Here is a 144179-nt window from a genome sequence, read left to right on the forward strand (position 1 = left end):
AATGCAATTGCCATGTGGTCAGAGCAGGCCAAGGTGTGGTCCAGGTTCAGGTGTTTTGTCAATTAAAGTGCAAATGCAACTCCTATTTGGACTGAATCATTAGTAAACAACAGTGGCTAGTTTTAAGGAAAAAAATACATTTTTAAAATTAAGATCTTTTATGTGATTCATTTTCTGATTAACAAAAAAAAGTTTTGGTTACATTTCTTTGCACTTCAATATTTGCATTTATTTATTTTCTACTTTAATTAGAAAACTGTTGCTTTTACTTGTGTTATAAATAGCTGACTGGCAACACAGTTGTTTGGAAAGACAAGAAAAAGACTGATAAATCTTTTCAACTACACTGACAAAGATACTCTTTAACTAGAGCACAAAATCCTGGTTCACATAAAATAAAAGGGAATCTTTTCATTAACTGTTGCTGGGCAAGGGTTGCCCATGCTTTTGAACAAGTTATCAGGTATCTTTTTTTTGTTGGGGGGAGGGTTTCTTTGGAACATTCACTGGAGCATTTCGGAGACAATGATACCATGTTGCACAGAGAAATATCAGTTATATATAGCTTTTTCATTCTTAGTAAATCACAATGAGCATCTCAAGATTTCAATGTTTTGCTGTGATCTGTATCTCTGCAAAGTTCCAAGCCAAGTAACTTACTAAAGGGAATAGTTCTGTTAATTTTTATATACTCAAAAACCAGCAGAGTTAGGCTTTGTTAAATGGCCTTAAAACCTTTTTATGCAAAAGGCCCAATACTTGAAGTTGATTTAAGAAGACTATAAAAAAAAGCAAGTCACTTCACTTTTGGAGTGACAAATATAGCTACCAATGTAATTCAAAGAATTAGTATTAATCATATTATTAGTATTTGTGGAAGTTAGCCAAAGATTTAGAGACAGGAAAGGAGATATTGCTGGAACTGTGAACTGGTTCAATTCTTTTTGACTATCATTAAAAGAGAGCGAAAAGAGAGCAAAAAGAGGAATGCAAAATTCTAGAAAGGGAAAGGGGACACCATATTTGTTTCATCAAATTGTATACACCTAAAAGATGAGGTGCTAAGGACCATATAATATGGGCTTGTCAAAACACACCAAGTCAACCATTCGTAGACAGCACAACTAGCCTACACTGTAAGTGAATAAAGTAGGAGTGAAATAAGTTGACTTTAGTAACACTGGGCTGTGTTATCTACCTCAGCATAAGCAAACAAGGAAATGTGGTCTAGTTTGAACCCTATTAGTGCTAATTGAACCTCCTTATTATCAGCTCTTAACTTAAAATAACACCACAGTTGATTCCCTCTCCCCTAGGCAGAATTCCTGATGCCCAGTGCTCTTCAGTCACCATTCAGCTAGGAAGGTCTCTAGCTTGTGCCTGCCAGCCTAAACATCTAACTGAAGTGGTGTTACTCATCTCTTTTATGCCAGTTGTCTAAAACTGTTTTGTCTAGAGGTCCTTAATTCCAAATGAGGCTTCACTGATGAGCCCACCCAGGCAGTTTGGAACTGCGTTCCCCCACTCTGGCAGTGGGTGAGAGTGCCCTGATATCTCCCATATGCTTTGCGTTAGTGTCCAGGCCCTCATGCAAGACTCAGAGAGTGGGATTGGATAGGCTGACAGTAGTCATTAAGATTAGATTAGAGTGGGTGCTGAGAGGCTGGACTGGGAAACACCATAATAGGAATTGAGTGAGGTATATAGTAAGACCATAGTGACTGAAGCAGAGAGTAAAGCAAGGGCAGCTTGTGCAATAGACAAGGTCCAAGCAATCTAAGATCAGACAGACTTGGGTCAAGCTAGGGAAGTGCACGTGAGATCTGTAAGTGTAAAGGCTGGAAAAAAACTGCTGTGTTTGTGTCAGACCATACTGCAGCATGGCACTGCAGCATGGCAAAACATTTGAGACAAGGCTGAATGTCAGCAAAATGTCTCCTGTGATATGTCTTTCCTGACTTTCATAGCTAGGAGTGTAACTGCAACACTGACAGTATTTATTCCTCATGTGATTTTGAGACCAGTTGCCTCCTATGTGTTTTATTTCTGCTATAACTTTTCCATCAGAAAATATCACCCTCAGCATCTAGGCCATTAAATGTCCAGTAAATAATGTCAGTAATTCAGAGCCTCCACTGACTGTAAGGAGCTGGACCAGATGAACCACTAGAAAAGAGGCTTCCCTGGATATTAGAGTAAGTTGATGGGACTTTAAAAGCTGTTAAACCAAACAGAGATACAATTCTGCTATTATTGCTGCACCAGAAATATATAATGACTACTAACGTCACCATTTAGTTTGCTTACATCTTCGCTGCTTCATATGCCGGTATATGATACCATGACTTAGTCTCAGCTTCTAGTTCACATGCCAGTCACAAAGAGATTTACCAGGTCCTTTGCAAGTGTAGTCTCAGCAGTCTCTATGGCCATTTGCTAGTCAGCTGCACTTCTGGCAGCAAGGAACTCTAATGAGGTGGAAAACAACTTCTGGACGCTTCTCTCTGAGAGGTGCTCTTCAGAATTGCATTCTCCTAGTCATTGGACTGGAAACCAGAATAGTCACTGTCTAGTCTGTCTTCACTGGAAGCCTGTATGTTTGGACCAAGACACTGGCATCTTACTTCCAAACTGTTATTGAGTAGAACCAGAGGGGAAGTGGGGAAGGATCAGGATAAGAACTGAAAATCTCTTCTACTTGTGAATCTGAGTAGTTTCACTTATGAAGCAAGAAGAATGGAGAAAATATAGAAAAATTGGGGCAAATACTTACACATATGTACTGCATGTGAGTCAAAACAAAACAATGACATAAAGAGCCTGGGATTTCTGGCTCTTATTTACCCAGTTTCTCTGCCCTGTGGGAATTTGGTTTTTGGAGAAGACTCATCATGCTAGACTGGACACCTGTAAAGCCAGTCTCAGACTATTTCTCTGCAGTCTGACAGTTCCTCTGTGCACTTAAGCTACCCTATATTCTTCTTTTTCTAACCCTGGAGCGGTAGAGCAGCAGTGCCCCTGATATGTGCCTTGTCCTAATACACTAAGGTCTATATACTTTCATGGTGATATAAAGAAAACTCCTGAGTTGAAAACAGTTGGAGTTTGGAAAGGTATTTGGGTAAAGTATAACATCTGCTGGTTCTGTTCATCTCTTCCCAAGGCACCTGTCTGTGGCCACTGATGCGAACAGAATGTGCTGACGAGTCCAGTGGTCTGAAGTAGCACAGTTTCTTTTATGAAGTAATTTGGTAACCTTCATGAAATATTTAATGACTGCATGGTCTTCATATTAACGCTACTGAATTCATACTGTATACAGAATAAGTGCAGGGTACTTAACACAAGGTATCTGTTTGGGCAGGCAAACCCCAGTCCTAGATTTTTTGGGTGTTCAAAATTAAATATTTCCATTCAGTTTGGCATTTAGAGACACTGTAGGATCTATGATTTTAACTACTACATTTAAGATTGTCACTAACATAAAAAATACAGGTCTTTAATCAAACAAAACATTTCAAAACACACTTAATTATGTGAATAATTCTACTACAGGCAATGGCTCTGCTGACTGGCCTGAGCTGATACAATAGTTAACCTGTGTAAAAGCAAAACTGTAACAATAATCAGATGTAATCTGAAAATGAGAATGTATTTTTTCCAGCATAAAAATAGTTCTCTCTAGCAACACTTACGTCAGATCCATGAGCATGTATGAGTCTCTCGTAGTTCAAGACAGGAAGGGTAATGTCTTAGAGGACAGAAAATTATGCTGAGGGTACATAAAAAGGTCAGTATGTTCTTTAATATCAAATGATCACAAACCCTAAAACCTCTGCATCTCTGTTTACAGTTAGATGTTAAAAAATAAATAAATAAAATTAACAGCATAAGAGTTTTCACTATATTTTCTTTAGCTTTCAGTGCTAGATTTGTTTTTAATGTTGATGTAAGGTATGCAATTTACCGTGTACATTTCAGGCATAATGTGTAAAATATTTGTTTCCATAACAAGCTGTCATTGTAGGATGAATGGAATTTTTACAGGGACTTCTGGGTAGCGTATTTTTGGAAGTTTCTATTTTGAAAATTATTACTTGCTATTATAATTTCTGAGAAACCATGTAGGGCAATAACTAGGCACCAAGTATATAATTACAATTACTCCAAAGTGTGTTTCTCCAACTAGGAGGACCTAGCCTTTTTTACATGCTTAATTGTATTCAAGCCTCTGTGAAGTATGCTCAGTCAAGAGGGTTCATGTAACAGTTATTGCTCCAACCCCTAATTTTGTTCAACATTTCCATTCTTGAAAAATATCCTCTACAATAATGTGTCACATACCTGCATTGGTGCATTGGGCACCTGTTCTTCTTGCTGAGTTCATTCATTCTCCAGGACTTCCACTGTTGTATAGATAATGGCTCTTCTACACTTTACAGTCCTCATTTCACTCCTTATCCAAAAAATCAGGAGTCAGGCATGACTAGTTTTCAGGTTTTCTGAAAGTAAAAGCAGAACTTCAATTTCAGGGCAAATTTAGAGATGCCTTTTGGGATCTCCTAAGACAGACCCTTTAACATGCATAGATCCTTCACACTGGAGTGAAAACCCAGACATTCTCTCATTTATTATGATGGTATCCATTTTCTGAATTGCTAAATCTGGATGAGGAAACAGATGCTAAAGTTCAGACCTATATATATCAGCACAAATACAGACAATATCAATATTTTAGACTAAGAACCAAACTAAGCCCTTAGACTGAGATTCAGCTGAAACAGCTGTCTGAAAGGCAGAAAGAATGTCTTGTCTTCAGGTAGCAGGTACACAATGAAATTTGGGGCTCATGTCCCATTTGGAATTGGGGCCTGGGGTAGGCACAATTCATTATAATACCATGACAGCGTGCTAAAAGTGTTCCAAAGACTGCAACTGAGCATCTTGTGGGTTGTAAGAAATTTGCCCTGCAGGTCTTGGGCACCATATGTCTAGCAGGTAGCTGACAGCTGTTCAGAGTGAGTGCAAATCAAGAAAAATTTAAATAAAGAGCGACTACTACAGTAAAGCACATCAGCAGTGTGATTTAGGCAGAATACATGTGCTACGGTGGGCAAAGAGGAAATTTGAATGGAATATTGCAGGCTGTCCTCACTTTTGTCCTCTGGAACATTCAGATATCTTTCCAAAATAGTCATCCAGGAGGAATACTTGAATCATACTTAAAACTGCCGTGAGATGGAATTGCCTTGACTTGCCCAACAAGGCATCTGTCTCTTCTTTTTATTATGTAAGTAGAGGAAACAGACAGGTACTTAATCCTGTATAGCACTTTACATGCAATAAGTACCTTTAGAAAGTGTTTATGTTGCAGAAAGTAAAGAATGTGTTGTTGAATGACATCTCAATAATAACTGTCTTCCTGTCTCTTTTCAAGGTAAAGCTATATTCTTTATCAATTTGAATAGATATAGCTGTGGCACAGTTATTCGTGAGGTATGCAGTTCATGCCTGTAGCATGTTGATAACAATTACAATCATGCCTTAACTCTTCACAAGTCATTTACATCTACCATTTATGCATGAACAAATACTGCCTTTAAGAACCTGGAAGCTGACAGGCTAATCCTTTTCCCCACTGACTTGTATCTCAATTCCTCAATGACAGTATAATGCACAAAAAAAATTACACTGGCACTAAATGTGTTCAGTCAATTAATTACACAGTTTTATTGAAACATAGAGTTTAAATGTGAATGCATCCAAATAGGCATCTTTTGATTTAATTATAATTCCCCACCCCCCAAAATGGTTGCAACAATCTTTCTGAACTTTCAAAAAATGTTATCTTTTAGGAAGAAAATGAGCCTCAGTTTTCAAAGATGTTTAGTTGGGGTTTTAACACTATTATAGGTATATGACTCTGTTCAAAGCTTTTTTCTTTTTAAGATACTATGCTGATTGTGAGCATTATAAAGTGTAAAAAGAGTTTAAAGCTACTTCAATGTTATTAGTAAAATGCTGCAACACAAATAGGGGTGTTTCAGATTAGAGAACACTTTTTCTGACAATATATTTCTCAGTCTGACTAACCTGCCTTTAGGAACATGCTGAACTTCACATAGCAAAAATATTAATACTAGGTCTGAGCTTATTTACATAACAACAGAAACTATAAATTTAATAACTTTGGAGACTTTTTCAGATTGAAACCTCTATAAGTATTTTTCACCTACTGTTATCTGAAATGCAAATTTTACTGGCTTTGGTGAGCTGAGGTTAAATTTTAATCTTTGGCAATGGCATTAGAGAAATATTCTATTCACATACATCTGCCTCTTTGGTCTTTCCATTTAACATATGGATATCTCTATTACATATATCTCTGCTTTCCATATTGATCAGTTCTTTCAAGAATTGCAGGTCATCTACTCTGTTGTGTTATTTTGGGGTTTTTTCTCTGCTTTGGGGTTATTGCTAGAGTACTTTTGGTTTTGGTGGAGTCACTGACAACAGTATCAGCAAAAAAAAAGGTTTAATGTAAAAGTGAAAATGCAACAAAGTTCGTGGGTAAGGTTTACTCTACTACTTACTAGATGGTTAAAGCTCACTAAAAAAAAGCATGCAAAAAATGCAAAATCAATTAATCAATCCAAAGCAAAGTAAACCCAAAACCATCTGTGGAGGATGAGAGGGCTAGGTCAGGGAAGAAAAGGATTAGGAAAGTGTAAGGAAAAAGGGGAATATGGAAGATTCTCCTATTGGGTCACAAGTTTCAGACTAGACCCTCTTGCTAAACTGAGGCTGCCAGACTTGGTCAACAGTTTATGCCTAAATATCGAATAGTACTTCACCTTAACAGCACTTAATTGACAGCTTAGAAAAGGATTCATATAGAATTTACTCTAGCATAACAGTAACTCATTTACAGGTCTAACTGACTTACAAATCTAAGGGACTTAAGAATCTAGGAGAATAACATTCCTAGAATATTTGCTATAGCATTTTCACACTTGCATGCACACAGACCTAAAGAAGTATGTACAAGGTGAAAAATTCCCCCTGGATTAAGTGAAGGACTCACTTTGGATGCCTTTGCATCTTCTCACACCAGGTGAAGGGTGGAGCCTTGAGGAGTCAGGGGATCAGCCCAGGTCTGCTGTCATTGTTCAGTGATCCTCCAAGTATAGTAAACTTGAGAGTTCACTGGTTCTGAGGGGTGTTCCACTCAGAGGGAAATTACTGGTCGCAGTCCGCTGCCATCCAGGAGAGCTCAAAGGGTGTCACTTTGGACCATTGTTTCCAGGGAGAGTCAGCCTTAGTCGTAATAATTTTCCATCCTGGCTGTAATTCAGGTCAGTAACATTTTTTAAATAAATTATAATGAAAATACTATTCCATTTCGTTGGTTATTCAGCGAATAGAGACAAGTTTTTAATGTTGTTCATTAAAAAACAGGAGCATGTTAGATAGCACTAGTTCCTGGGAACAGACAGTGTTTCTGATAAGCTCCAGAGAGACTTAGCCCAGGTACAGTTTGGCAGGGCCAAGGCCGAACAAGCATTTCTTAGAATAATAGTGTGACTGGGGCTGGGGAGAGTGGTGTATGCACCACCACATGGGGGAAAAGTCTTGAGGCCATACACACAGGTTGACAGTGGATTGTACATGGAGATTTGTCTGCAAAGGCATAGTGATGACATAATAAATGCAAGTAATAAAATGCATAAGCATACAAGGAACATATGTTTTGAGCATCTTGCAGGATCCCAATTTTCTATAAATCTATGGCGTCAATAAGACATGTGGATGCTTCCTGTGACATACAGACATTATTGATATGATTATATCTATTATGATCAATACATGCTTTTGCTGTTTTGTCAAGCTATTTATCTATCAGATACACAAAGCCTAATAAATATATACTTAGCAGCAATAACATGTTTGAAGTGCCACACATTTCTAAGAATTTTTTCATTTAATTTTAATAAATGAGATACACTAGCATGTGTGCAGCTGTCTCAAAAGTCCTCATTTTAGAGCCTCTACCAAGGCATGATAGTCTGAATTTTCCAGTCAGATTTGCCAGGTCGACCCTGTAAGGATTATCTGTCATAATCAGTATCTATAAAGGAGAGGGAGATGAGGGAACTGGAACATTAAGGAGGACAGACTATAATTTTCTTCATCTGATGGTTCATCTGCTTGTTATTTTTTTCACTGCTGCATTTGTTACTTCAAATTTCTGTATTTCAAAATGAAAGGAAAAACACTAGTGTTAACAGAAGAAATGAAATCAGGTTGCTTCCACAGTTCTGGTCATTTGTGCCAGAAGGGAGAAACCTTTCATACAAAATATCTATTTTGTCTCTATTTTCTACAACGACCTGAGGATATATACCTCTTTACAATAGCAGAGAAGGAATGAAGAAGAAAGACCCTTCAGCATCCTTTAGAAATCAGTTTTTCTTAGGTGCTTCTGTAAACCTCTACACCCTCTGGATGCTGACCATGGCTATCAAAATGTGACAGCTGATTGAAATAAAAAACATTTATAATTACAAAGGTTTCAAAACATGAAATCCTTTCTAAAATTGTGTTTTCTCATTTTGTGAATTAAATCAACTTAATTTATAAGAAAAACAAGTTTAGTGAGCATTGGAACTAATGAAATATGATTTTCATTTGATGAGGGTCTACTGGCTACATGGCTTTTTAACTGAATTAACCTGAAAGCCTCATCGCACATTCTTTGGTGAACAGAAATTTAAAAATAAGTATTTGCTTTTCTGAATAAAGCTTGGTAAAGCCTTTAATAAAATTTTGTCAGTTATTTGACATTAGAGGTTCTGTTTTTAGTCATAATTCCTCCATTAGTAAAGCAGATGCTTTATGAATTAAATATGTTTGTGTCTAAAGAATTTGCAATCACTTTCTCCCAGGTGGTTCTTCTGATGTCTAGTAACCACTCAGGCCAGTCTGCTTTCTTTGTCACTTTTCTTCCTTCTGCAGGAACATTAGTTCAAACTGTCTTCCTAGACAAGTGTTTTTACAGAACACACAGGAATAATATCTCTGGCTTCTCTGCCTTTTCGTATATGAACATTTTTACATTTTTATTTTTATATTTTACTTTAAATGTGGCAGCAATCACTTAAAAAAACATCAAAAGTTTGCAACAAGCTGTTTGAAATATGCACACATATGGAGTGTCACTACGCAAATCTCATTACTTTAATAAAATAAAATAAAAAGAGCAATAAACCCAAAGGAATTCTATCTTATACAGCTGCAAATTATCTTTTGTGTGATTGGACAGCAGAGCTGGGCCTTCAGATATCCACGTTCTACTACTGCAAACTAAAGAAAGAATTAATGTCCCTGGGCTGATCACTAGGAAAGGTCTTGTTATATTTTGCATTTGATTTATACAATAGTTTTCTAGGGATCAGGATATTGCCTAAGATCAGCACTTCATGGGAATTATTGCTGGATTACAGAAATTAACATGGTTAGATATTTCTAACAGTGGACACAGCAGCAATTGCAAGCAGAGGAAAGACAGCTAAGTCTACCTCTGCACTCTGAAGTACAATGAATATTGAGACAGACATGGGTCTGCCCTTACACATTCATTTACTAGTAAAACTTCTATCTTAATTACTTCTCTGCAATGGGATCTCTGAAATAGAAACCACAACCAAAACCAATCAGCAGAAGCTGGATCATTACTCATAATCAACTGGCTTGACGGTATGAGGCTTTCATATGAGGCTTTTCTCTCTGGCTCTTCCCATTTGGACATGTCCAGGTTGGTTGGCACTGCAATAGGACATCTGAATGGTGTGTGGGCTGTCCTCCAGACTCCTGCATGCATGTCAGCTCTGGCTTCCTCTGCCAAGTGTGGAGTGAGGGAGTGGAGTGATTCTTCTGTCCCTGTTGGCCTGCCAAGAAAGTGCTGCCAGGTAGGAAAGCAGTAGTCTGTGACCTTGGAAAGATTTTATAGGGTGGGAGGTGGAAGCAGAGACCTTTTCCCACAGAACCTTCACTGCATTGTCCTGTTGAATTACCAAAAATATTCATCTATCCTTAGGTGTTTATTACCACAGCTGCATCAGGAAGCACTTGCCAATGCCTGCCCCTGGCCTCGAGATGGACCCCACTGCCCAAAGCAAGCCTTCTCCCTCCCTCTCTACTGACACCCCTTGTCCTTCCGGCTTGGATTTGCCCCCGCACTGGTTTTCCGGAGTCCATAGCAGGTGCTCTAAGATGAGAGTGTTGGGAGGACATTAACTTTAGAACTGATGCAAGAGTGAAAGAGCTGGGTCATGAGGGGTGATATTAGGCAGGTTTGGGTAGAGGTCTGCTTAAAAGGCAAGTAAGAAAAATCAGCAAGGCAGGGGAGAGCAACTGAAAGGTGAAAATAAATGTTTGTGGAGATAAGTGGAAGCAACTCTGTTTCCCCGGAAGTGAATTTTGGGGAGTAAAAGGAATTATAAGGAAATGCAGGCAGCAATTAAGAAAAAACCCATATGCATGAAGGCAGTGGAACCTGGAAGGGAAAAGCAGAGGGATGAGCACCCTGTGGGTCAAGCTTTCCAAGTTGCTGAAAACCATTCTGTGGGCTGGGAGGGGAGAGCATTGTCCTTAACAATGCCCTTAGGTGGGGTGGAGGCTCCAGGACCTGCTTCATATTGTCATCATGTCTGTCTGTCAAAGGAGGGGGCTCATGGCAGGGCAGGGGCAGCCAAGACAGGGTAGTTGGTAGAGGCAGATCAGGCTCAAAACAAGTCAGGATAGGAGCCGGTGCACCTGCTGAGTCAAGTGGAGGGTCTCCAGACAAAATATCTGACTTTGATTCTTGTCAAAAGTGGAAAACACTTGACTGAAACTCTTTTGCTCAAGGAGTATAGAAAATAACTACCCCATCTCCTGTTTCTTCTTTAAATTTATTTTGTCCGTGCATTCACCTGCCAGCTAACAAGTCTATGGAAGGTTGGCTGTGACCTGATCTTTATTCCCTCTTCTTCATGAGAGTGCCTAGCTCAGGATGAACAGCCTGTGGAACTTGATCAGGTTGAGTTGAAATAGCAACTGTTCTAGTTTTGGCTGCAATAAATACTTTTAAAAAATATATGGCTTCTTGGTATTAGAAAACAACCAAGTGTGCAGCCCAGCATGTGCTGTGATTGACTGTTGGAGGAGTAACTCCTTTGCTGAAGCTCACATGGAATGTTGTGGATTGAGGGGTTTTTTATGGCTTTGCAGTACTCATCACCTCAGAAAAGATCCCAGAATCTTCCCTGTCAGCTGGGCAGGGAACTGCATCTTCTGGGACATGCCAGCTTCCCCTGCAGATCCCAGTACATGGGGGCAAGCCCCAGACAGGCCTAGCATAGCTGGAGGAAAAAGTTGATGCTTCCTGATGAAAAATATTTCTGAATTTAAGCTTCAACCTTCTCCATTGCTGTCTGCTTTCCTGATGCCGTGGTCCCCTCTCCAGGTGTGTGGGTGAGGAATGGACATGAAACTGGGTGCCGGTGTGAGGGCTTGTCGCGTTTTGGTACTCTGTGTGTGTTCTGTCCCTGGGCAGAGCTGGCCCAGGCATGTTGCTTGACTGCAAGCTGCCTGGTTGAGCAGATGGAGGCTGTGAAGGGTGAAACACTGGGAACAGCCATCCCAGCTGAAAGTGGAACCAGGAAGGAGCTATCATTCTCCTTTTGTGCCTGGTGTTGTGGCAGGCACAGGGAAGCTGACAAAGCAATGCTTCTGTCCTCTAGGTAGTCCCCAAATTGCAGGTAAATTATGAACTGGAGGTGGTGTCCAGCCCCAACACAGTGGAACAGGACAGCAAAACTGAGATGAAGGGGAGGGTGTGAGTCACTGGGTGCTGTGGGCTGGCAGAGGCTGGGGAGCTGGCTGGAATCCAGGGGGGTGCTGCCCACAGTGGTCCCTGTCTTACTCCAGCACCCAGTGTTAGGACATGCATTGTTTCAAAGAAGATGCAATAGAAAAATGCTTTTGCAAAGCTCTTACCAGGTCCAAGAAACTGTCTTTGAACAAAGTCAAAGAGGGGAAAGTTACTGGCAAGTGTGGCATAGAGCCTTAACTGTCCCTTAGGGAAATTTTTTTTTAAGAGGAACCACTTCCAAAGGACAGAATGACCTGTGGCACTTGCTGAGACTTTCATGCTCCTGCTATTTTATTTGGTGGGTTTGTACCTAGAAAATGGAGACCTTGCCTATGAGTTCAGCTGTATTGGGACTTATGGACACACTAGTGTGGACACAGTGACCTCCCAGGCTGTGGGTGCGCTCCCTATCATAGCGCAGCACCTACAGCAGCCTTTTAGGAATCCACCACAAAATCTAATCCTCCCATACTCGGCAGCCGAAAAAAAAAATAGGCAGAGTACCTGTTCTGGTCTTCCTGGTACTTGCTGTCCTTGTCCCCAGACAGCTGGGGTTCATTCTCCCTGCTCAGCTTGACATCTGTGGGCAGGAAGTTCATTTGAAACAACTCAAAACCAGCTGCTTCTACACATTGCACTGTGACAGCTTGGGAGTGTGGGGGGAAAGAATGAGGGGGGAAGAAAGACCACTTCTAGAGTTTGGGGCTGATATGACCCATGGCCAGGTCAGGCAGGAGCACTAGGGGGAAGAAACAATGCACGATCAAGTAGTCAGACCCACTTGTACAGGAGCACAACAAGGAGGGGACCAAGGAGAGAAGAAGCCATGGCTGTTCCCCTAGGCTATAGTCATTAAAGAATGTCCCATTGTAAAAACCAAAAGCCTCACAACAGCACAAGCCATGAAGCCAGATGTTGTTTTCCATTAGATATCTATTTCTGGCTGTTACCTTTCCTCTAATTGACAAAATGGAAGAAAAGATAACTTGGACATCAACATTTTCCACTTGCAATCCCAGGGCATTATAGTCTTTGCTTATGCTCAGATTCTGGTTTGCAGTGTCATTAGTGCCCCATGAAAGAGTAACAGTGGAGAACAGTCTGTGGTCTGGAGAATTTGTGCAAGCCTGTCTTGACAAGCCTGCACTGGGGAGGGTGATGGGGGCTTTTGGGACAGGGTGTTGGTGAAGGTATGCCACAGGGTCCATGGGCAGTTAAACATGGCCATGTGAAAATGCTTTCCCCAGCTTGGCAAAGTGCTGCTCACTGTCATCTTGGAACCAAAAGCAAGGGCCAGCAGTGGGGAAGCACAGCAAGGCAGTGACAAGGGACAGGCTGCTGGACCAGGGGAAGCATGGCTGGCAGCGAGTACCCAGCCTCAGCTCGAAGGTAGGTGCTGTGAGATGGCCAACATGGTGCTGGGAACAAGACGGAGCTGTGAGAGATGCCCAGGGCCAAAAACATCACAGAGGGGATAGGAGGTGTTGATCCACCTTGCAAGGTAGGGACAACCACTTGATTCTGCCACACTGCTTTTAGGCAGTCTGTTAGCCCTGCAGTAGGGTCAACTTCATTTTGTTCCTCTCCAAGAGCAGGCGGGAGGTACTGCTATTAGGAGCACCCATTGCTCCTCTTCCCAGGAACCCTGGTTGTGTAATCTGAGTGGTTCAATATCAGGGCTGGCTCCCCAGGGATGCAGCCAGCAGCACTCCCCTCATCTGCCTCTGTGGTGAATGCACTTGTTGGTCTTTCCTCTCACCTCCCTGAAAGCCATTGGTCATTGGCCTGAGTCACCATGACTACATCTCAGGGTAAGACGTGTCTGAGAAAGCCAGGGCAAGTGGGGAGGGAGGGCAAGCTTCTAGTGGGAAAATGCCTGAAGTAATGGAGAGGTGCTGTTGTGTGCATACAAATGTCCAAAGTTCAACCATCCTGAAATTTTTAAATCACTCTTAAACCAGGCAGTTCTTGCCACATGCTGGTGGGACAACATCTTGTCCTTTTTTGGGGAGCCTTCAGTGTCTGTTGGGTGCAGGTTCTCACAGGGGCAAACCCTGGGACATGCCAAGTTGGAGTATGTGGCAACTCAGCCATGTTCTACTGCCACCTGCATCCAGAGGCCAGAGAGATGAATTGCACGTCTATGGCCATGTCTGAAATGGAAGACATCAGCAAAGCTCTGATCATCTCTCTGGCTGCTTGTGGGACAATAAAAGACTGAAGGAGATGGTCCTTGCCACACGGAGCTGCTTCTATGCTGTGTCCCTTTGGCAGCTTGGATCTGCTTGGTGCACCTGTTGCCAAGATGAGGTGGTGGGGAGTGGAAGGTGGGCTGGCAGGTTTCATCTGCCCACCTGGGTGTCCTGAGCTGACTCCTACCCCTTTGCTGGGCCTGGTAAGGGGGAGCTGGATGAAAAGCCCAACCCTCACTTTGCTACAACTTCTTTTCAGGTAGTTGTAAAGAGTGATAATGTATCTCCTGAGTCTCCTTTTCTCCAGGTTAAACAACCCCACTTCCCTCAGCCACTCTTCATAAGACTTGTGCTCCAGATCCCTCACCAGTTTCGTTGACTTTCTCTGGACCTGCTCCAGCACCTCAATGTCTTTCTTCTTGTAAGGGACCCAAAATTGGATGCAGTACTCGAGGTGTGGCCCCTCTCAGCAGTGCTGAGTACAGGGGGATAACCACGGTCCTGGTCCTGCTGGTCACACTGTTGCTGATACAGGCCAGGATGTCAGTGACCTTTTTGGCCACCTGGGCACACTGCTGGCTCACGTTCAGCCGCTGTCCACCAGCACTCCCAGGTCCTTTTCCACAGGGCAGTTTTCCAGCCACTCTGTCCCCAGCCTGTAGCGCTGCAATGGGTTGCTGTGACCCCGCACTTGGCCTTCTTGAGCCTTACACAATTGGTCTCAGCCCATTGATCCATCGTTCCACTGATCTATGCAAGATGGTATTGCATCTTCCTCCCAGCCTGCTTAGCCCCCCTCCTCTAATATTCTCATGTTCCTGCCAACTATATGAGGTATCTCGACAACACACCATCGAACGCATTCTCCCCCCGCCAGAGAGGGGAGGATGCTTCCTCTCCACGCCTCCCGCATCTCCCGGGGCGCCGCCTGCACTGGCGGGAGGTGCGGTCGGGCGCGGGGGCCGCAGTGCCCGGCGCGGGCGGGGGCCGGGACATGCTCACTGGGGAGCGCGCTCCGCACATGCTCAGTGGCCGCGGAGGCGCCGCCGGAGGTAGGGGCTCGCTGGCCGCCCGAGCAGCCGCGCTGTCGCCCGGCCGGGCCCCGGCATGGCCCGGCGCCCGCTCCTGGCCCGCCGCCGGCGCTGAGCGCGGGGAGGTCGGAGCGTCCGCGGTGAGCGCGGGGTGCGGGCGGCGCGGCCGTGGCGGCGGCGGGGCCGCGTGTGCGGGCGGGACCCGGGCGTGGGTCGGGGATGCGGCCCGAGGGCCCCGTTCGGCCGGGCGGCTCCTCCGAGCCCCCGTCAGCACCTCGGCCAGCGCCCGCGGCGGCGGGGCCGTGCGGAGCCCGCTCGCCTCCTCCTCCCGCTGCCCCCGGTGCGGTGCCGGCAGCGCTCGTCACCGCGGAGCGGGATCCCTTCCCGGTGCCGAGTCCGATGGATGGGAGACCTCGGGCCGGGCCGTGGAGACGAAGAGGCGGGTGAGGGGCAGGTGGGGCAGGGGCAGCTCCGCGACCTTTCCCGCCGGACCGGGGGCGCGGGAAAATGCTGCGGCTCCCGGGGAAGGGGGAGCTGGAGCATCCCGGTGCCTCCCGGAGGTGGAGGGAGGGAGAGAGAGGCACTGGCCCTTAAAAAGAATGGCGAAAAATTTCTTAGTAAATAGAAGTGAAAAATGCAGCAGGTTCTGAGGCATCTGCGAGATTTACGTTGGCTCAAGGAAATGCCTGGGAATTATCTGTGCAATGCCAAACAAATGGAAAATGTCTGGGGTGTTGTGGCACAGTGACCAGGATCAGGCAGAGCTGTCTCTGAACACAAACTCAGCTCCTGGCCTTTGGGGTATGTGCTTTTGCCCCTGAGAAGTTAAAATATTAAACTGAGCACAATGCAATAAAGCACAGTATTGCAGGTTGTGTTTAGTCATCTTTGCAAGGCCCTTTCAGTGCTGGCTCTGCAGCGAGAATGCTTCATGCAAAATAGTTGTGTTTAAATTCTGTCTATAAAATTATCTTTGTAATCCTTTTTCATAACTGGCACTGAAACGATTGCTATGATTATTGAAATTATGTGCAAGGTCATAGAGGGTTTGCAGTTCTAGCAATTCTTCTTGCTAGATGACTGTCTGACATTGTGTTTAATGCAATTGATATGTGACATTTCTGGTGAGGAATCCTGTTTCCAAGTTTCTGAGTATTCTGGGTTAAACAGCCGTTGAAGGGCATCACATTTCTTTTCTTAAGCACACTGAAGCAAAGTTGCATTTGAATATGTTCCTTACTGTCAGTCTCAACTTTGGGGAGCTACTTGTCTCTCAGAAAACTGCCTAAGTCACTTACATATCAGAGATACACCTCAACACTCTGTTTCCCAAGGCAATTAAGAACAAAAAAACCTACCCCTAAACCCCAGTTGTTCACCTTTTTTAGTTATGTGTTCCCTTTTGCCATATCTACCTCTACTAACATGAACCCATTTCCCTTCTTTTGTCACAGACTGAAGGTTTCTCTGAACCTTAATCATCAAGATGAAGTTCTTACTAGCAGTTGTATTTTTCATCTCATTCTCCTTATGGGTTGAAGAAGTCTATTCCAAAGAGAAGTCTTCAAAGAAAGGAAAAGGGAAAAAGAAGCAATATCTATGTCCATCGTATGTTCCTGGTTTCTTTTATGCTTTTGTATGATGGTGATCCTGCCCTGTTTTAACAGCGGAATTTGCATGGCAATTAAGTAGAAGATGATGCTTTCCAATGAAAGAATGGGGTCTGAAGTGGGAATGGAAGGGAGAAGGTTTGACCAGCATCATACATTCTGTAAATGTGTTTCTTCTGCAGCAGGTCCTCAGTTTTAATGACAGGAAAAATCTAAGCCACAGTAAATTGTTTCTTTCCTTGTGGTAGATTCCAGCCCAGTGTCTTGCTGTTTCTGGGGACAAAGTAATGTAGTCCTGTAGTGCTGTGCTGTGTAGTATCATGTTGCAGGTGTATTGAGGAAAGCAAGGAAGATGCAAAACGCTCATTCTGAAATTCAGTTTCTGGTTAGCTAGTTATAAGACAAGGCTTGTCCTACACATATTATTATTTCATGTTGAATAGAACTGAGGTGCTCAGCACCTTCCATCCATGATTTATAGTTCTGAAACTTCTGTGGAGATGGATTGATTGTTGCTATAAAGTGTGCCCTTACGTAATGATCTCCCTGTAAAATACAGAAATTGAAATCTGTGATTGCCCAGCTGAATACAGAATATGTTCTGGAAACCTGTGATTACTTGATGTTAGAAATACTCTCTCTTTATAATGCCTACCACGTTTTAGATCCATAGAATAATGCAGTAGTTTTATTTGTATGTGCTGGCTTTGTCATTATCTTGGCCAGTCTTGCTCATCTTTTAGTGTTATGTTGTAAAATTCCTGACGAAAAGATCAAAGGACTATGATAAGTTGCCAGTAAGTGTAGAAAAGCACTATGCCTGAAATAATAAAATTGTTTAGATAAACTTAAAGCATGTTTTTTCTTAGACCATAAAAGAAGAGGTATGGACTATTAAACTGGCTATTAATCAACCTTTTCTAGAGGGAAAAAAAAACAACAAAAGGTGGAATAACCAAACAAAAGCATTGTTCAAATAATACTTTTTAAAGTTCCCACTATTTTTAAATATTGACAGTGATGTTCATTTGTAACCCAAAACTTTTAGAAAGTTTCTACATATGTTTCATGTTTTCCTTCTTTTGACATCAAACCTAAAAAATGAGATTTTTCCTTGGATTTTAATACCTCAAGATACAAACCGCAAATGTGATGACTCATCAGAAATGACCCCTACCCATCTTTTGCCTTTGAATGGTTGAGTTCTGAGTGAGGTTTTTGGTCTGAACTACTGTGAGAGTTTATAGCAAGGAGAGAAATGCCATAGTTCCGAGGACAGGCATCAGCACTGAAGCCCTTGGAAAGTGAATTACACAGCTGGAAACTGAATCCAGATCTTCCATGGTCTCATTTAAGCAGCGAGCATTTCCCCCTGTTCTCGATTTGTTCTTGGTAGAATTCAAAACATTTATGTTATTTTATCTTTTTAAGTCAGTGGATTTTTTTGTTTGTTTTTTTTTAAGCTCTGTTTCTTGGTACCCATTAAACATGATGTCATTTGTCGCCAATATTCTTGAAAAAACTTTGAGTAAATGCTATAATTTTTAAAGCGATACTTTTACCTTCCATGCAGTTGAAGCTTACTGTAAAAATACTAGTGGGATCCAGTATTTGTCTGATGTACCAAGTGTGCAGTGTTTCTAGCTAGAATTGCTGTAGTAATAAGTCTTGTTCAATTTCCCGAATAATGAACAAGTTGTCTATATCTTATCTGGCTGAAGTGCACAGCTTGAGAGACAACCACTTGTAATTAGCTGGGTTGCAGGACTGCTATTTCTGTGGCTGGCATCTAGAACACCTCTCGTGAATGAACAATGGAAGTTCTGTCTTGCAAAGGAAATACCTAATGCTCTCTTAACTTAGACTGCTGTTGGCAAACTTTCAATCATCAGCATTTTTTAAATGATCTTTCATGAAACTTCTTGACTTGGTGACACTCTGTATTATATAAAAGGCTGCCTCCTTGTCATAATTATTTCCTGTGTGAAAAAAGTAAAGACTCTTTCTTCAGAAAGAAGCCAGAACATGATGCTGTTGAGTGGGAATTAAGTGACACTGTACGGGTTGAGTAAAACTAGCCAAGTAAGGGTCTGAAAGAACAATTTCCTAGTAAAGCATAAAAGAACTGTTGCAGAAGAATGCTTTGTATCTGTTTTAAAGACAAGAAATAGGATTTTGCATACTTTATAACATTGAATAGTACAAATTGCTGATGAAAACATACATTTATAAGTTAAAATCTTAATCCACATTTAATTTCATTCATTACTGGTGCAATAAAATGTAAACCTTAATTGTAAACATTAGTGTTTTTTATTTCCATACAACATGTGAAAAGCTAAAATTTACCTCCTCAAGAGAACAAAAGAACTGCACAACTATTTCTATAAGGAGCAGTTTTTTTCTTGCAAATTATATAAAGAAATTCAAACCTATGTAAATAACTATCCAGGAAAGATTTATTCTAAGTCTGATGTTGCTACCTGAGTTCCTTAATTTGATGTTAACAAATGAATAGCTATAAGACTGGTTTGGGACTTTAGCAGGAATTTGTTTTTATGAAAGCTAAGAATACTTGCATTTTTCCTTTTATGGCTCTCCAGAATACAAGGCTTTCACCAAATGTGCCCCTCTAGCATGAAGTTAACTATTAGGATAAGCTGAGAACAAGCTGATTAGAAATCCCATAAAAAGTTTATTATTTTCTCATAAACAGATATTTGACTCCTTAAATTAGGACAATTGTATTATGTATCTTAAAGCAAATACTTGTAATTATTCATGATGCTCTCCTTCTCAGTGCATTGTGTGACAATAGCTTGATTTGCCATCTTATTTTCCTATATTTCTGAAAATATTTTTCCCAGCTTTTTTATTGAAGGGTTTCTTGAAGCTGACACTTAATCACTTGGTTCTTACTTTGATTTAATGCTTCCTCAGAACAGATGTAAGATTTCACATCTTATGTTTAGATCATTTTCTTTCTTACCTCAGGCTTTATACATGAAACAGAGTAATTATACTTATGTCTGATTCCTGAATCTGTGTTGACTAAGAAAGAAGTTGACATATTTAGCCTAAAATGCTGTAATAGAGAGTTTTACAGCATAAGTCTGAGAAATCAGCTTCCACAGATGCATAGTGCAATAAAATATAAAGCTGTAGTATAACAAAACTTTTGCTTTTTGTTTCCATAGAAAATCTTAAAAAAAACCCCAAAACATCAGGCCCACCTTTTCAAGAAAAAGAAATAATTTTATGGATTACATTCTTCTGTTTACAAAGTGTATTTTGAAATTCCATATACAGAATACAGATGATTTTGATACAACTACAGATGGATGTAGTCACTTGATCTCTTTTCTAATCATACACTACCCATACCTGTATTACCTTTGTTATTTACTTCTTATTAACTTCTTCATAATTCCTCATAATACCTGTTTCTGTTAAACATGTTGGACAGTTAGCTGTGGCTTTTTCTAAGGGCACTGCTGAAAAATGTTTTTCTTTTTTCACACTGTGATAAATACTTCAGTTTCTTTATAATGTTTGAGCTGCTGTTGTTATCACCACAATTCTTAGTAGGTCTCTACTCAAGACTACTTGGAGATCTCCAGACAAATGAAATTATAAAGAAAGGAAAGTTTGGCTATTACAGTGTTATAGAAGGCATAAAGAAATAAGAGTGTTAAATAGCAGCTAATAAAACCAGTCATGACTACAGTCATCATCACAGCTATCTCTGTAATTATAGTTTTATTGTGACTCAGCTGTTCACTTGCACGGGGTTCGTATCTGAAGATCCCTCAGTGTCCTTAATTCTATGGCCATGCTGAGAGCATAACCTCAGTCACTAAATCTCATTCTTTTGTCTGGATGTCAAGACTATGCTTTTAAAACAGCATCCCTCTTCACCTTTATGCATTTGTCCACATGGAGATTTATATCCATGCAGACGATTAACTAAATACTATATAATATCTGTAGAGACATTTTTTTTACCCAGGATTGCAAGTCATATTTTGGCGTGTATTTAGTAAAGCATATCAGCTACTTCAGAAACTGTGAAATGGCCCTCTAAGCCCTCCAGAAAACAAGGCTTGTGCCATCTGCCAGGGCAGAAGCTTAGAAAGGTCACAGATGTGAAGGTTCAATAAACAGCTTCTTTTAAAAAACAACAACAAAAGACAGTGGAACTAGGGAAAAAAAGCCTTTGATGTGTTGAGTGTGTATAAAAGCCTGTCCTGAGATTTCTCTTTGTTATTTTTCAGCTTCTGACATGCTCTTCCTATAAAACTAAAGTAGAATCTCAAAGTGTGTCTTGCACCTTGGGTCCTCTCCACTCTTCCATGAACTAGATTTTTTTCTTTTAATCAAGTGTTTGGGTATACAGGGCCTCTCTGTCTGTCTTAAGTGATCATCTCCAAAATGTAAATGGTGGGAAAGTGGAATCATGTCTGTCTTTATTCTCATCAAGTAGAATCCATTGTTAATAGTCTGTGAACATTTTCATTTGTAGGTACGATGGAAGGGTTGATACAGGTTATGGGAGAAGGTGGAATGATGTTGAAAGAAATGCCGAATTCGGTTGCCGAGAAAGTTACATCTGACAGTCATGGTGATAATAAGTACCTTGTAGTGCCCATGTCGAGTTCCTTTAAAAATTCTTTTGCCCCATAGTAACAGCAGTTGGTCAATGGTTTAATTATTCTCTATCATATAACTCTCATGGAAAGCCATGATCCCAGACAGATAGGGCCACATTCCAGGAGGTTTGGGGATTTGTTTTCAGAGAGGATAAATGTGCTGGGGAGTAAAAGATAAAGCTATATAAACAAAACCTAAGCTCTTGTAAAACAGTAATTAAGTGTGGTAGACTGGTTCTCATTCAGTAATTTTCCCTCTCAGTGAGCAGTGTTTACTCCAATCTGAACACCGTACTGATGAGACACTACAATTGCACAGAAAATAACAGACTTCTTTTTTTTGTATACAGTCTCAGACTGAGAACAAACTTGGATCTGTAGGTTAAATTGCACCACATAAACCTAAGCCCAGTGAAAACTATAGGTCTAAATCCTGTTCTAGAGAAAATTATTTAAAATGTATCTCAGTTTATATGTTCCTCTTATTACTGTCACTCATACCACCATGCAGGTGGATAGACTTTATTAAGATACATCTATTATCTCCACATTTGAGAAAAAAAGACTGGGTCAAGAAACTGCAATGGAGAAATAATTTTGAAAAATTTCTGTAGTATTGCTTAAAGATTTGGATGTTGATCATGTTTCATGTCTGTGTGCTATGTCAGGACACAACAGGATGCCCATTATGTGCAAGGGTTGGAGGTGGTGGCTTTGGCAAGATGCAGAGGTGCCTAAAGTAGGAGCAAACAAGCTAATTTTAAGAAACAGAAACATTGCTGTGAGCAGTACTAGTTCAGGCTGAGTGAAATACTGTACTAGCCTGGTTCTCTTGGTTTGGAGGCTGTCTTCTCTATGGCAGGCAGGTGAATCAGCTTGCTTTCCTCAAGTGCAGTGAATAGTAAGGCACTTCAGATTGCCTCCTTAAGGTGGCCAACCCTGGCAATGTTGAATGTGAAACCAAAGCTTGACTTAAGAGGTTTCTGATAGACAAGGACTGAAGTAGTAACAGTAACTGAGCTATTCACACCACCTAACTGCAGGAAGGTCGCCTACATGTCCCTATTAGGAGACTATGGTCTTTGGTCTATCTTCAGCATAGGATGAAAGATGAGTTATTTCACCACCACAACTCATAGATCATAAATTTGCCCTGAAGGAATCTTTTCCTTTGTTCACCACACTGTATTACCTCCAAATTTAGGTACTGGATCTGCATATCTAATTTTAGGTGTTTAGCTGTCAACTGGATTTGTGAAGACACATAAATGGTGACTCAGAGTTCCATAGTTTTAATGTAATTAATGATACCACTTTTCATTGGAGGAATTGTAATTAATCTACCTAGTAATAGACATGTGACCCAGCACAGTTTGTAATTGTAGCTATTTGACATACTAGAAATCAGTGAGATCTCCCAGAATTGGATAGTGTGCATTGATTTGTATTAACCTGGTTTTGTGCTTTGAGTTATTGCACTCAGAAAATCAAATACCTGCAAATCAGAACACTGATAGTTTATGTCATGGAAATTGTACTTAAAATATACAGTGAGATAATAGGTATTATGTTTCCCTACACTTATTTTTATGTTTTTCAGATATATTCATCCATGTTATATGATTAAAATGTCAGTTTCTATTATGTAGCATAAATAAACTGCACCAAAATCTGTTGTTTTGGTATCATATAGGAAATTCTGCTGCAGATAACTGAAGTATGTGAGTTGGAATACATACTTCTATTTGTCAGACAGTAGTCTAGATCTATGCAAAGGTTTTCCTTCCCACTTTGTATGGAATATTGTTTATATTCTTTTCTCCAGTCATCCTGGTGTAGTACTGCATGTGCTAAGGACTCTTGTAACTTCAGTGAGCTCTGAGAGATTAAATGTCATGATGACCTATACAGATATAATGTCTTCTGACACATTTGCCCAACACAAATGTAAGGAGCTATATAAATTCCAGACCAACTGTAATATATGCTTCATTTTGTCACACATGTCTGCTTATCTAAACTTCTTTATTTTGATTAGTAAATTACAAAATTAATTATCTGTTGCCATCAAAGGAAAATATTGATCATGTTCTTCAAAGGCAATGATACAACGTGTAGAGCTGCAGTGAAAGAGGAGATGGACACCATACTGCATATCCTGTGAAATACAGTATTTAAAGTAATTCTTTTATTTGTCAGTGGTACCAGAAATAACCTCCCAAAGACCAGAGAGGTGCCAGTCATATTACACAGAGATCTTATGCCAAAAGACTAACCATACTTTGCTTTCTTTCTGGCTTCTGAGGCCACTGTTTGTGGAACTGAGAATAATTTTGAGTGTACAAGAATACTGTTTGATTTTCTTTTTTTATTCAGAAAAAAGAAAAGTTATACTTTGGGTTTGTGTATTTTGTGTGTTGGGTGGTTGGATTTTTTTATTGTTACTTAATTATGATTTTAAGGCAATTTTTAGCTTTATAATTACTTGCTTTTAAATTACCTTTGTAGCAACTGTGAGACTTCTGTTGCCTTATCTTTCAGTATTCACCATAACTTGCTTAGGACTCATCAGTTACTGTGAAGAATGCTACATTACCATTTCTTAATGCTTTCCATCAGCTCCTCATACATTCAACACAAGCTGAAATAAATGCATTAAAATTACATTGCATGCTGCAACTGGTAGAAATCTAAGTTATCAGCTTTTTAGAAGTGGGAAAATTGTAGACTGAATTAGAAAAACTGGTAAATAACTTCTCAGTTGGTGTCAGTGTTGTTATATGGGACTCAAACAGCCTTCAGGACATTGAACTAATGCTGCTTCTGGCAAAGTGGACCTCAGCTTCAATCCTTTTTCTCTTATGTAGTCTACAGATGTGCCTTATATCACTAATTCATTCCAGAGTGGCCAATTAAGCAGGGGTGGTTGTGGTTTTAGGTAAATATCCTACCTTAATAGTCTCAGTCTCTTTATCAAAGCACCTAACACATCCCATTCACTGTTTCATTAAGTTGTTCTGCTCATCTGTCACTCTGAAAGTTTTGTAACTTCTTAACTCGTCACAAGGAGCACATATGAGGTATTGATTTGCAGGTGAAATTTGGACATTTTCGTCAGCAAGGCTCTAAGAAGGAAATCCAGTTGTTGTTGTGATTTCATTGCATATGTGCTGTTGAGTGATGGTAGTCCAATGACAGCATTCTATAAAAGACCACAGTGAAAATATGGCTGATACTCAGCAGAGCTTTTTTTCCCAGTAGCTATTTCAACCACTTCATTCAAAGTGACCTTTAAAAGTAGCAATTACTGAATCCCAGTGTGCCTTCTCCTAACTCAAAACAGCCAGTGCTATTGTATTTCACTTGGTTTTTAGATAAACAAGGATAAATACACTAATACACTTCTATAAGTTCAAAACACAACCCAAGAACTCAAGATGTGATTGTGGCACTCTTTACCAGAAGGCTGTGCTGCCACCCTTCTTCCAATCACTGACTTCCCAGTGCAGTAAATCTCCTTTGCCCAATTTGTGTATGGCTTTCAAATAATTAGCTTGAGCAGATATTTGTATTAATACACTTCTACAGTGCAATTGAGATCTCACAAAGCTATTGATTTATTCCTCTTACTTGAAGAGACAAACATTTCAGCTGTATTTGACTTTCTTTTGCTGTTTGTTGCTCACTCATTTAATTTCTCAGACTTTTTCCTCTTTTCCTCATTGCATTTTATGAGCATCTGTATTTCATTTATGTGTCCATGTTATCCTGCATGGTTCAGATTATTGTCTTCACTCTTTAATGAACTTCTTTGTACAATGCATAGCAGAAATAAAAAAAATCAGTTTGCTCATTAGTTAGTGCTTGGTTTTGTTTTGATATTTCATTATACTGGGCATACATAAATTAGAAAGAAATCCTATTGTCTGTATTAAGGAGATTCTTCTTTTATAAATGTAGTTGTAGATGTAGATGTTTTAGATGTTAGTATGTGTGACTTGGAAGAAAGCAGTGCCATGAACCTTTCTGTATCAGATAAAATGGAGTGTACAGTGTTTGCCTGTCTTTTTAATAGGTAAATGAGCATTCTTTTCTGAATTGTTCCTGCTACAAAATTGAAAATATTTATGTTTTCCTGTTGCCCAATTAGTGGTAACTGCAAAAAAAGCATTCAAAGCTGGTTTATGATATTTCTGTAGCAACCTGTTCATTGATAAAGGTCATCACTGAAAGCTGAACACAAATATAAAAATGAATAGAATAGAATAGAATAGAATAGAATAGAATAGAATAGAATAGAATAGAATTATTTCAACTGAAAGCAACCTGCAGTGATCATCTAGTCCAACTGCCTGACCAAATGAGGAAATAAATTAGTTCTTTTGCATTTCAATGTCAGATATAAAACCTTTAAACTCAACCTTGGCAGAATTGTTAGAAAGTGAATTTATGAACTATTCAATGGAGCTAGAACACATACTGCTTTTTAATGGCTCTAACATTAAATTAACAGAGGTTTATTGCACACAGAACATACTAGGGGAAGTTAACATATGTTGCTAAAAGTCAAAATTTCCTTATTTTATTAGAAGACCATTTATCTCTGGATAAGTTCTGCTGGAACAATTAGTTCACCTAGGGTGTTGTTCCATGTCACAGGTGTTTTACTGTGTTTATTGCAAGAGATGGATGGGTTTTATAACTGCAGCCACTTAATGCTGCTCCTCAATTCTTTTCTCTTCCAGTATGTTATAGTTTGTGCTATCATCATGGATGCATACTTTTTGGTAGTTAGATCTCTGGGTTGTCTTCAGAGAGCATACTTATCCTGCTAATTAGTGATGAGTAGTGTGAAATTTCAAGGAGAGTTGAGTGGTTTTTTTACTGCCATAATTTCTTCCTTATTTATAACATCAAGCAAATACAAGAAAATAGCTAAACGGATGCAGCTTTTGTTTTCAGAGATATCCTGAGTGAGGAGATTCAATCTCATGAGGAAGGCATAGTGAGGGCTACCAAGTCAGCAGATCTTGTTCATTTCCTCCTGTTTCTCTTATGGTCTGAGTAAAACCAGTTGTTTCTGGTGATGTTATTCATAAAAGCTCTTCAAGGGGTAGGATCAGGTCTCATCTCTAGTTTTCAATCAAATAGTGATATCATGCAGCATTGACAGTTATTAATTAATTAATTTCCCAGTAGTCCATAAGAAAGATACTGAACAGGAGCTAGTATAATTGGATATCTTAAAACGAAGAAATCAATATATTCATGCAGCTTTTTTTTTTTTTTAATCTGGCCAAAAGCCTTTTGAGAGTTAGTATTGTCTTCAATAAATGTTTAAAAAGGCAGAAATCTCAGAGGACATGAAGGAAATTGAAGGATGAGAAGAAAAAAAGCAGTGAACTGAGCTGTGATAAAGAAAAATTGTGGGTCTGTCAAAGTGACATTTGAATGGGAGAGAATAATGAAAAAAGAATTTAAACAGGGTAAAGGAGTCAATGGCAGCTAAGGCTGATTATGGAAATATTTATGAAATAAACTGGATCATTTTTTAGATATGTTCATGCATTTGCTTGCAAGAGATAATAGTGCTGATGCAAATGACTTACACCTCTATAAGTAGTTTGTTTTATTTCTACATGGCCTCTTGGTTGCTAAATTATAATGACAGAAAGTCACCAGAGTAGTCATAACAGGGATGGAAAAGCCATTGTGAGACAGAATCTGAAATCAGAAACCATCACTGCACTGGTTCTGCAGAGAACATACAAATTCATTTACATGATTGTCAGCCTGCTAGGTGCTTAAAGTGCCTGGGGCAGGGACTGACGAACACATAGTGATTTTTGTTGCACTCAGTTTCATATACTCTTGTAGCTATTTACCTGTCACAGGTTCTTTTTAATTATAGCAATGGTATTAATTGAACACCCAGCACAATAGCAGCAAGGTAATTGAAGATGTTTGAATTCCCTCTGAAAAACTAGAGGAGAGTCCAAAGCCTTGTTTTCTGTGTTAAACAAAACTTTCATTAGCACTTGACAAAGAGATTATGAAATCCTCCAGCTCTGGATGGAATGGCTGACACTGGCATGTGAGAGCAGGAGGCTGCCAAAAGCCTCTGCATGGTTTGGCACCTACAAAGTGGCTGTCAAGTTACTAAAGTTCCTAATCTGACAGTCACTAAAAATAGTTCAGGTGACTGCCTTCTACTGATGAAGAAATTGTGTCCCTCTGGATGTGTATGTTAGGAGGCAATGGAACAATTCACGAATTGCAGTTTATTTACTTCTAAGTTTAATAGGGTATAGGAGAGCTATTAACAGTTTCTAGAAAAACACTGAAACATCTCAAGGAAAGGAAGACTATACAACGTGGAGCTTGAAAATAATGAATATATTTTGCTTGTGGAATGGCATTTATGGCATTATTTTAAAATTACTTCAGCTTAAGAGCACAGTTGCTCCTGTCTTGATAGTAACTAATGAACTTTTTTTTACAGGCAGCAATCAGCTGAAGACCTTGCAAGAGTACCTGCTAATTCTACGAGCAATATCTTGAATAGGCTATTGCTCAGCTATGATCCCAGGATAAGGCCTAATTTCAAAGGTTTGTCAGATATTTAAGCCTTTGTTTTAATCTTTGGAATTTAACTTTTTTCACACACAGAAAATTTATGTGGAGATAATATTCACAACCTCAGTTTGATTTGTTTGGGGTTGTTTAAATGAAAATTTCCCTAAATAGTGTGAAACTGAAGAAGATATTTATTCTTTCGACCTGAAAGATAATATTTTAGGATTTCAGTATCATAATAGTATGTGAAGCTTTATTACTTTTATTTTATAGAAGACTTTTTAAAAGTAGGAATAGATTTTATAGAATAAGTTTTAAAAATATCTTTCTTTATACCTACATTTTAGACTTTTTGTAGTATCTCTTCTTTACACTATATTAAAACATCAAATTTCTCTATAGACATACTTTAAGATGACAGTATCACTCTGTGGAAACCATATAGTTATTAAATTCATTAAAGGTATTTCAGTTATAAAGCTTGCACTTTGGGAATTCAAATAGGCAATCCATTTAAACACATTCTCTGCCTTTAAAACATCTCCCTGGTAGTCAGTATTGTAGGATTCTTCCATTTAGGCAAGTTTGACTTCCTTACATATGCAGAAAAGGTTGGAATACATATTGCCTGCAAACTCTCTGATAACTCACACAGCTGTAAGTTACACTTTCCAGAAATTAGATTATTTTCCTTCTGAAAAAAGACATAGACAATTTTATTATATACAGAATATGCAGTTTACATAAATTTGTCCTGTCGTTTTAAAACTTACATATAATTTTATGTGTACTAAGAACTGACAGATATTTTAAGATGAGTATTACTAGTGTGAAAAATTTTGAAATCTTTATTGTGCCTTTGAAGAGGCGATTTTCCGATGTTCTATTGAACTGTTTTATAAACATATTAAACTCAGTTCTCAGCAAGTGCACTGCTTCTTATTCTCTTTAGACCATATTTCTATGTTTTCAGCACTGAGCCTTGTCACAAAGAATAAACATTCAGCCTCTTCCCTACCTGTTCTTCTGCATAATCAACTTGTAATCATGAAGCATGTTGTGGATTTCTTTATATTTTTGATAACCCTGCGGCAGTCTGGTAAAAATCTAGATAGAAGGACAAAGGAGGACATGTAATGTTAACTCACAGGGAGGTGGAAGAAAAAGAACATTTTCTGACAAGTGGTTTGCCCATGTTAAAACATTCCTCACACATGAGTGATTTTCTTGGACGGCACTTTCTGTTCAAATCTGGAAGAGAGATTACAGTCTTGGCTACTAGTGATGTGATGGGTGCCCTGTCACATACATCAGGCATTAAAAGAATTGTTATGCTTATTGGATAACCAAAAGCATTATATTTAAGTAGTCTCATTTTAAAAACAAACAAAACAAAACAAACTGGCTTAATTGAAAAAAGTGAAATTTTATTTTCATACATTTCTGGCAAACCACAAGAATGAGTTGGAATTTATATATTAAATGTACACCAAAGTATTTTTTGCAGACAAACCAAGCTATTAGAAGAGGCATGTATTACTTTGTACTGTATTTGCTTACGCTCCAAAGCAGTCTTCATATATTCTTGTATCTCTTGTTGCTGAAAGTAGGAAGAAACCCACTGGATTATTTGTCACAGTGTAAATGAGATCAGATACCTGCATATAGGGACAAACTGACACTCACAACACATAGATAAAAGATAAAACTAGTGGGCCATAATTAGTTCTCACAACCATCAGGCCACTTCTCTTCGCTTGGAGATAACTCCCTGTTAACACCATATTAAATGACTGCCAATCAGTTCCCCCAGGGTAACAGAGGGCAGATGTAGCAGCTGTCACACCATCCCTCTTCAGCTGCAGGAATCCTGGCTGTGGAAAAGAGAAAAAAATCCAGACCATCATAATATCTTCACAGCTGCTGTCTTCTAGAAATTTTTCTTGGCAAATTGGTAACCATTGTTAAATGGAGCAACTTTCCAGTGCTCTCACACCAAGGCTGGACAGCTGCAAAAGTTCAAAGCAATAATTTTTACCTGCCTGTATTCATACTTTGCAGTTATGTACTTGCACAAAGAGATATCCTCTTAAAATATAAATAAATGTCTCATCATAAATTGGGATGATAGATCATCATTTTAACCTTGACAGTTAAAAGTGTCTGCTTCTAGAAATATGAATTGTCTCTATCCATTACACAGTGTGCAAAAGTAATACTGGCTTGTGCATTCTGTGATAACAGAAAATCATGAAATTCAAAAATTATTCATTTAGATTTATGGTCCATGAAATTCTTTAGGGTTAGCTCTCTAGACTAAGGATTTTTTTCCCTGTTTTCTTATCACTAGGTTGAAAAGAGGTTTTGTGATTTCTCTTGGCTTTGAAAACTGTCTATGACCCTATAAAAACATTTTACGTTCTGACACCAGTATAAAGGAGCTTTAAATGAAGGAACGTTTCCTGATTGTGCAGCTAACTACAATTTATTTTTTTTAAAGGAATTCCAGTTGATGTTGCAGTTAACATCTTCATTAACAGCTTTGGTTCAATTCAAGAGACAACTATGGTAAGACTGAAATTATTATAGCACATGTGGAGATTTTCTTATTAAATCAAGTCTCAGGCTGAGTATTATTAACTATAAAGTAGAAATAATTGTGGTGCTTGTAGACACTGAGAATTAAGTTAATGGTGTTAGTGATTGACTGACTCTGCTTAATGCCATAAACCACTCTATATATGTCCACAGAGTAGTGTAACTTCTAGAATCTGATTTACATGAAAGGAAATCTATAGTTTCTAAGAAGCAAGAGATGCACTTATTTCCATAAGTTATTAAGTTCACTGGAAGAAACCAGTTGGTAGTATGAATTAAACAGTCTTCCTGAGAGTTAATATATTGATTGCTTGGTGTATTACTCAAAAAAATACACTAGGACTGTATATGAAAGAAAAAGATGCATAAGGATGAAACATATAGGTCGTCTGTTTTATGTAGATCTGTAGATGGAAGTAAATGGTAGAGGAATAGAAGAAGGAGTAGACAAGGAATAGGTCTCTTACTCATGTTTATTTACTGTGTGAGGGAGATAAACAGAGGAGTGAAGTTTCTAAAAATATGTTTCCAGTTTAGTCAGAAAATTTCAACATATCAATAACAGAACCAAGAAATCCTTGCTGAATTTTGACTTATTTTTTTTCTTCAGGAAATAAAGTAAATTTCAAAATATGATTCACTTAAGCAAGACTCTTTCCAGTATCTTGGGACGTGAAGATCTTTTTTGTGATGGTGTTTCCAATAAATACTTTCCAAAAAAATGCCTAAAATGCATTTAACTGTGGATGTTCTGGCTGGATCAGGGTTTTACTTTTGTATAAAAAGGAGAGGAGTGCACCATGTTATGCCATTATATGGAAGCCACACCCAAGGCATGCACTCAGACTGGGAATTCTGACGTGTTACCTGATGACTTTGGTGATCTGTTGAGTCTAAAGCATTGAGGCAGTTCCCAAAAATCCAGCTGCTTTTTTTAATGCTGTGACTAAAGCAGTATTCTGACTCATAATAGCAGAGAAACACTAAACCCACTAAAAAAAATAAAACACATTCTGTTGATGTTGGAAGTGCCACTTAAAATGCAGAACCAACATACATGTTACCTTAATGACATTTCAGTGGGACCTCGGAGCTGCTCGAAGTGGAGCATAGAAGGTAACTGAAACAGTGAACAGCTTGGCTAGAAATTTCTGTTTCTTTACCTAGCAATAAGTAAAGATTCAGATTTGATTGCAAATGATAAAAAGTCAACTAATGGCATTACTGAGAAGTGGTATTAAAACAAAAAAATTGATTTTGCTGAAGATGCCCCAAGATCTACTTCTGAAAACAAAAAGAGGACTCAAGTTTAAAGAGGGGCAGGGAGGAAGAGCAGGAAAGTAGCAGTGAGATAAGTGTCTAAGATGTCAAGTATATTAGGCCAGGTGGCCCTTTGAAGTTTCTGAAATTTATTGCATGCTTTCAAAAGTGACTTTTACAGAGGCTTTTTTACAATTCACCTAGATTCAAATAGTAACAAAACATGAATGTAAGGGGGTGTGCTTCCCTCACCCCCTCCAAAAAATTTAAGTATGCCTGCCTGTGGCTTTCTGATAGGGTCACTCACATATTTACTGGGATGTTATGTAAGATAGGTCATATTCTCCTCCATATATCAGAACTTCAGACATGATCCTGACTTTAATTTATGCTTTTATTTAGATTCTATGTCCTGCTGATCACCGTGATAGCTAGACATGTTTATGGGAAATCTGGATTACTTCTAGACGGCCTTAATATATCACAGGCAACACTGAAAAAATAAACAGTCAAACTGTTCTTTCATGTATCATGGGAAACATCTCCTGCTGTAGTGGGCATTTAGTCCTGCTCTCTTGGGGTTAGGTTGGTACTTGTCTTCGGATGGTCTGGGTAATGCATCAGACAGTAGAAGTGGGTCCCTTAGGCTAGGAAAAGACTTGGACCTCCAAAATCATGGGAAAAGTATTTCCCAGAGCTGAGGCACCAAGTCTATGAAGGACCTCGGGGGACTCTTGCATTCAGAAAAGGAAACATTTGCAGGAGTATCAGAACTGCTGAAAAGATTCCTTAGTGTTGGAGAAGAGAGTGGCTGTCTACATCTGCCCTGTCGCCTGGATTGGTGGGAATTATGAGGAATATTGATTTCTTGACTGTCTCTTAAATTCCCAGAAGTGACTAAAGTGGTTGGAGTGATATCATTACTGATACAAAAATCTATGAAATTTCTGAATATTTCAGTAAATGAAGTATTGTGATGATTTTCATCTCTGTAGCCACTTCTGGTGCTAATATTTGAATTAATAAGTTTTTGCAAAATCTTTGTGGGTTTAAAAAGTTCTGCTATAGCCATACCAAAGCAATGATTCCTTCTTTTGGGTGATGGTAGTATGGGGAAAAATAACCATGGGTGCCAGATGACTGGAAGTGAGGTGGAGGTAGAAGGCCTAACAAACAAATGAGTAGAGTGCTAGTGAGAAAGGCATTGTGTGCTGTCCTGGTTCCATGATAATTGAATTCTTAGCTAGGCAGTTGGTTCATCCTCAGTAAAGAAGAGTAGATATTACCTCCCATGAAGGTAGAATCTGCTCAGTTTTAAGAGAGAAGGGAGATTTTTTATAGAAAAGCATTGAAATATTTGAAGTTATATTGGTTTAAAGCAGGATAGTACCCACAGTGTGGATCCTATGCTCAGAAGCCTGTATTGCTTTAAACAAGCTCTTGTGAAGAATCTGAAGGGCAAATCTGATGGAAAATCTAGAAAGGGTAGTGTTCATGTTCTGTTACTGAATACTCAAAAGAATTGCAATATTTCCACAGTTGTGAAGCAAGCTATCTACAAAAAAACTAAACAAAAAGATTAGTTAACTACAAAGAGAATCAGAATTTGTACAGATAAAATGGAGAAGAGCTTATGCCAGAGCTACCTTCCAGTAAGCTCTCTTTATCTTGAATCCTGTAACTTGTTTCCTTCTAGATCGTTAGACCACTTGCTAACTTTGCATCTGATTTTGCACACATGTTTTCATACTGCAGATTTATGGGTTAATGTGATTATGTCACATTTAAAAACTGTTTTAAACTGGATGATCAGTCAAGGATTCCTAGGGATATAGAGTTTCTCATATAAATGCCCACAGGATTATAATATTTTAGCTGTGATGGTGATCTGTCTCTCTGTCTACAGAATCTATATTCAGGGTTTTTACTTGCAGTGTGACCTTTCTTTACTGGCCTAAATGACAAATCACCACTTCTTCCTTCTCCTTTATTTTAAAAATTGCAGAAAGATCCTTCTAGTATTCATGTATATAAACAAAAATTAAGTTTCCTTACTTCAATCTTAAAAATGAGATTTGCTACTTTATAAAAGAAATCTATTTTTATCAAAAAAAAATCACTGTTATGCTTCCTTTCTTTGCATGACTGCAGTTTATGTAGAAAGGCTTTCATGATTTTCTATGCGTTCCATTTTGCAGAGATGCATAGGCTATGCCTGTTTTCTGGCCTGAGGAGGTTTTCTGGCCACATTACCACTATTTAGTAGGCTGCATTTGAAATATTTCCTAGAATGCCTCCCCTTTCAGCTTCCTTGAAAACAACTTGCCTTCTGTTGGAGTTACATGGGAAAACAAAGCCCTGTAGAATACTTCTGTGGTTTTTTCTACCTGACTCGTCCTCCCAGCTCTAATGCTGATGAATATCTCTTCCACCCTCTGCCCCTAGTTTCAGGCTTTTCTGTTGCTAGTTGGCTCTCCTTTATTATAAAATGCCAATCACACTGCAATATTCAAAAAATGTTTGTTGAATGTACAGCAGGAAGACCATGTGTTTCATACAGACTGCTTCTTCAGCCCCTGTTGAATCTAATTGTACTGAATCTTAAAATTCATCATGTAAATTTGAGAAGAATGGTTGCAGACTTCTTTCAAAATAGATTTATATCAGATCATGATCTGCACTGCTGCCAGATGCTGTACTAGTTCATGTTCATGTAAGAAGCAACCCTTCTGCACATTTTTGTCTGGTTAGCCACAGTTTGTGATGTCTTTTTGCTTCCTTCTACATTTTCTGTGTTGCCTCGAGAATGTGATGGTCTTCATCTCCAGGTACTCCTGTTCCAAGTCTTGAGTCCAGGCCCGAAACTACCTATTTTAGACTAATGGGATTTTTTCTTCCATTGAGTTAAATGGGAACAGAATCAAGTTCTATAAATGTCACAACATCCCATTGTTTGGTGTATTTAAGTTCATTTTTAATAGAGCAATGAAAGAAATAAAATATCATCCACCTGATCTTAGTTTCAGTTCTTATTTTGCTAGTGTATTCTGCTTTTCAATGATGTAAACATCTCCTTCTACTGAACGGGTGAGCTGAAGGCAAGTGTTGGGCATTACTTATCATTTGCCTGTGGATTTGAGAAGGCATCTTATTTTGTTAAAATTAGGGTAATGCACTTGTTTATGGGAAGGTTGACTTTGGTGCAATGAATAGTGTAATGCTTGTGAGCATGAATAGTATGCAGTATTTATCTTGTATGGTTTAGAGTAATATTTTTCAGAGACACAAACAGTGCATATGGAATGGGCACTTTGCAAGAAGCAAGTAAAGAAAATTTTCAATTATATACATATAATTGAAAAGATGCTTTATGAGATAATGACCTGAATTCCCTCTGGTTCTGTAGCTTCTCTGTGAGAGCCTTCCAGTACAAATTCACTTCATATTAACAATGATTTTTTGTTTCTTCTTTACTTTGGCAAGATAGTGTAGGTCTTTATATAAATAAGAGTCAGACAATGTATCCTTTTCTCAAAATGGGCTACCAACAAGTAACAAGTACCTAGTTTTGATGCTTCACTTTTCCTTACAATGCAGTAAGGAAAAATATTACACAGTATAGTTTAATAACATATCTGGTCTGATTTGACTGGTGAACTAGACATGGAAAAAAATGGGACTGTATTTTAATTTACAAGGTAAATCAACAGAGTAAATTATTATGCATGAGGTCTCAGCCAAGTGAACTCCTTCCTGTTGAAGTTAGCATGACTGTCTTTGGAATGTAAATGCAGTAAATGCAACAGAATGTAACTCATGTATCAACAAATAAGGTGTAAAGGACATTTAGATGTAAGATAAACAACTTCATAAAATTAGTTTGTATGCAGAATACCTTGACAAACCAAAAATGATATGTAAGAACCTTCACTCACAGATTTCTAGCATTTTGCGATAATTGTAAAGCAGTAGCAGTATTTTCACTACTGTGGAAGACACAGTCCTTATCTCAGGAGGCTTTGTACCTAATAGACAATTATGAAAAAACAAAGCACACCATAGAAGGCAACTAGGAAGACTGGAGATAGAAATTATCTTATAGATAGTGGTTTGATTTTTTTGTTTTGGGTTTTTAACTTTATTTCAACAATACCCTTATTCTTTTTCTGTATGTGACCTGCCTATTTTACATATCCATAAAAAAGAGGTACTGGCTTAAATGCAAATGTAAAAAGCAAGAATACTTAGAGATAAGACTGAAAAAACATAACTGACATGCTGGGTCAGATTTTTCCTTTGGATCCACACAGCTTTCACTAAGGGTATGCAGGGTATTGTTTTGCCTTGAGACACATGCTCTTCCAATGCCCAAAAGAAAAAAATAGGTTCTCATCAAGCATGGCTCTACTACTGTCCATCCTTCAGCAAGAGTCCTGTTGAATCCAAAAGAAGGTCTCCTCTGTAAAGCCTTTTTTCTCTTTGAGTCTGATTCTGTTTCTCCTTTCATACCTGCTACCTCAGTACTCATGTTGCAAGTTGGCATCAGTTTTCCTGTTACTAAAATAGTTTCAGATCACTGTTAGAAGGTCTGAGGCTGTATTTTGGGTGTGTAGTGTAAAATCTGTTATCTGCCTGGTCTGTTTTCTGCCTTTATAGTGTGATATTTTGCCATCAGTGGGCCACTTAACCAAATGGAGAATAAACTGGAATTGGCACTCACAGTTGTCGTGACACCTGAATTCTCCACAGACACAGTTGCAATGCGCCTTTCGTGAGGCTTTAAGCGGCTTCTACCTCTATCATTAAATAAAACACTTGACTGCATTTAATTTGGGGGTTTTCTTTTCTGGTAGTTTATTTCATGGTCCTCTTCGTCACAGGGTACAGCTACTTGAGGAATTGTGGCAAGAAGCAGAACAGAAGAACTAAGGGCCCACTGTGTTTACATTAATACTTTTATCGTCTTCTGCACAAGGGTGTGCTAACTAGAAGAAGAGCTTTACACAGGACTATATTTCCACACAGTTACACACAATTCTGAAACTTACACACACCATCCAAACTATCTAACAACGCACAGCTATAGCTAAATATTAATATACATTTCATAAAATTGCTGGATCTAAGCAGTTTCTATATAACTTTTTCTAACTTTATAGAAAGGCTCTTTAGATGTATTCTTCTGCAGAGCTTCTGCAGGCTTCTTCTCTTGCTTCTACATCAGCTCAAGGTCTCTAGACAAATTCCATTCTTATCTTAGAAGTTGGCACCTGCAAATTTGCTTTTGATTCATTAGCCTGAAAATATATGTGTTCCAATAACAGGATATCTTGACAGAAGTGATATTGTGCCTGCTGCCTGCAGCCATTTAGTGTAGTCAAGCTGTGGCCTCTCTCTGCCCTGCTGCTTGCTTTTCTCGGTGCCTGGTTAACAGGGGGCTATTCTTGAGGAGATGCAAAAATGATTCGAGCAGCAATTTGGTCATTTGATCCTTTGTTTAAAGAAAGTTACTATATTCAAAACATGAGTGAGACATTACCTATTTGAAGTAAAGTCTATTAAACATAACACTCATTAATGTCATTTGAGTAGTGATTGCTGTCTTTCTGATAGAAAAATCAGGACATAAATTGTTCTTCTCTTCAGGGTCTGATAGAACAGTATTATTTCTCTGTGGTTTTTTTTTCTAGACTTTTGGCTAGTCTAACATTTATTTCTTCTTCCCATCAGGATTATAGAGTCAATATCTTTCTAAGACAGAAGTGGAATGATCCCAGACTGAAACTGCCCAATGACTGGAGAGGCTCAGATACACTGACAGTGGACCCAACTATGTTCAAGTGTCTTTGGAAGCCAGACTTATTCTTTGCAAATGAAAAAAATGCTAACTTCCATGATGTCACACAGGAAAATATCCTTCTTTTTATATTTCGGGATGGAGATGTCCTGGTCAGCATGAGGTATTTTATTTACATATTTCTACTATTTTATCAATGACTTTATATAAAATACATATGCTGTATTAGACTTAGTAACATAATATTACTTGCTACTAATTAAATTTATATGACAGTTTTTAAACCATATTACTATAAATTTAATATGTGTAAAGAATCTAGATGAAGATGTTTTAAAGCATATCAGTTGATGGCACTGTAGGTACAAGAAATTTGAAGTGTATCTATTTTTGTATGTCATGTTAGGCTAAGACAGTAAGTAAACTTATGTTTTATTGGAAATAAAATTTAAACCCCCTTGATAATTGCTTGGACTCCTAGAAGCATAATGAAGTGGATAAGGTATCTGAAACAAAACCTTCAGCAAAAGAATATATTTTTCACACCACTTGAATTTCTACATTAACTAAAGCAAGTGATGATTACGTACTAAAGGTATAGGGAAAGGCAAAAATTGAAAAATTTGTGACTACAAATATTTTGTAAAAGTACCATGAAATAATCCTGATTAAGTTCTATGCCTGAATGGATATTGGGTTTTTGTGTAAGACCCCAAAATACTATTCAATTTAATTACAATTAAGATATACTTTTTTCTGGTTTGACTTGGTTTATCAAATGTATACACAATGGTACAAAGATTGTCATTTATGGAAAACAGCAAATTTGTTGACTAAAAAGGATGTCATAGTGAATTACAGATATGGAGAGTTTATAGAACCAATGATTTGTAGGCTCAATTCCCTAACACGAGTGAATTTTCTTCTGCTGTTAACTGGAATATATTGCCCTGATAGAGGTAAAAATGATTATCCAAATATACTGTAGCTTTACTTTTAAGAGGGTACTCCTTCAGAAGTCAGGGTCACATGAGCTATTTCTTCCTGTACTAGAAATGGATAGAAAAGAGAAACAAGATGGGAGACTACGTTCTTTTTTGCCCATGTCAAATCAGGATGAGAAAAGTCAGTCTCAAGACTTTTGCTGAAAGTGATCAGAAAAGAAAATACACTGGGCAATCAAAGCCCATTTGGCTTGCTCTGAAGGTCCTGGTTTTGATTTCAGTTGCTTCTGCAGCACGTTTTGAATTGTGTGGAAATTAATATTTCAAAATAGAAAATCACTTTCAGCTCTGAAAAAAGCTTCTTATTTGAAACAGCAAATGTTAAATGAAACACTGAAGCCTTTTTCAAGTATTTTTCCTAGTTACAGTTATTCATGAATGAGCTCGGAAGGTTAGGTTCATGATTAGTGAATATTGAGTGAATACTAATAGGAGTGTTTCTGATGGAAAAATTATTCTCTGAAAACTTGCAAGTAACGAAACTCAATTCAACAAAATTTTAAATTAATGTCATCGTCTAGAAATATGCTGTTTATTTTAATAACACGTTGTGTTCTTAGGCGACACATATGCAGAGAAGAATAGGTTTTTGAGGTACTGTGCTTTGATGATATTTTAAAAATATATAATATCTGTGTCTTGTATTTTTAGTTTACAAAGATATTCTCACGTATAAGCGAAAGAATCTCCAGTTACCAAAATACCTGAATGACAAAATCCCCACGAGAGAAAGCCCTTGCACAAATAGTTAAGAATTAGGAAACTGAAAGCAGGAATAAGCAACTGGTGCTCACATCAGAGGAAGTAAGCAAAAGAGTCCCACAAAAAAAAATCTCTTCTGGGTTTTATGCTTTTCAATATAAATCCTCTGGAAATCTGAATTTGCAAGCGCTTTTGCTGATACCAAAATACACAGAACAGTAAACATAAGAGACAACAATGAGAACCACGATTCAATCTAATGACTAGGAAGCAAGTATGAGAAGAACCTCAATGTAAATAACTGAAAGTGATGCACGAGGAAAAAAATTATTTTAACTTCACATAAAACCTAATTGGTTTTGAGGTGGTTTTTATCAGCTAAGAAAATAATCTGTGAGCAATAATGGCTGGTTCTCTAAAATGTCAACTAATAGCTCAGTACTGTTTGAGAAAGTGAGTTGAATTCTAGAAGTATTAGAGATTAAAGAGTGTGTTGTGCCACTGCATAAAGGAATACTATACTTGCATCTTGAATACCAAGTGCAATTCTGGTCTTCCCACTGGAAAGAAGGGCGGTAAGAATTGTCAAAGGTACAGAACAACTGAGCAAGGCAGAACTTTTCACACTGGAAAAACAAGATCATTGGGTGGTGGAATAGAGATCTCTAAATCACAAATGGCACAGAGAAAATAGATGGACACTAATATTTTGCTTTCTTTTCCAGTAAAAGAACCATGAGACAGACTCAGGATAGATAAAAAGTAGATTATTAGTGTGTGTAGCTAAGCTATGGTGTTCTTTGCTGCAAGATGCTGTCCATGTTAAAGGTTACATGGTGTCATGGTTTAACCACAGCTGCAAATTAAGTACCACATAGCTGCTTGCTCACTTCCCCTTTCCCCTCCGGTCCCAGTGGGATGGGCAGGAGAAGCAGGAAAAGAAAGCCCATAAAAGTTGTAATTTGAGAACAGTTTAACAACTGAAGCAAAGTAAATGAAAATAATAGTAGTAATAATGCTAATAATAATTGTAATAAAAAGGAAAGGGAGAGAGAGAGACATAAAACCCAAGAGAAACAAGTAATGCAGAATACAGTTGCTCAACACCTGTTGACCATCCCTTCCCTGCTGCCTCCCATCTTGTGCACCTGCTCACTGGCAGAGCACAGGAGACTGAAAAGTCTTTGTTTTAGGGTAAGCAGTACTGAACAACAACCAAAGCATCAATATGTTGTCTGCATTAATCTCACACCGAATCAAAACACAGCACTGTGCCAGCTGCTAGGAATAAAATTAACTCTGTCCTAGCCAAAACCAGGACACATAGATTCCAGAAATCAACCAGAAGCAAAAGAACTTTTTGGAGACAAAAAATTCTGTCAAGGTCCCATAAATAGTGGAGCATCACCTCTGATTTAAGGAGTCCTTGAGGTGCTACTTTTAGGATGCTGCTGGATATCTGGCAAAATAACATTTCCAGGTTGCCAAAGTATCATATTCTTTTTTGGGAGTCTGTCATTGGCTACTGCTGGAGACAGAACTCTGTTCTGTAGGAACATTTGGTTAGGTTATACTTACAACCTATACGTATTTTTTCTTGTATTAGTAGTTCTCTAATTTGTGAACTGCTATGTGTTTAAAGTCCTCCATAAAGTTTTATTCTCTTATTTTATACTCTTATTTCAAACTGTCAGTTATAACTTTAAATTTTGTTTCTTCTATTTTAGAAGATAAAAACCATATACCTGTGATTTGTTTTCTTTCTTATGGCCATCTATTGCTTACATGGCAGCTCACACTGTTTTTAAATCCTATTTCTGTATTTTCAGGTTGTCTATTACTCTGTCATGCCCTTTGGACTTGACCTTGTTTCCTATGGATACGCAACGCTGCAAGATGCAATTGGAAAGCTGTATGTAAATTATTCTGAGCAGAAAAACAGTTCTTTTCTAGGCATGCATGAGAATCAAACAAAAATTATCAATTCTGTGTTGTTCATGTTAACATTTTTAATGAATCATGAAATTGATATGCACTGGTTTCTACCAATGTACATTTCCCTATCAAAGATAATTCTTACAGTTATGGCACTGAGCATTCTTGGTTTTAGCTTTTGCTGTCAACCATAATGACAACTGGGGAGTTTTATAAAAACATTTACAATAAACTTAGGCAAATGGAAACATATATCTTTTGGGAAAAAAAAAATGGTTTCCCAAGGTAGTTTTAACCCCCGCAGCCTGTGCTGCTTTGGAGGTTGTTGGGGGTCCCCTTTGCATTGATGATGAATGGTATTGTTTGAAACTCCTTTGATACGGTAGGAAAGGAAATGTATTTGATACCAAAGCAATGAGATCATTTAGTATGAAATGTTTTCAAAGTGGTTTCAAGATGTGCTGTGGATGTAGTCAGGTGTCTATTCCTTACCAATCCTGCCCTGATTCCCAAGTGATTTAATCTTACGAGGAGGTGGACAGGTCTCATTTCTGAAGGGCTTCATGCCATGCTGTAAGTTTCAGACAAAATGTTTCTGAAACTCATCTTCTTTCCCATGCCGCAAGTACACAAGTGCCTACTCAGCTACAGCCTTTTTCCAGCACTTTGATCCCTGATGATCCCACTTTCATGGTAATTCTGCTTTCCTGAATAAGGGCGAGTGTGGAGCAGAGAGAAGGAAAGTGGCTGTCTCCAGACTGTTCCTGCTGTAATGCAAAAACTTGTCCAGCGCTTACTCCAAGGAAAGTGAGCTTAGGGAAAGGAAGTCACAAGTGAAGAAAGAACAACGTTAATCAAAGTTAGTCAGGGTATTGCACTGGGACAATGGGGGCAGTAGTAGTAGTAGTAGTAGTAGTAGTAGTAGTAGTAGTAGTAGTAGTAGTAGTAGTAGCAATAATAAAAATAATATAATAATAATAGAGTTCTAAAGTTTAGTTTTTGGTTTCAGGCATTTATATTTAGAATTAATATGTACATAGTTTTTCTCATTACTACTAGGTATGCACATTAGCTGAAGTAAACTCTTAGAATAAATTCAAATCAGTTTGGGGTTCAATTGGAGTTAGACAGTAATATTAATGGAAGTTAGCTCAAAATTTCTCATTTCAGGTTGCTTTACCAGCATTGCAATATTGTTATTCAAGGATGTACTACTCATAAAAAAATTATACTAAGTTAATATATTCAAGTTCAGGATGAATTTACTTCTTTGGAAAGACAGTGTGCACTAAACTTTCCTGTACCTTTTAATTCCATTGTCAGAAGTATGAGTGGTACCCACAATCTCCTGTCTGGCCCTTCAGTTCTTTCCCTCTCAGCAATTGGCAGTTTTGTTCTTCTTAGATTATTTTCAAACCAGTATTTTGGTTCTACTTGATAGATTTCATAAGCAAAAAAGGCCACCAGTTTTTAATAAGCTGTTCTCATATTCACAGTTATGATCCCTGCTTTACACATTCTCTATAGACACAAATTTCACTCTCCAGTAATTTTTTTCATAAGGCATCTTGGCAGTTTTGTGATATGCTGTGTGTTGGAAGGGGGTGAGACTAATTTTACGAATGAAGCATTAAAAGAACTATTTTTTTATATTATCTTTCATTATAAGGCTTTGAGACATTTTGATTTTTATTAAATTGTTGTGAATCATAGAGACATTACCTTATGAACAGTTTCAATTTTTTAATCAGCTGTTTTTAAAATGTTAAAAAAATAATGCCTCCAGAAAAAGAATGGCTGTTCAAACATTTTTTAAGGGCTTTGAACTGCAAAAGGCTGCATTGTAACTCCATCTTTTTTGTATTTCCTCATCTCTGTTCCTATCTAACACATATTATCTCCATTTGAATTAAGTTAATCTTTAATAGAAGGTAGCAAAAAACTGGCAAGTAAAATCACGATTCTGACTTCACATATTTAATCAGTATTGCTTTATGCTTCAATATTGTGAGGCTAACTTTCTCTGCCTTTCACTTGGTAGTGCTGTGTATATCATGATTTAGAAACTCAGAGGTGTGCTGAAATCTGTCCATACTCAAAAGGCCATGAAGGCACTGAACTGTTTTCTGTAAGATTACACATCTCCTCAAATTCCTGATCAAGTAATTTGTGAATGGCAATGCTTTCATGAACCAGGGCTTTTAGTCTGAACGAATAACCAGAGAGGTTGTTTTACACAAAACTCAAGATTTGTCACAGTAATGGAGAGTGCTGTTAAAATTCAGTATATTTTTCATGTTTTGCTGAAGTAGAGTATGAATGAAAATGGAGGCTTGAAAGCTATGGATAATAGAACTTTTGGTTTTTTGTTTAAACAGTATACACTGTAACAAACACCTCTTAGTCAGCCTTATATGGTTGATAATGTCATATTCCACCCACCAAGCCTAATTTAGGCCTACGTAAAAATTCAGCTTATTTAATTTTTGTATTTATTTATTTCTTTGAAAGGGAAGTAGAAAAGCACTGAAAAAAATGGTACAAATATGCTAGATTCTCTTGTGGAAGTTAGTCTGATTGAGGTGGTTCTTTAAACACTTATTATTTTGTTCTTGTAGTTGGTTACACAACTGATGACTTACGATTTATCTGGCAGTCTGGAGATCCTGTACAGCTAGAGAAAATTGCTCTGCCTCAGTTTGATATTAAAAAGGAGGATATCGAATACGGTAACTGCACCAAGTATTACAAAGGCACAGGTATGTAATCTAAGTGATCCCCTTGGTAAAAACATTTATGCTTCCTTCAATTACTGTTTATAGTTAATGGTTAATATCCCAGTCCATGTCTTACATTTCATGGGATAAAATAGATTACTTTTAACTAATAAGTAGTTCATATAATGGTAACTTTCTACAAACTCATTCAAATATAGAAATATAGAAACATCTAAATTGAAGATGGGATTAAATGTTTGTTTTGGTTTTTCTTAAATATCTTATGATCTTTGTATCACCATATTGTTTCTACAGTTCTAATACCTGTTTATGTTTGTAACTGCCTAACCTTTCTGAAAGAGCATTCACACAGAATCATGTCAGTTGCAGCAATGTGGGGAACTTCTGATCTTCTGGTTCAACTTTTGTTTCATGCATGGGAGTATTAAAGGGTAACTTCAAGTGCTTCCCCTGCGGGTTCTTCCTTTCCCTAAGTGTTTTGGAAAGTCTATCATTATAGAAAGCTGCTTACAACCTCAGCCCTGTATTTATTTAATCCCATGAAAATCAGTGGTGTTCTCCCAAGTTTCCACAACTTGCAACCACAAGTTAAATGACACTGTGCTAAATGCTTAGCAAAATGCTCTCATTTTTGTGTGTGTGCTTTCAACATTAAAGAAAGAACATGAGAGCACTTTCAGTTAAAAGATGAAATTTTTAGTTTTCACAATTCTTTTATTGCAAATTTTTTAGTTGATAATATCTGTTTAATGTCATAATCAAAACTGGAATTAATACTTCAGTAATGTGAGCGGAATATTTTGATACTCTGAAGTATTTTTAAACAGTGTTTTAAATGCTCAGTTTTTTAACTTACTTTAAGTTCTTATGCTGAAGGTATTTTTTTAAAAAAGCAGATTTCACACACAGAGTTAAAATTAATTCAACTAAGGATTTTGCCAGAAAATCAAGAGAAGTGTTGCATGAAGGAGAAAATTTTCAAAATTATGGCTTATGTAGGAGATTCCTGTCAGTTTCAAAGAACTTAATTTTTCCTGCCTATTTGTTTCAAATGATGTTTTAGCATACCTACCTAACTTGGAAAAAGGTCACCAGATTTGGGGTGATTTTGTGGCAGTAAATTGAGTATTTATATTTATAAATTGCCTGTTATTCATCAGTTGTATGATAGATAACAAATAGATCCTTGAGAGCTAAATAAATGCTATTGTTTGAGAGCAATAAATGCCATATTCTGTCTGATGAAATATTATTCAAGTGAAGGTATACAGAATGCATTTCCCAAACAAACAATGATTTAGAAGATCATCCCTCATTTGAAAATAAAATCTAAAAGATTAAAAAGATAGCTATTCAGAAACTATAGAGGGAAAGCATTTGAGCCAACAGATCACTGAAGATGATAGAATGAACTATAAAATACAGAATAGCGTCTTCTACATAAGGATGTTTTTCCTTATTATTTTATTATGTTGTTGTTTTGGTGTTTGTATGCCCAAACAGCACTTTTAAAATGACTTATCATTGTACTGCACTTAACTGATAGAATATGGAAGATGGAGAACTATTTGACAGATTCTAACTTCTAAATCCACTTTGCATCAACTGGAATGATAAATATGGTCCAATCTGAATTTTGAAGTTGTTCTAATATAATATTGGAATGCCTTTCCTTTGTGATAAAATAGTAACACTGTTGTGTTACTATTAACATAAAAATGCCTGTTCTGCTAACTGAGTGAAAATATTAACAGATTTTGTTTTCTGACTATCAGACTTCTTGATACATTTATCTCCAGCAAAACCTCTTGTACCTGTAACCTTTTTTCTGACTGAGTTAATCTTAACAGGTATCTTCTGAAATGTTTGTGTGCTTTAGATCCTCATTTTTAAATATTTGATGCAGTATTCCTTGTTTGCAAAATTTAGAACTTTTCTAGAGCCTTTTTAAAAAAATCTGTACCAATTTTCGAAGTCACCTGTACCAGATTTCAGTACTGGAAAAACCTCTGATTAGAGTCTCATTCTGATCCCCTCTTTCCATTCTAAACTTTCTAGACTAATATTTCTTAATTCCACTTTTTGCAGAAATTAATGCTAAGTAGGATTGCCAGGGAAGCTCAAGCTAGTAGGACTGCTGAAGTCCATGGGTTTTACCTGGAGTGCATCCTGAAGCCAGCATCAAGATAAGAGTCACTAGCTGCTTACTACTGGTGTGCTTTGAGAAGATGAAGAGCACAGCCTGACCACACTTTGTGGTTATGTAGATCTGTCTTTTGAATTTTAATTTTTTTTTTTAAATTAACCCCTTTCTGTTTATAAGGAAAATCAAATGATTGAACGTTTGCTCTTAGAGAAAGACCTGAAAGATATGGATCAGAGGTTCACCTGCAAAGGACATTAAACACCTATGTGTTTATTTCTTTAAAGGTTATTACACTTGTGTAGAAGTAATCTTCACTTTAAGAAGACAAGTTGGATTTTACATGATGGGTGTTTATGCTCCTACACTGCTAATTGTTGTTCTATCCTGGCTGTCATTTTGGATCAATCCTGACGCAAGTGCTGCAAGAGTCCCACTGGGTAACCGTTTTCGCATACTGTCACAATCCACTTTAACGCCACTCTTAGTTGCTTCAACATCATGACACTGGCCCCTGAAAGCAACTTCACCTCCATTATCTACTCATCATTTTCAGTGAAATCTCATTCCTAGTCCTGTAAAATCCGCCTCCACATTAAGATTTCACTTGATAGTAATTCAAGCATTGGTGTAACAAAGCACAATGTCTCTGCTCCTCTCAAGCTGGACAAATCTGACCTTGTCTGTGTATGGGTGATGCTGCAAAAACTGTGGCAATATGAAATTTATAGGAATTTGAATATTTGAATAATCAGAAAGAAAGCAGGATGATGAGTAAGGCTCTAAATAGCTACCTATTCAAGTGGTTTTTCTGAAGATTAATAGAGACATAATGATGTCTGGAACAGAACTAGCATTCTTGTTACCTAATTGGCTTTATTTCATTAGAGACTCAGTTCATGAGAGTACTAAAGCTCATGCGGTCATGCTGCTCAGCACAACATAGCAAGCAGGTCCTCCATTTATTATGAAATGGTAGGACACAGAGTTACTAAAAACAATATTATCTTGACAAATTCAATTGTGCACAGGACTCCAATTCTGGGATGACCAAACTTGTTGACCCCAAGAGCTCAGTGAAAAGAGGAGCAGGCTCTTCCATCTTGATGCTTCTATTTTTGGACTCCATTCCCCATGCTCTTGCCTCCCCATGCTCTCCTTTGCCCTGGCATTCCCACTTCCCCAAGCCCATACTTTCCAAATCTTTGCCATGTCCCAGGAGGTTTAATGCACCAGTTTTTAAGAACCCAGTGTTGCAGTTGCAGAATCCCTCCAGCTGCCTGCCTTACTCAGAAACCTCTTACTCACACTGGAACCTACACACCCTCACAGGACATGACTCCTGTGCAACCTTCTGTACATGACCATGTGCCGATGAACACTTCAGACCCAAAGGGTCAGGACCTGCCACATCACTTTACCAATCTATATCTGTGATTTGCGGAGTCTCGCTGCAGCGGGTAGCAGAAATCTCTATGTTAACAGCCAGCTGGAGCAGGAACAGGTTTTTTAGGTGGAATAGCATCCACATACCCCCCTGGCATGAGCTCCATTGCTCTTATCTCAGGTGATCTGCCATGCTTCTCTTCTTCCAGTGATATGACAAGTAGAGATGCAAGCACCCCACAATATAGGAAGGGTGTGAAGGTCCTTGAATGTGTCCAGAGGAGAACAACAAAACTGGTGAAAAGGGCTAGAAGCCGTGTACTATGAGGAGTGTCTAAGGACTTTGTGTTTGTTTAGTTTGGAGAGAAGGAGTCCATGGAGAAACCTCATTGCTCTCTACAGCTTCATGAGGAGGAAAAGTGAAGAAGGAGGTGCTGAGATCTTCTTCCTGGTATTCAGTTACTGGATGTGTGGGAATGCTTCAGAGTTGCACCAGAGGTTCAGACTGGATCTTTGGAAGAATTTTTTTGCTGAGAAACATTGAAGAACAAGCCTTCTTGGGAGGTGTTCAATGCCCCAAGCCTGTCAGTGTTTAAGGGTTATTTGGTCAATGCCTTTAATATGCTTTAGCTTTTGGTCAGCCCCTGAATTGGTCAGGCAGCTGGACTGGATGATTTTTAAAGGTCCTGTCAAACTGAAATAGTCTATTCTATTCTAAAATCTGGAGAACCATGGTTGGAGCCCTACTTTTGGTTTGTGAGCCGCAGTTGGCTACTTTGCTGTAAATGTAATAACCCACATATTCAGTCTATCTTTTTTCTAGAGGCCAATTTCAGAATACAAATGAGCTTTTTTTTTTCTTACATTAATAGTTACTTGGGGAGGAGAGTCAATAAGTTCAAGTTTCACAGCAAGTGACAAATACAGTCTTTTACCTTGAAAAGGTGCAAGGATGCGTTGTATAATGCAAAACATTAAGAGAGCATTTTAAGAAAAAAAGCGTGGAGAAAATGTGATACGCATTAAATTAAAAATAATGAAACAGGAATTGGAAATACTTTTCACATAGGAAACTCAAATACGATTCAAACCAAACTATATTTCCACTTTTTTAATCCCATGCTTCAAATAGCAAACCAGGCAGACTTATTAATTACATAATAGATTTAAGTAACATAGATGTCTTGTGACTAAGTATGCATGCTAATTTGTTTTTCATTTGCTCCATTCATTGTAAGTGTTTAATGGCTCCTTTTATGAATTAGCATTTCTGAAATAGTGCATTGTCAAAGATACTAACTGTTGGCCTAGTTATGTGACATTTCCTGCATCCCCAGAGAGAAAAACCCTCTAAATCTGATCACCCTTTATTTCAGTCCATATTAGTAATAAAGGTTGTTAACACCAACGCCGAGGTAAGATTTATGTTTCTCCAGTTTTCAGAAGAGCAACAAACTAACTCTTCTGGCTGCATCCTTGAAGATATTTGACCTTGAAATACAACAATATTGATATTTGCTTGTCAAGTGAATGATGTTTAGCCCCAAGAAACTGTTACCAATGGCTAGATACAGATCTCATCAGATGAGAAACTACTTCAGATTTACCTACTAATTTCTTAATGTGGTTATCCCTAGAATTAAGTATTGTAGGCTACTGTTCCCTATGGCAAGGCATTTCCAAAGTTTCCAGGTGATTTAGGAATACAAGACACATTGCAAGCCAGTAAGCAGAATTATGTTTTTGTAGACTGATTAGCATTTGGGGAAAAGGATTTATGTTTGTTTGAAAAAAAAGCCTGTATGTGTGTAGGAACTAAATAAATTGCAAGCCCTATTTATATCTATTTCATTTCACTCAACTAAATCATCTGATGTGGTAGAGAAATCCACAAAGGACTGGGATCTGGGCAGCTGTGGCTAAGCAACATAAGGGCTGATATTGCAGAATGCTTCTTTCTAGTTCGATGCTGGTGTTTTGTGGTTTAGTGAACCCGACACAGGACTCTACAGTTCTTTACAGGTGGAAAAAAAGTCCTTTCCTTCCTTCATTTCTGTCTTATCCCCAAAGGCAGTAAGATCTTCCCTGGAGCTGTAGGGATTTGAGTGATGTCAGACTTCTGTCATCCACAGTGGCCTGGCAGTGTGAAGCATTGGTCCAGAGTGCAGGTGGGGTTACAATAGGGTCATTAAAACCTTGGAGTAGTAATCAGTGGTGTATTGCCCACATACAAAGCACAGCTAGGTCTGCAGCCAGCCATGCCCCACTCACGCTCATCACTCTTGTCCTCAGAACTGTCTTAGTTCTAGTAATTTATTTTATAAAATTATAACTCTAGGGTTTCAAAGGAAATACATAAAGATATATGTTACAACTGTAGTATGAAGATGGATTGCCAAAATTATGTCTTTTAGTTTATGGAGATTAATGAGAGAAGAGAATGTATTAGCGATAATCAAAGAAAAGCAAGTCAGAATATTACCTTTTCCAATAACATTAGTGAGATTACCCCGGCATTTTTAAAGTAGCAATATAAAAGAGAAAATACTATTTTTTGCAACACATAATTCACCCGTGGAATTCACTGTCAGGACATAGTGCTGAGGTCACTAAGTTGGATAGTTTCAACAAAAGAGATTTATTTCTCTGGCATGTGCTGGAATGCTTTGCTGAACTGTCACTTTCAGACATTCACGTTACCTTAGGTTATTTTTTTAAAATAGTAGCTGTGTACAACCATGCTTTAGGCTGGGGGCTAAATAACCAACCTTACTGATAAAATTAAATTTTGTCATCAAGAGAGGTGCCACACTAGAGAAAAATGTAGAGGTATTTCCTTGAAAAGCTTTCCCTTTTTCTTTGCAAGTCTGGAAGAAGATGCTCTTGATCCCTTCTCTCTAGTGCTCCCTAAGGAAAAGGGGATTTTTTTGTTTCCCTTTTTTATTAATAACTTACACTTCAGTTTACTTCTTTATGTTCCTCATTCACATTTGAGCCTTAAGCTTTGGCCTGTGCTAGGTAGGCACTTACTGCAGCTGCTGCAGAGGTGCAACTTAAAACTCTGGTACTTGGGTCTCCAAGGCCATGCCAACTCTAATCAGGCAGCAAATGTTTGCTTAATAGAGTATTTGTGTGTTTTTGTCTCACTTTATTGTTACCTTGAAAATTGAGGAGTTTCTTAGTCTCTGAGAATGAACCTTTCATTGTAAGAATCCAGACAAATGGAATTAGCTGCTGGTCATCATGACCTCAGTCGAATTGAGTGATGAAAATGCATGAATAATGAAAGCTTCACAAAAATCTCTTCAACTAGTAGAATTTCTAAGTTAGTTCTGTAGAATTCAATCAAATATTGTAAGATATAGGTATTTAAAGTCTAAAAAGTTGGTGTACAAATTTTTTTGGCACAAGGCATATAATAACACTCACATATTAAGATAGTAAGTACTTTTAAAGTTTGTAGAAAAAAATTGCTGTATCCAAGATGTTGAACCAGTCCATGTCATTGGCTAATTTGGTTATTCAGGGTAAGGGTAGAGGCTGCCTTTCAGAAGTCTAGCATAGACATGCGTGGTACTTGGTTTAGTACACTGTTAGAGAACTAATGGCCATGCTGGACATAGGCATATGTATCCTATGTATGGCAAGAGGCAGTACAGCCTTACTTGTACTTATTATTGCAGTTTTTTGTGATCCATAATTAGTGTTCACCCCAGACAGCAGGTGTTGGTAAATGAAAACACATTTTTTAAAAGAGAAGTATTCTATGCTCACTTTCTGTCCTTATAGGAATGTTTGTGCTTAAATACTTCAGATACGGTATATGGAAAATAAGCCAGAGTGGACAGTGAGGTTGTCTGTTCAATATTTTCCACACCATTCCATTCTGAGATTACACTCTGCTCATTCTATATTATGTCCATGGACAAAAAAAGTTCCAGCTTTGCAGTGATACATTGATACTACACATTTCTACATCATAAAATTCTGTATTTTGAACTCACATGACTGTAAACATTTCTTAATGTTTCAGTGTTTTAGCAGCTAGTAGATTGCCTATTTGAGATTTATACCAAATAAAGTATCATATCAATCTTTCTGAAATCCAAATGGAAACAGTAGCAAAAAAACGTGTTATGATCAAGTAGAATGAAATATTTTCATAGGCCAATACAGATATTTTGAGTTTGAATAACATTTTCACATCCTCTTTAAAATGAGTCTGAAGAAAATTATCTCTCTATGAATGATAAAATTTTTCATGCTTTGGATAGCATGTGACCAATATAAGAAATGTAGTTGAGACTAACTGAATATCTCCTTTTGGCCAACATTTCCTATAGACGTCAATTGTATTTCATTAAGCTGCCCACTCATAAGTAAAGCTTCTTATCATTAGCATCCACAAAACCAAAATGTGATGTTCTGAACTTGGAGATTGAACTAAGTTTTCCCCACATGACACCCATTTCTAAAGTTAGCTTTTTCCAAAAGTAGCTGTTCATGCTGCTGTTCTCTTTTCGTAGGACCCTGTGAGAAATCTTTCTTTGAGGTCAGGCTTGTATTTTGTTTCTTGGGATATGAGCCCTGTGTTGATGGTGACATTTGGAAGCCTTATTAGCAGAAATCCTTGTTGAAATCCACAATGAGTGTGACCTTCCAACAGCCTTGCACATGTGGGGGGCTTTTTCATAAGGGCTTTATGAAGTGCCCTTTATCTAGAAAGCTTCCTCTAGATCCCAGAAGCTCAAATAGGGAATGATTGCAGACCCTCAGTCACCTCTGTGTTTTTATCTTCACAGTCACTCGGGAATACAGACTTTTTGATGTGCTCCTACAGCTTTGCTCTTCAGCAAAAGCTTTCCTTTCTCCTAAAGTTTGAATATCAGACTTGTGAGCAGGTCATTTCAGAGAATTGCTCCTGCTGCAGCACAGTTCAGATTTCTGGGACAATGAGAGTCTAATTAAAGGACTTGGAGTCCTTTGGTTTAAGTGTCATATATTTCTCTTCCACCTTCCTGGACTTGCATATTGTAAGATAAGTCTTTGGAAAGCCCATTTTCTAGCTCTGTGATGTGTGATGGGGCAGGAAAACCACAACAATCAGTTTAGCCTCACTTACTTGTTTCTCTGTTTATAAAATTAAGGTACTCATTACTAATAATTCATCATTAACTGCAGTATCCTACCTAAGCGTTCAGTCTAACTTGTTCATTAACTGAAGGCATGTGCACTTTGTACTCCTGCTGCACCAACCACATTGTGAAGTCCTATTCACTGTTACAAAACATCATTCGCTATTGTCTGTTTCAGAGGAAGAGCACAGCCAGTGTTACTAAGAGGAAATTTTCTTAATATATTGTTTTTTTCTTTTTGTAGGTATTTTCTCAGTGCTCAGCTTGGCGTCTGAATGTACCACTCTTGCTGCTGAGCTTCCCAAAGTGTCTTATGTGAAGGCCTTAGATGTCTGGCTGATTGTTTGTCTTCTCTTTGGCTTTGCATCCCTGGTGGAGTATGCTGTGGTCCAGGTAATGCTAAACAATCCAAAAAGAATTGAAGCTGAAAAAGCAAAGATTGCCAAGGCAGAGCAAGCGGAAGGGAAGGGTGGAAATGCTGCCAAGAAGAACACTGTGAATGGCACAGGGACTCCTGTCCACATCAGCACTTTACAGGTAGGATCTTCAAAGCTCTGTATGCAAAATCAGCATTATCCTCTATTAACACAATTCCAGGAATATCCTGTCGTAATAATTTTGAATAGTGCTTAATCTTAGAAGTGGCCAAGACATTAAAAACATGCTGGTAACTAATGGCTAACAATCTGACCAATTGGTCCCTAGGGATGTGGAGTCAGAGGTATTAAACGAAAAATTTGTCTTTTAATATCCTAGCACCATGGTTGCTGCTAAGCTTCAGGTAAATAAAGTAGCAAGCAGCTTTACAGTTGCTATTTTTGTCATAATAAATAGCAGCTGTCAAACTGTAACTTTTTAGAGGATAGGACTCTCAGACAGTATTTGCTGAGAGCATACTCAAATAACACCCAGCTCATTGCTTTCCCCTGGATGGCCACAGCTGCACTGCATTGCATGTCAAGCATCTATAAAGCTGGGAATCCAGAAGTCTTAGCATTTGTAAACAAAAGACAGGTTTGTATGTCTGTCATACAGTTCCTGCATTTTTTGTGTAGCCAGATAGACTTTATGCATAAATCAGTCAGATACCATTGTATGGATAAAGATGACATGTACATCTTCACTCAGGCCGAAGTTTTCCATTGTGTTGCTGAATTCCTGATATTGTAGAAGTCCCTGTTTGTGCTCCGAGAGTTACCAGATATCCCAGGTAACTGCCCGTAGTCCTAAGAGATATTTATTTGACATCTATTCCACAGAAGAAAATATGTTATGCCACAATATGTGTAGTACGAATTTGGCTTGTCCTTTTCAATGACTCAGCAATTTTGTTGTATTAAATAAAGCTATTAGGCCAGATGCAAGTAACAATCTTGGTACATTGTAATGTCAATGTTTCTTTAAAGAAGGAGTTGTTTATGCCAGAATGGCCAAAACACTTTCCTACTATCAGACTGGGATTGGCATCTAATTACTCCCAATCCAAACGAGCTGCAGGTATTGCAGAGCAGTGTACTTAGGTACCCTTAGTCTCACCTGGTATAAGAATCTCTGGGAACTGTTTTGCTGGGCAACTACATTCAGCTTAGAGCAACCCCATGACTACTTTGACTTGTGTCACAATTAATACCCCACATTGTGGTAACATGGTAACTGAGTAGAAAGAAAGATGGCTCTGCTACAGGTTTGCTTTCCCTGAACTGAGTGTGATATTTTTGTGTTCAGCAATTCGCAGGTCCCAAATTCAGCTGTTTCTTGTGACAAAATACTTGCAAAAATCCAGCAGAGCAGCATAAAATATATTGTTCCTATTTGAAGTACCTAAAAACTGCTAAGTGTTCAGCTTGATCAATGACAAATATAAAAAAAGGTGTAGTTTTTCAGTAGTGTGAAAAAACAATTGCTAAATTACTGATTCTCCTTGTTATGTACACCCTTTAAGATGCCATAGTCATACCCATATAGAGAACAAAACTATATCTTTTATCATCTATGTTATCCTTTGATTTTAGAATTTTTTTCAAGAAGACACTGGGTGTCCAGTCCACTTTAAGACTTAAAAGAAGGGCAGTCATTGTCCACAGTAGTTCAGCAACATTCCCACGAATTGTTACTAGCAGCAAGCTGAAGCTTTTTAGAATTCAGACTTCAGTCTGCCCTAGAAGATCTCATGTGTCTCCTCTATGATCTTGAAATCTTAGCCTCAGCTTCTCATACTTAACCTGCACTTTTCAGGGTCTTCCTAGTTTGTTCCAAGAGACCTTTAACATTCCAATACCATCTAATGATCTTTATACAGAGAGTTACAAAAAGATTGTTAACCAAGACCTAGTGCAAACAGGTATTCATTGCTGTAAAATTGGTCATGTGTCTGAGTGGTTCATGGCTAGTGATCCAACTTGAATTCAGCCACCTGCTTTATAACAACCTACCAAAGGAAAGGTAGACTGGGCTGGTAATTTCTGGGAAGATGACCAGGCCAAGGGAGAAAATAGTCCCAGACCAATGAATCATTTGACATCAGGATGTGGTAGGACGGTGATGCTACATTTTATATATTTGAAAGCTATAAATCTGCCTAGCTGAAAACTCCCTTTCTGAGCCAGCTACTGAGTAGGAGTACTTTGAAAGTTCTCAGACATGGAAAACCCTGTACTGAAGTCCTAAATCAAAACAGGTGTAAATCTTTTGGTAGCTCTGACTCCTAATTTAAAACTGGGCCTGCCTCACAAAATTTGGATTGCTCCCATACAGACCTAGTAATGATCAAGTAGAGAATGCATTTGTCATATGGCAAATATGCAAGAGAGAGAAACATTGAAGAAACAGGTAATGGAAAAAAACTGTATGTTAAAAGGCATAAAGAATACGAAACAAAAAGAGGCCAGAGTGCTGTTCCAGAACTTCAGGAGCTGTTTCTCATCAGGGTCATGTAGGACTGTGTGCGAGGAACGAGCAAATACTTTCCTAAATGTCTGGAAAGACTTAGGTGACACAGTGTATAGCTTTAGGAGGAAAGGACAACTCAGAACTGCACCCCTGAATTGTATATGCATCCTGTAGAAATGTTTGAGGATGTTCTTTTTCCACATAGGAGATGGTACTTAGGCAAAAGTGACTGAGTGTAGCTGGAAATGTCAGCATAGCTAGGTTTGAAAAAATGAATAGACCAGATGGGACTCAATGGTAAAGCCAACAGGAAAGACATGGAAGCAGAAAACTCCAAGTGGAGAAAAACAGAGTGTAAATAATTCCATTTAGAAGTGTTTATCCAGTTTAATGAAGCACTTATATATTATGAAACATTACCTGAATTTTGCTGATAGATATCTGTAAGTTATTAAAGGGGAACCAAATTTAAAAAGAGAAATTACTTTATTTCTCTTTAAAATGCCCCCAATCCCTATGCTGTGGCACTTTGCCAGCACTCCTTGAGCAGCAAGTTGCACTCTTGCTGCTCTTGTAGCATTGCATCAGTGATGTCTCTGTGGGAGATGTGAGGAAGGGGCCTGTATGTGAGGTACAGGGGAGTTGCTGGGTTGGGAAAGTCCTAGGTGTGTGGGGAATCAGAGGGAGTGCAGGGAAGCAAGTGAGGCAATTAGGCATTCCTGGTTCCAGCCTTCTTGGAACAACTGGTTTCCATGTGTTTGTTCAATTTGTGAAAGTTAAAATGGCATTTGGTTTGGAGACTGACATGTTTGATATTAGTAAAAACAGCCATAACAAAACCACATGATAATACTTAAAAATATAACCAGCTACCTGTTTCATATTTATGACAAGAAAATGGATAAAGGGATAACATTTTCAGTATATCCTACACATTAAAAGTGTAATGTAGTTCAATACTGAAGGCTAGGAGAAGAGATCCCCTGTGGAGTCCACTGGAAGTTTTCAGCAAAAAGCACTTTTGGCACTGTCAGTAAAGTCAGTGGTCATGACTGATAGTCACCAACACCAAAAGTGAAGATATCAGGGTGAAAACAGAGCTCACAACTTGCCAATCATCTGAAGATCGATGAAGGCTTCCATGAATATATAGCTACTTTTCTCCACCAAATCCTGAGTACTAGCTGAAGCAAAAGCTGCGTGTTGCTAGTGTGTGCCAACACCCCGAGTCCATGCTTTATGAGTCATGCTCCCTCCAACAAAAACTCTTGAAATGTCAGTGCCATTGTAAACCCAAAGGTTTATCAATATGACTTATTAAAGTCAAGTGGTCTTTCTGTCAAGATCACCCTGAATCTGCAGAAGAAAAAAGAAAATTCAGCATCAGCACTTCTGATGTGTTTTTCTAGCAGCAGCAATGGCTATGCATTAACAGGCAAAAAGCCATGAGAAAGTACAGCTTGGCTCCCTTAGCTCATAGTGGCTGCAAGTAGATGCTGTTCTAAGCTGAGGAGAAAATTATGCAAACTGGTGGTAACTGCTTTCAGTTGAGGCTTTTTACTGGAAAGCCTCAGTAGGAGTGTGCTAGTGTTTCCTAGCAATGCAACATCATACAGTGAGAAAAACAAGCAAAAAGGGAAATGTTTTGAAGATGAATCAGTTTCTTTATGCTTTCACTACTGATGCAATTATGGGTAGAGATTGCCCTGTTAACTATAACACCACCTCTCCATTTGAAAAGTCACATTTTCATCAAGCCCATTTATAGAAACTGTCCCCCACAGATAATGTGCTAATGACTGGAGAGAACATTTGCTAAAAGGATGGTTCTGGCAGATGATGAATAGCGCTAAGCAAGTGGTGGTAATAGCTCTAAACCCAGTTATTTTTAAAAAGAAGTGTTGCTATTGCTTGCTTTATCTTGTCAGAGCCACATCTAGGCTCTGAATCCTGATATGGGCTATGTTCATCTCTACTGATTTATAATATACCTGATCACTGCTACTGATTTATATAACGCCTGACCACTGGTGCTGACCTGTGGTGTCCTGATCTTCCCATATTGTCTTTTCCCCTCCAGTAGCACTCCAGACTCAATTTTCCATTGTAGAATGACCAGAAACCCGTCTTACATTTACCTTGTTCACAAAACCATGGGCTACAGCCTATGTTAATAGTTCCTGACAGCATTTCAGGTACAGAGTAGGTACTTTCTGCTCCAGTGACTCACATATTCATCCTTGGAGATAATTCAGAACACGACTGTAAAATGATGCTGAACAGTCTGCCTGGAGCACGGGGTTGGACTAGATGATTTCCAGTGGTCCTTGCCAACCTCAGCTATGCCATGATACTGTGATATTTTATGTATAAATATTTTTGTGCTGTACTTTGCAAGGAATATTTTAAATGTGGCAGCAATTTCTTGCTGTGCTGCACTAGAAAATATATTCAGTCCAAATACAGACTAATGCTAAACTATCATTATTTTATTGATCGTCTACATCTATCATTATGGCAAGAGTTAAAGAAGAGCACAAAACAAGTGCAAGAATGATTAATGATAGAGTTTGTTGGAAAACTCCTCTATCTTCTATGGAAGACGCTTACACAACTGGCAGCATTAGTGACCATAGTGGCAAAAAGAGATTGAGTGTGCAACAGCAGAGATGATTTTGTGGCAAGGAAGATGTGCTGTGTAGGGCAGAGGATGCAGCATTGCAGTAGGGAAGCACTTCAGCCTGAGGGATATGTGATGAGCTTGAGAGGCTACTACTGCATGTTTGAAGCCTTCCGAAGAGTAATGGAAAATACATTTCTACTCTCGAAAATTCTTGAATCTAAAATTACGTCTTTTTTATTAGACTTCATCCTGATTGATAAAGAGGACTTGATAACAGGATAAACAGTGATTTGAAATGGATCTTTATTCTATTTTCACAAAACAAACTGAGTCAAGTCCTGGTATTTTTGGTGCTGTGAAATGTCAGATTTCACAAATTTTCAAACTGTCTAATCTGGCTGGTAGAATTGAAACAAAAAATATTAATGATGCTGGTAAGTTATCTAACAATGGTCAAGACAGCTACAGACCAGAAGTGAAGCTATACTAACTGAAAAAAAACCCCAAACCTGACAAACAGCACAATTGAAAAAAAAAAAAAACAAAAAAGCCATCCCAAAGATTCAAAACTAACTCAGCTTACAGCATTTCTCCTTTCTTCTTACTGACAAATGGAAGGTGATAGTAATTAATATAAGTTGAAATCAAGAAAATAGGTGTAGATAATAGATGTAGCTAAGAAAAGAGATATATGCTTAACATAACTGAGGGCAATAGGAAGTTACTTTGCATACGTAACAAGAATTCAAAACCTAGTAAGAAGAGTGGTTGCTGGAAGTATCAAAACTTAGCTGAAAAAGGTAAAAAAAAGCCAGATATATTCAATCTGATAATGAAATAGTTCTCATTTACAGTAGCTAATGAGAAAGTTCAACACTAGATATTAAATTGAAATGTTTTACAATCAATATTTCAGCTTAAGTTTCATCTAGGTTTTTTTAAAGACCTGGTCTGTGAGTACGGTGGAACATTAAAGTTGATTTTTTAATAAATCATTTAAAACTGGGAAGGTTCCAAAATACAGCAAGAAGCTTACTTTGTGCCAGTACTTTTAAAGGCTAAGTGGCATAACATGAATAATTATAAGCCTGACATCAATCAGTGGAGAATATTGTGTAGCTTACAGGGTGTTGAGTAATAATTACTATTTGTAAGTATTAATTATCTTTAATATTATTCATAATTCAGCCCCATGTTAGCTAATAAATTTAAATGGGTCAGTGAAATTAAAATTGATCTGTGTATTTATTGATTTAATCAAACTGAATGTAATTTTTTAAAGTATTATCTATTAGGTTTACATAGGTAATGATGTGAAGGTAAGAAACTCTTAAGAACATTTGACTTGGCTTCATGTGTCAGCCTGGTTACGTCATCTGAATTATGCAAAATCAAGGTTAGATTTGTTACCATTTGTAAGTACCAGCAGTTAATAGACTAACTATAGTCATGCCTCGTGACTGAATATTGAAGCCAAATAAATTCAAGTTAAAAATAAGGTACATATGATTGTGAGGAGCAAGGTCATGGAAAAAATTCTCCATCCTGGATGTTTTTAAAGGAAAATCTAGTGTAACTAGCTTGGGCAGTAAATGTGGAAAGTGAGGAGGAACACCAGAAGCAGCAGAGGCGGTGATGGGGAAGTAATTCCACCTCCCTGCCAGTCTATATGCACAGGCAGTACTTACTCTTTCTTCTCTTTCCCCATTTTCTAGCCACAATATTCCCCTAACTCTGCAGCCAAAGCCTTTCTGGGCCGTAGGGCCCCACTGCAGAGGGACACATGCTGCAGCTCTGGAGCAGCAGCAGGTGCTGAGCTTGGCAGTGAATTTTTTAAAAGATGAATTTTTTAAAAGATGAGAAAGGATCATCGCAAAGGTCCCTCTGCATTCTAGTAGTTATTTAGGTACTTCTGAGCTGTTCATCAAAAGACAGGTCTGTTGCAGCCCTGATTCAGGTGGGTCTGGAGGACCACCTTACAAGTTTCATTGTCACCTTAAAAGGACATGTTTCCAGCCTCAACCAATTGAAGTCAGACCACCGCACCCAGGGCGGGATCACTTGAGGTCACATATATACCTGTTTTTTGAATAAACTTGGGATTTGCTTGAACATCATATTGGTGTGTGGATCTCACTAGAGCATGGTTGGCAACACAGGTCTCTGGTCTATCATACCAAACATAGACAAGGTAGCCCCATCCTGGAAGAAACAGGGAATTAGGTCTGTTTTGGACAAAGCCCCAAGAACCACATCACCTGTGTCCTCCTTGGACCCCCCACCTTCATGTCAGAGCAGCTGCCAAGTTCCTTCAGGAGCATGAGGTGGCCTTATGTTATCCCAACACTCTTCCCTTTTTAAACAGCTGCTCCTTATCCCTGGCAAGGGAAAAGCCATAAATCTGATGGAAGCATCCTGTGAGTTGGGTCAGGCCAACAGGTCATGATGCTCTGGCAGGATAAGGTGAATGATATCAAATACTTTCTGTGTCAGGACGAAGTCAAAAGGATATATCATTTAACAACATTTTACTTTCTTTACACATCTTTGGTGTAGTACTTTAAAATCAAATCCTGCAGTATCATTATCCACAGAAATCGTTCCCATAGCCTTTACTAAGTGTTTGGGCAGTAAATGTGGAAAGTGAGGAGGAACACCAGAAGCAGCAGAGGCATTGTTAGGATTATTATTAGGCTTTCTAGCACAAACCAAGACAAAATGAATAAAATCAGATAGATAGATAGATAGATAGATAGATAGATAGATGATAGATAGAAACTTGATCTATATTATCTCACTTTATTTAGGGAAAGCTGTAGGTCAACTGCAGCAAATTTAGATTAAAACAACAGAAATGCTGGAGAGTTGAAGAGATGTATGAGAAGAAATTTTGAAGTATTGCTGAGCACCAGCTGACTGTAGAAAATAGAAGCATGTCAGATTTGTAAACCCAGGGAAATGAGTTAAATTATTTTAAAAAGTGATATATACTTATTAAAGAAATATTTGGGCCAGGCTGCTCTTATGTGGAAAATTGTGTCACCCTCATAAATCAGTACTCCAGCTGACACTGAATTAAGCAGAGCTCTGTGTGAACATGCTGTGAACAGTTCTCTGCTTATAAGGCAAAGGTGACCTAGAATCCATTCTCTCAGTCCTGCAAGTGAATGAGAACTGACTTGTAACAGCCTTTAGGGGAGTATTCTCTAGATACTGCACTTGGAACAGGAATATTCTGTGTTGTAAATGAGAGCACTTAGGCTACAATTAATGTCACTGAGTTTTACAATTTTTTGCTGGTATTTTAAGGAATGGACTACAAGTTTGCAAATCGAAATTGAGGCTTATAATTTCATACATTATTTTCTTTCTTGTAGTGGCCTTAGTAAATCTTACTAGTTTTGGCCTTGGAGAAAATGCTCTGTTCCTTTGACTTTTCAGTTAATGCTCACCCCAGTTCTGAAAGTTCCCTTTTCATTGCTTTACGTCTTTATTACCTATATCATTGGATATGATCTGATTGGAAGGAACATCTTGGTTCAGTGACTAACAGCATGATGCCACCCAGGGTCACATAATCATGTTTATCTTAGTCACCACCTTAATAGACAGTTTGCCCCTGCTATTCCAATAATGAACGCTGTTCCAGGCTGTCAGCATTTTGATGACTGGGAAACAGTTGCAGGAAATTTTTATGTATAGTTTTTCCTTACTGTCAGGGAACACCTATCTTGTTTATTTTTTTATAACCTGGAAACTTGATTTTGTGTATAACCTTATTGTGGTTTAGGAATGGTATTCTCCAGTTTAGCACTCCCACTAAAATCATGTGCCACTCCCCATCCCCCCTCCAATTTGAGGTACAAAAGGCAAAGATCACAGGTCGAGATAAGACCAATTTGTTCCAAACAGCAATGAGATAAGCAAATGAACAGTTACAGCAATAATATTAATAAAAAAGTACAAGAAAAGAGATTATTCACATAGAAAACTTCCCCAACAATAGACAATATCCATTGGGCAGCTGCTCCTCCATGTTTTGTCAAGGAGGAACCCCTTCTCCCCAGAAGAAGGTCCCATTACCCCTTCTCTGGCAATGACATGAGGTGGCATAGAATAACATCTGTGCCCCAGCCATGACCCCTCCCAGATACTGAAAAATCTTAACCTTGTCCTGGCCAGAACCAAGACAATTTACACCTTCATTTTAGTGTATCAGTTTCAAAATTTACTGTTTTCCTGAAAAATTTACTCTGACAAATCTGAGGAGGTGTATCCACTGTTTGATATGCTTCTTTTCCACCTTGCACTGGAATCAGCATTGTCAATAATGGGAATAAAAGTCCCAGTCAACATTTAGGTCTCTTCCTGACTGCCTCAGTTCTTTCCATGCAGGATACTTTGCCAGTTGTCATAGAGAAGCTAATAATAGTCTTCTGAATGCTTTTTATTCATCCATAAGTCTGATACTGTATTTCACTATTATTATTTTACAAAAAATATGACAATGCAAATATCCCAAACAATCAGCCAAAGACTGCAGAAAACCAGCGGTGGAGAGAGCTGACTGTAAAATACCTGAAGGCATTGTGGAGGAGAGGCAGACTAATGGGGAGGAGGGACAAGCAGGTTTTGGAAGAACCAAGTATTAGTGAACAAGTGGCTCTAGGAAGCCTTAGTGAAATTAAGGTTTATGTTGGTTGCCCATGTGTATAGCCTGATTTGTGAACAAGCATTTTTTCAACTAACTCTTGGGTTATATATGTGAACTTATTCATAGTCTGTATTATTTTCTCTTTTTTTCCCTTCTCTACTGAGTAGTCCAATTGAAATGAAACCTTGGGAGAGGTTTACCCAAGTCGCAAAGCACGGTGCCTTGAAGGAGCCTCTAACCATTTCAATCTCCCTGAACAGTGTGGAGTTGGTCCTTCTAGAGATGTGTTAAACCTGAAATAAAAACTTCATAAAATCCAAGGAAGGAATATAGGAGTTTCTCCCCCCCCCCCCCCCCGCACAAAAAACCACACATGAGTTTGAATGGCACCAAATACTTTTTTCTTCTAAATGTTCATTGTCTGTGCCAGAACTATTGTCTGGTCTGTAAAAACCAATGATTCACCCGGGTTTACCCCATAGCAAAGTAGTACTTGATCCCCAAGACCACTAATGGAGCTATAGGAAACATGAGTATTCTGTAGTTGGATTTATATTTCCTGGTTAAATACTTTTGTATGTGGAGGGGAAGTGCTGAGAACAGTGTCACATCTGTGTTACTTGTCTTCAGAGAGGCACCAATTACCACAGGTACAAAGTACCTTCTCACCACACAGGTGGTCACCCTAGGAGGATGTGTATAGGATCCTGAGATGGCAACTATTTTGAAACAGAAAACACTGTAATTAACTGCATCAAACATGCAATTTTGAGGTTAATTCTGACAATGGCTTCCAGATCTCAGAAAAATGCAAGTATTGAATAGTATCAGCACAGAACCAATATCCAAAAATACTCCCCACAGAAATATTCCTTCCCCTTCTATCATCCTAAAATGAAGGAGTCTAACTATAGCAGATTGCACAGCATGAGGCACCTTGTGCATGAAAAATTACACAATTATGAGTGTTTGGATTAGTTTATATGATTGACTGATCATCCTTAAGTACTTTATAATGTAACCATTCTGCAAATTAGGCTGATGTAATGTATCCCTATCAACAAGTAATTTCCTATATGTTTGTTTGGAGTGTTCTTTAGCAGCTGCATTAAGTTTGTTAATGAGATATGGTGAGTAGATGATGATTCCCCTCACTCTTTATTTCATAGGTTGGTGAGACCAGATGCAAAAAAGTTTGCACTTCGAAATCTGATCTGAGATCCAATGATTTCAGCATCGTTGGAAGCTTGCCAAGGGATTTTGAATTATCAAATTATGACTGTTATGGGAAGCCCATTGAAGTCAACAATGGGCTTGGGAAATCTCAAGCCAAGAACAACAAGAAGCCTCCTCCTCCTAAGCCTGTCATTCCATCAGCAGCAAAGAGAATCGATCTTTATGCAAGAGCACTGTTCCCTTTTTGCTTCTTGTTCTTCAACGTCATATACTGGTCCATATATTTATGATAAATCTTTTATTTATTTTTTCATATCTGTAAAATATAACTCATTTCATTATCCCTTCCCAGTCATGAAGGCTACTGTGTGAAATTATTTGCATTTGCAAAGCAATATGTTGCATCTTGATGCCGTGCGATTGTACTGAACATATGGCATCTGAAATTTGAATGAAAGCATGACACTGCAATGTCTGTGCTCTGACCAACGATGTATATAAATGTACAGCACACATCCTGCTTTAGGAATATATATGAAGGACAATGCATACTACATTATAAAGCTGAATAACGCTCTTCAGTTGTTAGTAACGTACAGAAATTTAAAGTGTTTCTGACAATGAAACTAATGTGCACGTTGAGTATTATTAAAATCAGTATTCTAGTATATGTAGCATTTAACACTTTTTCTGCTGATTTCCAGAGGGAAAAACCACCCATCTTGTTCTTGTATAATTTTAGATGGCACTGTTGAAGAAAAAGCTAAGATGTAATTCATATTATTTAGACTTTGTAAGTGAAGGCAGCATCAAATAAGCAGATCTTGTCTATGTGGAAAAATAAAGATCAGAGAACTACTAATTTTGTAAAATCAGCTCATTTAGGAAAAAAAGCCCCAAGAATTGTGTCCATGAAGCAGGCACAATTTAATGTGTGAGAATATCATGACAATAAAACATTGGGCCAAATTTTTACTGCTGTTTCTTTAGGCACAAACTAGATATACTATGTCAAAAACAAATAGGCCACTTTCTAGACTAAAGGTATCAGGAGTTTTGGAGAGGCATCACAAGATGCAGTTCAGTATCAGTTTTGTTATACATTTTTACATTACTTTGTCCTCTGACTCAGCTTCTATAGCATCTGGCTAGCCTGCAGTATGTAAGTCACATTTTTTTGTTGTTGTTGCACTGGACACATCTTACTTGATTTGTTTTGTCTATCCTCTTGAAAGCTTTCATTTTAAACTAACCAGTTGTCAAGATGAAATCAAATTTTCACCACTAATTTTATCTTTTTTGTTTGAGTGCTAGCTAACACGTAGCCACCAGCAGCAGTGAAAATGTGTCCAAAGGTCTAAAGTGCTGAGACTCCCAAATATGTTATGAGCCCTGGTGTGCCTATTTTAATTAAAGTCTGCCCTCACCAGCTCACTGATTTGGCTGTTACATTTTGGAGAATAAGGTCCTATGCATGAAACAATTTTGATAGGAGACTACTTTCCATCTTCCAGAGGAAACCCTATGGCATGGAGATGATCTAAACATGGGCTCCTTGGGGTGCACAGGGCAGGAACTGTGTTCTCCTGTGGATGCCAGGGTACATGCCTTATAAGTGCAAGTCATGAGATGAAATGTAGCCAAGAGAAAACCTGCGTGTATGTGGGCATCTGAGTAGTGTGTGTTCCCTGAGAATGCACAGGGACTTGGCCTTGGCCCATGAGAGTGCCTGTAGAGAAACATGTCTCTGCTTGTGAAGCTGAGGCACCACAGTGAGTTGCAATATGTATACATGTCACCAGTTACAACATGGAAATAAGGCAGTTCTCACTAACTTTGCAATTCGTATGAGGAAATATGGCTCCTCATAGGCTAGGAAGGGACTAATTTAAATATATGAGACCTTCCATAGTGTGGCAACAGAAACAGCCCCACTCGTGCTACATTTCTAGCATGTCCAGGATATGCTGAGCCAATGCAGACCATCACTAGTGGACTGTTGCAACGCTTAGGTGTTGCCTACTGTGAGAATGTTGTCCACATGCAGTGAGGCTACACAACCAGGAGGCCAAAAGTGGGAATACAAGAAGAGCAATGGTGTGCCACACTGGCTTTGCTTGGACATCTGCATGCACCCAAGGCCTTTTCTAGCCACTGCCACTTTGTGATCAACGCACTGGTTGCAACAATTCATGTTTGGGTTGCAAAGAACTTTTCTTCAGAGTGTGGTCGCAAGCTTTTCACCAGCTTCCTGACAACTTTCTCATGGAGGTTTCAGGAAGCCACTCTACCAGGTGACCACAGTTTTCCTTTGGATTTCTTTCTCATCCAAGGAAATGGGAGGGAGATCCCAGATGTTACTGAGCTGTCTTGAACCAGGGCTGAGGGAAGTAATATATTTAAGGTCTAGTTCAAAATTTTAATATTTCTGTTAGTTGAAAGTAATTGCAGAATTGTCAGAGACTCTTAAGAATCAGTAATGATAAGTAAAAGAGAGGAAGGTAGGGAGAGGGAAATTTTCTATATACAGAGTGCTATATTTATAGACATTATTTATTCTCATACTTGTATTTTTCTTACAGTACTGGAAGGCAAGAAAATAATTACCCGATGTTGGAAATTATATGAATTTTGGAAGATAATTTTCTTGTTGGAACTCTTATTAAATGATTTATCTGTAATTAATGTCCACATTCTATCTGTAAAATCTCAATTATAGATTTTATTGTTAAATTAATCTTTGTTCTTTTTGCTTTCCTGCTTACTTGATGGCTTTTGTGTTTTATCATAAAACATTTAATCAATAATACACTGTAATTGCTTTCCAACTCACACAAAGGGAAGAAAAAGGAATGTGTATTTTTCAGATAAAGGCTTTTTGTTCATTACAGCACAAAAACTGAGGCCAGAAGCAAAGTTTAACAGCAAATTTGAAACTAAAATTAAAATGAACCAATATCAGCTATAAAGTATCAATTTTCTTTTTACTTACACTAGTTAGTATCGCAGTATTTGTTTTACCTTGGAATATATTAGCTCGTCTGACTGAGCAGTAATAATTGATTTATTTTATTTTTCTTCTTTCCTCTAAAGGTCATCGAAAGTTTTGCATGCCATCTTACATTATGGTCCTCCAGCACCCTCTAGTTGTAGAATTCTGCCTGTTGACTGATTTCGAGGATGAGGTGCAATTATAAAACTGTATAGGCAATGTAAGATCTTACTTGATCATGATAATATGAAAATAAAAAACTATCATTAAATTAAAAATAAATGGACATAAAATCAATGCACGGCTATAGAAATTTGCCATGCAGTATGAAATGAAATTAAGACATTAAAATGAAGATATTCAAGTAGTAGCAAAGGTGAGGTTCATGGAGAACACACTAGTAGCTAGATTAACTAGTCATGCTGCCTGAAAAACCTCATGACAGTAAAATCTGTTCTCGAGGGAGAGACCATCTGTGTTTCAGCTGGCATTTACTTTAAGTTCTGCTGTTTACTGGTAGGAGAATTATAAATTTTTTGTTCTACCCTTAACATAAACCTCAATATTTTCTTGGCTCTTAAGCATTGAGGGTAGTATCCAAATAGTTCATTCCTTTTATTCATGATGTCATTGCCCCTTAGATATCTTTTTACATTTTTTCAGGATTTTAGAACACATTTAAATACTGCATAAGGAATTTTCATGGAGATTAATTCATTTCTTAACTGCATCCACAGATTTAAGGTATACAATAAGTAAAGATGTGATTTGAAAAGAATACCAGGTGCTATGTGTTAATTCCCTGTAATCCACGCCTCATGTTTGACACCCAGTTTAAGGAGTGGCTCTTTAGTGGGTAATGGCACCTCCTCATTTTTTCAGTTAATTGTACCTGAGATGGTGTATGTGAGCAGTCTGTTTTTTTGAGTGAGGAAAGGAGTTTATTTTTGTAAGTGCAGTGTACAGAAGATTGACCGCTTGGAAACACTGCCAAGCAGCTTTCCTTCTTCAGAGTCTTCAAATTAATTTGGACTTGGTAACAGGATAAAGTGTCCTTAGCACCCTATTACCCATTGAAGGGAAAGTAGCAACACTGCCTTCTGGGGTAGTGCCAGTGGGCATGACCATGGTGATAGATCTGGCTCTATAATCATTTAAAGGAAATGCACTTACAAGTAATCTTTATTTAAAAATATTTTACTCTTAAGAGAGGCAATACCTTAGTTAAGCAGTCTGTTATAGCTGTTAAGGGAATCTATTAAGAGACGTTATAATACAGACCATGGGTCTCTTCTTCAATTAAAGCAGCTTATTGATATGGTTACTGAGTGACTTGTGATAAGGATATTTATAGAATAGGTAGCATTAAATTATTTATTTTCAAGGAAATGCAACCTGAATACATGCAGTGCTAAGTGATTTTTCAGGCTATTGAGATATCATAGTGCTGCAATGAGTACAAATGAGGTGTGTAGCAGATAAGGGAATGATAGGACACTGTTACTTGATGCTTTGGTATACTAAATCCAGGATTAGAGAGGATAATGTGAAAAAAATTCAGATACAGAGAGATTGAATAATAGTTTTGTTTGTGTCTGCAATTTAATTTGTGTCTAACAATTGTTTTGCATATAAATGAGTTACCTTCTTTTTATATAACCATAAAGAATTAATTTTTAAAAAGGAAAATTAAGCTCATCTGTAGTGCCCAAAAGATACAGAAACTAAGTCGTTAAGTGCATAAATTTCTCATTGTGATTTTGTCTACACCATTGTGTCAAATCAATCACAAGCAATCTGGGCTGCTTGCAGCACTCCCTCATATTCTGACTTATTCCAGAAAGGTGCGTACCCCTCTACTCCCCCTGCACCTGTCCTCCTTCCACCTGTGGGAATGGTGTCAGCAGACATTTAAAATTAAGATTACCTGTCTGTTTTGGAATCTCTCTAAAAGCCCTTCATTGCTATGAGTATGTCTATGCTGCAGTCACTAAAATGCCCGCAGCTAACGCAGTCTTATCCAAATCAGCCTTAAACTAGATGTTTTGGGGAGGACTGGAAACATCACCATGGTGACAGTGAGCTCTGGCTGGGAAGCTTACCTGCTGGCTAGGACAGGCGAAAATATACTCGGTGTTAACCCCCACAAAGCTTTTTGCTGCCTTGGTTGCTATGCTCAAACGGTTAAAGTTAGCTCGTGTGGGTGTTGATCAGCCCGTGCCTGTGAAATGTAGGTGTATGCTGGATGACGCACTGTGTGCTAGGACAGAAGCAATTCTTCCCACAGATGATGTGAAAGATGCTACTGTAAAAAATTCTCTCTAAGGGTCTTGATGACGTACAGGGTTTCTGACATGTTTAATTTTGTGTACTGACAAGAGGACGCTGGCAGGGACAAAAAAGTGCTAGTTCATTTTCCTAAACTATTGCACATGTAAGTGAATTAGTTGGATTCACCCACCTGGGCATAAGTGAGGTTGCTTCTTCAGTCTAGGTCATAAGCCTATCCCTTTTACAAACCATTCTGTTTGAAGTCCTTAACTCTAGTAGTGGATGTTAGATCGCAGTCTCTTGAATGAATAATGAAACTAAAGAAACTAGTGAAGCTAAGAAGACTGAGACTGTGAAAGTCTTTTTTGGCTTCCAGTTGCTCATGGATGTCAACCCTGATTTTGAGGGGCACTCCCAGATTACTTTTCAGCATGGGGCTTCTAAACATGTCAGTGCCTGTCAGGTTCTAGAGAAAACAACCACTGACTCCCTCCTGACAAGGGAGGTATTTGAAAAGCCTTCAAGTTTGTTAGTCAATTCACCCTGGAGTATTGAAATAAAATCTACAAAGTCTGCGTGGCACCATTAGCTGTTACACAGAGACAGCAGGTACATTAAGCACATGTCTTTTAGTACAAGAATATTAATGGTATTTCCTCTTATTGCATGAAAGTATGGTTTACAGTGAAAGACCAAACAGTAAGACAATGTTGGTTTGTTTGTAAGGATTTTTGTCCCACTAGGCAGTTGCTTAGGCCACATAATGTGCTTTGAAAGGAAGAAATATGGGGACTGGAATACAAAGGATAAGGTATTGTATAACTGTTTTTCACCTGATGAGTTCTCAGGCTGTGGCAGTGGATAGTGTGGGTTTTCTCATATGTCTGTGTAGGTCTGTTTCTTTCTAAGAATATTCACAGTGATAGTAATTTTTCACTTGAGGAAGCAAACTCAAGGTTTTTGGGCCAAGAAACCCTCCTGAGTATATCAGGTCAAGTTGTACCATTGCGCCCTGCAAAAACCTTTCAACTCAGAGGGAACCTTCTCTAGTGCCATAAATTGCAAGGAAAGCCTCTGCTGAAACTGAGATTGCTGCTGAGAGGAAAAACTGTGTGTAGGCAGCCCCTGTGCTTCTACCTTGTTTCACTGTAGCATACTTCATGATAATCAACAGCACTGTTGAGCTTTTCTGTTCTGCAAAGCACTCCTATTATCAAGTCTGAGTGACTTTTTTGGAAATACACTTCAGCCATCCTACCTTTCATCTCCTTATAGTCAGAGCAAAATCATGTGTGTGATTTGAACAGTGTCATGAAGATAAGCCAGTGCTGATGTTCAAGAACAGATGAACAGTAAGACATGAGAAGACCTGAGACCCTCTTGTTTCTTCAATTTTAGCATTATCTTTGTTACGCCACTTCAGTTATGTTCCTGTAAGTCAGAGTATTGTGATATTTGGATAACATCTCACCACATGAATTCTATTTTGAGTTAAGTGTATTGAATTATGAATTTCCTGTTGAAAGCAGAATACAAAAAAAAATAGTTCATGGGATATTTTTTAAAATGTTCATTTCCTCTATTAACCTTAAAAGTTGCATTTGACCCAGAGGCTAGAGAAATAATGTTTCTCAGTGTTTAATAAGCCTTACATTGTCATAACAGATTTATCAGTGTCTCATGCAGATTCGTTCTTCCAGATTAATTTGTTTGTTTCTTTGACTCCCAAAGGCCAACTCACTGGAAGACATTAATTTGAAGACTGGCTATTTCAAAGGCATAATACTGACAGGAACTGACTGTAGAGACTAATGTTTTTGACCAATACCACTCCAGCATAGCTTCTCTTTTTGACAAAGCCTATCTTGCTACCTGCTCCTGCTTCTGACAAATCCTGTTTTGCCTCAGCCTACTGGAGGGTGTAAAATCTTTGTAGGCTTTTTAAAATATCTGTCTGATTGTGTCAGCTTCTGAGGCAGCCCTGCTTCCATTATGCTTCTGGATGTGCTTCAGGAGCAGGCTATTACAGAAGCAATCTTTTTTTGAACAAATACCAATTATATACAGCATCTACAGTAAGCTATTACCTACTTTGTGGAATTAAACTTAGTCTTTATTAATTCTTCCTCTTTTCTAGTTGATTGTTTCCCTGAGGTGAAAAGTTCTTAAATGATTTCTGAAAACACTAAAGAGATGTGCATAATGGCAGGAGAGAAATGCATGGGCCTTGCTTGTTTCCTCTGGACTTAAAGCTCTTGCCTTCCTGTGGTCTTAAAGCCAGAAAGGTTTCAGAGGATTTGCTGAGGTCATGATGGCTGCCCTGCAGAAGCCTGGACAAGGACAAGACCTCACCTCCACAGAGGACCTGCCCTGTACAGCTGCATTCAATGCAAACCAGCTGGAGAAAAACACAGTTGTTTCCCAAATCCTATGCCTTTGCAATAATGTGTTCATCACATTCACCACTTGATGATTTTTCTTGCAACAAGGAGGCACTTCCTTTAGAAAAATAACAATGATACCATAGTAATATTCCCAGACACTGCAATTTCACCGCAGTATTTTACACCACTAGTGTAGTATACTGAATGTTATGAATTTTACCATGGGAGATTTTAAACAGCAAGGGTATATACAAGCTGGCAGCACTTTATTATCTGTTACCCATAATCACAGCTTTATTACTTTATTTGTTATATGCTTCCATATTCTTCCTATTTCAAGAAAATGATTTTAAAATGGGATTTTTTTCCAAGCATACCAAAGCATATTGTGGGGGTTTTTTTCCATGGGAACATAAGGAAGAGATAGTGTATTTTACATTATAGTGCTCTTGCAGCAAGTTTGTGTCTGTGAAGAAAGTCTTGATAAAATTAAATATGAAAAAAATGACATGGAGTGTGCAAATGAAACAGCTAGGAATAAACCCTTTTATGCAAGACTCGTGCTGAGAGTCTGATGAGCATTGACAATTGGAATAAATTAATTCTTTAAAAGGAGATTCCAATCTTAAAAGATAGGACAATGTTAAACTTTTCAACAGTTTTCATTTCTCATATGAAAAGAAAAACAAAGCTTTATAGAAAAGACCAGGTAGTCTTGTCCATACTGACCTCATATCTGCACACGACCATCATGCTTTCCTGTAATGTGGTCTATCTGTCAGTTAATGCTGCAAGAATTCAGACTTATTTCTTCTCTGATCAACCAGTAGAACAACTGCTGTTGACTGGCTGTCCATGGGGCATTGCTGAGGACATGGCTTTGTGTACAGCCCAAGTCTGAACATCATGCTTAAGTGACAGTCTGTAACTACACACAGTACCCAGTAAGTAAAGAGAGGCAAGGGTACCTTCTCCAGATTTTCTGTGGAAGTTTGGCAGATTATTTACTCTATTTTCTTATGTTCCTCTGCACCAAGTGACAGAGGACAAGAGGACTTTCTGTTGCTCCAAGGATCTTTTGTTTAGATTGGGTGTGGCTGGGGCAAACAATAATCTTGCTGTTACATGTTTTACAGTGCCTTGAGATACTACAATAATGCACACAAGTAGCAGTAAATATTTCAGTAATTATTAATCACAAATTCAGTGGTATACAGTAGTAATATCTGTATTTGTCCTCTCCCAGTTTTAACATTTCTGAAAGTAGTATGGCTCTGATTTCAGGTGACTGATATTCCCCTTCATTTATTCCCAAGGACCTGAGTTTGAGTCTCAGTGGGGACCATCCCCTGGGAGTTCAATGCCTCCCTGCCTTCCGATCCCGTCTGATCTCTATGCTCAGCAGGGTCAGCCCCGGTTAGTACCAGGTGCTGTGACAGTCCCAAGAACTTCACTATCACTGTCCAAGCTCGCTCGGCTGTGGCAGATGGACCTTAGGACTTAAACGGTGGGGTCAGTTCTGCACACGCTGTGCCTCACCTAAAAAATCCACTGCACAGGCTGGAAGGGCACACCCACGTGGGCAGAGCCATGCCCAAATCTTCATTCGTGAAGTCTGGCCATACGTGCATATATACATTGGCTTTACACTATAATTTTTTCTGACTTACTGTCAGAGGAGAATCAAATCCCCGTGCATGTACACATTCTTTCCTTTAATATTGCTTCTTTTTGATATCTAAAGAGGATTCTTAAAATAATCTCACAGTTCCTTACTTGCATCAAAATTCCACAGAGGATTCTGCAGAGTAACAAAGGAAGTTGTCGTAGGTTTTAAAATGATATATTTAATAATTTTTAATTTAATGTATATAAGCATAAATATCTATATTAAATATAATGTCATTCTTTGGACTAAGCCTTCATGAAAATAGCATGTCATGATTTAATAAGTTATCAATATTTCCCCCTTTCATCATTATTATTTTTTTGTTTGGCAAGTATTTCCAAAGTACATCCATGTATTTTTTCAGTTCCTGTAAAATAAATCATCCCCTGCCACGGCACAGAGTGACCTATGTGAGCCATGAGATATGAAATCACATACTGGAGTAGCCCCTTCCTTTGCAAATTCAGAACAAGTGTTGTCACACATAAAAAAAGTGTACTTTTTTAAAGAAAAAGTAGAATTATAGAATCATAGAATCATAGAATCATAGAATTGATTGGGTTGGAAAAGACCTCCAAGATCATCGAGTCCAACCCTTGGTCCAACTCCAGTCCATTTACTAGATCATGGCACTCAGCGCCACGTCCAATCTCCGTTTAAAAATCTCTAGGGATGGTGAATCCACCACCTCTCTGGGCAGCCCATTCCAATGCCTGATTACTCTCTCTGTAAAGAATTTTTTTCTGATATCCAACTTAAATTTCCCCTGGCAGAGCTTGAGCCCGTGCCCCCTTGTCCTATTGCTGAGTGCCTGGGAGAAGAGACCAGCCCCCACCTGGCTAGAACTTTCCTTATAGACAGTGATGAGGTCACCTCTGAGCCTCTTCTTCTCCAGGCTAAACAACCCCAGCTCCCTCAGCCTCTCCCCATAGGGCTTGTGCTCCAGGATCATTTTGCATCCAGTATTTTATTAAATTGCTAATGTTAGTAATCATCTGTAATAATTAATCAGTATATTTACTAGCAAATAAATTAATAAAAGGGATATGGAAAAATATGGATATATTTCCTGGGATTTGTTAGCTAAATCCTTGAGGTGGGAAGCTCCTGTTAAGAAATGCAGTCTATCATTTATAGGATGTAATCCAACAGCAGTGTACATAGAATCACCTGGGAACTGGTTTATACACAGGAAGTTAAAAGCAAGGGCCACACATCTGTCTGACTCACAGATTGCTTATTGCTGGGTTGTTTTTCATGGTCGACATTCAAAAGGAAAGCAAAGGAAGCCCATGAAGGGGGGTATTTTCAATCCATTTGACTTCACTGTCATTTCATGGGATATTACTGTAATTGATTATCCATATGTATCACACAATCATTTGTCAATAACACTAAATTGTCTGTTGTTCTAATGAGGCACTGAATTGAGATGAGCTATAATTAATATAATTATAAAATAATCAGATGATGAATGAAAAAAAATCCACTCCAAAGCGTAACATTTATTCTACAGAGTTTTTATGTGCAGTGTTGCAAGCAGGAAAGAAAGAAGCAATATTGCAATCTGTTATCTTGTTCAGCAGTAGTGCTTGGAGTGCTGGTGTGATCTGCGATTTTTCTTAACTGCCTCAAATAACTGAACTCTTCTTGCTGTGAAGAAAATTGCAACTATCGCTACTCTTCTAGTATGAAAACATCAATAAGAACCGGATAATTCTAGATACAACTTTGAGACAAGAACTTTCTGATCTCTTTATGTTTCCCCAGTTTTTTTAAAGGAGGTCTTGTGTGTTTTGGGTAAGCTCATTTCATTGCCTTTGACATTTATTTGCTACACTTGACCAACCTCTAAAATTAAGGCCCTGTTTTGCAGGTACTACTAAAACCACAGGGAGCCAGCAGAATACAGACAAATATTGGTGAAGGTTCTCCTGGAGAAAATGCCTTTCAGTTCTCTTTTCTAGGTCAGATGCCATCAGCAAAGACTTTTTAATAATTTTAGTTATAGAAAGTAAATTTATTAATCACCACAGAAGATCTGCTTAATTTAACAGAAAAGTGTTAATACTATATGCACAGTAGCTCCAGCTGGTACTGGGTACAGGTTGGGTATCACCAGGATTTGGGAGAGATGATGTATCCCTGTCATTGACCCACATATTCCTAGCTGTGGCATAAATCCTCTCTCTCTCCATATTTTCCTTTGTAGCTGGTTTAGACTTAATGGCAGTGACGTTTCCAAGTTCAAGGTTAAGTTGTTGTTGTGTGTTCTTAGCTAGAATTTTTGAATTGCCCTTGAGACCCCACAGGCTCATCTCTTTTTATTTTTAGCCCTTGATGCATTCATTCATCGTTCTGTGTATTTGGCCCTGTAGTGGAAGGAAACTAGAAATTTAAAATTGTTCAGAATCGAGCTACCTGTGCACATCACCTCAGTGCATACATCTTATTAAGAGCAATGCAATTAGCAAGGCACAGGGCCAGTCTCAGGTTAAATGAATATTCCATAGACCACCAATAACAGTTAGCAGTTAATCTGTATAAGATAACTTTCCATTGCAACTCAAATGAAGTTTCAGAGAAGACAAGCAGCATCTTTTTGTTTGCCTTTAATGCCACAAGTATGTCAGAACTTTTCTACTATAAGCTCCCTTATTATACTCTATGTTTAAAGCAATTATACAGTTAGAAGAATGTTATTTTCTGCACTTTTACTATGAAGAAGACGTATTTCTAGTCCAAAGTATGTAATTAAGTGCCTCGTAAGAGTTGGTTACTCTTTTTCTTAAATTTCTGGTTTGTTTTTTTTTCCTTCTGTACAAGCCTGCCATTAACATAACACTATTGCAACTAATCTCTGGGAAGATATACCAATGCAGAGGTGAAAGTAAAAATATCTGTGCTGTGAACTAGTTCTGTGACTGAACCACTGAAGTGTTTTTTCAGAACTAAAAATAAACTTCTGTTGAGCAAAACTCTGTACATTTCCATGATAACTCAAGTGAGCTGTTTCTTGACAAAATTGTTTTCTTAAAATAAAAATCATTGATGTCAAGCAGGTAAATAGTGAACTCAAATGAAATTTCTGTTGTGGAAAGATCCTACTGATAAGGATAAGGGAACGGATGTTTCAAGTCACAACAGTTCTTTTAATCTTATATCCTATTTTTGATGAGTTTTTTAAAAGTACAGTGTAAAATGCCTGCAGTGAGTAATTGGACAAACCAAAAGCTTTCTATCCTTTGGATATTTACTGAAGAAAGAAATTATTATCTTGTCTCATGGAATTCTATCTGTTCCTCCAAATTAATTTATTTTTAATGTTACTAAGCTCTTGAGCTCCATAGTATAATTTCTGCAACAATATGTCTCTTCCTAATTTTTGTCATAAAATACCCTATTTTAATATTTGCTGAATATTTTTTGTGTTATTGATGGGCGGTTTTTTTGGTTTGTTTTTTTGTTTTGTTTTGTTTTTTTACTGAAAAACTTAACAGGCACCATTTGACTGATCAGTGTTTAAACTTTTATGCACTGTATCTTGAATTTCACTCTATTTTCCCAGTGGCAGAAGTCCTGACAAAATTGTAAAATTGTAAAACTGATCTAAATAAAATGCCCTGTAATAACATAACCATTTTTTATACTAAATCTGTAGCACCAACATCTCTCTCTTTTTAGAAGTAGGTTGTGGAGCTTTTATACTTTTACAAATGAAACAAAACAAAACAAAACAAAACAAAACAAAACACAGCTTTGCATAATTTGTTTATAACTGAATTTATGCCCTAATCCTCAGTTACATGTGGACACATTAAACTGTTTTACATTTCCAGTTCAGTGTGAAATCGGCTATGACTGTGACCCGTGGCATTGATGCAAGTGGAACCTGATGCCTGTGTGCCTTCTGGTATTGCTGTAGGGTTCAAAAGGGAAACACACCTACAGAAGAAGAAAAATGGAGCTTTCATTTACTCTCTTGGTGACTGCAGTGAATTTTGTTCTCCTTTACCGTGGAGGGAGCAGAAAATCAGCCTGTTGCCATCATATACCTGCCCCTGCTGACAGCCAGCCAAATTGCCTGCACTCCACTGAGCTGCCTGGAACCAAGCGATGCAGGGAGGCGACACACCACTCTCTCCCCCTCCCGTGGATTGGCCCCTGACTGGTTTGGTCTCTAGGCCAAAATCAGGCTTAGCCCTGCCATTGTAGTTGCAGCTTTCCTGCTTGCTCAAAAATCTCTCAGCCTTAAAGCTTGTGCAAGGGATGTAAACAAGATCATACAGAAACTGTTTTAGACAAGAAATTAAGAAGGAGAGGTTCATTCCTGCCCTGTGAAATGTTTTGAGAAGCTGTCTTCCTTGGATTATGAGTTTAGTGGTTAGTTCTACTGTGGTGGAAAGCTTATGTGAATGATACCCTGAATCTTGTGCAAGGTCATAAAATTATAGTGTTGATTAGCATGCAAAACAGCTGACACAACTTCCATTCTCTGTAGGAGTTCAGTGATCATGAATTAATTTTAACTGTTGAGATACAAAAAGAAATCAAGTCACTAAAGCTCATCAGACTTGTAACAGGTTCAAATTTGAAAAATATCAGCTGATATGTCCAGGTTCCCAAGGTAAATGGAGTAAGCATATATTTTATGAATAGTTTTTATGTATAAATGAAGCATTAAACCAAGAACGTGCCTTCTCCATGCCAAGAATGATCATTACACAGTCCATTTCCCATGGGCTGGTATTTGTCCAGTGTTCATGTTCAAAGTACTACCCCTGGATACTCACTACAATGACACACACAACTTCCTACAATATTCATAAAGTTAAGTGCAGCTAAGGAATACATGAGCAAGCATGTATTTTTGCTATCACTGGCACATACTAGCCTTAGGTTTCAATTTGCCTGCAATTTGTAGATCCAGAGCTGCTCCTCAGTATCATTGCTCAGAGCTCCAAAGATGTGAGATCACCACATGGTGATGACTGCTGAGGTATAAAGCACCTAGTTTTCAGGAAATTCCTTGTGTTGTACAAAAAAAAAGTTTCAAGTCACAAGTGAAGAAATCATAGAGTGAGTAACACTGCAAGTGTACCCCAGATATGTCAGTGGAGAGCACACTGTAACATTCTTGTCAGCTTGTATTTATTTGCCTTTTAACATTTTAATGTGTTGTTTATGAACACAGGGAAGTGAGGTGGCAAGGTGATTTGACAAGTGCCATACCTCAGCAGAGAACAGTCTACCAGTATATGAAATCCAATGTCTCCATCATCTCCAAAAGACTTTTCATTCTGAATAACGAGCAATCTATTTCTCACAGGTGACAGAAAAGGTTCAAGGCTAAAGAGGAATTTCAGTGATTAAGAAATTACCTGAAAAATGGTTTTATGGATGTTATTTTAAACATAGATGCTGGCATGGCAAAAGGGATAAGAACAAGATGAGAATAAAAAACAACACTGTAGTCAAGGCTGGCATTGCTCATGGAACAGATGGGAGAGGTGGCAAAGTTAAACAGAGAGGATCACGGCTCGCTATTATAGTCTAAAGCAAAACCCCAACACATTTGAATTAGCTGTGCTCTGCAGGGGGAATGGTAAGGGTAAAATCAAAATAACTGTGGAGAAAAAGACATTTTGATGGCAATGCATTGGAAAACCAGATGGAAATCAGGCAAGGAAGGAAACAGCAAAGAAGAAGAGTGGTAGCAGGTAGGCAGGGAAAAATTAAGACAGGGATAAGAAATGTATCCCTTAGGTCTGAGACAAAGAAAAAGAAATTTTATATCATTACAAGAAAAAAATATTGCCAGACAAGAATCATGAATTCAGCATGCATAGTCTAATCTGAAAATGTTCCTTTTTCTTTTTCCAGAGGCTTAATAATGTAACTTGCTATAATCTCAGGAGAAAAAATTGAAGTAATCTATAGCAGATTTTCCTCACACACAGTTAATTCAGCATATACTTAAGTGATTTTATTGGCAAAATAGATATAACACTTCACAAACAGCAAGAATGCAAGTAGCTCAAATAAATATAGTCAATCCCAAATTGCTATAAATTTCTCACAATGGTTAGCTAAGCTAGTAACAAACTGCATTGTCACAGCTACAGCTACACAGCAAAGAGAAGTGAAAGCTGTACAATGATAACTAATTATTTTGCATTAGTTGTACCACATGGTAGTGGTATTGCTTTTTTCATCATCAGAATCACCTATTAGAAGGCAGTATAAGCTATTCCTTAGAGCGTGTCCTCCCTGGGTATATGTACTGTTAATGGGAACAGTACATGTTTGCTAATCAGAAGAGGAAGCAGAACAAGCATGGAAGATCAGGACGTACTTTTTATTTTTAAAAAGACTCTTGAGATCCTGAATGAACATATGGGAATACACACTTTGAGAAAGATTTAGAACTTGGCACTTTCATTTGTATTTCCTCTTTATTTATACTTACTGGTATTTGCAAGAATTCTGCAGATTTTGAAAATCCAAAGATAGCAACCTTTTTTTGAAGGGAAATACATATTGATTGGCCATTGAATCAGAGTATTCATTCACTGGTACAGCATTTTTGCATTCTACAAAATCTGTGAATTGTTAGATTTTTTTTATAATGAAAAAGATAATGAAAATAAGTCTGAATACAACCCCCAAATACTGATAGCATAAAAATCCAAAAGAGCCCACTATAATAATTTGGTCTGAGCCAAGGGCCTTCTCAGAATCTAATTTTTTTCAACAACGATTTTTAGAAAATAGTCTGATTTTGACTGAGCTTTTTGCAGAGCTTTGGAATTTATTACACTCCTCTCAACATGTGACTGCATGGTCAGTGACACATTGCTAAAAGAGCAAAAGAAGAGATAAAATTTATTTCTAATCTGAATGTGGTGAATACCTGCATTCGACAGCTGCATTCCATCTCCTCAAATGCTTTATATTATCAAAATTACTTTTCTGAAGCACGTACCTCATGCCATCAAGGCACTCCTGACTTATCTTTTTGACAAGTATGGCACGATTGCTAAATATTTCTGAGCACAAGGCAAAAATTCTCAGTTCTTCAGTTATTTCTAAGTTTCTTTCCATGTCTCATATGCACCTGCTCAAACATACGAACATTTAGGTGAACTGGTTGAGTGAGACACTGTCACTGTCTCAACCGGTATTGTACCAGGATGAATTGCACATGAAACGTATTCCTGATAAATTCATATTTTACTTCTGATTAGCATGTATATCAACCCTTATTAGCACCCTTACCAACTTCTACCTTGCATTCAGAATATTGTCCATTACAGTCTGTTGAATCAAGTATAGCCATGATTGAATCCTGCATTCTTTGTAATAAGTAGCAAACCTCTTGAGGAGGTCTATGGAATCATGATTAAGTGCTTAGGCTTTTCAGGGGTCTGACATCTTATTATTTGATATCTGGTCGTCTGCCATCTGCCATTGTTTTCATTATTATTATACTGCTATGTTCCTTTCAACAAGTGATTGATGCTTATTATTAACAGTGCCCCTGTTGATGCTTTGTTCAGATTCAAAACTAATGCATTTTTATATGAGTTTCTATCATGGATTTAAAAGAATGCATATGAGAATATAATCTTCTGGTTTTAAAATTACAGTCCTTACTTACCTCTTGCTAGATTCTTTTCCCTTGGGCAAAAAGTATTAAATGTGATTCCCAGTAATGTAGTCTGATTTTCTCATGCACAATGTTAATGAGTATGTCTATTCTTAGTACATGGTCATAAATTACCATCACCTATAAATTTCTCTTTTCTCCTTTGCCTGATTGCATTGTTTTGATTAGCATAGGATTGTTATAAAGAAATAGAAAATTGAAGAAGGTCTTCTGTTATTGTCAGCATTTTTCACTATTATTAAATTTTAATTAAACTGTTTTCTTGCTGATTGACTAGAACATTCTGTCTTTTTGTACTTACATTGGTTGAAATCTTTTATTTTTCTCTGTCACACCAGTGGAATATGGCCACATGGATTCACACTTTTTTTCTACATATTCTGACGAGATGATACAAATTTGGAATACTACATGTAGATACATACACACAGACACACACGTTGTTCATGGTGTATAAATATATATGCTCACAGTTCTGAAATGGAAAAATATGCCTTAAAAAAATCTACAGCCAGGGCAGCCATTATTATCTCACCACAAATAGTCTGTACAGAACCCCCAGATTTAATTGGTAATTAACTTCTTACTTGGATCATTTTTATTGTACCTACCTGCTATGCTATATTCTGTAGGTCTTTAACTTGAAATGTGTAGAAGGGCGTTGTCATGACAGAAACTGGGCTCGGGACCTTCTATAAATTGACTCAGGTAACGTTGCTCATTCTATAGCGCCCCCTACGGTGGGATCCCAACCTGTGCTTTAGTATAAACAATAAAATACTATTTTACTGTTCAAGCAGGTAAAACATGAATCATCATGAATTATTCTTACTGTATCTGTCAAAGGTCTTGATGCACATGTGGAAGGGCACTCTTCTCTGTGACACACACAACCCCCTCCCCAAACAAACAAACAAACCCAAAACAGAACAAAAACCCCCCAAACTCCCAAACAGTTTAGAGATTTAAATGCTTTCCATAACTGTAAATACAATTAGTTAAAAATCCTTCTAGTTTCTTCTAAATTTCATTTCTGTATTTTGCATAGTCCTAATCCTTTTTATATTTTAGTTCATTATGCAGCTGCAATGCATACTAGCAAATAGTATTTTTATTATAATATATTAAAATAAAATCTTTAAATTGAGATATTTTCTTCATGTGAACCTCATTTCTTATACATAAGAGGTTTCTTTAGACCTTGGGGGGGAAAAAAGGTCTATGATTTATCTGCACTGCTGTTAAAGATTGGCAGTATTACTCTAAAGTATTTATTAAAAGTAAATTCCTCTATATTGTCCAGGGAGCAGTGAGGATTTTCTGAAAGCAAGTTTCCCACTGATAGCTCAATCTGTTGTTTGCCACAGTGACACTGTTTGCTCCTTTTACAGAGTTCAACAGTAGGTTTTGCCATGGAGAACCAAACCTGGCTTCTGGGAGGGACCCAGGCTGGGGGAGAGAGCAAGGAAGAGCTGTACCCACCCGGATAAGGCCATAGGGACTATATACTCATGATGTTAAAGCTCAGTCTCTTTTTCAAGCTCATCTCATGCTGTGAGAGAAAGACATAACGACACAAGTACAGACAAACCAGCACAGAATTTCATCGTGAAATGACTCAAAAGAAACAAACTCATCACAAATTAGTGATGGGTAAAGGGCCTCAAGATGCCTACTTCCTATGAGTTCAGGATGTGTACTCCTACAGACATCTGAATATCTGAAACTTTGAGACCCTCCTCCTGGAAAGGAGAATCAAGACAATTTCATAATTAAAAAAAAAAAAAAAAAGAAAAAAGAAAGAAAGAAAAGGAAATGCAATGTAATATCAGTATCCTTTTCTATACAAATATTTCCTATCTTTGTTAACAAAAATAAATTAATAAAAGATATGCTAGCAGATGATAATTTAATAGCAAATTCTCTGTCATGGTCACAGTAATGTTACACTGCCTGTTCTTCTATAAGATGTGTGTGTGTGTCTGTGTGTGCTGCACAGCAACAAACTTCGTGCCAAACTGAGAAATGTTAAATTTAGCTTGCAGTAAATAGCATGTCTAGCTAATTCAGCTGGAACCCATCTTGGAAAGGCAAAAAAAAATCCCCGTTTTGCATGAAAATGAAATATCTGAATAGCTTTAACCCTTCCTGCAAATTAAGGTCTCCGGTTCGGATACAGTAGCTAAACAATGTACATATATATGTATATATGTGCTTTTCAGGTGTACGTGGAGGGTGTGCACCCCCGGCCAGGCTGTGACACACACACACATTAGACGCACACCCGAGCGCTGCGCTGGCCGCGGTGCTGAACGGGCGCGCGCAGGGGCGGGGCGCGGCGGCCGGGGGGGCGCGGCGGGCGCGCTCCCGCCGGTCTCAATACCGCGCAGGCGCCGACGCCGCCGCCTCGCCGGGTGCGCCGCCCGCCCGTTGAGTGCGAGGAGCGCGGGCGAGCGCGTGCCAGGGCAGGAGCGGGCCGGGCCGGGGGGAGGGAGCCCAGGGCACCGCTGGCATCTCCGTCCCGCTCAGAGCCAGAGCAGGGCACAGCACGGCAGCGGCGCCGGCAGCCTGGACAGCGGCTTCCCCTGCGCCTGCCGCGGGGCTCTTTGCGTTCCTTCGCCTGCTGGGGCTGGCTTGCTCCCTCCGGCCGTTCGCCCGGAGCGCACGGGATCTAATTTGCTGACGAGCGCGCTCCGCGGAGGAGAAGGAGGAGGAAGAAGAAAGGGCTGTTTCCGTGGCTTTGTGGATGCTCTACTTTTCCTGGAAATGCAAAAGATTATGCATATTTCTGTCTTCCTGGCTCCTGTGTTGTGGGGACTGCTCTGGGGGGTCAATTCTAACAGCATACAGATCGGTAGGTGCCCGCATGCTGGGGGACCCCTCTCTCCTCCCGGCGGATCTCCCGATCCCTCATCCCTGCCGGTGTCACTCGGGCATTCCAGTCATGTCGCCGCGTGCCCAGTCTCACCGCGGTGCCCGCCAGGCGCCAGCGAGGTCCCCTCGCCTTTCCCCGGCCGCAGCCACCGCCTCCGCGGCCCCGGGCACGGGACGGACCCGCCGGGAGCGCTCCGGCAGCGGCGCCCAGCCCAGCCCGGCCCGGCCCCGCGGCGGGCACAGACGAGGCCCCCGCGCTGCTCCGCCGGTGCCCTCGCCCGCCTGACGCGCGTGTGTTTCCCTGCAGGGGGGCTGTTCCCGAGGGGCGCCGATCAGGAGTACAGCGCGTTTCGGGTAGGGATGGTTCAGTTTTCCACCTCGGAGTTCAGGCTGACTCCCCACATCGACAACCTGGAGGTGGCCAACAGCTTCGCCGTCACCAACGCCTGTGAGTAGTGGGCGCTGCCAGCCTGCCGTGGCGGCGGGGGCGGGGCGGCTGCGGGGAGGCGGCGGGGGTGGGTGTGTGTGCGGGGTGCAGGGGGTGTGCGGGGTGTTTGTGTGTGCGGGGCTGCGGTGCCGGGGGCAACCGCACCGCTGTCGGGCAGGTGTGGCAGCGCCCGGCTCCGGCCCCGTGAGAACGGGGCGGGGGGTCTCCGTGCGCCCCCCAGCCCTCCGGGAGGTGTAAAATGGTTCCCGGCGGCTCTCCCCGCGCGTTACGTAAGGCTGCGCGGCCCCGGGGCTGCCCGCAGCTCTCCCCCGCCGCCCCAGGACTGCCCGCGGGCTGTGCAGCCACCCCGCTACCGGCGCGGGCAGGACCGGGGCTCTCTCTCGACAGCAGTCGAGGGTGTGCGGTGCGGGCGGCTGAGGAGCGATCAGCCATTTTACGCCGCGCAGTGCTGCGGGCTCCATCTCTCCATCTCGCCGCCCGCTCACCCCCGCCTAGCGCGCTCGTGGGAGGCCCCGCTGGCCGCCCGCTCGGCCTCGCCTGAAGCCGCCGCCCCCGCGGTTCTGCCGACGGGTCTGTGCCCCGGCTCCGCCCCCGGCCCCGCCGAGCACGGCCGGCCGCACGCGTGCCGCGGGGCGCGGGGCACATGCCTTGCTCGGGAGGCGCTGGCGAGGGTGGGGCGGGGCAGCGCGGTCGTGGTATCGCGAAGAGAGGAGCCCTCGGGCGAGGCGGCAGGTCCCGCAGCGACGTTCGCTTCTGCCTCCAGTCGCTCGGCGGCTGCCCCCGGCAGTGGCCGGCGGTGCCGTGTGACCTCGCGTAGCGGCAGGACCGGTCGGACGAGGCGTGGTGCGCAGCCAGGCGTGCGGTGAGGGGCAGCTGCAGCGAGGGGCTGCGGGCGCTGCTCGTGCCGCTGGTGAGAGCGGTGAGCTGAGGCCGGCGTTCCCAGGGCAAAGAGCGGGGCCTGACATTCCTCCGCTGCCCTCCCTGCCGCACGTGCCCGTTTCAAGAGAATCCGCGGTCCCCGCAGCCTCGCGGGCGGCGAGGAGTGGGGAACCCGCTCGGTGCAGTGCCGGCCGCTACTGCCCAGCCGCGGCTCACCGACCGCCTAGCGCCGCGCTCCCCCGAGGCGTTTTCCGTCCCTCCTGGGGAAAAAAAAGGTGTAAGGGACACTGAATCTGGGGGTAGCTGTCAGCGAGGGCAGTTTCCCTCCTTTAGCGACCTTTTTTTTCTTTTTTTGTCCCGACTCAGCTATGTGTTCGTAGTTGCTGTGGTGCTGAATCGGGGCGGCTCAGCATAGACACTGGGATAGGTGGTGCAAGAGCTCAAGGCAAGGAGACTTCATTGGCGTGTAGGAGGGTATAGCATGCATAGTTGAAGGCAGAAAAAGTCAGAGCATGTAATCAGACACAGTAATGCTACTTTGTTAATATTTACAAACTGCTTGGACAGTTCTTCCCTTCTTAAGTAATGAAGGTTTACATCAACCAGAACTTCACATGGCCAGTACTTGCAGATTATGTTACTGAAACTGTTGGTGAAGTAAGTGTAGCAATCTAGATAACATTCTGCAAAACTGTGATGTGTCCTTCTGTGTTCCTCAATTCTCTTAAGTCTACAAAGTCCTGAAGCAGTTTGTGCAAAACACCAGATTTTTCTTTTTTCTACTAGCATTAGAGACAGGCATCGCCATCTGGTCTTTGAGAAAGTCAAGGTGACATATTTTTTTGTCCAAGCCTGTCAAGTCTTTTTAGTCAGCATTTGTGTGCTTTGCCTTGTTCTTGTCATCTTTGGAGAATTCTTACAACATTCAGATGATAGGTATGGGCTGTAGACTACAGTGGTGGACTTTGAGACTTGCAGCAGAAGGGAGGCGTTATCCATGTTTTGTATTTCCCTTTGTCTGAACCTCGTCCAAGGCTTTAATTTTAAAGCAGTTTGGAGAACACCGAAGTGAAGACATGAACATGTACTTGTTCTTTTGTCACCTTGATCACCACTGATGGATTTATCATTTTGTGCACTGGATTTAATGGACTAGTGAAGCATATGCTAAAAATATGTGTGGTATTTCCTCGATTACCTTCCCAGAAGGGTTTCATTGGTGAAAAAGGAGTTCTGAAGACAAATATTTGCTGTACAAGTAGAATTTAGGAGTTGATTGCAGAGCCCTGTATTCACAAATGGTTAAGAGGGATCCATCTTTTTTGTCCCCTTTTTGTCCCCTGTTCTCATTTGAAATACTGAACATTCTGCAGGTTGGTTCTGTTAGGGTTTTTTTTAGGGGAAGATATTTGATTTGTTAGGTTCTTTTTTTCCTCCTGAATAGTATGCAAAGTACTTGTGTCCAAACCAACACTGTCAAACAATGCAGGCGTAAAGGAAGGTCACAGAAATGCAGGCTAATATGAAACTGAAAATGCTTCAGTATTTACCCAAGTATTTTACTCCAACAAGGTGACTTTCCTTCACAGAAATGTAGTGGCAGGCTTATAATGTAATAGATGTGATGACTCTGCTCCAGAATATCTCAATCACTGAAATATTTTGGCTCCTCATTTAAACCCCTAAGCCATTCAGGCCGCGGAAGCTCTGGCTGATGATGGGGGAGAGGTGGGTGCAGCCCTGCACTCCAGGAGAGGCAGTAACTGATCCCACCCTGGCACCTGCAGGTGGCAGCCAGCATGCCTGGGCTCCACCACAGCGCCCTGCCAGGGCTGAGCTGCCTCCTTCCCAGCTGTAGTAGCCTCAGAGAAACAGCATACAACTCCATACCCAACCAACCAACCAAACAAAAAGCCCGCTGTAAAACTATGTAAAGGTCTCTTCAAACTAATTATCAACACTTGCTCTGAGTTTGTTGATGGAGTGAACAGTTTTTAGGTGAACTAATATTGTTGGTACAACTTTTAAATTAGTTCTTAAAGTTTGAAAGGAGGAGATGGTGGTCGTGTACCCCTGAGGAATGTTTGAAACAGACTACTCAGTCATTTGAAAGTGGCCAGAATGGGTGTAGCGGAGGAGCGTCCACTCTGTGAGAAGGTAGCCTTAACTCGTGTAAAATGCCCAAAGGGGTAATGGTGTGAACCTCTTCCTCAGTGTGGGAATTATGGAGGCTCTTGCCCTGTTGAGTGGATTTATCATCTGCTCGATAGTATCTCTGGTTAAAATGTGGCACTCTTGTCACAAGGCACCAGTGCCCTTTACCCACGGACTGGAAACGCTGGGTACAGTCTGACAGCAGCTTGGGGGGTAGTGCTGTCAGGACTTGGGGGACCCCCAAGGATAGGGCATACACCTACTTACCAGTCAGGGGCAAGCCTGGATTAACCTCTGCATACTGCCACCATAAGGCTATGCACTTTTTTCAACCCAGGGGGCATAGGAGGGTGGAGACACATGTGAATATCAGACTCTGATGTGGGTGACAGTTGGCCATACCCAATTGGATTTTTAGTGGAAATTTCATATCTGCACCATGACATTGTCATGACACCTTACATAACATCAATTTGGGCCAAAACTACTGATTTTGACTAAGGTGGATGGGCCACCTTCACTTAATCCTGAAAAGGAACATACATAAATTATGTGTTTGAAAAATAACCACAATAAATAGTTTCTTTAATTTGTTGGACTGTTTCAATGCTTGCAAAGCTCTGTTGACAGGTCATCAGGAATAGCTGTTGGAATCTAATTGCAGTTTGACACTTCCCGGGTCAGTCTCATTAAGGAGGCTTACTGGTTTTGATTGAGATGAGAAGTTCACTGCCATGATTGCTGTTTCACCCTTCAAGAAAAATGGGATAGGCTTAGCCCTGTTTGAGAATTCTTGATAATTCAGGGGAGTACAGTCTGGGTGGTAAAGGCAAATGTTAATAAAGGCAAATGTTAATAAAGGGGTTCTCTCTATTAGAACCTCTTTGTCTGTAACAGCTGGAGCAAAGGTAAAGCAGTGGAGGTAATTCATAGGGCAGTACTGGAAGGTGTCCAAACCACAGGACTTTATTGTCCTTCATCACAGTGTAATTGAGTCTGGTCTGATTGGAGAAGTGCTGACTCTCAGCACTTTTTAAAAAAAAATTCTTAGTTCTGTCAAAACAAGAAAGGAGGAAAGTGGTGAAGATGAAATCCTTTCATCTTAAATCTACCTACCCAACTGTTACAAGGGTAGTTGTATTGTGTACTCACATATTTTAGCACTGAAAGGATATTGGAGTTGTCTAAAGAGAAGTTTCCTATGGAGTACTATATAACTGCCATAAGCGTAACAAGTTTTTCATATAGTAGTTTCAGCACAGAGGTAATATATGTACAATCTTGAATGTTTAATCCTGCTGGCTCAAGAGCCAGTGTTGAGCTTTCCTGTTTTAAATCAAGTCTTACAGCTCTGCAGGGATCACTGCACTATGACATTGTGACAAGGGAATGCTGATTCATGCATAAACCTTAGATCCTTTCATTATATCTTCCACCAGCAGCTTTGAAAACCTATGAATATCTAGCATGTTGCAACTTGAGAGTCATGGCAAAGGTTTCTCCAGCCATTTTGGAATATAATGTTATAGCTTTCATTCTTAAATTGAATAGCATTCAGCATGCTGTTGGCAAACCTTTAGCATAAAGGATGAAAGAAAATCAGACATATTTATTTGAATTAAAATTACTGTGGACCAAGGTAAATGTATTTCACAATAAATTACTAGAACTGATTTTAAGGAAAGGAGGAATTTATTAGCTACCTGTGTTTCAGTTCATTTGTATTCCTGATCCTTTTCATTTCCTTTACGCTATAAAGCATTTCTCAGGCTCAGTGAGCAGATGTGAAATAGGTTCTGTGTTTCCTTGTAATTAAAATGGTCAAGATCAGATGGGTTTCTGCAGTAATAGTGATACAATAAAACCAGGATGTAGCCTGCAGTAGGAACTCTTGTGCTTTTGTTGCTCTGAAAACATTTTTCCTCTCAAAATCAAGCTCTGTAGCAAGGTTTAAACATTCTTCTACTCCTGAGAGTTATTTGTAAAGAAACCTGTAGTATTTATTGTGTGACAGTGCTGTGCACCTTTGTGCCTGGCTCACAGACCATTTTCACACAGCTGTGATCCAGAGTGTGGGCCGCTACAAATACGGCAGTTTTCTCTTGCTTACTTGACTTTTTATTATGTGATTATGGCATTAATTTTATTCATGTATCTGAAATAACTTACCATGCAGTTTTGAATATAGTATGAATATATATTTGACTCTTACAAATTTGAAAGTGAGTTATATTTAATAGTAGTTTGTAAGTAGCATGTCAGTCAAGCCTTAAATATACCAACCAAGCTCTTAAATAAACCAGTGTTACCAATCTCTTCAATATATTCATATACTTATATAGAATTTTATTTATATTTAACATATGAAAATGTAGTAACTTTTTTCTATATATGCTAATGAAAATTGTAATTTACACTGACTTTGATAGGTGTGATTGACTGCACATAGTTGGGAATCCACTTAACTCTTGGTGTACGTAAGACTTCCTTTACTATCCAGTGTGTGTTATGCACCCTAAACCAAGTACTATGGCATTAAGTGATGCTGTTACTGCTGATTTAATTAGTTCTTTTTTCAAGCTTCTCAGGATTAAAATATTTTTGAGAATTAAGGCATGTTTAACAAAAAATAATTGGTTTTGAACAGTTGATGATTAGTAGGGAAGTATATAATAACTGGGAACATATTAGCTTGAAAGTGCATTAAACAGGTAAAGACTATTATGTTATCATTATATTGAAAATTCAAGTAGCATAATTTGTCAGGCATTGCAGGCATTTCTTCTGTGGAAACATGACTGCATTGTTAAAAAATATTTTCTCAAGGAAAATATAATTTTAATAGTTTTCTGATGTGTGGTGATAGAGGGGATAATTTTGGGAAACTAAAAAGAGGACATAACTCATAGTAAACATAAATGTATATATAGCTAGATATGTATGTGTGTATACACACATGTAAATATAAGTGTGCACACATGTGCACTTAACATAGTGAACTTTATTTTGAATGTCAGATAAATAATAAGCAAGACATTGGTTAAACTGTACAATTTATTTTCTGAAGAAGATTATCTCAGAGCACTTACTAATTTTTATATTGAAGGTTCATGCCTGTATTCTGGAAACATCACAACAACTCAAGCCACGGAATGTCAGGTCAAACTGAAAATAACACTGAAAAGATACCCAAATAGGTAAAAAATGTAGTCACTTATATCAAACTCTCACTCTGTGTATATGTAATGTACATATAACCATATGTACCTGGATAAAAAATAAGCAGTGAATAAAATCATCAAATAAGCGCAGTGAATGCATATTGTAAACCAGATCAACAATAGGGAGTGAAAGCAGGTTTTAAATAACCATGTGTTGAACAAATTCATATTGGACCTTCTAAAATTAATAACTCCTTAAAAGACAGCTGTTGTATTTCTTTGGATGCACTTATAGATGTCTTTTGAAATACTGTTTATTTTTCTTTACCTATCTGTATCTAGGTCCACCACAGAACATTTTTTACTTTCTAATGCAACACTACTGTGCCCCCTTATTTAACAATTATTCCACCACATATCTTTGATTATTTTTCTGCTTTTTATTTTCATGGTTGTTTTATGAAAGTTTCTCAAATCATCCAATTTACAGGTAGTTTACCTTTTCCTGCCAGAGTTCCCATTTGGGAAATTGATATAGAGAGTTAACATTCCTGTCCTAAATCTGATTTAATGTACAAGAAATGTATACTTACTGCATTTAGCTATGGCTAGTCACTTTATGAAAGTGTGAAAAAATTTTTGCAAGACAGATATTCGTCATGATTCTGCAGCAAGGTGGTTCAGTTCTAGCTACTACTATCCCCCACCACCTGCTCCCAAACCTGACTCAGCGAAACTAGTAGGATTTTTTTGAGGGCTCAAATGTTACATGTAGTTCAAATAAAGATGACAGACTCAAGCAAAAAATATTTTTCTTTCAACTCTATTGCTTTATTTGATATCAGACAAACAATATTCAGGACTGCATTAATTATCTTAAGTCAGTGTGTGGTTGTTTTGTATGCTTGGGATGCTGCCTCTGTAATTGAATTACCAGTCACTTCAGCTGGTCCGTGAATGACTTACTGGCCTCTGTTGCACATGGAAATAGCATCCTCATTCCTAACTACAGAAGGTAAATGTGCTTGCATTTCAGTGTTAAAAACAGAGAGTACTTTGCCATTTGTGTTTTGAAATGGGCTTATTTTTCCCCAATGATTCTTCCAATGAACAAGAGTAGGGCAAAATTCTATAAAATTGGCCCTGACTCATAAATATATAGTCATACAAGTTTTAGAAGAATTTCAAAGCTCAATAAGGGTCAGTGGCTAATTGTATGAAATGTTCAAAATAGATGTATGAACACATGCTTACTATGCTATCTCACCTATTCAGTTTAATCTCAATTTCAGGTAGTTAATATTGAAAAAACATAATTGATTTGATGCTGCAGTTTTTCAGGCTACTGTGGTTAAGACTTTCATACCCCTATCATTTATTCTCCGTATAAATATGTTTAGAAGTTTACAAACGTTATTTGGGCTGGAAAAGATGCCTCTGTTTATTACAAATGGTGTAAACTGATCTTCTTTCACACACGATGAAGATTACAAACAACAGATTCTTTTTAAGCACTTGATAGGGTAGATAATTTAAATAGCAGTCTGCTGGGTAGTGCAGAGATTTTCCTCATCTGTATGGAGAAGATGCTTTCAGGGCTCATGTCAGCAACTGGGCAAGAGAGCTCAGCAGAACAGTTTTGCAACTGCTTTGTAGCGTGGAGAAGGGATTTATTTTCTTTGGTTTTATGCTTTTTATGAATGTATTTGATAGTTGTAGGACTCTAGTTTATATCCATAAAATTAAAAGGCTAATGTAGTTTACCATCCCATGTAATGTGGATCTAAATTATTTGAATGTATTGCATTTCCTTATATATGTGTAAACTATCTCAGAATGTGTGCAAATTTGTGCTGATGAAATGCTGTATTGCTCTGAACAAGTCAGAATAATTTGTTCAGTAATCTCATAAATCTTTGAAATTGAGATTGTTGAGGGTTAGCTTGCTCAAATTGTTTCTTTCTGCTACTAGTTATGAGTTGTTTTTGACAAAATGTCTTCCAAGCCATTTATGTCTTCCATGCTGATTTATGTTTTTTTTTTTTTAGTTTTCCCTCATATTAATGTAACGAATTCCATTACACTGTACTATTACAGTCTCAGAGGGGTCTTTTCATGCAAATGTGGGCTCCTACAAGGAGGACCTGAATTTTAACCCTTTGTCTTTCATTTTCCAGTTAAATGCTCTTAGTGCTGGGGCATTTTTGTTTCAACATCAAAATCCATTTCTGTCTGTCACTCTTCTTCATTTTTCCTGCCTTGACTAATTTCGGTGAAAAAAATCTTAGTAATCCTACATTTTTCCTATTGCAGAAAGGAGGAATGTAACTTTTGAGGTTTTGGGAGCAGGTGGACAATTTCTTGCCCTTTGTTGTTATGGTACAGCACAGAGGAAAAAACCCGACAGTGCTAGAAAAATTCATTTATATTAATGTTAACAATTGCTCAATCAACGAATGTTAATTGGCCAGATTTATACACAGCTTTAAACTTTTGAAGCCAGTTTAAATGAATACTTGGAAATATGTCATTTTATTGTATTTAAAGCCTAGGTGGATTTCAGGGATCAGGAAGATGAGAATGAGCCACCATACATTATAAATTGCAGTGTAAGTGTGGTTTTAATTTCAGTCACTGCCTTACATCTGCCCTCTCTTAAGGTGCTTTCATTTGGTGAGAGTGGATCATGGTGAAATTCTGAAAAGTCATGACTGAAAAGTCATTCAGTCCTTTTACTGACTAATCGGATTTGTTGATGTACTCAGCACCCTGATCCCATGGTGTGGAATCCAGACCAGTAAGGCCAGACTGTTTTCACTCAGTCACATAAATGGTCAGACTTCCACTGATGGTAGCAGGAGCACAACCAGATCCAAATATAATTAGTTATTTTTTCTGTATAACTGTGGAAAACCAATTTAAGTTTTTTTTCTATGGAAAAATGCTTTCCTTTCTGCATGGAACTGTTTCTGGCTTCCTTTTGAACCTGTGAATACAGTGATTCTGTCAGTGTTGTGACTCCTGGCATTACTTTACATTTTCTGGTATGCAGAATCACGATTTCCTGTGCCAGTGTTTCTGGCTTTATTTTGTATTCTAGGACCTTGACGTGTTCAATTTTTGCAGTATTTCGATGACATCTTGAGATGTAGAAGCCATTTTCTAAACTATGGATCAACTGCCTTAACAAATGTATTAGGAAAAATGTTCATTTGATTCATTCCTGTATTCATATAAGAGATAAATTTCAACTATATATGTTTAATTCTGACATTTCTTTTTTTCTTCTTTTGTTTGTTTGATGATTTTTTCCCCCTTCTTTTTTTCTCATAGTGCTTAACACAATTCTCCAAAATGAGTGCTGCTGCTCCTACTGGATTATGAAAGACTGTGGAAGTAATTGTGCTAACTATTTAACTAGTGCATGTTAATGCTTCTGTAGCAAGAAATTTTTACCTTTAAATTGTCTTATTTACTTAATATCCTTTGAAACTTTCTGAGGAAGCTAGCAATGTTTGCAGGAACGTGCTTAACCTGGTCATATCACTACAGATTGCTTAGCAACTTTTGTTAAGTGCACTGTAAATTAACTGCGTTTGCTCTTGGTCTGATTTTTTTTTTCCCCTTTAAAAAAAATTTTGGATTTTTTTCTGTGAGCATTTTTCCCCTTCTTTTCATTTCTGCCAACCAGCTAAATGTACCAGAAATATCTGTTATAGGATCCCTAGTCTGTCACCTTAGAATTGTCTTCTGGTTTCATGGTTCAAGTTTAAGAACTCCCTTGTTCAGTGACTGATTCTTTTTGGGATATGGATCGATTAGGTCATAGATGTAAAGTGGGGTTTTTGTTTGCTTGGTTTCCTGAATGCTTATATTACTAGCACTCAAGACTTCTCATTTTGTTACAAAGTAGTTTCTTAGCTGTGCATGACAGACCAAAGGAGAGACTGTGTAACTTCACAGGTCAATAAAAGGTGTGCTGCCTCACTGTTAATACCCTGTGGGAGAGTTTAGACAAAAAAAATCTTATACGGTTCAGATTTGTCTTACACATCCTTCTAGACTTTTAAGCCGGGGCAAATGTGCACATTTCAGTTTATGTTGCTTCTGCTCTGTCTGGGAATTCCTCATTCTTTAGTCCTTGGTGGCTTTATATACTTTCTGTGAGTCCTTACTAGATGTGGTGGCACTCCAGTTCTTGTCTAAAAGTAGGCTAATACAGACCAGTCCCCAAAATGGATTGAAAACTAAGATGTGTAACACTGTCGTGTGTACAAACCAGGAACATCCACAAGTCCCAAGAATAGGTCAAAGCTGGAGGCATCTGGAATGACAATTAGGTGCCCAACAATGAAACTGGCAAGAGCACCTAATGAAACAGATATCACATCAGCCTGTCAGAAAGCTGACATTTAGAAGCTTCTAACTGAAACAGTTGAAATAAAACTATTCCTCTTCCTTCTTGGGTGACCAACCACAGCTTTTGAGGCAAAGGAACTGGGATTAATGGCCAGAAGCTGCTTTGTGAGCTGTAATGAGTTAAAGCACTCTGGTTGTACAGTGCCTTGGATGCTGTGCTGATCTTCCACCTTTCAGTTGGAGTAGTCCAGTGGTGTGAAAACAAGTGAGAGTGTCTGGGAGTTCAGAGTGTGGTAGCAAAGAGGAGCTGACTTCTTGTCTTGTCTTTGGAACAAGTTGGGGCCAGGGTGAGAAGAGTATTTTTTAATATGTGAAAAAGCAAGCAGTTACACAATTGGGTCTCCCTTTTTTCTGGGATGTACTAACCTTAGGGTTTCTCATTAGATTGAAGTTCTTAATCTTGTACTAGTAAACCTGTAGTTTTGAACCTGATGTTTTTCAATGCAGCATTTTTTATTTAGTTCATTTTTATTCTGGAGTTATAGTTGGTATTCTCTGCTGCATGTTAGGTGGCTGCTAAAGCTGTTTGTATTGTAAGTTGCACTGACCATGAGCAACATGGTACTTGCTATTCTCATGGAAAACAAACTTAATTGTTTCTAGGTTATATTCAGGGTATGTAGTTTAATCTGCAGAGTTCTGCATATATTTAGTTCTGAGATTTCTTCTTTAACTGTTGAGGCAGCTGCGTTTATGGACACTTAAGCTAACAGGCACTAGATTTGAAGATGAGAAAACTGTTAACAGGATGTTTTCTATGATGGATGCACAACTTTCGACACGCTTTTCATGATCTGTCTGACAGTCTGTTTCATCTAAAGTATTGGCTGAAGGAGCTTGTTGAAAAATGATAAAAGGATTTATTTTTATGAATTCTGTTTTCCTTTCAGTCAGCAGATAATGTAAAATTACCTTTCTTGGCTCTGTATAATCTCCATGCTGAAAGTGATTAATTCATATCATTGTCCATTTCAATAAAAGGGAAATTAGAAGATAGCAATAAAGCAATCAGATATTTTTTTTTCTCCTCTTTTCTTGATTACTGAGCACAAAGAATGGAAGTTCAGGTTAACGTAAAGTGTGTAAGTTCCTATCAAACATTAGAGGCACATAATATGTGTTGCATACTGTGCCAGTTTTTCATTTTTCTGTAGAAACAGGAAGCAAAATTTCGAGGAAAAACATGCCTACAAACAAATAAGTCTTCTAGAATTTGGAATTCTTCATAGATAGTTGAAACTGGATTATTCATATATAGGATGAAAAGCGAACGATTTAAACCTGCAAGTCAGAATAAATAGCTTGAATATCTGTACTGATATGCTGTTGAATAGCAAATGAGGGCTTTGCGAGGTAAATGAACAGAACAGCCTTGTTCTGGTGTGCCTGTACCTTTTTACAGGCAATGAAATAACAGGCGTCACAAAATATTATGCAGCCCTTAGGAACAGATTTACTAGATTTTCCTTCAAAATCTCTGTTCAACTGATGTAACTCACTATGACAGCCACTACAGGGCTGAATCCTAAAAGGTCCAGTGTACTTATCATGCCAGCAATAGTTATCTAGAATTGAAAAAGCTCAACAGGACTGCAATTCACAGGATCTGTACTAGCTTTCCCCGTGCATGTGACTGTAGTTCATCCCATTTTAGCTCATCCAGGTTAGTATGAAAAACAAAATACAAGGAAAATGTTTGATATTTTAAATTAAGAATAAACATTAGAGTTCACATGTGGCTGAATTGAATAGTGAACTTTATGTTACTAAATTACTACAGCTGATGCCAAGTAGAGTCTGTAATTCTAATTCCATGGTGATATCAACTGGCTAGTGTGCATACTACCATTCTTTCTTTCCTCTGTGCCTGGGTTCCCTCCCCACACAGAATGGACAGTTAATGCTCTGTGAACTTGTCAAACATCAACAAGAACTCTTGCCCAGACCAGAGGTGCTCCCCAAGATTTCTGGATCTGTTGTCCACAGGTAGCCAAAACTGAGTAGAACATACAGTCCTTACTAAAATCATGCCATTTGCTTAGGTAGTAATATTAACAGCTCTTAATGATTCATTAGGAATATACCAACTGCTTGTCCTAAATAAACTATAATTAGTAAAAAATATGGGAATTCTGACATTTTTCAAGGAGGTAATTCCGTTGAACCATTGCTTATTTTTCAATGCAAATATTCTTCTGCAGCTTATTTGAAAATATGACTTAATTAAGAAAAATCTTGTGAAACAGAGTGGAGTCAAGTGAAGGTCTCCATATGCATTTCTCCCTGTCTTTAAAATTGTACCTGCTCAAGTTCATTATCTGTGGATCTTTAGCCATATGTGTTCCATCATAGTGACTGACATGGAAATTTTCTTCTTTGGAGAAATGGTTAATTTTAGTCACATCTAGTTCTAATTCATTGTAAGATGTAATTATGTTTTTTAAAATGAATAATTTCAATTAAATTGTCAGCATTTTGTTTGAGTTTTCGGACAAAATGACGGGTAGCAGGTAGTGATTCCTCTAGAAATGAAACACTTTAATGGTGTTTCTTTCAATATTTTAGTACTTTCGTAAACTCTTTGACAAGTGAAACAAACCAAAATGTCTCAAAAAAATGTATATTTGTATACTATCTTGTGGTGATGGTAATCTACCACTTTTTAAGATTCAGGCAACACACAGAGCACAGAATGGTTTTTTGTTTATACTTTGTATGTGATTTAGAAAATGTCTAAACAAGTGTACATGAGAAGGATTTTTTTCCTGATGACAATTGAAGCTCATAATATAGTGGTTTGTTTTTTCTTTAATTTCTCCTAATCATATTTTGAAACCTGGAATAAATGTATGGTCATTTAACAGAAACATAACCTAAAGTAATTTTGTGACCAAAAACTACGTTGTAATGTTGGAGGAGAGAGCTCTTCCCCTCCCTAGTATGACCATAGACTTGCTTCTTTTAGGCAGAGGTTGCAAGTGGCTAGGTCGTAAAAATGCAAACATCTGTCATTCAAATAAACAAACAAACAAGCAAACAAATAAATAAATGTGCACATATATTGTGAAGCATTGAAGAAATTTATTGTATCCTTGTGTTTGGAATCCTCCAAAATATAAGTTATTTTTTAAAATCGTAAGAATAAACAATTAAACTTGAAGATTTGTGAAGCTATTTTTCAACTATATCTAAAAGAATACACGTTAGAAAAGAATATGTGATGGTGATTAAAAAATAATAATGACTTGATAAAGTACAAATTTTTATGACTATAATTTAGGATTATCTGATTGGCATGAGTGATTTCAGCTTTTATTTTGCAACTTGCAAGTACTTTTCTCTAACTGCTGGTAATGCCCCTATAACATACTATAATCAAGTGAGCTCATGCCCTTAGTCACTCTGGCTGTATCAGCGCTACAGGTTTGGATCTATGCCTGTCAGCCACAGCATTGAGCATAGCTTAGGGAGAGCTGAGTCCAGAACCTCTTTGCAGTAGGGAATTGGATTTGGCCGCTGTTTCTAAGGGAAGGGTGATTGGCCCTGTGAGTGGGAGTTGCCCAACTAGTGGCAATGGGGATGGGGAGTGCACAAGGGCTCATCCTGTTTGCTTTATTGTTATTGTAGTCACTATTTTGGGACATCAGGGATTTGCCTGGTCACTGTAGGTGACTTCCAGTCTGCCTTCCTGCTTTATCTCCTGCTCCTGTGATTTTGCATATCCCCCCAGTAGAATAGATGATCTCTCAGAAACATCACAGGCAGGACTGAATGGGGGCACGTCAGGAGTGCATCACATTGGGATTCTTCTTTGAATAGGAGAACAAGGGGGGCAAGCCATGTCAGCATGACAGAATTAAGAACAGACTTGAGTTCACACCAGTGTTCCAGATTTCCTGTCATCAATCCCAGGAATTGTGAATACAGAGAGGTGTCAGCAGTGTCTTTTTTTTTACCATTCTCTTTGTATGACTTGGCCTTTTGTCTGGAATATTTGATAATGAGAATCAATATGCTTTTACGTGCATGTTTTTGATAATGAAAAATATTACTCCTTTTTGTGGAAAAAACCATACAAAACACAAAGCAATTGTTACTGACTTGTTTTATATTTACCTTAATAGAAAGAAATCTCCAGAGAAAGGTGTAACACTGCTTTTCTAGTAACATACTAAAATTTTGTTGTCTGGTTGCAGTGTTCTGTGGTTTCGTATTGCATTATTTCTCAGGTTTGCTAGTTTCTAAAAATACTCACTGAAATGAAGAAAAAAATTGCAGTTGCTGTGGTATCAAGAAAACTGTACACTTTTCTGACAAAAGATTCTGAATGTACTGTGATGTATCCTTCAGGGAAGCAGGGTGCAGTTTTTCCTATGCTTTTCTGAAATTCTTATTAATATTAACTTCTGGCAATGCATTAGAGTGGCATTACAAACCCCAGAGCCTGTTTCAGATGCTCATGCTGCCAAGTTCAATCCATGTGTAAGTTATAGACATGATAGTTTTTCTGGGAGAAAAATACATTGCTATTTTAAGAGCACTCTTCTGTTGTTTGCTTTGCTGTTTCACCTCTTGTAGAATTAACAGAAGTGAAATGTTTGATATAAGAAATTGATTGTTTTACTGGGTCTAATTTAGTCCTGAATGTGAATAGCAGTGTTTGCATTATTCTGGAGTTCTGTTTTTAACTGCCACAGTGGTGTGTAATTCCAGTCTGGGATTTGGTATTTCCCCTCAAGAAGAAACATAAATTGGATTGAAGAGTGGCATTTTACTACCAGGCTACAGTTTGAGGGCTTTCTAATATCAGCCAGTCCTTCATCTGTAATAGCGCTTGGTAGGTTTCAAGGCCTTGCAATTCTTTGAAGAAGGACCCTTTTTTTCAAACTGTAGGCAAGCGTTCCACTAGACTTTAAAAATGAACTTATTTTTGAAATGAGCTTGTCTTCAAGCCTCAGTGATTCTTGGGGAAGTTGGGATATTTTTTTCCTTTTTTTTAGTGTGTGTATGTGTTGGGAATGTTTTTAAATAAATTTTTGCTTTTAAATTATTTACTGAAATATTAAGTTCCCATTATGCTCAAGTTGAACAAAATATATATGCCCTGAAATAATGTGTGATATAAATATTAATCCTTAGGGAAGACAATGGAAAGGGAAAAGCCTCTGCCAGTCAATTTGCAGCATAGTGTGAAACAGCCAGTTCCAAAGGTGAAGATCCTGACTCGGAATGCAGGCTGTTGGCAATCAGATGTGAGTTATGTATAATCATCTCATGTAAATCGCACCATTACAGCTCACACCATTATAAATCAGTGTACATACGACTTGCAGTCTGATTGGGAATCAGTGCTCTTTCTCAAGTCCTGGTATTCATTTCAGATTGTTTAAATTTACTCTGGGATATCATACACTGGAGACAAGAGGAGTGTTGTAGATGGTGGTAGACAGTTAAGAGTACATGGAATATTGCATTTAGGCTAGTGTGTATCTGTCAGTAACTCTGATGGATTTGAACTGCATAACCTTTTTGTCAATTACTTTTTGCATCAGATGCTACAAAATATGATGTTGCTAACTTGGCATTACTTGGTTTAGTCTTCCAAAAACCTGTTAGCAGATATTAGAAGTGATTGCTGTATATTCGGTAACTGTTGCAATAGAGCCCTTCAGCAACTGTAACTAAGAACTAGTTTGTACTGCAGAGCATTGTCTGCATTTATTTTTATTACATTTGTGTCTGTCTGTCCCTGAATGTATTACAGGTTTATTATATTAGACATTGCTCAGCTTTATAGTAAGTGCCAATTCTTGGCTGCAAAAGCTTCGTAACTGAAGTATACAAGGGAAACAGAAGAACTTTCTTGCTCTTTCAACATTCACTGCAAAAGGGGTGGAGGAAGATAAAATTATTTACTCAAGGTCATAATAATATTTACAGCAGAGCTGGAAATGAGTCTAGATTTCCTAAGGGCTGGTGAGAAAGCAAGAATTCTGCTCTACAGAAAAATTAATTGTTTTAACATTAATTTCCCTTCTAATGAGTGAGGGAAAACAGATTTTTTTTTTTATTAGTGAGGAAAAAAAACAGAGAAAGTTGAAGACTGGGAGAAAACTACAAAGAAAGATTAGGCAGGAAGGAGAAAGAGAGAGAAGTATGTCACAATATTTCTATGAAAGGGGGGAAAATCAAAGTCACTTTCTCCTCTGCATGATTCAGGTCCTTAACCTGATATAATGTTTAATCTAAGTGCCAATTAGAAAACATTTGTCTTTTTTCTTTATGTTTGTGACCCCGATTATATTTTGGATCTTAGACATTCTTTTCTGGGGAGGATAAGAGGGAATAAGAAAATGGGGAAAACATCAATTTTGACGAAAAGTTTCAGTTGACAGAAAAGGGATGCCTGGCCCAATGTTTCTGATTACCCCCATTCTTAAATCCCACTCTAGAATTTGAAGTCATCTTAGTTCTGTTCATTACTGTATTACACAGCCTTCAGCCGAGAATCATTTTATTCCAAATGGTGCATAGGTGCTGAATGACAAATTAACTCTTTTATGTACTCTGTGTTGGAGAAGAGTCACACTAAGGTGGATTAAAAAATTGAGAAATCTGGTTGGTCTTTTTTCTGGCATATATGTTTTAGAGCAGGTGGGATTTTATATATATATATAAACATATAAATATATATATATATATATATATAAAGAATATTTATAAATTCCATTTAATATTAAGTTTCTAGGTGATGACATTAAAAGGGGTTACATTTTAATGATGAGTCACTGTCTATTTTATGATGAATGGGAATAGTTCTTTATAAACCTTCCCTTGATGACATCAGTAACTTCCATATTTTCAAGGTTGTACTGCTGAATATACATCAGTTATGAATAGGAATGAATTGGTCTTGGGGGGATGTTGAAAGTAATCAGATTAGTAGTTCTGGTTTTATTTTTTGTTATCTAAGAAGAACTAATATTATTTCATAGTCTTCCATAGATCTCTGACTAGGTTAGCGTTAGTCTTTGACTGGTCCAGTAACTTTTATGTTATAAACCTTGATTAATGAGTGTCAAGGAGAAAGTTACAGCCAGTTCCTTGGTCAGCAGCTTCTCAGTAGTAGAAAATTTATGTTTTTAAGTTTGTTATTTCAGTTGCCAGATTATGCTCACTCCAAAAAAGGGTAACAAGGTTGGTTCCTTAATGGTGCACTAATTCTTCCTGCCATTTGTTGCTGCTGTTTTCTGTTACAGGTGTTTATTACAGAAAGTCTGGTTAAATTACATGCATCTGTTTTGGGGGTAAACAGAACATTCTTTGGTCAATAGCATGTAGGGTTTTATCAAACTGAGATGGTCTTAAAGGACCAGAAACTTAAAATGGAGTAATTATTAGATGGTGAGCAGAAGCAAAGCTAAAATTGCTCTTGATCAATGAGGAGCTGGTGTGAATCCAGTGTTTTGCAGTGATAAATGTATTGAAATTGTTGAGTATTACAGAACCAGGCTTTCTTCTTAGTGTTCTTTGGCTCTTTTTTTTTTTTAATTGTGGTTTGTGGATTGGAACTACTATTCCTTCTGTCCTTGGCTGACTGATCAAGTCATTGCTTTCCTTTTTTTTACCATGCCGCTTAAGGTCAGAAATCAAATAATTTATCTGAGGCACTTGGCAGAAAAACTTATGTAGCAACCCACCAATTTGAATTAGATTAATACAAGTAATATTTACTTAATGAAAAGTAAAAGAAAGAAATAAAATTATTAAATAATGTATAAATAGAACTGAATGTATGACATTGACTTTCAAGTATTTTATAGATTTATTTGTAAATGGAAAGCATTGATTAAACAATACAAGTACATTGTTTAGGGAGATCTCTTAATCTCATCCAAATGTACCAGTTGTCCTCCTTTCAGTATCTGAACAAAATTCTCAGAAAGCAGGAATTCTGCTTCTGTTGCCATTGAAGAGACGTAATTGTTTAAGAGCATTTATTTTTACAGCATTTGTTATTTTAATTTATTCAGATGTGATGGTGCTATGAAGGATAGTAGATCACTGTGTGTAGAAGGGTGGAGGACAAATAAATACCTTGCAATCTACAAAGAAATGAGGAGATAAGATGGGAGAATACAAATTTGGACTGTCTTTTATTTTCAAGTTCCATTTTTGCACTCAGCACACTAAATGTTAAACCTCCACCAATATTAATTCTGTCTTGGGGAAATTAATTTTTACTTCCCCATTATCAGAAAAAGCTAATTAAAAAGTTTCACGAGAATTAGGGTAGACTGTAAAATAAGACGAGCATCATGAAAAAACCAATCCTATCCTTTTAGTATTACTAATTCTAATTGGGTTTGAATTAAATATGTCAGATCTGTGTTCCTGGGTATCATATCAATAATAGGTGCTTCATTTACTGCATTTCTCTCCTAAACCTAGGAATATATTCCAGGTAATGTTAGCCTAATGGTCACAGTTCCTGCTGTGATGGCAGCATGAAAAAGGAGTAGAAGGTGCACCTGTTAAATTACTTTAATCGTCTATCTAAATCAGCAGTCATTGATTTCTTCCAGGTTTAAACAGATCAGTTGCCCATATCTTTCAGAATATTTGGGCAGATTTTCCTTGGAATTCTTTTAATCTTTGCCACATTAGTTCAGCCTCTGCTCTCAATCCTCTTCTTACATTTGAAGTACCTGAATAGCCTAGAAATGTGTTGTTTTTATTTTTCACATCATTATTCTCTTCAAAGGGTGGTTTGCCTCAGGTGTCTTTTATTCTGATTTTGTGCTAGTTGTCGGATGCCAGCAGGTATTTTGTAATACCAAATACATATCTCTGTAGCTTCCTTCTCTTTTTATTTGGTCTGTCTAGAAAAGGGAATGATGGAACATCTCAGACTGAACATCTGGAGTTTCTCTCCAGTATATATTTCACTCTAAGCTCATGTATTTGTATTTCTAAGATCATCTACCTAAAATCTTAGCACTGAAGAAACTACAGTAGAAATGTTGTAGTGCTGCCATGTGCATACTAATGAAATGTCTGACAGTGAAGCAATGGATATGTCTGGGGTTTAGTATAATGTTGCTGCATTGGTGTTAGTTTCCTCAGTGTATTAGTGGCATTTCTGTCTGCTGCCCCAAATCCTTCTAGCATTTGATGCTATGTCCTTACTGTCATTGTAATACTTTACTTTGGAGTAAAGGGTGATACAATCTTTATATTTTGAAAATCTCTGAGAGAAAACACTATTGAAGGAAGACTAGTCATCACTCCTCTTTCTTTTTGCCTGGTTTGTAGTATTCATAGACTCATTGCAAATTTCTGCTAATGTAAATAAAAAATTTTGACACAGAGTTATCATTTCTTATACCACTTAGCAGGACTGATGGTCTTAGCTGCTTTCCTCTTTCACATGGCTTGTATCTGACCTAATGGGGCCTCTTTTTGTGATCTGTGTTTTACTGTGATTTGGTAAAAACTGGCACACGCTGCCGACTCACAACTTCTGAGTTTGAATTTAAAGGGCTTTGATGAGTTCCTTTCTGAGACTGCCATGCACTAGACTATAATTCACAATGACTTCATCTTCTGTAGGTCATTTAAGTATTTAATACTATTTTTCTTGGAATGGAGACAATACACCAGAAAGTACCAAATTCACTGCAAGCCCTGTCTTCCCAAAGGACCATTAAAAAAGATTGCTTTTCTCTTCTGACTGACCTGCCAGTATTTGGATTGAGCTTTTAGTACCTTAAGTGAACTTGTTAGAAGAGAGCTGATCACAGACAGTATTTCAGGCTTTTCTGAAATACTTGCTGTCTTGGACCCTAATTCTATTTACAGTACATGGAGGAGGTTTTTGCCACTGAAACCACTCAGCCAAACCACTCAACAATGCCTCCAGTCTTACAAAATGAGACTGAAATGTGCATCATGAGGATAGTTCCGCACTAAAGGTTATATGGTTAATTATAATAACGGTGGTTCACTACCCCAGTTACATTTGTAAATGAACCGGTTTTCCAGTGATAAATATTCCACACCTTTGAACACAAAAGGAGATCTTTGCTAATTTCTCCTATGAGGACTTAAGTTAATTTTCAGCGTTCTAGGTTATTAGACCTGTTGTGGATTTTATTGCTGCTTAAAATTCTAAAAGAGCATTTTGCTCTTCTTTGCCCTGTCTCTGCTGTGGGTGCCTCAGTTAATCTGCTGGTGTGACTCATCTAGGTGATCCTGTCATGAAGCAGACTAGTCTTTTCCTGTACTGTAAAGCAAAGATGTTACTTCCTTGTGTTTGGTATCATTATCTAATAGTGCAAGTCCTGCATACAGTTTCAGATAATTACAAAGGCCAGTTGCCAAGGAGCTTAACCATTCAAGGGGCAAAGAACTGTAGCAACTGGGCAACTTAAAATGCTGAAACTGAAAGTGCTTGAGTTTATACCATATTAAAGTGAGACAGAAAATCGGTTTCTATAGGACTTTCAGCTGATGACCTCTGAGAATAGCAGCTTGTCACCAATGACACAGTATCCCTCCTAGCTGTAGTGCAGAAAGACAAATGGGACACTTTCTATGGTTAAGCTCGGCATGAGAAAACAGCAAGGAGTGTACAAGTCTTTTAGCTGTATAAATTACACTTTTCCAGTGATGATTTTGCAGTTGTTCTTTCTTGGCTTTGCCTTTTACAGAAAATATTTTTTTTCTTTTTTAATTATTATTTTTCTTTCTTGTTTTATCTGCCTCCCTCTTTGCATTTGCAATTACCAGTTTTGCTTTTCTTTTCTGGCTTCTTCTTTATTCATAGAAAGTTTTATGAGGTCAGTCACTCTTGTCATAAACATCCCCATACTGTGAGGATGAGATAAGTATAAGGTACATCCAATGGTATAGACAAAAACTCCAAACATAAGAGGTTTGTGCAGTTTGCTGTGAGAACATTAGGGCACAAGTTGTCTTTGATCTATGCTACGCTGTATTGATTTAACTTTTAGTCCACTAATTAATATTATAACTGTTTGGCCTTTAGTACATAACCTGAAATCAGGTTTGATATTTCAGCTGATGTTTTATATTTATAGTGAGAGCTTCTTTTTTTAGAGAATATTCCAGGGTAAGAGTGTCCACATGAGAGCTACACTGTCATAACCAAGTGTGTCATTAATTCTAGTACAGTTTATGCTGGTAATAAGTCTAGAAATAAAAGCTCTTACATATTTCTTCTTTTAAAGTAACCATTATTTTAAGGTATTTAAAGGGATTATTTTCCTCCACAAAATACTCTCTCTGAAATGTTACAGAGGATTTAAACATGAAAACCCACTCTGTAAAATGGCTTCCTGATTCTTTGCAGTAACTGCAGCTTAGCTTCCATTATTGATGATATATAGGTTAAAAGGCACTCTTTCCTTCTGCAGTGATGGAAATTCTGAGGCTGTCTATGCAGACATACTCAACAAAAGTTAGGAGGGCTTAGTAAAAGTCATAATGTGTATTTTAAAACTTCCCAACAAGGTGAATTAAACCCCCTTCATTTCCATATGCTGACTCCAAAGAGAATTTCAATGTACTTCTTGTTATTTGCATTTGCCATTTACGGCTGTCATTGCTTAGCTCCTGTTGTGGATGTGAGACTCTTTCATGATTGATGAAAATTGCCTAGTTGGAGTAGGTCAAAGACATGGTCCTCCTCTGGGCAGAGTGACTTTGATGAGATTTTTGCATTCTTAGCCATCTCTGCTGCTTGTGATTTTTGTATAAAACTTTCTGGTAGGAAGTTTTTTGAATCCTGTCAAAAAATTGGAAATGTGGACAGTTTATAACTCAGCACTTGATGTGGTGCTACCATGGTGATAAAAGACTGAAAAATTAAAAAGGGCAAACAAAGAACTTGAAGGTAAAAGAAAATAAAGCATTGCACCATTCTTTGAAGATCACTCTTTAAAATCATCATTTTAATGCAGTTTTGCAGCCTGTGTTTGTATCCCCCAAAAGGAATCTGAGACAAAGTAAGCTTTTCAATGGAGTAGTAGGTGTAATAAAAACAGGCTAAGTTGCATTTTCTACATAAAAGAAAAGTAGTATTTGAGATATCATTTGCTCAAGGGACTTAGCCACATGCTTTCTCAAAATTTTACCTTCATAATTGCCTTTTGAATTTGACAAGGAAACCTATGAATAGTTATGTATATATAAAAATAGTAATTTATCTCTCATATTTGTGTGAAGCACGTTAAACTTTTGCCATCAACAGTTTGCTTAGTCTTTCATGTAGATATTCACATTCCATGTTGTGCTTTAGGGTTGTTAATCTATTTCACCATTGTCATGTGGAATAAAATCCTTTATTTCTTTGAAAGTTCATGTAATTGTGCCTACTTACAGCAAATAATTCATTCATTTTAAGTCCAGAACTAGCATATTTGATGCACATTCTAACCTTTTAAACTAATAACAAAAGCACTCTAAAACATTTTGTATTTTTAAGCACAAAAAATGCTTACCTTCTTTGAAATTAACAACTGTATAATGAATAATACCTCTGCAGTACTTTAATGTACATCGTATTTAGACAAGTATTTAAAAACAAATATAAACTAGCCCCTTTGCTTTGAAAATATTTTTAAATTTTCTTTTGAATATACAAAACTCACATCTATCTCATGCATTGCATGCTGATTTAATAGTCAAGAAAACAAACCTGATGTTTATATTAGGATAGCACAACTGTCCACAATTGTTCTTGGCACAGTTTTCTTTTCTCATGACTTTTAAGATACTATAAGGTAGTGACTTCCAAGCATTAAGAGGTTGTGCCTTATTCCTGACTTCCAACAGGCTTTGGTTTGCTCTTTTTTTCTAGTTCCTCTTGTTCTTTTCCCCATCAACTTTCAAGATGCTGTGTGATTTTTATTTATATTTGCAACCAGTTTACCAAATAATACACTTTTCTGTCTGTAATTCTGGTAATTTTTTTTCTGTAAATATACATCTTTTTATGATTTGCCAGCTATATATAAAGTCTTAGGCTGCTATAAAAATACTTTTATTTTATTTGCATTTTTATCACCATTCAAGTTAAAAGGGAACAGTTCCTATATTCACTTGTGTTGTACTGGATTCAGTTCAGCAATATGGGATAACAGTTGGTGCAAAACATTCTATTGAAAAAGATGATCTGCATAGAAATTGATCAAGACATATGGTTAAAGTGTCATGTAAAGATTCAAAATTTCTCTTCCATTCTGGCAGTCTGTCTCCATAGTAAGAGTTGATGAGGTGTTTGACAGAAGATAGTGGCAAAATGTGTGTTATCTCCTTTGTTATTTATCATTGCCTAAACAAATTTATCCTTGCAGTTATGTAAAGTATCTTGGTAAAACCAAAGACTATAAAAATGCAACTTAATTCTGGATTCATTAAAAACAAATCTATCTCTGGACAGAATTGCTCTGAATGATGCTGTGCACTCACAGCTGTATAGAATCATTGGTTTCAGTGAGCTGACTGTGTGATTTGCTTGTGTAACTGCAAGGTGGGGAGTTATAGGGGGACTCCATCCCTAAGGGCTGAGGGTGTCATGGACACAGAGCCCCATCCTGTAGCTCTTTGGCCAGCAGTGGAAAACTGAGGCATGATGGATTACTCCCAGAGTTTCTTTGGTAGAAATGTTTTCTATCCCTGTGAAGAAAAAAACTTTGCTTTTTCCTGTGCAGAGCCATTCTGTGTGTTACAATGGCACCCTGATATAATCAAGTGCTATTTGCACAGTGGTGAGTGAGCTTGGATTACTAAGCTTCTTGTGTTTGATCTGTTTCCTGTTTCAGTAAATAGCTAAACTTCCAATGACTCCAATGAGAATAAGATGAAGCTGTTACTGTACTTCATATGTTTGCATAATAAAATGGTGGTTCTTGCAAATATTTTTCAATGATGATTTCAGGTACTGAAATGCCAGCTCTGCTCAGGGCATTCTGAAATTGACTTTAGTTGTTTTCTGTGTTTCTTCCGAGGGTGAACTGAGACACTTCTAATTTTCAGGGCAAGGCATTTCAGAGTGCCCCCCAAAATGGATGCTCAATGAAAAAGTGAAAGAGGTGGGGTAGAGGGGGAGAAGTCTCATTACTGGTTTATATAAAGATTCAGCCAGATGATCAACAATATTTTTCATGTGACTTAATATAGAAACCAGCAAAAAATTCTTCATAAGTCTCAGCATTTGCAGGTTTATGAAGTATCAGAGGATACCTGTGATACTGTAACAGTGTCAATGTTTGAATGCAGAAGCCTTTCCGTCAATTGTAGTCCTTTAGGGGGTGAAGCCTATTAAGCTCAGATAACTTCTTGAAACAGATTCCTTCTAGTCAGGTGGAAAGCAAGGCAAAAGACTATAAATAGTGGTGAGGATCACAGGCAGAACAATTCTGCAACAAGAACCTTGGAAGAGCCAGGACTGGGGAGAACCAGTGTGCTGAAATTTTCAGGTTTGCCTCACTGACAACTGAGCCAGAATAAATGTGAATTTGATTCCATGATGATAACTTTATTTCAGAGAAAGTTGGGGAACCCATTTGCTGTTGGTCAGGCACTATAAATTTTTAAGTGCATCATCCTCATCCTTGTTCTATAGTTTATATAACTGTCAATGAGCTTTAGATTAGACTTAGTTCTCCAAAGGGAAATGTTTTTAGACAGTACTCAATATAACTGAGTATTTCATCATATGCAGGTATTATGCACAATTTGTTTGTTTTTTTTAGTAAACCCCTAAGTAAATTTATACAAGAGAACTGACATTGAATATGTGATTAGGAGAGCTGAGTTCAGCTTTGTCGCATGGGTCATGAATCTAAGGGAAAGAACACACACACCTGTGCTTTCCTGGTGGCTTGCCCCCTAGGATGAGCCATATGGTTAGATAAGTGTTATGGAACAAATTAGGTGTCATGCCACAGCTGAGATCTAGGCTTGCCCTTCACTTCCTTGCTTTGCATGCCATATGCTGCAAAATGCTGTATTTTGTTACATTACAATGCTGATCAGGTGTATTTATAGAAGCTATTTTAAAAACCTGATGCTGTTTGCCTTAGAATGTTGCATGTGCAAAAACTGATTACTCTGGGTGAACAGTGTGAGGTACTAGATTACCCTGAATAGTTATTGTAAAAGCGGCAGCATTTCAGTTAAATGTATTAAGTGTGACTTAGAGAGATAATTTAATAATCACCACTTAGAGTAATCTAAATGTTGTTTCTTGACGAAACTATGGAAAAGTACCAAACAAGCAAGCATACAGCACCCCCCCCCACCCCCAACAATATTATCCAAAACTTGAAATAGTTACTGAATTTCAAGTAGTGGAGACACTAAAAAGCACATTCTTCCCTTCACTGTTAGGATAGAGCAAAAAAATCTTAGATGTTTCATTTGAACTTTAGCAATTGATCAAGCTGTTGTTTCTTAGCTATGAAATTTGTGATCTGATTTTTCCAAAAGTAATGGAGAGTGTTAGTAGTGCTGTCACATAGTAATTTTTTTAACTGTAGGATCTCAGTTATGTTTTATAACTCTGAAGTCTAATTATTCAATACTGGACTACTCTCCTTGCAGTGCACAGCAACCACTCCATCTAGCTGGTGCTGGAAATTTTAAGTAGTCACTTGTAAGTATAACAAATCAGTCTACAAGATCCACAGCATGATTTACAGTAGTTTGCCAGAGCTTGTTTTTTGCTTCATGAAACAGACACCCAAATTATGACAGTTGTTTGAAAGTCACGAGTTTTTAAAAATAACAGGAGAGAAGAGAGGTCATATTTCTTTGGGAAGTGACACATGTAGAATTTTTTCAATGAATTAGGACTTTAAACAAAATAGCAAGATGGGTGCTAACAATAGGACTGCAAAATGTCAACATGCGTAAACAGCTTTTAAATTTTTTTATAGTAGCTGGTGTAGCTTGAGCATATGTGACTGTGAAAAATTAAGTACCTGTTAAGACCAGGATGTTAAAGAAGACTTGAAGCTTAATACTTCTGTTCTTAGTGTAAACTCCTTTTTAGCAAGTTGTCAGCGAAAACCTGACTAAGTTTATGCAGCCCAACGTAACCAGTTCTGCTGTGCCATCACGTCGAATTTTACTTCTGTTCAAATGGAAATCTGCTTTTCATGACTGCTGGGAATATATGGGTGTCTCCATGTGAATGGTTCATTTTGGATTAAAAATAGATTATTTGAAGGAAGCTTCCTAATCAACCCTGACTCTGTTTCTTGGTTCTTATTCTGGGGTAGTTTAGGTGCACAAGGAACACAGTCTTTTTGAATTAAGTGAACTGAAGGATGTTTCTGGAGTTCCACCAATGCAGTCAAATTGCTAGTGGGCATTTAGTCCACAGGGATAACCCTAAAGTCAGCCTAAGGTAAAATCCCTGAAACCAATATTTCAATCTTCAATACCAAGGACACTGCTTGCTACCATACATATAGTTAAAAGCCCAATATTAATGAACAATGTACAGTGTGTGCTGTGAATAGGTCTCCAAGTGGCTGGAGACAAGATCCTTAGTCTGGACTTTTGATGTTAATGTCATTAACCTATTTCTAGGGGGATTATCTCACCCTGCTTGAAGTTGATGTGTCTCTCTGGACTGGCATTTTCTGGAAGAGACTATGCTAAATACTTTCTTCTGATACTTGATACAAAGGAGAAGTGGTTTTTCATTTCTGTGATGTCAGTGTGCCTGGAAAAGACCATTATTTTGAGTAAACTTGTGCCTGGAAAGTCTTAATAAAGAGGCACTTGAGGTCACTGTTTGCAAGGGAAATTAAAAAGCTTTATTTGCTTAACTAAAACAAATTTACTAAATAGTGTTGGTAAATATTTTAATGATTGTTCTCTCAAGTAAGTTACAGTAAAGTTTTAAAGCATGAAAACACATGGTGAAAATCTTATTTTCCAAAAATGAGTTACTGATCTTATGTGCACATCAGACAGTTTCCTTACATTGGGACCTACTTTGCTCAGCTTAAGGAAGAGTTAAGGTTTGAAAATGTAAAGCCATAGAATGTATTTTGCTGCTTTATTTTTTTGTTGTTTTTGACTTGGGCAGGTGAATGGCATACTTTTATAAAGCACAATCTATTAATCCTATAAGCCTCTGCAAAACATATATAGTACATATATAAACATACAGAGAACGTACTATAACATGAGGTTTGCAATGGAGAACTTTAAGGCCCAGAAACTTGACTGTCTGACACTATTGCAGTGATGAATGGGAATGTGTTTTTGTGCTATTTTAGACATTGTGCACGCTTCCTCTATAAATTAATTTTTAATTTGATGTAGTGTGTGTGCATGTCTCTACATAGCATGCAGTACAATGTAGGTGCTCAAATTAGCTCACGTAATACAGGCAAAACATAGAGGTTAAACAGTGTAAAACTTCATCTAAACTAATTAGCCTCCCTCCTGTGAGATCTACACACAGGGGGAAAAAATCTGGAAGTATAATTTCAGTCCCAGTGAAGCATATATTGTAATATTTTACACTTTGAAGGATGAATCATTGCTTTGTTAAAGTAACTGGTAATGATGTGCTGTATCACATCTTTGCAGGTTTTGTTAAGTTCATTCTGCCAACCCTAAACTGAATTTTTCTAAATAAAAGAAAAAAAATTTGAAACTTTTAATGCATTTTGAAATGCATCAATTTGTTGCTGACAAAGGAGAGACAAGGAATACCCATTTTCTTCCTAGGTTTCCAATATGTGCTCATTTTACTTTGTAATTTTGCAGTTCTGCTATTTTATTTTTTAATAAGTTCTCTTAATTAAATGTCATATAATCAGGACAAATAGCTGTTCACTAGAGTGTCCTAATTAAGAGGATTTTACTGCTTTTTGATTTTTATTACTAATTATGTTTATGGAATGGTATTTGAATACTTCCCAAATAAATGATGTTTCTCTTATTTCTGCAGTCATTGAAAAAATAGAGCATGCAGATAGGAAGGTGTGTGTTGTGAGTACTGGGCCATTTCTAAATGCAAATAAACCCTGGCAATTAGGTTAACAGCTGATTATACCAATGAATGTCATAAATCCACAGGGTGTTGCAGCAAGTCAGACTATGTCTGGAAGTACAGCTAAAATGTCACCAAAAAATCACAGTAAGTATAAGCCACCCTTTGCTGTGGGCCAGGGATTTAGGCTGCAACAATGCTGGGTGAAAGCTGTACAGGTGGAAGAGACCCATCATTTTCCTATGAGGAGTAGATGCTGTTAGACCCGAGACAGCATAGCAAATTGAGATATCTTGTCTTTATTATTGTTACATTTAATAATGCGTGTGAGATATTCCTCTCTGCAGAGTTATGTTTATGCCGAAACTTTTAGTTAAATGACTTACTGAAAATCAGGTTCAGCCATCTGGAGGGCGGAAGACCTTAGGCTGGGTATGAGAGATTGTAACACAGCTACGTGTGCCAGTGCCAGCTGTGCTTGAGTGACAAGGTGCAGACTGGACTGTGTGGGTTGAATGAAGTATGCTCTGAGTTGCATCATTTAAGAGAGAGGTATGTAAACAATAAATGTCTAGGACTAAGTATCTGACTTTCTCAGAATAATATGTATGGAAGGTCACCAATGACCAGTTGGAAAATCACAGTTTGTTGCTTTAAAAATGTCGTATGAAGTCTTCAGAGAGTAACTGATCACTTTCATGCTTTCTGCTGTTCCTCCTCTGTTTCATGAAATCTTTATTCCTTACAGCAGTTTTCTTGAGGTTTATTCAAAGGGTTTTTGGTTTTTTTTTCATTCTTACAAGTCAGCCTCAGAGTCTCATAGCTATCCCTGTCCCTCCAACAGAGAAGGATGCTGGTTTTGGTGCTGAAACCATGTTTTCTTTTAGATGATGTTAGGCAATTTGTTCAGGAGTGATTGTAGGTCCTTCTAACTCAATTAAAGAAAAACAAGTTTAATAAATTGAATTCCAGTCTGGCAGCATTTTAACAAAAAGCAGTTGTACCTACCAAGTTAATTTTACTTCTCTCCAAATCCTTTTACAAGTTTTCAAATAGACAGTTTTACACAATGACATTTTCTTGGGAACTGAAGACTGGTTTAATGAAATGCTGATTAAGGGAAAGAGGCAACAATGGCCTTTCTGTTGTACATAACATTTCTGGTCTGAAAAGTTTGTGAAAATGGTTATGCTAAAAATGGAGAATTACATTTCTAGTTGGGGTAAATTATGTTGACTCTTTTAAATTCAGTAGAGTTATTCTGATTGCAAAACTAAACCTGGTCCTGAAAGAGATGACTTCATGACTTGCAGTGTGGCTCCAAAAAGCCAATAGCCTCTTCCTAGGTTTGTTTATCTGCTTCTATATCTAGGAGGTAATATTTTGTTGGACACTCAATATTATGTGTTACTGCAAGGTTGGAGTTGTTGGGAAAGGTAGAAACACAGCCAATAAGCCCACCAGACAGATTTCCAAGGTGAGTTCTTAGATTTGAATGAAATTGATGAGTTAATGTGATCAAATGGAAAGAGTGGGGGTTTTATTTGGGGTGATAGGACAGATTTAGGTCAGGAAGGAGAGAGAAGCTTCCTGAAGAATGTCTAGATTTTGGAGACAACAGTTTTTTGGAGACAAGTTTACATTTCTGTTGTTTAACAGACTTGCCAGGTCAGCATCTTAGAGATTCGGGAAACATTGTATCTCCTTCAGCTGGAGGAAATGAAGATTTAGACAAATACACTAGAATCCTAACAGTTCTGTAAGAATTTTTTGAAATTTGGGCCTTTTTTTTTTTCATGAGAAGACTTGCATTGAAGTGTCTTCTTTGATTTGTAAAAACATAATTGTTTTAACATGATTTTTTCAGTGGTACTTGCAGTGATATTTTTTTTTTTTGCGTCGTGGTGATTGTTCTAGCAATGAAAGATTTTTCAAATACTTTACAGTACACAGCCAAACAATATGTAGTTGAATACAACTGTCATTGAAACAGATTGTTTTTCTGACCTGTTGTTTCATTGTGAACATCATGTTTATTTACCACCTTCATTATTGCAGCATTAGCATATAGAGAAGCTGTGCCATATCATCATGTACTTTCCTAACAGATGGCTACTAACTTCTTGAAGGCTTTTTTATGCTTGCTTAAAATATCCCATATTGGCACGAGGTTTCTTTCCTCAGTGTGAAGTATGATTGACTGGTTGAAATAGAATATCTGCCTCTCCTGATTTTTGAGCTTGTTTTGTACTGCAGCAAACCAGGTTTTGAGTCTAGTTTTACAAAATGATTAAAGCTGTTTTTGCTAATAATATGGTGTGGAAAGTTCCATTCAGTTGCATAATCTCTGAGCAAACAGTTCAGGTTGTAGCAGTAATGGAAGCCTGCATTTCTGCCAGAAAAGGTGAAAAAAACCCCATCCTTTTACCTGCTCCACCATAATTGTCATCTACAGACATTCTGACCTCAGGATTTAGATTTTTCCTTTTTCTGTCTGTGTGGCTGTGAGAACTTCCCTGGTCATCTCTGTGCAAACTGAGCCAGCCCCATTCTGTTACAGACCATTGCTTTGCAAACTCCCTGTCTGTAGCTCTAAGTTGTGTGTTGTGCATTAACGCTGAATGTGCAGGTGAGGAGCTCATCCCTGAAATGTTAATGAGGTTCACATCATTCTTTGTCTTTGTGTGAGAGCTTATATTCAATTCTTACCTTTTCTAACAAGGTCTGGTTTGTGCTTTTTGGTTTTGTGGCTTGTGGTTTTTTTCCCCATGACACATATGTATGCCCAGTCTGCAAAGAGGAAAAGACACAGTTTAGATTGGTATTGAATGGCTATAATTTTGGTCATACAGATTTTCTTAAATGCCTCAAATAAGATAAAATTCCACATTTGTTGGTGCTGGAATTAAAATTTGCAGAAAGAGACAAAATGCAAGATCTTTTCTATGTAATTCAATGTTTTGTTATCCAGAAGTGTGGCATATTTTTAGTTCAGATTGCTATTGATTTTTTTAATTGGCATTGATTGCCTCTCAGCCTTGGTAAAGGATATTTTTAAATTTTAAAAAGCCAGCCTTTATTTGTTTTTCTGCCCATGTTTTACAGAATCCTACCATGAAACTTTGGTTTATTGTCTTTCAGTTATTGTGCTCTTCTTTGAGCCTTGGGGAACTGAATTTTTTTCCCCAATTTCAGTTAGCCTACCATGGCCTTAGAAAAAGTAAAGTCATCTCAAGTTGTTCTGTTTAAATACATACTCCTTTTTGGGTCTAAATATCACTCTGAATGGACTTGTGTAATTCCTTATGCTTTACTCACTCTTCCTGAAGTGAAACATAAATCTATAAGGTAATAGTATAATCTGAATGGGTAAAACAGGCAGGCCATGTAGACTATGTATAATATTAGCTAAAAAAAAACAATTAGTCCAGGAATGTCTATATAATATGCTGTCTGCTGTGCTGCAATTTTCTTAATGGCTTTGGAAGCTATCCATACTTAGTTTTTATTTTCATAATGATTTTCTGATACAGTTTCAATCATATGTGAATTCTTTTGGCAGCTGCGGTTCCTGTTTATTTTTTGCTATGTTTGTGCCATCTATTGTTTGTGGTTATCAGCTGGGCATTCAGTTTCCACATCTTGTTCCTGGCTACTTCCGACTCATCTATCAACTTTTCAAACCAATGAGTGTCTCCTTTGTGTTTTGGTCTCTTTTGGAGAAGCAGTTCTTGACTCTTTTTTTAGACTTATGCTGTAGTTACTTTCTCTTGGAAGAAAGAGAATGATTTTTCTATTGTGTGTGATTAAATAATTGCACTGAAGACTTATTTCCCTATGCTAATATTATGTTTTGTTAACATTATTGTAAACCAAGTTAGTATAATAAAATAACATATAAAGCCACATTAATACTAGGCAACATTTGAAATCTAAGCACTGAATGGCAATGCTTTCTCAGTAATTTTAAATTTTTATCTTTGGACAGAAAATAAGTATCAATATTCTCATAAATAAAAACACAGAAATACTTGGAAAAGTTAGAGGAACATTAAGAGCCATGAAACCAGTGTTTGGAAACTTACCTGTAAGCAGGTACTCTTAAACATTTGTTTCAGTATGTTAAATAAGCATTTTGCTAATTTTCTTTTGGCAATGTAATTGTCCCTGAATGTAACAATTATTAGGTTCATTACTCTCCATTTGGAGAGTACTGAAGGAAGAAAATCTTGGCTTAAGAAGACTTGATCAGGAAGGGTTTCCAACATAGGTATTCAAATACAACTATTTTCATGTGATTTTATGATTCCGTTCTTCAGTCTTGCAAACAAAGTATCATTCCTAAACTGGCCTCACTTTATTGTGTAATGTTAAGTGTATTTGTGATACTTTGTATTTTGAATTTGCAAGTGTGCTCTTCAGTTGACACTTCTTGAATTTGGGGTGTAAGATGATAAGCATCTCAGAAATACACTCTATATGATGAGAGGCAAAGAGTTTATGTTGCTGTATTTGTTTCTGAAGAACTGGTTAACATCACAGTGTTAAATATCAAGTTATCTTGCTATAGAGTTCATTTAAAAACAGGATAGTGAAATGGAGAAAGTGGGAGAGAGAAAGGTATGAATGCATTGTGGTAAAAAGAAGTTTTTAAGAAGAAGCAGATGTAATTAACAATGGTAGAGTTAATAACTGAGCAACCAGTTTTGGTCCCCCTTTGAGACAGCACGTATTTCTCCTTGTAGACTTAAGCTTAATTTTGCTGAAGAATCTGGGCCCTACCTTTTGCAGTAAAAGAAGACTAGGACACATTTTCAGTGTTCTGGAAAACAAGGGCAAACTAGGTTTCTGCCTAGCTATGTTAATAGAAGAACAAGAAGTCAAATATAAAATGCTTAATTCTTAACTATGACAGAAGCTTGTAGTAACTGTTCCTTCTGAGGCACCTTTATTTATTTACCCTGTGCCATGGTTTCACCCCAGCTGGCAACCAAGCACCACACAACCACTTACTCCCACACCGGCAGGATCAGAGAGAGAATCAGAATGGTAGAATCCAGAAAACTTGTGTTTTGGGATAAAGATGGCTTCATAGGAAAAGGCTGCACACACAAGGAAAGAAAAAAATTAATTCACAGCTTTTTATGGGCAGGCAGGTGTTCACCCATCTCCAGATGAGCAGGGCCCCATCACACGTAATGTTTACTTGGAAGACAAATGCCATCACTCCTAATATCCTCCCCATTTTCTTCTTTCTTCCCATGTTGTATACTAAGCATGATGTCATATGGGATGGAATATCCCTTTGGTTAGTTTGAGTCACCTGTCCTGGCTGTGTCTTGTCCCAAAGTCCTGTGCAATCCTCACTTCCTTGCCAGCATGTCCGTACAAAAAGCAGAAAAGGCCTTGGCAATGTGTTCATCAGTAAGAAAAATATATCATCAAGCCTGTGTTCAGCACAAATCCAAGACATAGTCCCATACTGGCTACTGTGAAGACAATTAACTCTACCCCAGACAAAATCAGCACACCCCGTTTCTTAGAATTCCCAGTTTTTGCCATTCTAGGAGAATCTATCTAGAAAAATGATCAACAAAATGAGCTTACTATATTCCTTCCCTCTTGTTGCTATGTGATCTGTTGACTCTTTCTAGAAGGACAACATAACCCCAAATAAAACTAATTGATATACAAGAGCTTGAAAGAAATGAATCCTGGCAGTTGCTTCTAATGCCATTAATGAAAGAGAACTTTCATGTTTCAATGGCTTATGAGTCCTAATCATCATGATTTTTTTTTACTCTTATAACTGTGAACAGCTTGTGATTCACCATCATAGAACTAATGTCTCCCATCAATAGTAATATGACTGTAGACTTAGTCTAGGGAATCCTGCCAAAAACAATTGCACTTTATGCATTATCCACTGGATCACCATTATATTTGGAAATACCATCCCTCCATTTGCCTTCTGCTCCTAGAAGACTAAATATCCCAGAACAATTGCAAGACTGTCTGGAGACAAAGTCTAAATGCTTAGTTTTAGGAAATTTTTATTGCATGGCATAGGTGTCCACCCTCTAACCTTTAGAAGAATTTCACAAACAAAAATACATCACTGAGGTTCTTCGTGTATAATTGTTACACTGATCACTGCTGATATTTACTTTTTCAAATTTTCTGGTGCAGGCAGCTGGCCCTGGTGTTTGGCTGTTGCAGGGAATGTTATTCCATCTTTGCCTAAAATCGCTGACTGGTAATGGAAGAAAAGCAGTAAATGTGACAGGAGTTGTCATAGCTTCCTAGGTGTTGACAATAGTGACATAAACCCTTTTTATTTTTCAGTGATCCTGAGATGACACTGTTGTCTCTATCACCTTCTATGCAGCATTTAAATCGTTTAACACAGAAGGTCACAGTAGTGTGCCAAGAACAGTCTTCTGCAAAATTCTCACCCAGGGATACAGAAGTAAACTGATACTTTATTTCAATGTGCATTTTTGAAGGTGTTGTGAGACAATAATGCCTTTATTGTAATAAGTTCAGAAAGTATTTAGCCTTCACTGCACGTGGGAAATAATTATTCATAAGTGTGTGGGGAGGTAGTGAGTTGGTTTTGTCTCAGCGAGAGCATAATAATTTGAAATAGAACAAGGAGTTCCAGTAACTTAAACAGTAAAGCTATTCAGAAAATTCACAGTCTTTTTCAGAAATCTTTGTTCAACATGATATAGTTGCCCAGAAATGGCTCTGATGGGAACACGCTGCCGCACAGGTGTCAAGCTGTAGGGTGGGTCCCGCTCTTATGCCAGTACTGGCCAGCAGCAGTCAGTATTCCTGTGGAAGGTGTGCCCAGTAGGGGAACTCCTCCACTCAGTGATAGAGTTCCTGGAGGAGGTGAGTAGGTTGAAGAGTATCAGGCAGAGAAAGAGATAGTGAGAGTACTGATCTCTCACCCTTTTTTCCTGAGAAAGGCTGGACAGATAGCCGTGATACTTGATGCAAAAGATTCCCTGTCCCCTATGTGGCTGAACACAGTGACTTAAGGTATAGGGGACAATGGTGACAAGTTCCTGCCTGGTATAGCTGTCATGTCTCCTCTGCAACTGCCCCACATTCCCAGGTGCCCTCACTTAACAGGTATGAGGGTCTGCAAGTGAAACTGATCAATAATGAGGACAACAGTTCATCTAGCATGGAGGTGTTCCTGAGGTCAAGGTGGTCTATGCTCTGCATGGAAACTGTTTCCATAAGAAAAAAAGATGGGCCATTGTCATGGGAGACTACCTTCTGAAGAGAACAGAAGGCCCCATATGCCAACCAGACCCACTTCATAGGAAAGTCTATTACCTTCCTGGGGCCTGGTTTAAAGATAGGAGAGAAAGCTTCCTGTCTTCAATACTGCTCTCGGATTACTGTCCTTGATTCCTTTTTCATATAGGCAGCAATGAAGTTGCAAGAAGTCTGAGAGCAATTGAGAGGCTTCAGGAGCTTGGGATGACTGACTGAGGGATCAGGAGCACAAATGGCATTTTCCTCTCTCCTTTCAGGTGCAAGGAATGATAAGGGAAGAAACAGGACAAGCCAGCAGATCAATACCTGCCTCTGAGCCTGCTGTCATGAGTAGAATTTTGATTTTTTGGTCATAGCTCAGTTTACATGACACCAAGACTGCTGGGACTGAGGAAGTAACTGTTGTATGGAAATTAGTAAATGTGACACCCATCTACAAGAGCCAGAAGGATGATCTGCCCTCTCAGCCAGACCTCAGTGCTGGGGAAGGTCATAGAACAGGTCATCTTGAATGCTATCAAAAGGCACATGAATATCAAACAGATGATCAGGCCCAGTCAGCACAGAGTTGTGAAAGGGAGGTCCTGCTTGAACAGTCTGATCTCATTCTGTGGCAAGGTGACCCCCTTGGTGGATGAGGGAAAGGCTATGAATCTTGTCTACCTGGACTTCAGTGAAGTCTTGGGCATCATTTCCCACAGCATTCACCTGGAGAAACTGACTGCTTATGGCTTGGAGGAGTAAAAAATCTGAATGGCTGTGCCTAGAGAGTAGTGGTGAATGGAGTGAAATCCAGCTGGCCACTGGTCACAAGTGGTGTTCCCCAGAGTTCAGTTCTGGGGCCAGTTCTGTTCAGTGAGTTTATCAGCAATCTGGACAATGGTTGGGTGCGCTCTCAAGTCAGTTTGCAAGTGACACCAAGTTGCACGAGAGTTAATCTTCTGGAGAGTGGGAAGGCTCTTCAGGGGGATCTGGACAGGCTGGATTGATAGGCCAAGACCAACTGTATGAGGTACAACAAGGTGAAGTGATGGGTCCTGCCCTTGGATCACAACAACCCCCTGCAGTGCTATAGGCTGGGGGCAGAGCGGCTGGAAAACAAACCAGCCGGAAAGGACCTGAGGGATGCTGGTCAACAGCTGGCTGAGCATGACTTGAGCAGTGTACCCAGGTGGCCAAGAAGGCCAGTGACATTCCTGGCTCGTATTGAGATTGTTATTGCCAGCAGGACCAGGGCAGCGATTGTACCCCTGTACTGACTCAGCACTGGTGAGGCCACACCTCAGATCCTGTGTTCAGTTTTGGGCCCTTCCCTACAAAAAGTCATTGAGGTGCTGAAGTGTGTCTAGAGAAGGGCAACGAAGCTGATGAAGGGTCTGGAGCTCAAGTCTTATGAGGAGCGGCAGAGAGAGCTGGGGGTGTTTTAGTCTCGAGAAGGAGGAGGCTTGTGAGGCACCCTACCACTCTACAGCTACCTGAAAGGAGATTGTAGCATTGTGGAAGTTGGTCTCTTCTTCCAGGTATGAGGCAATAGGAGAACAGGATATGGCCTCAAGTTGGGCTAGAGAACATTTAGAGTGGATATTATGAAAAATTTCTTCACGAAAAGAGATGTGAAGCATGGGAACAGGGGGCCCAGGGAAGTGGTTCAATAACTGGACATATTTAAAAGATGTTTAGATGTGGCACCTGGGGACATGGTTTAGTTTTGGGCTTGGTAGTGCTGGGTTAATGGTTGGACTCTGATCTTAAAGGTCTTTTCCAACCTAAACAATTCTATGATTCTGTAACAATTTGCAGTGCAAAAGAAGTCTGACCATCTTGTACCTAGCCCTGGAAAACCTGCAGCATCCTTTTGTAAAGGGGTGTTACTCATCAAGTTTTTTAATCACTCGTATTTTGTACCCTGAGGCGAAATTCTGACCTAATTAAAATTAATAGGTGATAACTTACAACTGGCAGACTCAGAATTACACTCATACTGTTTAGGTTCTTCTAATGGGAGTGTAGGAATAATAGGGCTTGAGAGATGACTGGTAGCAAGCATACATAGGCAAAGCCATGAAAAGAGGAGATAGCAGTGAGTAATAACAGGCATCAAGGGAGAATATTTTTTTAATATGCACAGTTTTTAAAATAAACATATAACAGCTTTGAAAGATAAATAATGTACTAATTCAAATCTAAGAAATTTTAAAAATAAGTCATTTTTTGCCCTTATATGAATTACATTCAAGGATTAGTGCATTAAATAGCTGGGCAAAATTAGCTTCAATTGCACTGTGATTTCTCTCCATAAGCAGGTCAGGTGTAGCAGGGATTGCTGTGCGGCTGACTAGATGTTTTCTCTAGAAGGATGTGTGTTCAAGGTGACTCTGCAAAACAAAAAATGCATAAGCGATAAATGTGAATTAATCAGAGATGAACATTTCCTTACTGTACTCTGGTTTTAGAACTTGGGTGCTAGTATACCCTGCAATGTCAAAGAAGAGAATAACCCAGAAGAGCAATTTTGCACAGGTTGTGGTGGTCAGTCACATTCATCAATTGACTTAAATTGTCTCCAGTGATAAAAAATGAATAATCAGCATGTTATTTAAACTTTTGAGGTTATTCTTTCTGCAATGTGACCGCAAGTGTCATCCAGAAGGGCCAGCTTTTGCTGAGTCCTACAAAACAGGAATTAAAATCATATCTTGAAATGGAAGGATTTTAAAGCATTTTGGCTTCTTACTGCTGTTAATAGATTTGCTTTTAGTTGTGGCTTAATATTTCCACAAATGGAAAGTTATTTAAAGTATTTTGCAAAAAGCTCAGTGAGTCTTGACCTCAGAGCCAGTTTATTTTTAACATGACAAAACATTACCTATTTCCATAATGGTATGTATGGTCATAATGACTCATTTTTAAATTGCAACTGCCATTGATGTTTGAATCCCTCTTCTTTACAGCATAAATTGAATTTAAGAATAAGGTGGTAAGTTTTATTTCTGAATTCATTGTCTAGGAATGTGAACCACATCTCTAAATTTTTTTTGGGTTTTTTTTCTTGCAGAAGCTTTATATGGGTGATTAATAATACAGACAAATAATTATCTCTACAGCACAGTGCTACTTTTTTTCTTGTGGTATTTATGTGATCAGACATTTTCTCAGAGATATATTTCTCATAAATATATACATGATAGACTTTTCAATATTTTTTTAATAAAGTCTCCAACCTAATTGTCTGTTTTTCTTCCTCCTAGTCTGCTCCCAGTTTTCAAGAGGAGTCTTTGCTATTTTTGGATTCTATGACAAGAAGTCTGTAAATACCATAACATCATTCTGTGGGACTCTTCATGTCTCCTTCATAACTCCCAGCTTCCCAACAGATGGAACACATCCCTTTGTCATTCAGATGAGACCAGACCTCAAGGGGGCTCTTCTTAGCTTGATTGAATACTATCAGTGGACCAAGTTTGCATATTTGTATGACAGTGACAGAGGTAAGGTGTGGTAGTTTTTACCTGCACGCTGTTTGCCAGATGTATCTCACTGAAATGTGGAATTCATATTAGATCAGTAAATGACAAAAGAAATATTTATCTTCAACTAGTGTAAGTGTAAGCTTAAATTTAGAAATGAGCTTTTGTGACAGAAGCAAAATTGTTTAAATGAGAATGAAATTATTACACTATGCATTAATAGAATTGCAAGCTGCTAAGCAATGTGAGATTAATCATGTTGTAAAATAGTTTCTATGAAAAGTTTTTCCTTTTTTTTGTTAAAGAAACATCTAAGGAGAGTAAAAATAAATCTGAGAATGAAGGGCAATCTGCTACCACAGGTTCACTCCACACATGCAAAATCAGTAGTTGGGCATGAAGGAAACAAGAATCTTGGATGCAATCCCTGTTTCTTTGGAGACTGCTTTTGATAAATACTCGAGTTCCTCTCTGCTGTTGAGCTTGAGCTAAGAAGCAGCATTATACAGAAATGGTGTGTTACTGACTGCTTTTTCTGGAATTCCATTATTATCATTCCAATTTCAGGTTCTCTTCACCTAGTAGTCCTTGGCTAAGTTTCTTCTTTTCTTATCTGCTCCTATTCCCTTTAAAAAGGCTATTTTGTGGCTTGCCTGCATGCTCATTAGTCAGAGTTAATATTAAATGCATATTAAATTATAAGATGCTAATAGATTTAAAGGATGGTTATACCACTCTATGATTTGTTGAGTAATGGGGGGACATTAGATTCTCTGCATTCTGATGACATTTTATACCTGATGTTCAGGAGCTGAAGGGACCTCCTTAAGAGAGTTCTTTATTGTTGTCGTAAGCACTAAAGTTGAAAGAACTAATACTAGTATACAGCCTCCAAAAGTAATGTCACATGGGAAAATGAATGCTAAGATTGTTCCTCTGCCAGATCCTTTTCAAATTCACATTAGAATCAGAAACATTCCCAGTCTTTTTAGAAAGGACAGATGTAAAACTGCTTGCTTAGCCAATACTCTGTCAATCATCTAGTAGTGTGCAGAATGTGACCTGCATATGATTTATATTTAGGAAACACTGAAAAACACCTAGTTCTTCTTGTGAGCTGCGCTGTCTGGATCTGTCCAGGAATAACAGCATGAGATTGTTCTTTGTAGTCACCCTTTGGTTCTTCCTTTTTTCCTTATGTGTTTGTTTTAATTGTGGCAAGGCACCCCAGTGATAACAAGCTCCAAGGCATGAAGCTCCTACATCTATGTGGAGTATATCATTGCTCCTCAGTGCTCCCCACTGATTGCACAAGGTTAACCTGCAGAGTCAAGCAGTATGTAGCCAGCAATACTAACATCAAATCCTGAATACACAAGTCCACAGTTCCTTTAAACACTTCTGTACAATTGTTGATTTAGTGACAGTGATGTATATTTAAAAAATATAATTTAAAGTGTTTCAGCCTTCAGGAGTGAGATAAAAACTGCAAAGAGACTTACTCTTCATGGAAAGTATGAAGGTTAATGGAATTAGTTTGATGACTTATTCCAAAAGAAACATGTGGTTGACTGACTGACATACAGGGTAATTTCCTATCTCATTCCTGCCTTTAAGAAGTGAGGCCATTCAGTATAGGCATGCCCAAGCTATTGCTGGCTTAATATAGCAGTTATTTGTATGGATTCTATCTGTAGAAGAATTGCTAATTTATTCAGTTTCTGTTCAGTCTTCCTTTTCAGAGATCACTGAATTAAGAGTTTGTCTCATGATAACCAAAGGGGTTCAGGTGTTGGAGGTTCCCAAGCATGTATACCTGCAGCTTATCAAAAAGCAACTGATGTTCCTGGAGGTTTTCCTTCTGCAGAGTCCCACTTCTGTTACTGCTCTCCAGATAATTTCACTTCCTCAGAAGTATTGCTGGGCCTGCTTTCTGTTTGTTTGGGAGTTTTTGGTTGTTTGTTTTAGTTTGGTTTTGGTTTGGGGTTGTGGTATTTTTTTTTGTTATTTTGCAATGTGTTACTGAGATCAGAATAAACTAAGCTATATGGGGGTGACAAGCCTGCTACCTAAAAGAAAGCAATCAATCCAAGCAGCCATTTGACATCTCTGTGGAGAGCACCTTATAGGCAGTTAAATGTCACCCTGACACTCGATCCCATCAGATCTCGGGAGCTCAGCAGGGTCAGCCCCGGTTAGTACTTGGAGGCCTCCTGGGAATACCGGAGGCTGTAGGTTCTGGTGCTGAGGACTTCACTGTCACTGGCCAAGCTCGCTTGGATGTGGCAGATGAACCTTAGGAGCAAAGGGTGGAGCAAACTGTGCAGGCTCGAAGGGCACACCCACCTGGGGAGAGCCCTGCCCAAATCTTCATTCGAAAGCCTGGCCATGATGATGATGAGAGAGCACCCAAAGAAAATGAAAACCCTAGGGAAAACAGAAGATTCAGGGGAGTAAAATACAGAAACTACTTTGTAATGGCTAATATTAACTTTAATAGCCCTTATTAATTTATGCCTAGTTGAGATTGTTTAAACGCAGAGGAAACATAGACATATTGGTGGACCTGAAATCTGCTAAGTGAAATTAGAAAAAATTATTCAGATTATATGGTTCTCAGTTTGACTTTTTTTTTTAATTTAAATTAGAATCTCAAACAGTATTTTCAGGTATGAACTTATTTTAGTGCTTTTTATATTTTAAGATATTATCTGCATCTCTTAGCTTGCTTACATTACTTATCTTTCCCTTTTAACACAAGTTCTCCACATTTATCTTTGGCATTTAAAATAGTTTATATGTAGCATTAGCCTGTAGTGATCTGTGATTTTAAGATAAATATTCATTACGTGATATACTAAATGTCTTATCAGTCTTTGTTAAAGAGACTTAGAAAACTACAATTATATGAGATAATAATTGAATTTATCCTTTTGCAAGCCTTCCATTTTCTACCTTTGCTGATGACCATTCTTGTATAGTACTGTATCATTTTCACTGATAAAGCTTAATTGCTAAACACTGATCAATCTTAATTTAATAATATATTTACAAACTATGAGACAAATTAATTCTTAGTGCTTTCCTTCTGTGTTTATAAGTATAACCACTCTTAGTTCTTATGAGAGTTATATCTGAAGCCACCTTTACATATCAAGTCAAAATTTGTGACAAAGAGAAATTGCTCTCAATGTTCAGTGATTTCAGGGGAGGTGAATGTGCAAAACTATCAATTCTCTGATAAGAAAGTCCAATTTTCTTTTTTTCTACAATAGTAGCTGCTATCCTTAAAATTGCTCTCTACAATCATGTGGAATTCTCTGGAAGGAATTTAAACATGACAAGTTTTATTCTTGTACTGCTGGAAATTGTTAAAATGGTACTTGTTGTGTAGCAGAAATTAATTTCCAGCTGTAATTTTCGTGTTTGTGAACTCTGTTATTTAATCCTTGAAAAGGAAAATTAGTCAAGTAAAATTTTCACTGATTTTATTGTGTATTGTAGGCAGTTGCATCTGTACAAACATTACAGCTTCCTGTGCATGCTGGGAACATGCCAGAAAGGATAAGATGAAAGTTTCTGTAGATTGCTTTTAAGCGAGTCTGCTTGTCTATATGGAAAAAAAAATCTTAGCACATCTTTCATAAACAGGGATGTGACTGTAGGCAACAGAAATAATAAGTCCATTGCCATCATTGCAGAATGTGGAATTTTTTCCATAGACCTGAGTAAGGTCTTGCTTTAAAAATAATATTGCTCCAACACTGAGAACAAAAGCAATTGAACAGCATTTTTTAATAAGGAACTGATCGTCTTGCAGTAATTGCATCACTGTTGTAGAAGATGTTGTTCCCACTATGTGGAATTCCAGGAGTGGGTGAGTGTAACTGGCAAAATCCCATTCTGAAGAAGGTTGAAGCAATACCAAAAGGTTGTCCTTACAAGGCTTTACCTTGATGCCTTGCAGTGATGTAAAGAGAAATTTCATGCACTAAGAACTGATTGTTTCTGAGTTCTAACCACGTGTTACAGGTCCAACAAGTTAGAGGAGTTCTTAAATAAGTAATCCCACAAATCACATTCTAGAAGCTTGTTAATTCCTGTAGCTTTATTAGTCATATCTTCTGTTTTCTCCTGTGCTTCACTAGGCCTATCAACATTGCAAGCTGTGCTGGATTCTGCTGCTGAAAAGAAATGGCAAGTGACTGCTATCAATGTAGGAAATATTAACAATGAAAGAAAAGATGAAACTTACCGTTCACTGTTTCAAGATTTAGAGGTAAAAAAGGAAAGGCGAGTGATTTTGGACTGTGAACGTGATAAAGTGAACGACATTGTTGATCAGGTTTGCTATTCTCCATTCTTCAGTGACAGCAGTTAGCTATATTCTATAAGTAAATATAATGAGTTGGTTTGTCTTAATCATGTTTTTGTGATTATTATGCATCATCTTGCAGTGACAGGTTTGTATTGAGGATCACAGATGTATGAGGCAGAGAGTGATAATCCCTCCCTTTATTCAAAGGCAAGATAATGCTATCTGGATGATCCTGTGTGTTTTTTTTTATCCTGGTTATTTTAAATAAAAACAGTAATTTACAAAATAGCTTGTTCAGGCTATTTCACAACCTAAATAGTATGCTGTATTGTGCATAATTGACACACTATTATATGTGGTGCATTATAAATAGTTATGTTATGTCTAAGGATTAGTTCTCTTTACACCTAAGATAATGTTTTCTCGTTCTAATGCTTTTTCTGAGAACCTTTTACATCTTGGGAAGACTGTATCACAGCTTCTTTCTCACTTAATGCCCTTTGTAATTCATGTTTCTAAGCTCTTTGTCATTCATACTTTCCTTGGGGTCTCTTCGTTTTGTCTCACTCTTAAAAGTGTGTTAACCAAAATTGGATGCTGTTTTCCATAGCTAAGGCCTCCTCAGCTTTAAAAAGAACAGCACATTATGTCTTCTCTCCACACATGCAAATTAGATGCCAAAATGATTTTTTTAAACATTTTCTTTTCCAAAACATTATCCTGATGCTCTGATTCAAATTATTGCATTACTTTCAAATCTACTTCTTCAGTCCTAGTGTCTAGGAAGGTCTTACTGGCTCTGTATCTTACTGCTTCTTTTCATGCATGCAGAGCACAATGGAAAATTGTAAGGATATTTTGCTGTTGGCTTGAGTTTGATCATGTGAGACTGTGCAGCATCAGTAAGGATATATCATCAGAGCGTAGATGTATTTGAAGGTTTTTTGGAGGACTTGTTATTTTGGTCTTTGGTTTGAAGGTCATTACATTTTGGAGAGGCTCAGACAATGACCAGTCTACTAAATAGAGTGCATTGTATTTCTGTGTTTTATTTGGAATTCTTATCCACAAGCTGTTTCTCTAATTTTCAGCATAAATTTCAATTTGATCCTGTTCTCCAGAGCATTTGATTTCTGAGAACGTGATCTCCCTGTCATCTGCAGTTTTTTAAAATCATATTTTCTGGCTTAGTATCCATGTCACTTGGTTCTGTGTGGCTTTTCAAATGGTCGTTCACTTACTCTAGAGTGACTTGTCCATGACTCTTAGGAGTTTCTAATGACATCCTACAGGGAAAACACCTTCTTGGACTCAAGTTATATCATATCTGCTGTTTCCTAATTATCTATAGGCCAGAGAAAGGAAAGATACTGCTTTGAACATATTTTGATCCTGACAAGGCTATTTTGATCATTTCACATCTTACTGTCCAATAGATTCTTTTAAAAATAAGTATGGAATATTCACTTTAATCTCCGATATGAAAGTTTGGCTGACTGTAAGTTTCCTCCATTTCTTTTTTTTAACCACTTAGTAAAGACAAGAACCCTCTTTACCCTGTAGTTGCCACTCATTTTTACAGTCTTTGTTTCATAACAGACCTATTTTCTTCTCTGTCTGCTTCTTACTTTGAGTGAAGCTCTGAGATATTTTTCTTGCTCTAACTGCACTTTGATAATCAGATTCTGCCTTGTTTAGAGGTTTAGATTTTCTCAGCTCATCCCCACAGACTTGTGCTACTCCTTAAGCATACAGACAGCTAAGCTTTTGTTTCTGTTGGTTTGATTTGTAAGTCACTAACAAATTCTAGGTAACTGAATCATCCACACAGGTCAGTTAATATAATTCCAGTTAGTTATTCGCAAAGCAGTTTACTGCTATGCTCTGGAATTTGTTCTTTTAAACTGCTGTCAGCTGTCCCATAAGTCTTTAGTTTAGGAATTCTCTTCACAAGATAGCCTAGTAGTCTCAGGAGTTTGGTCTGTAAGTCCATTATCCTTACACTGTAACTTCCCTTCCTTACATTACCCACTTTCCCAAGTAGCCTAAAATAAAGTCTAACTAACTGATTGTCTATTAATTTTCTTCATCTCTTAAAATTAAAATCTTTGGTGAACAATGGATTTCTTGGCCTGTGTGTATCTTTTGAGTGTGTTTTTCTGATTTTCTTTTCTAATAGCAGAATACTTTAGGTCTTACTTTGCTACCACATTTATTTTAAAAGAAAAAAATTCTTAAATTCCTGTCCAGAAAATGACCCTCAGAAATTTCCTTCTTTTCATGAGGATTCCTGTAGTAGGCACTTCATATCAGTATCCCTTTTCTTTTTCTGCATATTTTTACTGAGAGAAATGCAACAGACTTTCTGTTAATCAGATTTTCTTGAATACTAAAGTATAGTATGCATTCTCAGTTGTGGTAGATAGAGCAACAACTTCTTCATTTTCCTCCTTGAATTCTATTATTGAATAAACCTTTAATTTTAATGCCTTAATGCACCCTGCTAATATTTTAAGCTGTGGTGGCAGCCTCAGGTTCACCTAGTTATGCTTTGTAGCCCTTAGATCTTTGTATAGCCACAAAATGAGTTTGGAAAGTTGCTTCATCATTCTTTAGTTTTATCTCACATTATAGTTTCTCTTCCAGATTTCAATGATTTATGTAAGTTGAAAAATATTTCAGGTCCCCAGCTCTCCTCAGAGTAGATTATATTTCTCTGATCTGACAGGTCAGTGTTACTGTGCTCTTCATTATATTGCTTCTGTCTCTCCTCAGACCGCTTCCTTTGCAGAATCTCATGTCACCCTGATAACATACTTTGGACAGCCACACAATTACTGCCACTAATTGTACAGCCCTGCTAGAGAAGCTCCTCTGAACTGGTGAATAGCCTTTGTTTCCACAGCACCATCATGGTTCTGGAAGTGAATTTTCTCAGTTTCAACTGGCAGCATCCTTAGTATTCATATGTATAAATGGTGCAAGGCAAAGTTTTGTGGGTTGATGAAATAGTACCCAGTAGCAGTTAGAGCAGAGTTATTAACCATTGATCCAAAGGCTTTTTGCTACTGGTTGTTTTTGTGGATACCACTATGTTTCATACAGGGGAGATAATCTGTTTGGTCTAACTGAAATTTCTTTGGAATCAGAAGCTACATAAGAAATATATCTGAACATAGTTCTTAAACCTTTCAATAGGTATTTAGTTTTAAGCAGTCTGATCCAAGTAATTGTTTTAGGATGCATAAATTGATGTATCATATATATATTGACCTTGGAGGAAGAATAATTTACTTCTCTGGCCTATGTAGCATGATCCCTCTCAACTCTAGGAATATAAACTCAATGTTAAACACTACTTTCAATTATATTTCTGTAACCAATTATGTGGAATGTAATTCACTAGTACCCTGATATAAATAACAGGATACCTAGTCTGAATATTTTAGTAATATGCTCAATGAGGAAATGAATGAGTCATTCTCTCTTAATTTAAGTTGTTCTTATTGTTCAAAAGATGGAATAAACCTCTAAACTCCTCTTATCTCCCACATCGTTTCTCTGGAGATGTGCTTAGCTTCAAAATACAAACTTCTCCTTGTAGACACAGTCTTAATTAGGCTTATCTGGGAGAAGACTCCATGCTATATGTCTACCAAGGAAGACTGCTGAGAAACCACCAGCTGGCTTTGAGAGAGATTCTAAGGGCGACTTAGGGCAACAAACAATTTCAACTTTAAAAGGTTTTCTCATAATGCAGATGCTTTCATTAGTATCAGTGGGCTTTTAAACTTTTTCTAGTTCAAGTTATATTACAATTCTGCTGCTGATGGAGGAGAATCTAAGCAGGAGTCTGTGAGGCACAGTGCTTCCAATACATTATGCCCACTCTCTGCTGACTGGGTTGTGCCTTTAATACACAGCCTAATAATTAATATTCAGCTTCTCTGTCTGGAGGGACTGTCCTTCCTGGGACTTGGACTTTAGTGTACTAATTTCTACCAGCTGAGTGTATGTCCTGTGGTGTGTTAGGTAAAATAAAATGTAAAGCATTCAACAAATCCAGTATTGTATACCATAAAGCTCACAACTAGCTTTTACATCATACTGCATTTTGCACTTTTCAAGTCTCTGTCCACATACCAGGTGAACATTCTCCATTATGGGGGTATTTCTTCTTTTTTTACAGGTTATCACAATTGGTAAACATGTTAAAGGATACCATTATATCATTGCAAATCTGGTAAGTATTCTTAATATTTAAAATATATGTATGACTCATTTTACTGTTTATGGAAGCACAACAACTAGTATTTTTAAATGCATTTTACAAAATAGAAAAAAGCTAAATGGCTTTATCCTTGATAAATGAATGCATGTGATGAAACAATATTTGTTTTGTTGGCTGAATCTTTTCAGGGCTTAATTACCTCCTGTGATATTCCCAACAAGGGGAATGAAAGTTGCTCGTCACTTCAATAGAGCTTCTTCTCTTTTTCTACATACTTTAGAAAAAGGGGGTATGGAAATTAGAAAAATAACTTTCTGCATCATAGGCTGATACATTCATTTAGAAAACTGATAATTCTCTCTCACACTTTTTATTTTCTTAAAAATTTATACATCATCCCTCAGGTTGGCTGGATAATCAGTTTGAATTAAATTAATGTTTTTTTGAACGTAGATTTTCAGACGGTATAACTAATAGTGTTCCTATAGGAGAGTTCAGGAAACTCACTATGTTCCATCAAGGTAATTATTTTGAAATTGTGTCTAAAGATGAAAGGCCATTTTACTGACATTAAAGTCAGCAACACTTATTTACTGAAGATAGAGAAACTAATCCAATGTTTTTTTTTGTGAAAGACAAAGTAAAGTCTACACAGGCTTGAATTTTAATTATCCTGTTCAAGAAAAGAGTTTTGGGGGTTTTATAGTGTGAGTGCCACCAAATATTTTTTTTTCATCATTTATTCTTGAACTGTGATAGTGTTTGATATAAATTCCAGCAGGGTCTGGAGTGCCCTAATTTACACTGTTTTCTATAGTCCTTTGAGGAGCGTGAGGGAGCAGAAGGACCATAGCGTGTCTATCGTACTTCAGGCATAACCCCTGTCTTCTCACAGCTTTGATCAAAACTCTTCCCCCTCTATGCTGGCAGTACTCTGAAGAATTCTGTAGTTAGGATGGTGTTAAGAAGCCTTAATGGCCTACTTAAAAGCTGAACACTGGGATTTCATTTTTATATCTTATTTAATAATTTTTGGATAAAGAAGTTATGGTACTGATATTCACAAAGCAAGGATAAAAGTCTTGTGAAATTTGAAAAGTTATCTAACTTTTAGACATTTGTGTTTTGTATTGCAAATGTTGGATAAATGGTATTCTGATTCCTAAGGGAAATTTTAGAAAATGTGTCTAGTGAATTTTATAATGCCGACTGGTTGCTATTTAGCCATTCCTTTAAATTTGTGACAGTAAGTCCATAAATGTAAAATTTATTGAATCTTGTATTTTAAAGCTGTTTAATACCATATATAAAATGTTTATGGTAATGCTTTTAAAACTCTTTTTCTTCTCAGAAAGAAAACATCTAGTACTTGAGCAATTCCATTTTCACTGAATCCATCTTTCTTCTTTTTTAACTGTAATAATGTCCTCCTGCAATCTAGTCAGTCAGTTGAGAAATTGTTCTATTTTAGGAATAAAAAATGCTGGTAGATAGAGAAAAGGTTAATAGTATACAATGAATGTTCCTGTTCAACCATCACGCTAGCAATAATACTGAAAAAGGTTTCATAACCTCTGTAGAAGTGTCTGTATTAGCATGTAGCAACATATCACTGATGAGGATCACTAATATGCAATAATTTAAGAGGACCTAGAAGATCAGTTGTAGCAACTTATGATAATGTAGTATGAAGTTACCACTTTTTGTGTTCACTCACAACATTCATTTAAACTGTAGTGTCTGAAATCAGTATTTTGTGTAAATGCATTTGCATGGTTATTTGGGCAAAGGTAAATCATGGAACACAGAAAACAGAGCACAAGAACTGCTTTCTAAGAATGAAAAATAGTTCTTTCTATCGGGGAGGAGGCAGAGGAGATTAGTCCTTCCACATGCCTTAAGAATTCTTAGGAAAAAGAGAGACACAACTGTGGCAGTAACTATTCCTGCCTAAAACTTGCTTGCTTAACTCTTACTCGTGTCAGTGTTCCCTTTCTCGTTTAAATGGTCATGGACACATCCACTCACCCCTTGGTCTATAAAGGTATTTGTGTAGTGGGCAAGAAGAAGTGTTACTGGCTGACAGAACTGATGACTTAATCCTGGCAGCCCAGGATATAAACTTGGATCCAGTTTGAGGAAAATGTTGGCTTACACTTCTGCAATAGAAGTCATATGATAACTCTGTATATACTATTGAGAGAACTGCCAAAACTACTGAAATAACAGACATAATTTTTTCTGTGCCCAGGGATTTACTGATGGAGATTTGTCAAAAATTCAGTTTGGAGGAGCTAATGTCTCAGGATTTCAGATAGTTGACTATGATGATCCTCTGGTGTCAAAATTTATACAACGTTGGTCAACACTGGAGGAAAAAGAATATCCCGGGGCACACACTAGTACAATCAAGGTATGTCTTACATTTGTTTTTAACTGTACTAGATGTACAGGAACTGAAGGAATTGGAAAATAAAGATAAGACAGAAAAAACCCCTTCAAAATCAATCGTGCCAACACAATTTTATATTTCTCTGGGGTACTTTTAACATTTTCTGTCATAGGACCAGTTGAGCTGCACTGTCAAAAATGTTCAAGAAAACCTTAATTTTTCTTCTCATGGTAAATCTGTGCCTGACAGCTTATTGGGTAATTCTTTTGGATGTGATGATATACTAAATATCTAAACTATTTTTGATTTTTCTCTTTCTCTGTGTTTTGAGATGTTTTAAAGACAAATATTTAGTCATATGTAGGCTGCTGGGGAGCACAGATTTATCACTCTTTTGATATAAAATAATCTACGAATGAAATGGTAAGAGAATTGCTTTGAGACAGATGCTAAAGTCCTACAGCAGCTTTTAAAATTAAGAGCTATGTCTGACGTACAGAATGCTGGTCTGATTTCAGGCCTGAGTGACACATGATGTGACACCAGGCAAGTGGTTAAGTTTCCTTACCTCAGTTTTCCCAGTGGATAAAACTACGGTAGTAGTACGTTCTTACTTTTTTTAACCATCATGAGGTTTAATTAGTGGCTGGAAGATGTTAGAAAGAATAACTCAGTTTTAATGCTAAATAATTTTTGTTTGAAGTAATACAATCAAATTTTAATAAGAACATGTATTCTGACAGAGCTCTAAAATGTTTTAAGACAAAAAGATAAATGGCAAATGTCCTAGGCAAAACTTTTTTGTGCTATAGTTTGAATATGAAGCATATTCTAATTTATAATGAGATGAAAGTTTCAGCCAGGATTGGTAGAGCCATTTTTTAAGTTTCTGGAACAAAAGTCCTTTAAAGCACACAACCTTAATTTTAATTAAAAAATAAAGATTATAGATTCCTTTTTTATGAGGCCAAATTTGTCTTTAGGTATATTCATATTACAGACATGTAGTATATGTAATCTGTATTGCTCTCATACAGGAAAAAGGGAGAAGATGTAGCTGGGGGGGATTAGCAGAACTCTTCTATCTTTCTGATTCTTGAGTGCTGAAATCTGCCTACCTGTTCATGTTGCAGAATTGTAGTCTGGAAATAATAATAGTGAAATACATGACTAAACTAAAGAAGTCAAACTGAAACCAAGATGCAGTTTTTGTCACTGATTTGAGAAAAAAGGGCTGGGCCACAACAAAAAGGACTCTGGTTCCTCTGGTGTTAAATATGCTAGAGAGAAATTGCATGGTGTTTGATAACATGAGTTGCAATGTTTTATTAACGCACTAAAATATCTTAACTCTATCACTGCTATTTCCTTTATTTCTTCCATGAGAAGTTCTTTCAAGTCTAGCAGAAATTGAAAGAGTTGGAGACTGTTTTTGAAGTTGACTTTGTTATGGATAGGAAAACTAAATTATTGAAACACTTATTTTCATGAATTGCATTAACTTAGAACACATTTTAAATTCAGTTTAGAAGGCTGATCACTCTTCCTTTATATATTTGCTTAAGGAATATACAGGATTGCACTGATACTCAGTCAAGAAATTGAGATGTATGTTAAATTATCAGATAATGTATAGATGCTAGAGGTATTGATGGTAGGGAAAACAGGAATGTATATTGCAATATTTGGTGATGTTGAGTGTATCGGTTACTGTATTTCTTTGTCTATCTCTTGCCCTTAAACACGTATTACTTGTCATTTTTGCTTGTCATTATCTCTAAGGTCAGAGATATGTCACATTTCATTCTCATCCTTGAGGAAGCTAGAGGCAGGGCAGAATCATAGAAATCACAGAAAGAGAGCAGGAAAGGTCTTTGAGCAGTCAGTCACCCTGCCCATCCTCCTTGCCTCAAGGCAGAATCAGATAAACCTGTGCTGTTCCTGTGGGTAGTGATTTCACAACTTCCCAAAGCAATTTATTTCAGAATTTAAATAATCTTATTTTTTTGTTTTTCTCTAGCCTCATTCAGCCTTTATATCACCTAATCCATTCCTCCTTTTATGTTTCTAATGGATTTGAGGGAGTTCTCCTTTTTAGTTATTCCTCTGTATTTGAAGTGGTCTGCCATATTTCCTGCCTTGCTTTCCTCCCTGCAATATTAAATAATCCCTTTTCCTCTGAATTTTCTACTCTCTGATTCTGTTTGTCATTTTGCTCTGGAACCTTTCTATTTGATCCCAAATAGAAACGCCAAACTGGCTACTGCATCCAAGTGCAATGCTGAAGAAATGGGAATAATGGCTTCACATTTCTCAGAGACAGTACTCCTTCCAGGGTTTCCTTTAGCATTATTTTTTCCCTTGGTTTTTTTCCCTCTCGGCACCATCATGATACTATTGAAATATGTTTGTCATGAGGTACATGCTAAGGTCCAGATGTTTTTCTGCATTGCTTTCCTTTGCTGCTGCTCATTTAGACTGGCTCATGCCATACTGTGCACTTGATCATTACTTTAAAGTACAGGATTCTTCACCTATTCCTGTTGAATTGCATTCCTTACCTGCCCTTCCTGAGCATTGCATTCCTTCTTATATTATTATTATAGCTGTGTTTGTTACCATTTACTTGTTGGATAGTGTATAAATATCTAAGTTGCTGAGCAGGTGAACACACTGGTCTTCTGTTTGTCCCTTCAGTGATTTTACTAGTAACTTTTCTCCCCTTTTTTATTGTGAGGTAGTTGTCCAAATTTTCAGTGCTTATAAATGAGCTTCAGCAACTATTTCCCATGGAATCTACGAAACTGTCACTGCAGATCCTGTATGAAATCAATAGGAAGGCTAATAAAAGCCCTGTATTATCAATATAGAAATGAGAGTTGGTTGCACGCCCCTTGCAGGTAATATTATACCTGGGATTGCAAATGCTCTATCATTGCAGACAGAAACTTTACAACTGTGTTGCATTATCTTCCTTCCGTAATCCAAAAGGAAGTGTACATTCATTTCACATTACAAAATGCAAGTCAATGGACTATGACTGAGCTGATATGACAAGACCTATCACAGCATCTAAGTACAGTCCTGAAAACAGAGAAAGACACCTCTTCTAAGAAAAAATGCATTTCAAAGGAACATACTCTTCAAGTAACAAAAGTGTTGTTAAAAACCAGCCCGGAAGAGCACCTGGATCAAATTGCTTCAGAATGCATATTCACAATTTACAAAACCAAAAAAATTTGAAGATTAAGGAGGCTACTTAAAGACAATGCTTTGCAGAGTTTTTAGATAGTCTTCTCATCTTCCAAAAACTAAAGCTGATGCACTGTTGACCTCAGATGAAATTTATAATATATCTATTTTAACCAAGGGTGTTATCAGTCTATGCATGCAGTGTTAGAAGAGCTAATAAGTTCTTGAAACATACTGCAGTTGAGCATCCTCATGAATTTCTTTGTCAAGCAGAAAAACAAAAGCCATATTTAATTTTGTCAAGGCCTAATAATAACAAGCTGAAATCTTCTTTTGGTCCATTATTGTGTATTTACAAATATGCTGGGCTTTTAAGCCTTAGTGTTGCATCAGACTATTATGCTTATGGCAAGCTTCTTAATCCTGTGGAAGGACACTGAAGGACAACACATCCATTCGTATCCAACTACTCCAAATTCATAATCTGACTAACCCATTCTGTTCGGGAGCAGCCTTTGGTGTATTTCCAGGATCAAGCTCAATTTGTGCCTCTTGAAGGCTAGTGAGACTAAGTTGTATTGCCTTTGTGTGGCAAGGTTTCTGTAACAGGAGGCTGCAGGGGTGGCTGCTATGAGAAGCTACTTGGAAGCTTCCCTCATGCCCAAGGGAGCCAATGCCAGCCGGCTCCAAGACAAACTTGCTGCTGACCAAGGCTGAGCCCGTCAGCAATGGTGGTAAGTGCCTCTGACACAACATAATTAAGAAGGAGAAAAAGCTGCTGCCAAACAGCAGCCAGAGAGAGGAGTGACAATGAGAGAAATAGCCCTGTGGACACCAAGGTCAGTGCAGAAGGAGGGGGAGGAGGTGCTCCAAGTGCTGGAGCTGAGATTCCTCTGTGGCCCACGGTGAAGACCATGGTCAGGCAGCTGTGCCACTGCAGCCCATGGAGGTCCACAGAGGAGCAGAGAGCCACCTGCAGCCCCCAGAGGAGCCCTGTGCTGAAGCAGGTGGGTGCCTGAAGGAGGCTGTGATGGAATGGTAAACCTGCGCTGGAGCAGGCTCTTGACAGGTACCTGTGAACCTGTGAAGAGCGGACGCCACACCGGAGCAGGTTTGCTGTCAGGATTTGTGACCCTGTGGAAGGGACTCACGCTGGAACTGTCTGTTCCTCAAGCGCTACACCCTGCAAAAGAGACCCATGCTGGAGCAGTTGGTGAGGAACTGCAGCCTGTGGAAAGGACTCGCATTGAAGAAGATTGGGGAGAACTGCCTCCCATGGAAAGGTCCTGACACAGCGTTAGGAAGAAACAGTGGCAGAGACGTGTGATGAACAGAGTGCAACCCTCATTCCACATCCCCCTATGTCACTGTGGGAGCAGGGGGGTATAGAGAATTTGTGAGCAAAGTTCAGTCCAGTAAGAAGGGAGGAGTAGGGTGAGATGTTTTAAGATTTAGGTTTTATTTTCTCATTATCCTACTTTGATTTGATTGGTAGTAAATTAAATTTTCTCCAAGTTGAGTCTGTTCTACCCATGATGGTGATTGAGGAGTGATCTTTCGCTTCTCTTATCCCAGCTCATGAGCCTTTTGTTATATTTTCTCTCTCCTGTTCCCCTGAGGAGAGGAGTGACAGAATGGCTTTGCTGGCACCTGGTGTCCAGCCAGAGTCAACCTACTAAGCTTAAAGTAGACATATTGTATGAGAAGCAGCTAAGGACTCTGGGCTTGTCTTAAGTAAAGGAAGCTGAGGAGCGACCTCATTGTACTCCAAACTTCTTAAAGAGGGGAAATGGAGAGAGAAGTGCTGAGTTCATCTCACTGGTATCCAGTGACAGGATTTGCAGGAATCATTCAGAGCTGCACCAGAGCAGGTTCAGACTGGATCTTTGGAAGCATTTCTTTACTGAGAGGGTGGTCAAACACAGAGTGGTGGTTAATGCCCCAAGCCTGTCAAGTGTTTAGGATGCATTTGGACAATACTCTTAAAATTGGTCAGCCATGAATTGTTCAGGCAGTTGGACTAAATGCTCATTGTAGGTCCATCCAGCTGAAACAGTCTATTCTACAAGCCATCCCTCTCTGTGATAAACTTTTCAAAGAAGAACCTTAGACTTGTGTGCAAGATGTATCTGAGACATGTATACGATATATACAGAAACTATATGCAGCATGCAGGAAAATGTTGGGATTTGCCTGATTGAAGACCTAAAGCAGCTCAGACTTGTAGAGAATTATAGAGAGTACCATTGTGTTGGAAGATGATAACAACCCTGGTACTCATTGCAACTATTTTCAATGGATTTAAGTGCTTCATGCTGGTACATTATGTTTCAAATGTTCAGAATTTATGATTGTATTTCTAGCTTCATAATCTCTTTCCACACTCAACCAGTGCACAGCTAAGATACCAGAACACCAGACTGTTTTTTACCTTCTGATTTTACCTCCAGTAGGTTCATGTTTTCAAGTCTCTTCTTTACAGTCAAGTCATGTAGTCTTTTAGGAAATTATTAGGAAACCGTAAATCAGGAATAATGATGCTTGTAATTGAAAGATGCTGATTGAACTCTACTGGCACTGATTTACCTCAAGGATGCAATACAGACAACATGCAGAAAGAAAAATATATAAAAGTATATAGCACACAATTTTTTACCTTGCAGAAATAATTAAAATTTAGATGACTCACTGATAATAACGAGCAAAGAAGAAAACAGTGAAAGCAACTACTGAAGCTGAAAATTCAGAAAGCATTTGCTCTAGATATAGATGAGAAAGCAAAAGTGTACAGTTAATGAGTGAGACAATACCTTCATTTTGGGGCATGCCTCGTATGATTGCAGTGTGTTGGGAAAATGGTTTTATAATATGATGGATTTTAATAAGAGTTCTAAGGGATATTCTGTTGCACCTGCTACAATTTTAGTAGAAAACTATGATTGAATGTGCCTTAATTCAAGTACATCATAATTATTTATTAGGAAGAATTTTTTAAAAAATAGGTATTTTCAGTATTTATTACAAGATTTAACCCGAAACTGATCAGGAGTAAATTTTATGTTTTTTAATTGCCTTTTTAAAACTAGATTTGTGAGATTGTTCTGCCTACTACTTTCAGGCCTTTCATTTTAGTTTCCTGGGCATAAAAAGAAATATAGCTGTTAGTGTTCAGCTGTCTGGTTTCACTGGGCTTTTGAATCCCAGTCTTTTCTACTTGAAAAAATGCATATAAAACTGGGCATAAGAAATTTCAGTGTTATACCGCATGCCCCATTTTAATAGTGTAAGGCTCTTTTGCGTAAGTAATCGCTCTTTCCAGGATAGTTGCTTTGTTTGGGTTGTGGTGTTTTTTTTAAAGAAAACTCAATTAAAGAATGGAATGTTTAGTCATTGAAAGCAGTGTGTAGTTTCAGGCAATATCTGTAGGTTTGTCTCAGACATGCAAAGGGCCAATTGACCCAGATCCTTCAATCCTGCAAGTAAAAGTGTCTGAACTGTGTTAAAGCAAAGATATTTGCCAGACCAGAAAATTGCAGGGCCAAGTGTCTCTGTGAAGCTATGTTTCTTTGAATTTAAATCCACTTAGTAATTATAAATTTTTAAAAATCTTCAGCTAACAAAATGTGGTGAATTCCTCCTGCCTGTTTTCCCAGGAGCACTCTATCACTTTTTTTCAACCAGTAATTCACCTCAATATGGTTTATATAAATGGGAAAAGCTACTATTCCTTCATGCTCCAAGTGTTCATCAAGATCAAACATACATACCTCTGGCCTCACAAAGATCGATGTCATTTAGGACAGCAGAGCTTGATGGAGAAATGGGGATAACAGAAGAAAAGGGAGTTATACACAAAGATGAAAATAGGAGGAGGAGGAGGAATGATGTCGTTCAAAAAAAGGGGTCAGCAAAGTGAAAAGAGGCTGTTGGTACGTAAGTGAAAGACACAGAAGGGTGGTGGCAGCTCAGAGCTGGAGAGGCATCTATGACTGAATGTTTTGTGGGTCAGGGGAATAAGGGAGGAGGAGAAGCACTCGGGATCACTTATGTGAACAGAGAGAGGAGAAACGCAGGATTATTTCTGGGGCAGGCCCAGTATTAATGACCTACCAAAGCACACAGCTGCCTGTATTACCTGGTATTGGCTGGTAGAAAAGTAAACATGAAGTATTAACTGTGTCTTGGGAAATTCAGCTACCTGGTAAGAATGCTGTATCCAGTTCTATTTTACTTGGAAATTAGACTGGAGCAAACAGGAGAAAGCTGTTCATCTTGAGACAACGGGCAAATACTTGTGTTGCTTGGGGTAGATAACTGATAACGGAAAGGAGGAGCTGCTGTCATTCGGGGTTTTTGCAGGTTTTTTTCTATACTTTTAAATTTCAGATGTGAATTATTACTAATAGTTTTAAATGGCAGATTTTGAAAATTCTTAGAACAACACAGTAAGTATGATGAGAGTCATTGATTGTTTTTTACTTACCAACACCACAAAAAAACCCCAAACCCAACCCCCCTACACACTGTAACATTTCAAGTATTCACACTAGCACTTTCAAATCCATTTCTTGGAGCATGTTTTTTTCAGAGATGTCTTTTGCCTTTTTATTTGTACGTTTTGTTCTCATGCTGTGACATTTCTCTACTTGGTCTGTTTTTACTACTATAACCATAGGCTTCAGTGTTTGCTGCTGGATCCTGCTAATTTTTAGAGCTGTGAAGAGCGATATAGTTTTCTTCAGCTTATACTTGAAGAAAAGGTTTTATGTATTCATATGGTGCCAGTTAAACAGCATATGGTCTGTGTGGTTTACATGAAATTAAAGGTGATTTTATCATTAGTGGCATTGTTGTTTTGCAAGTATATTGTGTTTAAAGTGAGAAGAAAGATTACATATATCATTCTAAAATCATAATTATTTTGTTAGTGTGCATATTTTGAATAGGCAGTGGCATGACTAGAATATGACAGCATCTTTTATAAGTAAAATGCTGTGGGTTCAAATACAAATAATTGTTTTTATTATTTCTGTAAAACTCTTTGAATTCCAATCCAACTAAGTAGTTTTAAATTTTTTACCGATTTCTGTGTGGTTCTTTTGGTAGTAAAAGTTTCATCAGGAGTAAGACTTAGATTTGCGAATTAGGAGGTTTAAAAAGCTTCTAGAAAAGTGGTAAAGGACAGGGCAAGATAGACTTTTTAAGGAACTTATTAAAAAGTAAGTGAATTTAGATAGGTGACTTTTCAGCCATTGAGTAATGACTGATGAGTTTAAGAATCTCTATGATTTGAGGTTCAAAGAAGTTGTTACACAATTGTAGTGAATAAACAGTTTATATTTGGACAAATACATAATTTACAAACAGCCTAAAGTTGTTTCTGTCTTTACTGTAAGGAGATACTAGATGTCTTCCTGATTTATTTTTAATTATTCAGGACTTTTCAGAGGGAAAGGGAAAGCTGGAAGGTAGAGAAAAAAGATACAATGTGAAGATTTGCATTGAAACCTACTTTACTCCTTCTAAGGTCTTGTTTTAATACTTGCTAGTTATTTTTTCTCATTAGGAAGTGTTAAAAGGAAAAGATATTTTTGTACTTCAGCGCAGTACAATTGATTAAGGAAAAAAGGCTACAGCTGTAAATGTTTCAGGCAGGGAGGGTTGTTATTTATTTTTTAATTCTAGAATAAAAGTTGCCACATTGTTTCTTATGGCACTGGCTAGGAGAACCCTTTGCAGAACTTGGAGTCTGCTTCAGTATTTCATTCACTTCAAGTATCTTATACATGATAACTGTAGCAACAGCAAAATATAAGCCTTGTCCAGCAGTGAATTGTACTGTAGCATCATTACTGACTGCTTTTTGAGTGAACAATATTGAATTGTCTCACCAATTATAACCATTAGGTCCACTCATCATGAGCAATAAAAGCTGAGACAAAACAATTTGGTGGACCCAGAGTAAATGGAGGACACTTCTGAATTCCTCTGCCCATCTTTCTGTGGGTGCAGGTTGCTGAGTTGAGACAAAGATCAGAAGATTTCTAAGACTGATGTGACAGAGATCTTTCTCTGTAACGTGTTTGCAGAAAATAAAGTGGGCATGATATTAGACTAATTTGACCTTCTGGATAATGGGGGGAAGACAAATTCCCACACAATTTCTCTGTTCCTGAATGAGTGTAAAATATGCATGCTGACTTTCTGTTCATTTAAATGGAGAAAGGTCTGGAAATGCAGTAGATTCAAATGCCAGTGTCACTAATAAGATCTGGCATTGTGCCAGTTTCTCCTGTAAGGCTGAACATTCA

The 144179-nt window shown here is 38.1% G+C and overlaps 2 protein-coding genes across 9 annotated transcripts in view; both read left to right on the forward strand.

The window, feature by feature from the left end:
* The first annotated feature begins 15070 nt into the window (after positions 1-15070).
* On the forward strand, positions 15071-66776 carry GLRB (glycine receptor beta). Of its 3 annotated transcripts, none has more exons than XM_071556147.1 (10): positions 15071-15158; positions 16592-16745; positions 27899-28005; positions 30473-30540; positions 37561-37790; positions 41163-41245; positions 43887-44027; positions 46437-46589; positions 52915-53207; positions 64006-66776. In XM_071556147.1, the coding sequence occupies exons 2-10, from the start codon at positions 16624-16626 to the stop codon at positions 64300-64302; spliced, it is 1494 nt and encodes a 497-aa protein (XP_071412248.1). In that variant the 5' UTR covers positions 15071-15158; positions 16592-16623; the 3' UTR covers positions 64303-66776. The 3 variants fall into 3 exon arrangements, with proteins under 3 accessions (XP_071412248.1, XP_071412249.1, XP_071412247.1); XM_071556148.1 differs by lacking the exon at positions 64006-66776 and adding an exon at positions 53799-53877 and having other exon boundaries at positions 15074-15277; XM_071556146.1 differs by having other exon boundaries at positions 15078-15277.
* Positions 66777-83394: 16618 nt separating this feature from the next.
* The window catches only part of GRIA2 (glutamate ionotropic receptor AMPA type subunit 2), an 89067-nt gene continuing 28282 nt past the window's right edge, over positions 83395-144179 (forward strand). For all 6 annotated transcript variants that reach the window (XM_071556153.1, XM_071556154.1, XM_071556155.1 and 3 more), the window contains exons 1-6: positions 83395-83851; positions 84179-84319; positions 123517-123756; positions 127884-128080; positions 132243-132296; positions 134536-134697. In XM_071556153.1, the coding sequence (XP_071412254.1) occupies positions 83764-83851; positions 84179-84319; positions 123517-123756; positions 127884-128080; positions 132243-132296; positions 134536-134697 (882 nt within the window). In that variant the 5' untranslated portion in view covers positions 83395-83763. The remainder of the gene's footprint in view (positions 83852-84178; positions 84320-123516; positions 123757-127883; positions 128081-132242; positions 132297-134535; positions 134698-144179) is intronic.

This window comes from Pithys albifrons, chromosome 5 (assembly GCF_047495875.1).
Source record: "Pithys albifrons albifrons isolate INPA30051 chromosome 5, PitAlb_v1, whole genome shotgun sequence".
In the NCBI taxonomy this organism is placed as follows: domain Eukaryota; kingdom Metazoa; phylum Chordata; class Aves; order Passeriformes; family Thamnophilidae; genus Pithys; species Pithys albifrons.

Coding starts and splice junctions, on each gene's coding strand:
- GLRB (XM_071556147.1), top strand. CDS start 16,624: ATGAAGTTCTTACTAGCAGTTGTATTTTTCATCTCATTCTCCTTATGG. Junction 30,541..37,560: donor CAATTCAAGAGACAACTATG/GTAAGACTGAAA, acceptor TCTTCCCATCAG/GATTATAGAGTCAATATCTT. Junction 46,590..52,914: donor TGCTGCAAGAGTCCCACTGG/GTAACCGTTTTC, acceptor TTCTTTTTGTAG/GTATTTTCTCAGTGCTCAGC.